This window comes from Rhopalosiphum maidis, chromosome 2 (assembly GCF_003676215.2).
Source record: "Rhopalosiphum maidis isolate BTI-1 chromosome 2, ASM367621v3, whole genome shotgun sequence".
Taxonomy (NCBI): Eukaryota; Metazoa; Arthropoda; class Insecta; order Hemiptera; family Aphididae; genus Rhopalosiphum; species Rhopalosiphum maidis.
The window spans coordinates 5,243,061-5,344,558 of record NC_040878.1 but is presented as its reverse complement, the minus strand read 5'-3'; the positions used below and the strand labels follow the sequence as shown (position 1 = coordinate 5,344,558).

The 101,498-nt window shown below is 26.0% G+C and overlaps 6 protein-coding genes and 2 pseudogenes across 14 annotated transcripts; 6 read left to right on the top strand and 2 right to left on the bottom strand.

Annotated features, from left to right (window-relative positions):
• Window positions 1–471: 471 nt before the first annotated feature.
• On the bottom strand, window positions 472–3,694 carry LOC113554041 (peptidyl-prolyl cis-trans isomerase NIMA-interacting 1-like). Its single transcript, XM_026957696.1, is given in 4 exon segments — window positions 472–742; window positions 744–817; window positions 890–1,102; window positions 3,354–3,694. Coding segments are annotated over 4 exon segments (492 nt in total). The 5' UTR covers window positions 3,412–3,694; the 3' UTR covers window positions 472–595.
• Window positions 3,695–4,160: 466 nt separating this feature from the next.
• Window positions 4,161–31,246, top strand: LOC113553693 (ecotropic viral integration site 5 ortholog). Of its 5 annotated transcripts, XM_026957169.1 has the most exons (16): window positions 4,161–4,377; window positions 20,292–20,572; window positions 21,875–21,972; window positions 26,204–26,436; window positions 26,499–26,795; window positions 26,902–27,020; window positions 27,105–27,219; window positions 27,308–27,466; window positions 27,822–28,058; window positions 28,126–28,299; window positions 28,355–28,684; window positions 28,873–29,040; window positions 29,109–29,204; window positions 29,283–29,384; window positions 30,502–30,556; window positions 30,952–31,090. In XM_026957169.1, the coding sequence occupies exons 2-15, from the start codon at window positions 20,406–20,408 to the stop codon at window positions 30,550–30,552; spliced, it is 2,346 nt and encodes a 781-aa protein (XP_026812970.1). In that variant the 5' UTR covers window positions 4,161–4,377; window positions 20,292–20,405; the 3' UTR covers window positions 30,553–30,556; window positions 30,952–31,090. The 5 variants fall into 5 exon arrangements, with proteins under 5 accessions (XP_026812970.1, XP_026812966.1, XP_026812967.1 ...); XM_026957165.1 differs by lacking the exon at window positions 30,502–30,556 and having other exon boundaries at window positions 30,952–31,092; XM_026957166.1 differs by lacking the exons at window positions 4,161–4,377; window positions 30,502–30,556 and adding an exon at window positions 9,378–9,580 and having other exon boundaries at window positions 30,952–31,092.
• A 5,884-nt stretch (window positions 31,247–37,130) lies between these two features.
• On the top strand, window positions 37,131–55,923 carry LOC113554416 (DTW domain-containing protein 2-like). Of its 5 annotated transcripts, none has more exons than XM_026958249.1 (10): window positions 37,131–37,465; window positions 37,565–37,700; window positions 39,976–40,054; window positions 40,159–40,313; window positions 41,908–42,063; window positions 50,707–50,837; window positions 51,635–51,768; window positions 51,974–52,110; window positions 52,586–52,672; window positions 52,798–52,939. In XM_026958249.1, exons 4-9 carry the CDS (start codon window positions 40,161–40,163, stop codon window positions 52,631–52,633), a joined length of 759 nt encoding a protein of 252 aa, XP_026814050.1. In that variant the 5' UTR covers window positions 37,131–37,465; window positions 37,565–37,700; window positions 39,976–40,054; window positions 40,159–40,160; the 3' UTR covers window positions 52,634–52,672; window positions 52,798–52,939. The 5 variants fall into 5 exon arrangements, with proteins under 5 accessions (XP_026814050.1, XP_026814049.1, XP_026814048.1 ...); XM_026958248.1 differs by having other exon boundaries at window positions 37,560–37,700; XM_026958247.1 differs by having other exon boundaries at window positions 37,131–37,700.
• A 4,772-nt stretch (window positions 55,924–60,695) lies between these two features.
• Window positions 60,696–63,523, top strand: LOC113555240 (annotated as a pseudogene).
• Window positions 63,524–73,039: 9,516 nt separating this feature from the next.
• LOC113550871 lies at window positions 73,040–75,104 on the top strand (annotated as a pseudogene).
• A 10,184-nt stretch (window positions 75,105–85,288) lies between these two features.
• Window positions 85,289–90,016, bottom strand: LOC113554194 (regulator of nonsense transcripts 2). Its single transcript, XM_026957925.1, is given in 4 exon segments — window positions 85,289–85,436; window positions 86,249–86,317; window positions 86,319–86,668; window positions 86,670–90,016. Coding segments are annotated over 4 exon segments (3,393 nt in total). The 5' UTR covers window positions 89,628–90,016; the 3' UTR covers window positions 85,289–85,420.
• An 84-nt stretch (window positions 90,017–90,100) lies between these two features.
• Window positions 90,101–94,203, top strand: LOC113553436 (protein KRI1 homolog). The gene is made up of 11 exons (XM_026956764.1): window positions 90,101–90,223; window positions 90,381–90,499; window positions 90,573–90,810; window positions 91,165–91,313; window positions 91,454–91,614; window positions 91,685–91,820; window positions 92,308–92,520; window positions 92,601–92,732; window positions 92,843–93,124; window positions 93,187–93,350; window positions 93,597–94,203. Exons 2-11 carry the CDS (start codon window positions 90,422–90,424, stop codon window positions 94,183–94,185), a joined length of 2,142 nt encoding a protein of 713 aa, XP_026812565.1. The 5' UTR covers window positions 90,101–90,223; window positions 90,381–90,421; the 3' UTR covers window positions 94,186–94,203.
• A 1,474-nt stretch (window positions 94,204–95,677) lies between these two features.
• On the top strand, window positions 95,678–99,426 carry LOC113553382 (ubiquitin carboxyl-terminal hydrolase isozyme L3). Its single transcript, XM_026956692.1, has 9 exons — window positions 95,678–95,788; window positions 95,953–96,036; window positions 96,756–96,767; window positions 97,329–97,457; window positions 97,537–97,682; window positions 97,744–97,885; window positions 98,958–99,033; window positions 99,108–99,166; window positions 99,234–99,426. The coding sequence occupies exons 2-9, from the start codon at window positions 96,004–96,006 to the stop codon at window positions 99,330–99,332; spliced, it is 696 nt and encodes a 231-aa protein (XP_026812493.1). The 5' UTR covers window positions 95,678–95,788; window positions 95,953–96,003; the 3' UTR covers window positions 99,333–99,426.
• Window positions 99,427–101,498: the final 2,072 nt, after the last annotated feature.

The following is a 101,498-nucleotide window of genomic DNA, read 5'->3' as shown; positions in this document are numbered from 1 at the left end:
TCCACAAGTATGCCAAAAAGAAAGTGAAATAATATTTTGATAAAATTAGCAACCATAACTATGGCAACAAATTATGACTGACGATAGTCAAAAGTATACAATGGCCAAATAAGGTATTTAAAATATATTATAGAAATTTAAAAAAACTGTAATATAAAAATGTATTACAGTTTAACAGTTGGTTTATAAGATAGCACAAAGAAAATTTGATTAAAATATGATTAAACATTTACCAAATGGAAATATAAATGATTATGAAACGGGACAGTTTGAATGAGAAAACATAATTTCAAATATCACAATATTGTTCTAGAAACAAAAAAAAAATACAAAAAAATATAAGCAGCATAATATTTAAAAACTGTCATAAATATATAGTAACTATAACTGTTCTAAATTTTTGTTTATATTGTTATTATTTTTACTGGAGAAACAATTATTGCAGTTGAAAAAATAAAATAAAAAACAAAATATTTATAAATGGCAATCAATATTAAATAAGGCAACCAATACATAATATTATTGTGTCTCAGAAATAAACAATAAATTAGAAAGGTAAAAGTTTGAATTATAAAAGAAAACAATTATTCATAATCTAAGCTGTACGTAAAATTATGTGTACACCAGAATCAGTATGTATAGGTTCGCTGAGCTCTCCAATTTTTAATGCAAATGATGCATCTTCGAATGGCTTTTGCATTGTGCCTCTAGTAAATGGTCCCAAATCACCACCGCGTTTGGCCTGAACTACAATCTGAATATTTCTGGGCAAGTTCAGCAAATGATGCTTTGCCAGAAACAATTTGTTCGCGATAAGCTATAATTAAATATAATTTAAATTTTATTAAAAATCATTAAAATATAATAAGTTAAATATAGAAATATTTACATTTTATGATGTCAATTGCTTCAGATTTTGATCTAGTAATACGTTCTTCCCGCCACGATGAAGGTCGGCGTGATTTTTCATGTTTAACCAATAAATGACTACATTGCACTTGTTCAGGACCAGAATTTGATGAAGCTGTATTTTCAGATGCTGGTTTTGTTGGTACAGACCATTGGCTTTCTTTAGTTAATAAATTTAAATAATAGGTTTGACCTGAAAAGTTATGATTAAGTTTATAACATGTATTTATAGTTACATACTGTTCTAAGATTAATTGATAGCTTACAATAAAAATATTCAAAATAGATGTAAAAATGAATGTTTAAGATGCAGAAGAGAGAATCTTATTTGATGGGAAAAAAATAAATCAATTACTTAAATTTAAGCATTTTTTTAAAATTATAATTTATAGTTTATTTAATTTGTCTTAACCTTTTGCATGACAATCAAAGTAAAATTTAAAATTTAAAGAAAAAGTTACTTGTCCTAAGAATATATTTGTTATACCTATTAACCATATTATTCATTAAGAATGCGTGATACCCGTATATTGATGGTTAAGAGTACATGACTATCAAGTACAAATTTATGCATTTCTCAGGAATCCCATCAAAAGATTTGAGAATGTATAAACAATAAAGAAATAATAATAGAAATTTCTTGTCAAATATGCATGTATCTTATTCTGTCTGTTTATATTATTATAGTGAATAACCTCATGAATAACTTAGTAAAATTCTACATACAAAATCAAAATTATGGTGTCACAGTCAAGTTTAGAGTTTAAACGTCTTTTATCCAAATTGAAAAATAGAATATATTCTAGATAATTCTCTACTCTTTCTTACACATACATTATTTAACAAAAATATTAAGTAAGTATAGTGTATGACTTTTTTATACTGTACTTAATTTGTCATAAGAACCAGAATGACCCATTACTGTGAATGGGTATGATTCAACTAAGTAGTAGGCATACACATGTTTTTTAACTTGGTATGAGTGATAGACAGATGAAGTCTGATCGTCACGGACAGAAATTAGTCGTCATAGCCAGAGTGTAGTGTCTTTAAATCTAACTTATTTTTAGACATTTTTTTTACAAAAAAAAAAAAAGAGATAATAGTACCTCGAAAATGCTTTCCTCTTCAAATTTATAAGGTAATTATATGTTCAAACTGTAATAATAGGTAATCCAGAAGATACAATTTTAATTTTGAAATATCTATTGCATCAATATTATTTATGTTGAATGTCCTAATACTTCCAAATCAACACAGAAAAGTATTTGTGTACCAATTTAAAACTATACATTTAATAGTAAATAAATTGTTAGTTTAACAATTTTATACCTGTATATTGAAATATTTGAAATAACTAATAACATATTAAATTGGGTTAGATTAATAGTTAAAATTTTAATTATTCAAGTAAAACTAAATTTAATGTTTTTATTTTTTAAATGTGCCTGTCTATTATTTGTTTAAATGTATAATAAATATTCTTTGTCTAAGTCTCAGTTGAATTTTTACAATATTACTAGGTAAAATATACCTATAATGTTTTTAAAAATTAAGCAGTAAAAGTTTATAGTTATAGTCATGAATTCGTAGAAAAATGCATTAATTTTTAACTAATGTATTATAAGTGCTTTTCTAACAGTTTGAATTATATACCAAACAATGAATTTATTTCTTCATTATATTTTTTTTTACATTTTATGAAATATTTTTTGTATGTTAGATAGGAATATCAAATATATTTTTTTTATTTTAAATAAAATTAGAAACTTATTTATTCATAATATTTTGATTTTTAAGATACCTAAGTAATTAAAAAAAAAAAAATAAATACATGAATTTGGTTATTAGAATTTTAAATATATATTTAAGGTTGTATAATGCATACCCCAAATTGTAATTTTTATTGTTTTTTATTCTCTTGTATAAGAAAAATAAATTATTACCTATATATTTTGTCAAATTATGACAGTATGGCTCAAAAAATACAGAAAGGTCATAAAAAAAGTTAAAATTATAAGTGTAATTATTCATTACATGGTACCTATATATTAGACATTTGTTATCAACCATAAATCATTTGTCATAAATCCCTATTAATTGTCCATAATTTTCAAAGTAATTTGAACATTTTACAAATAATTCAATATTAATAACTAAGTATAAAAATTAAAGTTAGAAATAATATGTTGAATAAACTAAGATAATACAAAAACTTGCTAAAAAAAAATTGCAATACTATTTAATAATGAAGAACTCATAGGTCTCACTCTTCTTAGTCAAACACCTACACGGTCATATAATACCACCGCTAAAATCCAAAACACTCAAATTATGCAACAAAAAACTAAGTAATGGCAACAGTTTGAAAATATTAAATTCCATCATAACAGTTACAGATAAACTGCATTTATTTCAAAATAATTCCACATTATATAACATACCAGTAGATCGGCTCACTCGCTTCTCCCATCCGGTCGGAAGTTGTTCTTCTTCGCTCATTTTCCTGTTCGAAAACTCCGGTTTTCCGTTACGTTTCTACGACGCCGAAGAATCACTGAATAGTCAAAACACCACAATTTTGTGGGTAAACGTAGAAATAAATAGACTAAATTACAAATGTTGTTCACCCTTTTTATAAGACACATGAATATATGTATAAATTGTGCTGTAGGGAGAATTACGATATGGTTAACACACACTCCACACGGGGTGAAAAGCAAACAAACGCATAAACAACGGAGACGGACCGAAAAATTTTTTAATCACAATACCGAAGGCGGCCGAAAACTAACCCCACGGCCCACAGTTATGGTATAATACAAATACCAATTACCAGTAACCAATTTATAACGGTAACGACAGAGCGACATAAACAAATATCTCAGCTGATCGTATTTTTATTATCTTTGGAAATTTTACCGAGAAAATTGAGAAAACGTATTTTTTATTAGTTGAATATTAGTCAAATTAATTTTCAACGTTTTCTAAATCTACCATCGAATTACAATACGCAAAATATTTTAATTCTTGAAAAATATAGTACATTTTAATAATCACACATTCGTTTTGTCGATTTTACTCATTGAATAGAACGAAACAATAACCACATTTTAATCAATACACTGTAAAACGTTTTATGCTGATTAAGAACGTTTCATATCGGTCCGAAAAAGATGTAAAATTAGAAAGCTCAATAATTATTATTTTGATAAAAACTATAATATCATTAAAATACGTCGATAAGCAATTCAATAAATGTAATTTTTTACTGCTTTTTTTACAACTCTTTTTTACTTGCACTATATAGTATATATCCGTATTTATTTATTAGTTATAAGTAAATTAATAAACTTATTCAAGTACCACATACTTGAATGTATATTGCAATATTCTATTCACAGATGTGTTCGATCGTGACGTGTCCTGGAAAATTCTAATCGGAGTTGGGTCAACAAATTACAATTGGTAAGTATATCTACCTAGGAAAATTATGTTATACGTTTAATTCCATTAGAAATTAATTAAAATTGTTGACTCAAATTTAATTCAATCAAATTAGTACTAATTATTTATTTAATTTTTTTATATTTTAATGAGTATAAAGTATGTATTTTTGATTATAACTAGGTACAGGGACGAATCCAGACCAAGATAACAGGGGGGGAGCGATTTTTAAAGGGCACACATTAATTTTGATAAAGTATTTATTTAGGTACATATGTTACTTTACACAGTTTCATACAGAACAAAAAAAATATTTTTTATAGAAGATAATAGTAATGAAAAAATTTATCACTATAGTTTTGTTACCCTTGAAGTATAATTACGTCAAAAACTAAAATTAGCAACTTAAACTATTTTTTTTGAGAGAATGAGGGGGGCTATCCGCCACTGACTAAGTAGCTTCATAATATAATTGTTGATCATATTTATATTTATTTTGTTTTATTATTTTAAATTTTAATCAAAATTTTCTGTATGTAAATAGTAATAGTTTGCATTTATGGTTAACTGTGGATTTAATTTGCTTTTGTATTTTCTTAAACCTACACATAAATTTATACTTGTTTTTTCAATAAATATTTTTAATTATTATCATTTAAGGTATATTTTATCTATTTAGTAATGATGTCGTTCATTTCAATTACCTAGTCTTATTTTCATTATCATAAATTAATCATCGTGTAATATTTTATACTATGTCATGTTAAAAAGAAATTGATTGTTATTCAAAGCATATCTTTTTGAACAGTATACTTAGGCCACAATAGAATATTAGTTTAACTCCTCCAAATGTATAGGTAGAGTATAAATTGATCATTCAAAAAGTGCATTAATGCATTATCATGAGAAAAAAATTAATAATAAGATATACATTATTGTATCCAAAATGTATAGAAAATAATATCCTCTCTACATTATGATTATATCATAGTATACTATGGATAACGCTAATAGATTTAATTGAAACAACAATTACAATTTTCAGAGTATGGTATGTAGAGTATTACATGATTGATAAAATAATATATTATTCTGTATTTTTTTAAACATCAACAAATAATGGTACCTACTTATTTGATATTCTCTCACCACTAGATGATTAAATATATTCTAAAATTTCAATATATATTATCGATATATCACTATGCCTTAATATAAAGTATATTTAAGTCAATTTAACATGTGATCTAGTAGTATAATTAGGGTGAGTACTTCATGTAATATAATATATATATATATTTATATTGTGATAGCTTGTCACCAAATTTGGTGTGTAGTTTCAAGTATATACAAACAAATAGGTACTTACAAAGAAAAAAAAAATCATAAATTAGCCTTTTACTAAAAAGTAAACTAAGCTAAAGATAAAAATGTAATTACTACTATAAATTGAATGCGCTAATAACAAATAACATGCTGTAATTATGACACATTTAAATTTAATATTGTGGTATTTTCTTATATTTGTGCAAATGAAGTTGTAGTTTAAAACCTCTGTAAGTATAAGTGTCTATTATTTAATATTAAAGTTCATAAATGCACTCTAGTAAAGACATGTATTATATAATGTGTTGTTAATAAAGTATAACTTTTTAAAAATCAGCATATTATAATAGTTATTTAACATAGCCAAAATATATTCTAATCATTTTTTATAAAACCTATAAAAGTAAATATATCTGTGTATGCTTGTGTTAAGACCAATATACATTTAATAACCTATATTTTAGTATTGAAAAGTATACAGTAGCATCTTGATTACTTAAATCTCATGTGGAATAAAAATAAATATTATCTCTGTGTTTTATTTTAAATTATATAGGTTCTTCAATTATAACTTTTGAACTCTTTAAATTTAATATAATTCTAATAAATCCTCACACAAAATCAAGTATATGGTTCTATTAAACCATGGTATTGTTTTATATGGTTAAGAGTTAGGTTAAACCAAGGCCGGATTAAGATTTTTGCCGCCTATAGGCTGAATTAAATTTACCATCTAAAAAAAAAGAAGCTATTTCGTTTCAACCGTTATTATTTGCAGCCCTAGACTTTAGCTTAAACAGTCTAAGCGGTAATATGGTTCTGGGTTAAACATAAAATTACCAAAAGAGTTTTCAATAAATCCTTTTTAATAATAATATCTTTAATGATCAAGAAGACATAATAAAAAATAGTTAAAAATACATAATAAAAAAAAATTAATAAATAAGAAAACATAATTTGAACAACTTTTAAAATATGTAGTATGTTTTATTAAAGTTCCATTTACGTTGTTTAGTGGTAGGGTATTTTGTTTTATTTGGATCCAAAATGAAATTTTGATAAGGATTGCTAACGTATGTGATGTCACACTAATTGTGGCTATATTTACTATTTTCAATTAGATACTAGTATACTAATATTGAACATTTGAACATATTATTTAAATATTATTAAAAATTGGTAGGTATTAATGTATAATATAAGATCTTGAGAAAGTGGAAAATCTCGCAGGGGAGGCAGCTGCCTCTCCTGTGCGCATGCTTATGATTCTAAATGCAAAATGCCAAAATGTGATACCTCTGATCAGGCATAGTTTAACTAGTTTAAGTATATACATAGATGCAATTTGATCTCCCAAACTGTTTCATTTTAATTTTAATTTTAATAGTAACAGGTATCCATAATCTTAAGATAACATCTTGAAAAAAAATAGAAGAGCTGAAACTCCCAGTTTTTTTCATTAAAGTTGCGCCCCTAAGTATATACAATATTTAATATTGACAAAATTTAAAAGGGGTAGATTGTTTAACACACGTAATATATTTTTTTAATTTTCTTTATATTTTGTCTCAAAAGAGAGTAATCATGTTTTGCACATAAAAATTTGATATTTATTATAATTTACAGATCAAGTATTTAGATAAAAGGGCATGAGGTGCTGTACCCCAGTCAGTTCGCACCTGCAACTGATACTATTATTTTACTCCCATATTTTGGAAAAATTATTCCCCAATTCATGTATTATATTTACTATATTCTTATTCATATTACCTAGCATGGGCGGAGAGGCCTACTGGGAACCGGGTATTTCCCGGTGGGCCCTCTTCGTATTTCGATAATGGGCCGCTTTTTAGACTTTATTTTTCATGTGGTAGCCCCTTTTAAAATTTCCCAGTAGGCCAAAAATGGCCTATCCCCCATGTTACCTAGCTATAAGATTAAAAATATAGATGTTATTATACATTTATTATTCAATATTACTTAGTAACAATATGAATTTAATTCAATAAATACAATTTTTAAATATATTATGTTATAGGTGTTTACTTAAAGTCTATTAAAATACAGATATTGTCTGTAGTACCTAAGCAAAGATATATTTAAGATTTAGTGTCTTTTAAAAACATACATCATTGTACAATATTAATATATTTGCTATAGAATTGTTTAAGTATAGTTTAAATTATTAGGAAAAAAGGACTAAATAAATATACTGAATATATACTACCTAGTAGGCTGTGCTTACCAATCATCATTGGCATGTTACGGAATCATATTATTTAGCACCACTATTCAGTATAAATTGAAATTTAATATGTCTTTTAGAAAAATTAAAATTAATTTTACATACATTTAAATTTTTACTAAAACCCAAAAAATACAATTATATGATATAGGTATAATGTATAATGTATATTGTATGTATTTATATATTATATAATATTTATCTTTTAATTGGACACTCATGAAATGTATGACATGCTATGGCAATTGTCCTTATTCATTTTTGTGTTAATACCACCTTTACTGTGGCTAAATTATGTGCAGATAAAATAAAACAAACAAAAAGAATTCTGGAAAACTCTCAGCTTTGTGCCTTTAAATATGACATTTCTAAAGAATACTAGGTATCAGTTATACCATACAATTTAGTGGACCTTTCCATACCTATGTTCTTAAAATGGAAAATTCTCTTCATATTTTTTTTTAAAACTAGTTACTTACATTTAATAAATTAATAAAGTTTCCATTTAAAATTTAATATTTAAACTATGATTATTTTTCACCTAACTATTACCTATTGTAATCTAATAATTATATCACTAATCTTTAATCAGTGGCTTTAATCAAATTACTTTTCATTCAGTTTTATTTTTTTTATATTAAGTATTAAGAACTTACTTATATTATAATTTTTTTTTAAATCATAGATTCTTTTTATGAATTGTATGATAGACTTAATATATGATGGCAATTATGAATTTTATTTCTGTATCATACATTTATGGTTTTTATTATTTCAGATGTCAAATTATTGTGTTTTGTAGGTTATTATAAACTTGATCTAAAATTACTAACAAAATATGTGTGAATTCGTTTGTGTAGATTCAACAGTATAGGTATATAGGTACTTTTCAAAGTATATATCATTAATTGAACAAAAAGGAAAGTGAAAGGGAGACAAGTAATCTTTAATATTAGCACACGATTTCCTTCCATTTCGCCAAAACAACTATAATAACAACAGTCAACAGCTGAGTGCTTGAATATATCAAAATATTTTAATTCACCCGTCATTCGTCACACAATGATCTCCAGTATAATATCAATAGATGCTCAATGACTTACATAACTAATTTTTTTTTTCTTTCATCAAATGTTTACAAATTTTAAAACATAGTATTTCCGGATTATACGCAGGTACTAATAATAAAATATTTTTAATTTACGAGTTTTTCATTAATAAATGAAATAATTAATAATTAAAATTAGATTCAATGTTTGTCCTCTAATAACATTTCAAAGGTTTTAGTCCATGTTCTAGATATTTTAAAAATATTAGTACGCACCTACGTAGGTGTAATAAATAGGACATTTACTGAGCATAACGTGTACAATGCACATATGCGCTTCTGGAGGTTCAACTGAACTGACACACCGCCACAACGGCAGTTAGTAGTCTCGCACTTCGCAGTCATCGCCGGTCATTGAACGGACCATGTCCTCGCGCGTTTAGTATAGAAAATTTTTTTGTTATTATCGTGTGTATTTTTTTGTAAACACAGTGTTATATTTTTATTACTTGTTTGAAACTACGATAAATATATTTCAATTACAAACGAAATTTTCACATATGACTATTATTCATAACGGATGACTTTACTTCTTAACTATTATGGTAAATTTTAACTATTTTCTGTTACAAAGAAATTATATATATTATTAAGTAAATTTTTATCAAAAATTCCTTTATCTAACGTTTTATAACCAAAACATTAACGATTTTGTAGATTTATCCACGTAAAAATACTGGCTAGTAAAAATTAAACAGATTTATTAAAATTTAAAAACACTGTATTCTGTAAATACGGCTATGTAATTTTATAGTAATCAAAAAAAAATATTTTTCTAATTTCATATTCAATTATATATACTTATTAAATTAATAATATTCAATAAGAACCTTAATTGTGTGCATGTAGCATACAAAGTTATTAGTTATTTCTTATAACTATCTTTGTTCATCCTAACGGTGCTTGGTTGGTTAATTGGCGAAAAACAAATTCATAACGGTTAAAGATAATGTAGGTATATGAACTGTATATTATATATTTTTCTTTGCACGTAGGACAAATTAAATTAATAATTATCATTATCATTATTTTGAGAGAAACAATGTTTCATTGTTTTATGTTCTACATGTTTTTTATAATAATTTTAAAAAATTCGATGTTAACGTATAGAATAAATAATGCAATTTATAATAAATTAATCCACAAAATATTATACTATAAGTTATAAATAAATAATTTTTTATATATTTAATAACTTAAGAATTGTGATCAAAACGACAACATTTTTTGATTTATTATATGCATACTTATCATCATAATAATATTCACCTATTTTAATTATTATTAATAACACGTGTATTATCTTTACTGTACCTATACTAGGTTAATGGTATTATATCGGTCCAACAAATTAATTGGTTTCAATACATTATATTAAATAAGTTATGCTTTAAAAAACAAATCGTGGTTTAGTTTCATTGTAGATACTATTTTAAATGTAGGATATATCCCCAAATAAATCTACGGAAACATACAAGGTAATAGATAATTTGACTAGGTACCATTATATAGTTCAAGGATTCTATAGAATTCCCCCCTTTTTACACAAAATTGAATTTCAAGGACTATTTAACCAGCAAGTTGCGATCAATTTTCAAATCATTTTACTAACGTTGGAAAATCTTTTTGGTATTGTAACTGGTCATGGGCATAATTTACGCATTTAACGTTTTAAAATAGCTAAAAATCATCGAAGCGAACATATTTCAAATTGATTGCATCATTAGTATTAAGACAGGCCTACTTTCTGTAATATGTTTTTTTGGTTCATGAAAATGCTAAATAAATTACAAATTGTTTACAAATGTTATCATACATTTAATTTTTCGTATTTTAAGCCAAAATTTTAACTATTTTAAATCAAAAAATCTACCTGACATTTCAAAGGTTCCATATTGCGTTTCGTCCCTGTTTCTGTGTATAATACGAATTCGTGTTACACATTATTTTTCTATTAGATCTCTGTAGATCTTCTGATTTTGCGTATTATAAAATCCATTTTAATATTCGTGACCTAATACATACCTAATAAATTTATTAAATGGTTCCTATTTTATGGAAATAAATCGTTATATATGACTAATAAATATATCCAAAATACACTAATATTCTTTAGGTACCTATAATATATAAATATAATATAATGTACCTATTATTAAGTACATTTCTTATTATAATATAATAATATTTATTTTCCAACTTTTATTTTATAAGTTTTAACTGAGGTGTTAATTTGTGTAAAATACTTTATTAATAAACTTGATAAAAAAAAAGATTGATTTAATAGTTTTTAAATTTGTGCATTTGAAAATCTTTTTACTTTTAATAATATATATAAATTATATAATTATACGATGTAAGAACATTTCACAGTTATATAATTCTTATCTATGTAGTTTATTTATAAACATAAAAGAAAATTGTATTGTATACTACCTAGTACCTACAATACCACTATTGCATGTATCCTTGATGTAATTTCATTACTCGTTGGTGTACCTGTTTTATGTTAATATCATTTGATTGTCATGTTTTGTTATATGATATTATATTATCATGACCATATGGTATATCAAAAATATCATGTGTTATTTCTCATATGTAACAGTTAAAGCTTTTTCTATGATCAAAATATAATGTTTTTCATTAAGTATAAAATATTAACTTATTATTTGGTATGAAAATTATACTCTTAGATTTTGAAAGGAATGATCTCGGAGTTGTCAGTCATCACATTTTAACGCAAAAAATAACATTAATTTTCCAATTATTTAATGATTATTTCTGGTAACAAATTGTATCTAGTTTGTATTTTAATAGGCTCAAAAGTAGAAGTTTAAATCATTGTATACAACAAATAGCGCGTTGGTATTATTTTAATAATTTATTTCCCTATCTGTAATACGGATAGTTGAATTCATTTTTTCAAAAATCATCACTTAATATAATATTATATAATTAATTATTTTAATATTATATCGTCATGTATATTAACAATGCTATTAACAATAGTCGTTAAGTCAATACTGACTTACCATAAAATGGTATTAATATACCATATTAGTGGTATAAATAACATAAAATTATTGGTAGGTAGTCTAAATATTTTGAAACCTAACTCTTCATAATAAATAATAATTTAGGTACACGTATTAAAAAAAATTTGATAAGCTATGATTAATATACTTAACAGGTACCTAACAACAAAATATAAAATTACTAAAATCATAATATATATGAATATCCAACTTTGTGAAATATTAAATTATAAATGTCTGTAAATGAATTTGCTTATTTATTTTCAATGTTTTAAAATTGCTCCTAGAACAACTTTTAGAGACTTATGTATTATATTTTAAGCTTTTTAAGTAGAAACAAAAATTGCAAGTTGAGAATTTAAAATATCATTATTTACTATAATACAAAAACCTAACCTAACTATTTTCCTTAAATACTATAATATTATTATTTTGTAAATATATGTCGTGCCTTCCTATTTTCGATTATTCTTTATGATTTACAAACAATTTTTATTTAAAACTTATGTTTTGTAAATTTGTCTTTTCGAAAATAAAAAATGTCTGAGATTTTTTTATTTTGACCCTCCTATAATCCAACTAGATGTACTTTGGTAGTTTATTCATTGCAGACTACTCCTAAGTTTCATCTATTTAAAAAACACATGAAAATATTATTTCAAAATCAATACATTAGTTTCTCTAAAAAAATAATTTCTAATAGCGTAGATGTAGTCGTATACGCCTAAAAATAACCATATTGTAAAATTTTAATTTTCTTAAAATATTCATTGTTGATTATCTTATAATACGTTGCTTTACTACTAAAACTGAGACAAAAAAAAAAATGAATCCACTTAGATAGTTGATTTTAAAATTTTAAAGGGAAATATAAAAATATGTAACGTTAACATATATTGAATTACTGTCATACTGATGAAAGTATCTTTTATTTCAGTTATCGTTCAGTATTTAATTTGTATCTATTAAATAAAGTAAATTCAATAAAATAAGTTTTAATACTTACTATGTTTTTTTAACAAATATGTATATAATATATATGTTATTATGTATATATGCTTACTAGTATTACTTTACTTACCAGTAAAATAAAAATTAATTACGAATTATTATTATTATTATTATTCTAATTATTATTTGGGATACTTAGTTTGGAATCATCTTAAACACAATACTTTATTAATACTATTCTTTATAGTATTGTACAATTTTATAATGTATAACTTTTATTATTCTTTAGATGTTTAAATTTATATTACATTTTATATTGATTCTATACTCCAACTTCAGTCATGTATTGTACCAATCCTGTAGGATTTGATTTGTTATTCTAATTAGTAATTCCTACAGATCCATCCCACGTGTTGCCTACGCTTACGAATGTACAGCGTTTTTTTACATCACGGTTAACATTTGACTTAACCCACAGATATTCTCTAAAATGGTAACAAAGACAATTTTTTTTCTATTTAATATCTAAATAATAATGCTTTTAAATATTAATAAAATATATTTTATTTTTACAAAAATATTTGACTTAATTAGTAAAAAGATAGATTAATATTGATAATTAAATATCTTTTTCTAATTCAATTGTATTTTATATACGATTCAATAACCAATAAATTATGTTTAACCTATAATTACTATAGAAATTAATTTAAATTTTATATAATATTAAAAATAAATATATTTCAACAATACTATACACATAACGTATTATACAATATACATTTTGTGTCTGTTAAATTTAATGAAACTCCCATGTTTATTATTTTCATTAAATCCTAAACAAAAGATAAACTAATCGTTTTAATTTTTGGCTTAATAATTAATACTTGTAAATTGTGTGTTCAACATCATGGCACTCAAATATTGCATTCATACATAATATGATCGTTAACAGAATGTACCTAATATCAATTTTATTAGTACGTAATCTTATATTATTGTATAAAGCTATTCTATTATATAACCAAGCCAGTCACACATACATTGTGTCACCTAGAGAGTATTTCCATGTTTAATAAGAACCCTAAAATTGTTTCTAATTTATATGGATTACCTATCCTTTTGTTATACTATCATTCATTAATCATAGCTGTTATCGAGTTTAATTTATGCATTCGATAAAAAATATATTCATTATTTTTCTATATATCGTGGTATTGCAACAATATGACATAATTTAAAGAGCTTAAATTCATAATACACTTTTATCAATTTCATGTCTCAATATTTAATTTTTTTTTTAAACAAAGTTTTATTGAAATTGTTTCGCAATTTGTCGTTACTTTTGGGACTTAATTTTTCTGTCACTTGTCAAGAACTAAATTAGTATTTAATTACTAACAAATTAAAATTAAAATATATGAACAAATATGTCAAATATTGTTTTAATGTTGGCGTATTAAATTTTATATAATTAAAAATTATACGATAACATATACTATAAATCTGATGAACATAAATCTTTTATGAATTAGATTCATGCTATGTATAATAATTTTTTTTTAGTGTCGCTTATACTTTTAATTATTAAACTATAATAACCTAAAGCTCGTTTTAATTTTCCTCGAGTAGGTTAAAAAAAACTTACAATAACTTTTATTTTATGTTTTTTAACAGCAATAATAAAATACAAAATGTTTTTAGACTTTAAATAATATATATTAATATGTTGAACACTACATTATATTGTAACTACTATTTTTTTTATGAGATTCCCTAGAGAGTAATGGTCAACAATGACCTCATTTGGTCCAACTGTATATCGATCCTATTACCATTTTTTCGCCATTCATGCCCAACCATACATAAAAAAAATTGACTTCTCTCTCACATTCGTTATACTTTATATTTCATATACAATAGGTATAAATGTATAATAGGTATATAATATTTGACAATTGTACGTTTTAGTCGTATGCGAAGAAAAATGTACTAATACGTTTTTAATATTATTAAAATAATTTTCTATTAAAAATACTTATATCGATTTGTGGTTTCCGTCTACTTCACATGTAGCATAATAGAAAAATTACGCTCCATATATTACAACCATTGGTTAAATTTCTTTAAATAATTTAAATATACCTAGGTAGTACTATTTTTATTTTTTATTAATTTATTTAATAATATAAATTTTAATTATTATCTATTAATTTTAATTACAGTTTTATTTTTAATGTTAGGTATCTAATAGTTAACATTTTTAAAATAACCCCCGTTTTAAGTAAAATATTATTTTCCTCTTGTATAATTATGAAAAATGTGATGAGAGTGTAACATCAAACTTTCTTGAATGTATGCAATAGATATGAATAAAATATTTTTTGGTTCAACTTTCTTTTGGTTTAAGAATTTAAAGCTATAAAAAATAGTATACGCGTATAAAATACTAGTTCCATGGTCATGGTGCTAGTTAGACTAAAAAAGCTATTGATACAAACACTGATCATAAAAAATGCCATGTATTAACAGACATCATTTGAATTTAACAGTATAAATAAAATTAATAATATTTTATTTTTCAAACCACTATTAACTAGAATTTTTTAAACATTTAAATTTATATTATGATTTATATTTTTATAATTATAAGTATTATAGTAGGTATTATTATATTAAAGTTACCTACCTATTTTTAAAACTGTTGAACTAGTTGGATTGATAATATGTGCTGTATAATGATGTTCCTACTAATTAATTAGTCATTGTACTCGTATGTAAAAGTATGTACCGAAATTTTAATGATAATTTAATAAAGCCGGACAATAATATACAGACACCAAATGTAAGACACTCATCGTCTTATTTTATACACTCGGTGTACATTGTATTTTAGTATAGTCCATTTCGTTGAAAACAAATTTCCTTCTATAATAATTACTAATTAACTTCTAATATTTCATTATAACTTAAAAATAAAAATAAAATACTAAAAGCTATATTATGAAAATATAATAGACAATAATAGTCACATGTACGTTTAGTAATATATATTTTTTTTCTTAGAGTACCTACGTAGGTATTAATTATGTACACAGTGATAACAAATATATTATTTTTTTAACTTATCGTCAAATAACGATTATAACTTTTAAACACTATTTAATTGATAATATTATGTTCGTATACCCATTCAATTAACAACTATTAACTAAATTTCACAAATTTATGTATGTACCTATATCTATATGCATATAAATTATAGTGTTACTACAGCTTCTGTTTTTGTGTGCACGAAAAATACCATACGTGTTTGTACCTACAGTACAAAAATGGATATGTATACTAATTCAATTTTAAAATATTATATTAAACAAGTTTTATGAGATTAGATAACTTATAGTATATTGGAGTACATCATTATATTTATGTCACTTTAATATTAATATAGATTTAGTAAAAATAATTCAAAATGTGTACTTTATAAAGGTATTTTTTTGAATTAACCAGTAATATCTTTTGGCTAACCTCAAAAAAAACTGATGAAATATTATCAGCGATCTCTTGATTCTAATAGGATTTTTATAATATTTGTCTAAACATTAAAATGTCAAGATATTCGCTTAAATTACGAACCTTCAACTGATATATAATACATTCATTTAATATATTTTGATTAAATTTTAGTTTTTCAACAAAATTAAACACTTATCATAGATAATCGTAATTAAATTGTTCGTAAAAAAAAACAGTGTTATATTTAATCAGTTGCAGTTATTTTGTCATATTAACGTTAAAAGGTCCATTTGTATGGTGGAAAATTGTATGTTTTCGGTTTGATCAGGTGTTGCAAACTGTTTTCGAGGTCGGTCAGGTTAGTGGCATAAATTACGTCATGTTTAACGCGTGGTGAATAATGAAAAGAATTTTTAAAAAAAAATGGTAATTCTTTACAACCGTGTAGACACAGTTATTTCAATTGGCTAAAACGTATATTATATATTCTACTTAAAATCAATCAATATGTTTAAACTAAAATAAAAACATTCTGTAGAATATATAGTACTACCTACAGCAATTAGTGTATAATAACAATAGTACTCGAGAAAGTATATACAATTCATTATATTTTTTCTCCAGATTTCAATATACGTGTAATGTAAAGATGAATATGATATTAACTGCAATACATTTTTTTTTTAAGTAGATAGGTACTCTTGTTAAGTATTTGCGTATTATAGTAGATTCTATAAATAATTTATTTATGTTTCAAACTTCAAATATTTCATGTAATAATGATAGGTACTATGTGTGTGAAGTTACTGTATAATATTAAAAATAAAAAACAAACCGAAATATTAAAAGTTCAATGTACACAGTAGCAATCTTACGTGCATTTATAATATACTTTACACTACCTATATGTCCTATGTATATATATATAAGTGTTAATATAAAGTTAAAACTTGACGTATAATAGTAATTTATAATTTTGTCGTATTACATTTAAAACTAAAATGTTTAAAACCATATTGGTAATTTTTACAAAATTTAAGTGTATATTTTTTATGGATTTTATAAATTGTGAAATTTTTTAACAAACAAAAAATTACATTATAGAATATAAGTTTTAAAATTACTAGTACACTGATTATATCTTTATACACTCATCTACTTATGTCCTTACTAAGTGACTATCTATGACACAGACATAGAATATACATTACTACACTACACCGGTGAATAAAATTAGTAATAATTATTATTTAGGCGCACAAATTTACATTAATTATCATTGTAGAACGATTCAATTATCTGCACCGTATAAGTATTTTACCTGTACATTATTTGAGTGTAAACAACAGCTGTTTGTAGTGAACAATTATACATAAATAAAAAAAAACAGTACATTAAATATGAGTATAAATACAATTTAAAGTACATCAATGTATTTTGTTTATGTTATAACTATTACATTAATAGATAATTAATAATACAAAAAAATACCAAAATAAAAACGCCGAACGGGATACAACACAAAACTTAAAAAATGATAAAATACTAAACACATAATTGTTAAATTAAATATCTAAGCATTTCTTGTTTCAATAAAAATCTATAGTATATTTAATTAGAAGTTCTATAATACTCATAGAATTAATATGTATAGTCACATATTAGATTTAATGTATTTAGTTGTACAACTGTTGAAAACGTTATTACATTAGGCTATGGAGTGGATAGAAAAAATAGTATATAATTGATTTCAATTCTTCCAAAAATGACAGTGATAAGGTGTGGCCAAGTGGATATTACGAAGTCAGATGGCTAGATGCAAGAGTAGTTGACCAGCACGACCTTGATAGAGAGTTCATGACTATGCAGTCGAGCTATAAAATGTATTATGACGATAAATATTTGCTATTGATAATGATTTGAAAATTTTCCTTCATATTATGTATGAGATACTTAACTTTTAAAATAAGAAATTACTCTGTATAGAATACACTAGATAGTGCAACGTACTTATAATTTATCGAATTCGTATATGTTTTAATATTATTATAATAGAATCGGTTATGTATTATTAATAAGTGCTTCTATTTTTACTAACAAAAAGTGTATTTATATGAATTGAAATTTGTTTATTATAAACGTCTAACATAATAACCATAATATGTTGCATGGAACTTAGAATTGTTTCACTACCCCAAAAAGTGTTAACCAAACTAAAAAAAAAAACCATAAAAACACATGATAAGCCTAGCAGCTTTCTCAATATTTATCCCGCTCCAAATTTAAAATAAATGTTAACTCAAAAACTTAAAAGTGTTATCCGCTTTTTTTCATGTTACATGACTATAATATAGATACATGCTTAATAGATTTTAGAATTAGCCACTACAGGTTCCTATATATATCCTGTACACATACATTACTCCAATCTATTTTATATTCTTTTTATGAACATACTTATAGACATATTTTTGTTATTTTATTTATAAAAAATCATTATAAAATATAATGCTTTTAAGACTCGATCATATGCATCAGATCAGAATTTATATTCGTAATGTACTTTATTTCATAATGCATCTTGAATCTACATTATCTCCCTACGTTCCATAAAACTAAAATTAATCAGTAAATTCTTAAAATCTAAAACGTATTACACATTATCATAATATATGTATTGTTTAATTTCCCGAATCAAATAACCATAAGAAATTTAAAATAAAATAAGCACCCTGTTACTATGTTGTAGAAAAATGTGTAACTTCTCTACATTGTAATTATTCATGTTATTTTATTGATTAAAAGTAATTTTAAATCACATGTTGATTAAAATGTAAAAATTTTACCATAACTTATAAGTTATAAGTAATTATTACTATTAATTAATTTAAGTAAATATTTACATAAACTGACCTTTGAAGATTTATATTTTTATTAAAAACTAGTTAATTTATATTAATATATATTTGTTATGTATTGTTTATCAAGTATTTACATCCCTTTTATAGTTTATACTTTAAATTATAAACGGTTTAGTTATAGTTTTTATTTATTTTTCTTCAATCAATAAATATTAGAAAACTATGAAATAAATACTTAAAATAACTTAATTATTAATTAACAAATACACCTATTTACTATGCATCCTTCAAGATCAAGTTTATGTGTCGACTTGAGCCAAGTATATTTTTAAAAACCAATATAGTTTGATTATTCATCATTGATTGACCATATTCCAATTAACTTGCATTAATTGTTTACTAAAAAAATTATTTTTTATACTACTGTACTAGGATTCTGTTTCTGAACCGTATCAGTATAAGTGTATTTGTTTTTATTTTAATATTATTTATACACTAACAACTATCAAAATTGACAAATGTATTGCTTACACAAGTTGTAGATACCTAATACACGTCAGCCCTGTATATATGTATTGTTCAAAAACTAAATTACAACAAAAATATACAAGTTGTTTTTATACATTTATGATAGGTACCTAATTACGCTTTTATAATATCATTTACTCAATTTTCACTCCTCGATCACTGGGGAACAAAATTATTTAACTTTACGAGAAACCCGACGGCCCGATCGTATAACGCACACTTGCTGACTATGACTTATCGTGACCTTAAACCCAAGTAACAAATTTTTTGTTGGTCCTATATCGTCCGCATTAATGTATCAATATTACGTATTAATTTTACTACTTATTATTTAGTAATCAAATGATTTTCTATCGTTTTAGATTTCAACTGATCGTAATTATAATGTCTTCCATCCATCCAACCACCGGAAATCCGGTTAATCACATCAACCGGCAGTACCCCGAAGTCTTGGCCTCACGGCCTGGACGACTAAGATGAGCCCCCCAGTTAATTCGGCTGATATGTTGGTATCGTCACAGGCGACCACAGAATTTATAAATAACAACAACAACAACGACGACGACGTCGACGGTCCTTGTGAAAAACCGGCATTAACCACCGAAGAACTGGCGCTGTTAGCAAAACTCGAGGAAGCCAATCGGTAAGTTCTTATTGACTATATGATTTCTGAAATACTTAAACACTAGATGTAAGTTAGGCTATTAGATGTATAATGTATTTTATATTATGAAGCCTTCAATAAAACCTCACTTCATATAAACATTTATCAATTTCTAAGTAAGAGTTTGAAAATTAATCAGATGTCTGTTATTGTTTATTGTTACATTGATACATGTCACTGGCTTACAACTCCATTTCATCAATAAATAAAACAAAATGTGTTTAATAATGAAATAATTATAATTTACAATGGATCATATACTATTATTAAACATAAAAATTTTTATCTTTGATACTTGTTTTTATTATTTTTATTTTTAGGTTCTCATTAACAGTAACTCAAGAAATAATATTTTTGACCAAAAATATTATTTTAATTTTTTAAATAATAGTTTTATTGGAAAAACATTGAAGGTTTTAAAATTATTTGAGAAGGAACTCTCTAAAGTATGCTTATACAAACATATGTGAATAATTTACTTTTGACGTATCACTAAGGCCACTATAGCATTACCTACTAAACCATTCCAAACTAATAAATCGTACTGAAATAAAGTTTGGTATACTTTACGCAACGTTTGGATCGGTATAGTATACATTAAACATTTATATATATATATATTAAATTTTATTTTTTATTCAATGAGTAATAGTAAAATAATGAAGACAGAATAATAATTATACGTAAACTATATTTTTGTTGAAAACGTTTATTTTTTTCTTATTTTTAATGGCAGCAAATATAATATTTAATAATATTCCAAAGCAGCAGTTTTCGGAAATATCGATGTATAAATATATAATAAATGTCAATTATTTAACATGCAATTAAGATATGTGAAACGATACGAGGGAATACCCCTAGGAATTAAGTGTTTCACTACTTTTCTCATCTAAACTATAAATGTTTGTAGAATAAAGTATGAATGTTTTGTGTTAAATAAATCACTATATTACCAAATATTTGGTACATCCAAAACTAAATATTAATATAAATATCAATATGATATGATCAAACTATATGATGCATTTACGTGTAATTATCATTTTAAATTTTTCGAGCTCTGGTGATAATATAATATCGCGATAAGCTTAGTATTGTCCTAATATATTTATATCGTTATTGTTGTGTGTTGATACAGAACCCTCAAAGCATTTTAGAATAACCTAATAATTTGTAATTTTATATAATAAACATTTTAAAATATAAATCTCAAATCAAAAAATTAGCTTTAAAATCATCAATATTGCTTTAAAAAATGACAATTTTTTACGTCCCTAGGCTCATCGAGTCGGATTCAAAATCGCTCAATTCCATATCTAACAATAGCACACATTCCAGAAAAAGTTCCGATGCATCACAAATCTCGCTCGTATCTGGTAAGTACAAATTGTATTATTATGTTAAAGCATTATATATATTTTACACAAATAGTGAGTTCGGAGTTAGATTGATACAACCACAATAATTACTCGCATACGTGTGGTACGCTAATTCATGTTGCGTACCATACGCGTGCGGATTTTAAAATAACATTTTAATTTTAATTTCTTATATAATAATTAAAACTGAGTATTTAATGTTTTTAATATAAATAACAATTTAATTTAGTATTTAATATCGTTTTGGTTGTATCGTGTGTTTAAAAGAAATAGTTCAAGTAATAATAAGTATTTAAATACATAATGTTAATGAAACTGAATTATTTTTTAAATAATTTATAAGTTTAGGTATCGAAGTAATATTATATGTTATAGGTACTCATAGTTTGGTTTATATTTATATTCGTATCTTTCACTTTATAAGTTGATTAACTATATTATTTTTTATTGTTAGTAAATAATGATATTATAATGAAAAATACACTCTTTGTAAATCCAAATCTATCAAATTGTTTAATTATTTGTATCTTACGTTACATAAACATATTTAGGTACTATGATTAATCATAATATATGGAATTACATCATAAAATATGATTAAACATTAATCTTAGTTCCAATAAGTATAATGTATAAATACTGCATACATTTTATTAATCATAACAATCGTGTATAATTAGTGGTACCTATTATACTGGCTACTTACTATAAAATAAAATATATTTACCGGAGAGTATTCACATACGTTGTTTATTTAATAATAATAAGTATGTTTAAGATTTATTTTAATCGTTTAAAAAAATTAACAAATTTAATGTCGTTATCATTTAATGTTAAAAAAGTTAACTACCCATTTAACTATTTTATAACTAATTATCAAACATAAAAAATGTAATATGTTACCATAATATAGGGAATAGCATCGACAAAATGACGAATAATGATAATGTTAAAAAAAATTATAATTTATTAAATATAATTTTCGACAAAAGCAATTGTATTTCAATTTACAACTGGTCTGTCTTAAACAGAAGAATAGATTACATAATGCTTTATTCACAGTTATTAGGTTATTAATTTTTTTTTTATTGATACTGTATTTCGATTATACAAAACTATTAGCATTTGTGTTATCACCTATGTAGGAAAAATAAATGTTTTAAAACTGTAATGCATAATATTACATTACTTTTAAATTTTCTATTTATTAAAAATAAAAATTATTATTTAATATATTAATAAATTAAATTATACTTTCTGTTATGAATGTATAATTCATCTATTAAATTTCAGAATATTAAAATATATGACAGAATTTTGAGTAATCTACTATGGGTAGTTGTTCTGTCCCTTGTAAGTACCTTAAATATAATATAATAAATTAATTTATTATAATCATATTATTATTATACCTAATAAATAATAATTATAATATATTATAATATACATTTTATATAATACTTGCAGAAGATGTAGGTGTATTTATCCTTCACCGGTAATCTTCCGCTGAAATGAAATAATGACAATGATTGTAAACAAATTATAGTATAGTAATTGAATATCCAATTAATTTACTCCGATTAATTCGTCACGATATAAATAATCAATCCGATTCAATTAATATAATTATATGTACACAAATATCTTATCTATGGTTGAATTTTTTAATTTTAATTTTTATTTCGTATATTATTATATATTTAAAATATACGAAATAATTAATAGGCCTATGCCTATACGTTTAAATTTAGGCGGTTTTGTGTTCGGTATTCAAAATCCACTTAACATTGTAGTATAGTGGTCACTCGATATCTCTAAAAAGATACCACGTGGAAAGAAGTATAAACATTTTATATACATTCAGTATTTATGGCATTTATAAATATTTTATAGTGTTGGTACTAATAATAATCAATTAAATATTATAATAATTAAAAAAATATTTGGAAATATTGATAGATTTTTGATATTGTCTATAATATTACACTTTATCGCAGTCCATTATAATTATCGTAGAAATTCTCATTTCATAGACACTTGCCCACGTGTAATACGAAATTTTTCGACTTACATAGAGTCAGTATAACGCACTTTCGGCTTTTAGTTTTATTTCTTGTTCATAATATATGATTTCTATCTTATAAACTTCTGTATAACTAACATAAAAAACTATAAACTTAACGTACATAAAATCCTACATATATATATATATATATATATTATAGGCTATTATATCCGTACGTATTATGATTTTTTATCCAAACTTAAAAGCTACTATTCAGTTAACAGATAATTTCTTACAGTGACAACAATATATTTGGACACAAATTTAAACTGAAAAGTAGCTTTTTAATTTACTTCTTCACCAGGGTTAGTGAAACTTTATTTGTAACTGCGTATAAAATAAAAAAAAATTTAATTGTCTCTTATTTATTTTTGGCTGGCTTGTAAAACGCATATTATATAATAGTATTTATTTAATTCAGTGGGTGATCAAATAATTAAAAAATATGTCACTTAATATAATTTATAAATCAATATCGACATAAATAATATGATACGGATTTAAGAGACCATTTGGAAAAATAATAGAAATCAGAAATGATAACTTAAGTTAGGCTAAATTAAAACAATTAAACTTTTAAGATGATTATTTTATTTGTTTGTTGAATATTATATTAGTGTGTCGGATGTCCTGACACCACCACCTTTTCGGGATTACCAAGTATATTTATTGGCAGGTTCTTTAATTAAAGGATTTGTAAAGTTGTAAAGATTTAAGTTGAATAATCTATAAAATGTTCTAGCTACTTCGTGAATAGAAACGAGTTCATTATATAGGGACTGATTTTAAACATAAAAGGGTATTTTGGTTATAACTCGGATGATTTTTGAATTGAAAATGCAGAATACGGTTGGTGTTTAAGATTTTTTTAAAATCTAAAAATTGGATTCCATATACATTCATATTTGTTTAGGAAAGAGTTTATAAGAATTTTAGTTGGTCATTTTATATAATTGGAGGTTTGAAAGAGCCAAGGAGACGAAATTAATTAGTTAAGAATAAGAGTTTGTTATGCATATGTAGATACCAAATAATATGTTAATGAATGATAATGCATAGATAGCAAATACATTGCGTGATTGGTTCGTTGAGATTAATGTTAAAAGTTCGTCGAAGGTGCAGTGTATGGATTTAAACACATATTTTCACTCCTCATTTTTTGCAGAGGGAGAAATTTTCTTGAATATAAAAGGTTAGATAATGACTGTTATAAACTTGTAAGAGCTTTGTTGTTGACTAAGTGGCCAATAAGATTAGTGAATATTATAGGTTTGTCATGTATAAAAATGTTAAACAATAGAATTGAAATGACTGCATCTTGGGGGAATCCTGTGTTAGTTGATTTTGGTGAAGAGGTAGATGAGCCGTAACGTAATTGGGTCTCAGAAGAAGCAATCTTCTAAGTAGGATTTAAGTACGAAGTAATACCTATTTGCCAAACGTAATCGAACACTTAAGGAACGTCTAAAAAGTCACCAATGCATTTTTAAAAGATATTTTTTGTTTACTATAAGGTAATTTTGGTTGATTTTATAATATTGGCTACGAAAATTAAATTGTGAGTCGGGAAAACTTTGGTTTCTTCAACAATATTTATAAAAGATTTTTAATAAGATTTTTTTCAAACACTTAATTAGAGAACTAAGTAAAGGCTAAACTAGAAAAAAAATTAATTTAAAATAAGTAGTCTTTATTTTTAACTTATAGATTGCATTTTATAATATAGTTAATTAATGCTGTCTAGATTATATTAATAATTTAATTATTGTTATTCTCCTAATTTATTTTATCTTTATTTTTCATTCAACACATGAAACCTATTATGGTCTGTATAATCAATTATTTTCAAAGCTGACATTAATTTTCATCTATCACATATTATTATTATTATTATTTTGTTATGTGATTTGATTGATAGAAATAAATCTTAAACATTAAGTTACTCAATACTATATTATCAGTCGTTAGTAGTTTGTCAACTGTTTGACTCAAAATACTGATGTAAAAAACAGAATATGGCACCTCGCGAACAATCAAAGATGTTAAGTCGAAAAAAGTATTTAAAAAATAGTATTTCTATTTACATTCGTGTTCACTCCCGAAGCATTCGAGGTCTGTTTTTAATCATAATTTAGGTAATTTAATAATATTTTTGCTATTTAGGTACAGGTTCAAGTCAAGATGGCGAGGAAGATGTATGGGGTCTTTGGGGACAAGTTGTTAATGACTGGGAGAATTACAACAAGAAAAAAAATGCTTACCTCAAGGAATTAGTTAGAAAAGGAGTGCCACACCATTTCCGAGGAATAGTATGGCAATTATTGTGTGGTGCTAATGATTCACCAATTAGAAAACAATATCCAGAATACATCAAAGCCACGTCGGCATGTGAAAAAGTAATAATACAGCTTAGTAATATAACATATTATAATAATTAACTAACCATAATATGTTATAGGTCATCAGGAGAGATATTGCACGTACCTATCCTGAACATGATTTTTTCAAAGAAAAAGACGGCCTTGGACAAGAAAGCCTATTCAATGTTATGAAAGCTTATTCATTACATGACCGTGAAGTAGGCTACTGCCAAGGTTCAGGATTTATAGTTGGGCTATTATTAATGCAAATGCCTGAGGAAGAAGCATTTGCTGTTTTTGTAAAGATAATGCAAGATTATAAAATGCGAGATATGTTCAAGCCAACCATGGCTGAACTTGGTCTGTGCATGTATCAATTAGAAAATTTGGTTCAGGTATACTATATTTTTAAATTGAATTATACGATTATAAAAAATATTCGCATATAATATGTTGCTAGAATTTATGTTTTTAAATTAATATACTTGTATTTTTTTATAGGATCACATTCCAGAACTTTATGTACATTTTCAATCCCAAAGCTTCCATACTAGTATGTACGCAAGTAGTTGGTTTCTGACATTGTTCACTACTGCACTTGCATTACCTACTGCTTGCAGGTATATAATTTATTGAATTGATTTATACACAATATTATGAATTTACAGTATTGTTCTTTTTACTTATAACAATTTCTTTTCTAGGATTATTGATGTTTTTTTGTCTGAAGGAATAGAAATAATATTTAAAGTTGCCTTAGCATTACTTCAATTAGGTAAAGATGATCTCTTGTGTTTAGATATGGAAGGAATGCTTAGAGTAAGTAACTTTTACTATATCGATTATAATAATAATAATAAATTGTATTCAATATATGTATATATATATTATTATTATTATTTTTTAGTTTTTCCAAAAAGAATTACCTTCCCGTGCTAATTCTGATGCTGATGGTCTGATGGCACAAGCTTTTATTATTAAATATAATGTCAAACGCATGAAAAAATTAGAAAAAGAATATACAGCCTTTAAGAGTAAAGAACAGGAAGAAATGGTTGAACTCAAGGTGCCCAGATTAATATGTAGAATTTTGTTACGGCTTCACATGCCTTGTAAAATTTGCACACGCTAGCTTATCAATATACTATTAAAATTGTAAAATTTATGAAGAATAAACAAAATTCGTTTATTTAAAATAACTCTGTGATTTCAAAAATGTATACTTTAAAAATGTAACTTCATTTTTATTTAAATATAAAATTTATCTTATTATTTTTAACTTTAGTCATTTTATACTATTCCTTGCTCTATCGCTTGCATTTATTATTTAACAAAAAAACTTGTCATTATATTAATGGTATTATTTAAATAACTATTTATTAATTTATACACATTATTTACTTAATATGTTCCTGTAATAGAAACTTCGTACTGAAAATCGCTTGCTAAGACAAAAAGTTGAACTCCTTGAAGCTGAGTCTAGTGAACTAGCCGGTCTGTTAGTGAGAGGTCAAGTGTCTCGGGCTGAAGAAGAAGAAACAACATTTATTGTACAACGAGAATTAACAGCTCTAAGACATACACATTTAGAAACATCTCATGCTCTAGAAAATGCTTTAGACGAAATTAAACAAATGTCTATTTTGATTACAGAAAATGTAAGTTAATTAAATATTATAGGGATTTTTTTAAAGTTAAGTTGAAAATTAAATCATTATTTTTCAGCACAACTCTTGTCAATCATCTCTGGATGAGCTTTCAATAAAACAAGAACAATTATCACTTAAAGAAGAAATGATCAGCGATCTTCAAGAAGAGTTAGTCAAAGTTAGATTACGAGATGCTGAAAATGAAGCTGCAATACGTGACCTAAAAGATAAAATTGGGGAGTTGGAACATGTGAGTACAATTTTAGTGTATGAAACTGAATAAATTCTAAATTAATATATTATAGGACAAGAAAACTCTTAGAGAATCAGTTGTAGACAATTCAGTTGCACATCTTCAAGAAGAATTGATTGCTGTGAAATTAAGAGAAGCAGAAGCCAACTTATCTTTAAAAGATCTCAGACAACGAGTAAATGAAATCAACTCGCAATGGCAAAGACATTTGCTAGATAAAAAAAGAATTGACCCACCACCTGCGCCTGATTCAACACCCAAAAAAATTGGAAATCTATTAAACTGGAACAATGCAGAAACTCAGCGGCTTGAAGAAGAACTCATGACTTCTAAACTTAGAGAAATGGAGACTTTGGCTGAATTGAAAGAACTAAGATTAAAAGTATATATTTGTTTCATTATGAAATATTATAAAAAATATTGTATTACAGCCAATTAATTTTATTCTAGGCATAATATTATTTTTAACAAAGTTATATAAGTTTAAAAATCATAAAATTTTTCTAAAATTAAAATATCATGACAATACATTATACAAGGTGGTTTATTATAATTATTTTAATTATTAAGGTCATGGAACTGGAGACACAAGTCCAAGTAAGTGGAAATCAATTAAGAAGGCAAGATGATGACAATAAAGCTGTGCGTGAACAGTTAGAATTAGCTGAAACTAAACAAAGAGACATAGTAGCAAAACTCAGGGAACAGCAGAATAAGTATACTGACTTAGAATCTAAAGTATGTTTACTTAAAAGTTATTTTTAATTATTCTTAAAGTTCACATAAATTTATTAAACTCCTTATAGATGAAACATGACCTGATTTCTTCAAGGATACGAGAAGCTGAGCATGCTCAAATGGTGGCAGAATTAAACCAAAAAATATCAAGATTAGAAGTTAAAGTTAGTGCAAATGTTTGATTGATATAGAATAACTTTAACACAATAAATACATAGTACATTTTTATTTTTATATTTTAGAATGAAGAAATGGTAACTGAAGGTGAACTTCGAAATAACTCATTAGATGACAGTGATAAAGTCAAAGAACTTCAAGATAAGGTTGCTGATCTTAAAGCAGAAGTAAGTTGTTATATCTGATAAAATCAATTTAAAATACTATTTATAACAAACTCATGAGCTTTTTTAACATGCTATAAATGTATAAAATAGTACATTAATCTACTGGTGTTTAATATTTACTAATAATACTAACAATTATGTTGTAAGATAATATCTTTCTTTCTCTGTTGGGTAAATGGGCACTATAGATAATTAACATAAATTGATATAGTTCTATAATTATGAATATCTAAGTTCAAATTCAATTTTATAATAGTCATGTGCATCAAAGTGTTCAATGGTTATGGTAGATATCTTAAATAATATTTTAAATATGTTGTGTTATGGACTCCCTTATATATGGTGTCTTCCGTACTCTTTTTTTCTGAACTGACTGTCTAAAATTTAAAAATGTCCTCATTGTTTTTGTAAATTCAAGTAGCAAAATCATGATTTACAAATCAGTAACACTTTAATTTACATTGGATAGGTCGTCTCAGAATTGCAATTTGTAAACGCAATTATAATTTTTCTATGATAAATAATTTATACTAATAATTAATATAATCGTAATTTGATTATGTTTTACAATAACATGTTGTTGTTCTTTGCAAAAACCTTGAAGTGTTTATATACTAGCTTTTATTATAAAATAAATATATTTTTTATAAATACTGGAAATCCGTAAATCCATAACAATAGAATATAGTAAATTATAAGAAATGTCCTATCTTTGTTAAATTTAATTTTAAAAACACCAACATGACAAAGAGAATATAAAAATATTTTATTATAATATGAACATTTTCTTTTCTTATAGTTTTGTTTTTCATGTTTCATCAATATTTATTAGAAAATTCATGTGTAAATAAACAAAATATAAATCATTTTTATTGATAAACATAATTAGCACTAAAATGTTTTTATTAAAAAAGTTTAGAAATATCTATGAAGTGCAATTATATTTAAAATTTCCTTAAAGCCATATGATATAGGAGTAAAACCAATTCATAATAAAATAATAAAAATATTGTATAAAATTTAATATAATTTTTATTGTCATTGCTTATTTAATTAATAACACCACTATACAGCACGCTTATATTAACCAAAAAAAAAAAAAAAAAATGGTTTCTAGCTGCTCTCACCGACCACACCAGATGTTGAACCATGGAAATGGTTAGGCTGACACAGTGAGTTTGCACGTTTTTATTTATACATTAATATCTCACTTTCATTCATTTGCTTTTATTCTTAAACTAAATGGGTATGTGTTTAATATATTTATTTCTTTAAAATATTAAGTGATTTAATTTTGAATGAACCATTCATAATACTAACTAATTTTTATTTTTCGTGAACTTAAATACTTAATTTTTGTGTTTCAAACCATTAAACCATTTTACAATTGGGTTTAAAATTAAAACTTAAATTAACTTTTTATTTTCTAACACTAACCTTTAAATTAAGAACTTAATACAACTATAAAAGAATTTTAAGTGGTTTATTTTAGACAGATCACTTCATATATAAATATAAATAAAGGCCTATTAAAGACATATATTTACTAAATATATCATATACTTAGGTAATGCGACTTGAAGCTTGGAAACAACGTTGGGTGAACAACGGCAACACCATCGGCAAGACTGAGAGGTCGGCATCAGTAGATACAACTGAGAGTGAAATGGATGACTCAGCAGATCTGCATTTGCGGTTGTCTAGTTGAACCTGTTTCCTATCATCTGTCCTTAATTACAAAGTTTTATTATTGACAAAAAAATACCCAAGTACATTCTTTTTTTTTAATAATTTAATATTTTATTTCCATTGAAATAGTATTATATAAATCATTTGTTTTGTTTTAATGGCCAAACATATTGCCGTCCTTATTATTATATTTTTTAATTTTTGATTCCAAATATTTATTATTTGTTTGCATTTTAAATATTTATTTTAAATTTATTATTTCTGAGTTTTATTTTTATTTTAGTTACCGATATTTTGTACTTATTTTAATTTTTGTTTTTAAATTCTTTGAATCGTTGATCTTATAATTATTTGAAAATCTAATATCGCACAATCTTAAACGCACAAATATTTTTAAAACTGAATTTGCAATAAATGTTTGTATTCATAAACTATTGAGCGTTACAAACCTCTATAAATTCAAATTCAAAAATGTTTACAATTAAATGACAACTTAAGCACAAAGTAATAAATTATATTATATTATCCAAGAAACTACGAACAACACTATCTTACATCATTCATTTTGTTTGTCTTTTCAAATATATTTTATAATGATTAACGATTCAACATAAATTTTTACTGATTGAAAATCCTATTAGAAAACTTTATTATAATATTGTGATCATAATACTAATGGATTGCATAAAGAAAAGTATTTTAAAAATTTAACTAGTCCTTGAATTCACGATTTTTTGACCATTGACCAAATATTGACCATCAACTGGTCCATTAAATTTAAACTACCTAATGTATTAAATCTATGTGCAATCCAGAATAAATAATAATATTTTTACTATACATTTTCAACAATTGAAAATTAGAAAATTTAATTTATAATTTAGTGTGTAATTATGTAAGCACTTGAATAACGTTGTATCTATATTCATCATGTTTAATTTATATAAAAAAAAATTAAATGTTGTTCTGGCTGACCTCAGACATTTCCTTTTATAAAGTGGGGACATAATTTAAGCAATAATAATTATAACTATCAATATTAATAATAATAATTGATTAACATTTTTTTTTAATATAATATTTATACTTGTGACTTATAAACAATTATGTTATTATTTTCCACCTATATAAACATATTTGATATATTTATCAATATAATAATATCATATAATATGATCTTGTATTAATGAATTTAAAATAATTTTTCATGTATACTCAATGTTTATGTTGTTTTGAGACTATATTATGTGTATTATATGTCCTACATAATAACCTAAACTAATTAAAATGAGTGATAAATGTAGAAATAGTATTAATTGATTCTTTTATCAATATTTATTTAGTTGGTACCTGTATTATGTAGCTGTGAATGAAAATGTTTTTATGTATTCGTAATTATAACTTTGTTTATTTTGTTATAAATTTAATATTTATAATCAGCAGTAATGAAACTGGCTCATTTAAAATACAATTTATAATTGAAATTATAAAAAAAATTGTTTAGTATTTTTTCCTAAATTATTTGATTCCGTATTATATACCTACTACATAGTGCATACTCATAAACAAACCAATATCATACAATCATCCTTCGATTTTTTTACAATAGACTATTAATAATTATACCGAAATCAATGATTCATCTTCTTGTTTTTTGATATATCTAATAAAAATAGTAACAATTTTATTCATGACCTACAATATTGACCTACTATTTTATGATAAAGTATAGGTTGTCTTAAGACTAAAATTTTAAGACGCATAAATACATTAAAAAGTAATTCTAAAATTTTAGAATTCTTAAGAATATTTTTTATTCATCATTTATTTATACTTTAATTAGGAAGATTATTTAAATAATTTACATTTAATATTATGTCCACTATTGCCATTATAAACATTTTTCATAAAAACATATATTCCAATTATGTGTAAAATAACAAATACCTACTAATATTAGTAATATTGTATAATCATTTATTTTATATATATATAGGGAAAGTACGTTTATTAATAAAAAATATGACAAATGCTTATAGTGCCATGTACCTATTAATAATCGCCTGCATTTTTATATTCCTACCATTATAAATATTTATTTCTTCTCTATCATTTTATTCTGCCAACCTTTTGTTTGACGCGTCAATATAATATCTTTAAAAATGGTATATAATTTTTATTAAATACATTTTAGTTTCTTATATTTCTTTTTCATTTGAAAAGTAGAGCTTTGCAAATATTTCAAACATAACGTATAGGCCTATTAACTAGTTAGTTATGAAAACACTGTTATTGTATTATTAACATTGTTATAAATAACAATAATCAGTATTATGAATGTTTGTGAACAATTATAGTTTATAATCATTTTTAACAAAACTGCATAAGCTTATATATTCAAAATCTCCTAATCCACTTCTGATAAGTACATCTAGCTGAGCTTACACGTGTTTTTTAAATCAAAATTCACAAAATTTGTAGTTTTTAAAACTTTTGTTTTAAAAACAAAAGCCAAATTTAATATTTCAGAAAATCAATTTAATAGAGTGTACAATATTTTTAGTTTTATTTATTAATAAATGTATGTTCCTACTTTCCAACCGTACCTATATACGTTATAGGACGTATATTTACCAAAATCGGTGACAGTGCCATTTCAACTTTTAATACTATTATATTATTTTTCACGACGCAAAATAAAAGGCGAATAACACAATAATTCTCATGAAACTCGTGGTATATAATATTATTAATTATGTATTATTTATTACCTATATCTATAGTATAATAATGAATAATACAATCTATAAAATTTTAATGATCTATTAAATTTGTTCGAGGTTTATTTATTTTTTCGTCATTTTCTAAAATATTGCAAATAGCGTTCAAAGGTAGGTACTATATGTAATTACACAATGATTCCTAATTTTCATCATTATTTCGATTATTCTCTCTATATATACATAAAACTTATACAAAATTTTTAAATAGTTCAATTGGGAATTTTTTTTTCTATAAACGAGCTCCATGCTTTTATATTAGAGTTGACTTTAAAGCTGTGATGATTTGTAGTTTTTTCGTCCATTTGATTGAATTTTTTAATAATCTTCTGCTTGGTGTTCTTCAAATACTTCGATAAAATTATAAATTGATGTGTGTGAAACTTGTAGTGTAACGAGTATAATATTGTATCAGGTAATACAATTTATTTTTACGCTTTTATGCCACTATTAAGGTACAAAAACGCAAAATAAATTTACGCTTTTGTTCGTTCAAAAAAAAAAAAAATAGACGATTTGCGATTTTCGGTTTCACCGAAGTAGGGCTATGTCAAAAATATGATATTTTTTTTTTTTTGGGACGCACTCGAGAAACTCCCACTAGAGGTTCTTTGTAATTGAATTTATTACATCTTACAAAAAGATACATATAGCCATAGGTACCTAGCTAGGTAATAGGTAAGTAGGTACCTATCTGTCAGACTATAAGATTATAAGTTGGAGATAAAACAGTTTTAATTGAAATGAGTTTTATATGGATTTTGAAGGAGGAAAAATTTTTAAATACAATATAATACACAGAATATAGATAGAACCACATGCCCACATGGCCACATCGATACCATGGCCCATGAGTAAAATGTGCGCAGTGGATTTTTTTTCACAAAAAAGTTTCAAAATGTGTAGTTATTATTTCATCATAAGTATAAGTAGTAAGACAAAGTGGTAATTAACGAATTTTATGTTGTACAACTACGATGTAGAGATATATCTACATAATGCAATATCTTCTCTACATCATGAGTATAACCAGAGCCGTGCCGTGGGGGAGCTAGAGGGCATTCGCTCCGGGCGCATGGTTTAAAGGGGCGCCAAAAAAATTGAAATGCATAATGATAAAAAATCATGATAAAATAGAGGGCGAATATTTTTAATTTTGCTCTGGGGGCCAAATCTTAACGGCACGGCTCTGAGTATAACGTATAACTATTAACTATACCTTCAACTTTATACGTACCTATACTCTATAACCTAATAATATATTATATCTACTATATAAGGTATATAAATATGTAGTCTAATAGTCTAAGACTATCACTTTTGTTATTTGTTAAGTTGAATCCATCATGACTGCTAATTTAAAAAAAATAGATAAAAGATTTGGGGTGCTTAACGCTTATTATACGGTTACCTAATAATGTTAAAACAATTGTCTTTTTCATTATTATTATCCTATTTTTTATAATTCGTCGCATAATTAGTACTTATATGTATATAATACGTTATTATTCTTATTTCTTATAGTTTAAATTTCATTTTTTTAAAACAAAATGTTTGTATGCACCAATTAATTTACCACTCAACTGTAACCGCCAATATTTCACCGCATTTACAATTCACCACGTGTATAACTCATCGCAATTGTTTCATAGTCTCATAGATAATGTTTTCACACAATATACTGATATCTTATAAAACTAATTTTTCAGTCGATATCTATATATTAAATTACGACACGGTATTTTTGATATGATGGGTAAAGTTGAACAGTATATAATTGAGCATGCCCCGGGCGTAAACAGAAAATACAAGGACTATGATGCTGAAAGATTAAAAAATGTGTGTGATGATGACTATATCAAAATAGAGCAACAGAAAATTACTTAAGAAGCATATTCCATAATTTTCAGTTAAATTTTTAATTATTTATATAGTAGGTAATTTATTGTAATATTATTATCTTTGGACAGTAGGTATGTAAATGTAAATAAAAAAACTAATTTATATTTTTTAATTTAATGAATTCGCCACCACGAATAATTGTAAATACGGTGATAATTTCCGCGATCCGTATTTATAATTTATGCAACGTATTATAACAACATTTAATACCCCGTAGACTTCCACACGAGAACTAAATTAAATTCAAGTTAGAGTTCCTAATGATAAGTTATGTATACCTAAAAATAAATATAAATAGTAAATACAATCTTTTAAAGTTTTAAACACAGTTTGAATCATCTACATTCTACATAAATGTGTCAAATATTGTACCTGTAGATAATATGTACTTATGTCCTATTGTACTAATTGTTAATAACATGCAATCGAATTAGAAATTCTGTGTTGTCAACAATTTAATATACTAGATATGCCTATATTGCCATATTGGCTATATTATTATTCAGTTAGTTAAATAGTTCATCATATATATATATATGATGAATCGACGTGACTTTTTAAATAAAACATGAATATATTTTGTATTTTCCGTAGTTTTTTTCTCGTTAAAAATAAGTTGTAATTGCATTCCTAGTCTAGTACTTACCACCTACGTAGAAATTAAAAACTAAAACTGGTGACTGAACATTTGATTTATATTACCCAGTGGTACTTTTTACAATTGTACCTATTATCTACAAAATAATATGTATTGAATACTAATTTTTAAATGGAGTTTACCTTTAAAAATTGTAAAATTCTATTTGCTTAAATATTATAATATACGAGATTTTAGTGTTTTATAAATAATAAAATATGTAGGTAGTTTGTATACAAACGTATAATATTATTAAACTCAATACACGTCGTATTACGAATTTTTACAAAATATATGTTTAATAGCTATATTAGGTATTACAGGTCCTTAAATACAATTTATAAGATGACAATTGAAAATAATTTTAAGGTTATTCATACATAAAGCAAATAGCAGGTGACAGGTGTGTAATATTATTCGCGTTTTATAATCTTATATATATATATATATAAGTACTGTTTAATAAACTGTTTTTCTCGTGCGGTCTCTAGCATATTATATTATATTTTATTATTAACTAATAATTAGTATAATTAACAAGTAATAATTATTATTATGTTCACTGCCTTTACACATGTGTAATTTTATTTGTTTATCAGTTCTTATTAGCTAAGCAGAAGGAAAGAGTTACGAACTGTAAGTTATAGTTTATTAAATAGACAATCATTTCAGCATAACAATTTTTCTACGAGCCATTTATTCTTGAATATTTTTTTCATGTTCATGTATAGAATGTCAAACTGATATAGGTTACCGGGCACCGGCTACCTATATGGGTAGTTACATGTACATTGTACATCATATCATTATATTATCGTCATCACACGCGTCCAAAGGCGTAAGCAGCTGCAATATGTTCGATTTTTTTCCCTATTATACACAGCACTCATTATTACAATAACCGTCGTCGTCATCGTCGTCCGCGTACGAATATCAAGGAGGCAGCTGCTGTTTCGTTTCCGTCTCTCGTCCACCAAACGGTTTTAGTCTAGTTCCTGTGTCGGAACCAAACCGTCAACCGCCACTATACGCGCGTGAACCATATACAGCAAATATCTGTATAGGCTATAGCCGTAATACATTTTTTTAAATATTTTACCGATATAGATACTCAATTTGAAATATTTATTTTTATAATATTTTAGTAAAATTAAAACGTTTACATAGTATAGGTACCGCGTACGATGTGTATGTTGCTGTAGACGATATAATATTATAGCTGCGGTTATATAGCACTGTTAACATCGAGTATCTTACTATGTTCATAAACTACAATAACAGATTATTCAGCCACAAAAAAATGTATTGGTAAGTACCTACTAATTTTATAAAATCCTAATAGAAATGTGCATAGATTATAGGTTCATTATATAATAATAATCATATGTGCTTATTAAAAAATAAAAATAAATGAAAAACTTTAAAATATTATAATTTAACATTTGTCATCTAATATTGTATCAATAATTTTGTATTTTTTATGGTCGATTTGTTGAATACCAATTCTCAGCATTTTAAATAACGATATAAAATAAAAGTGTTGAACAACTATCATATGAAAAAAACTTAAAATAATATTAGTACATAAATACTATTGTGATACCCATCTGCTATACACCATAAAAAGTACCTAGGTACCTTTAATAAAATAATATAAACAAGAATTTTGTGAAAATATGTATTATAATATTTGAATATTCGACAAATAAATACGATGAAATACCTAGTATCATCAGTAGTACCTACCGATGTTCTGCACGTTGATCAACAACATTACAATTACAATATAACTGAAATTCAAACTTGCATATTACAATAAAACACACGATTTACGTTCCTTATACACCAATATATATTGTATTTGATATAGGTACCATTAATTATATTGTACTAGGTATTTGTTGCATATTAGCCATTATAGTAAGGTATACCTAATATGTATTAAAGTATTATTTTTAAATAAATATAAATAATGGGAATACCAAGTAATGATTACAATTTTATAAAACGAACTACCTATATTTTATATTATGTTATATTATGGTTATAGTAGGCGTGTACTTATATTATAAAAACGACATAATAAAAAAATACTAAATAGAAAACAATATATTGAGAGACACTAGGAGTCTTAGTGTCTAAGAATATAATGAGCCATCCATAGAAAGTAAAAGAAAAAAAATTTGTAACTATTTTTAAAGTAGTTATATTATACACACACACACATATATATATATATATATATATGTGTGTGTATTACTAGACTATTATTATTTATTACTTATTGCTGTACTATGGAACGCAAATGTTAACAAATAAAATATGCATCAATTGCGAAGCATTGACCTGATTCCCTTGATCATAAAAAGTATAAAATAACGATAATTATAATAAAACAGCAATAATTTACATCAAATAATTATAGGAGGCAAAAAACTGTAATTTAAAAACACGATTCTCATAATAATGCATATAGATTATTATAGCGGTAGATAGGTATGCATTTTTAAACAAATATTATTGACTACTTAATATTATATAAGTTATTTGAATATTATTAATTTCAATGACGCTAAATGAAGTAGACCTTGAAAGAATACCCGGTGATGTCAATTAAAAACAATATACAATTATGATACATGTATAATGTATATGTGCATATTTTGAAAACATATTAATATTAACAATTAATGAATACCTAAAAAAATATAGGAATTTAAGTAGTTTCCAACAAATTCATTTTATCTTGTGATTGTCTGAAATAAAAGAAGATTAGGTACTATAATTAGTATTAAAACGATTTTGTATTACATTTTACGCTTCTCTCAATAAATGAACAATACATAAAGATATTAACATTATTAATTATTACATATCAAGTTCAAATGAATTATGGCAGGTAATAGTCATTAGTTAATGTAGATGTAGGTATAAATGGTGTTCGACATTTTGATGTTAACCTCTATATAGGCTAAATAGCCATCGTCCTAGGTTGAGGTACCTACTATATAAATTGTACCTACATACTAATATGGCATAACATTACTATCATACAAATTGTATTTATGTACATAAATCAGTAGGTACAATAATAAATAATATAATGTTATTTTATTATTGTACAATGTACATTGAGCTCAAACATAATAACGTGATACTTGATACTTTGATAGGTATCTTATCATATCAATGTTATTACTTAATATACTTATATACATATTGTATAATCCCCCTACCAAATAGATTTATATAAAATAACTAAAATTTTAAAAATATACATTGGTATAATATTCATTTTTGGTGTCAAAAATGGAAGGGATTATGTATAATTATTTTATGCAACTACCTTCGTGTTAGTCACAAATAGTTTGAAATACTCAATAATATAATATGCGTCTAACATAATTACGTAGTACGTTTATGGTATATATTAAAAAAATAAAGTATGACGTATAATACTACCTATATAATATAATATGTAACTTATGAGTAATATTATACAAAACAAACATTTTAAAGGAAATAATTTATTAATAAATAAACAAATCAATGCGTGTAATAAATATAATATAATGATTTCCAGATTCTAAGTCATCGCCTCAAAAACGACATAACAAACATTTCATCATTTTAACGTTTTAACGTTTTCTTGACATAAGTGGGTAAGTTCAAGGAATTTTATAATTTATATAATAGGTATATAATATAATTTTATAATACAGTTACTATTCTAAACTAATTTACTGATTATGTACACTGAATTTAGGAATGACTACGGAAGGATTTAAATCGAAGGAAATTATTTTGCAAGCCCAAAAAAAGTTCTTGGGCAAAGTAACCAATAAAAATGTTATAAAATTATTTATCCATGAACGCAATGCTAATATTCTGGATAACTTATATCGACTTGCCAAAATTTACGTAAGCTTATAAATTTATTTAATATTTCTTGAACACTAATATTGAAGTGATATAATAAATTCATTGGAACGTTATATCCAAATATTTATTTTTATTCCAAACAGAAACTTACACGTAGAGTATACAATATAATAAATATGTACATAATGCAAAATATTGCTAATATTATTAAAACGGTGTATTTTAATTCCCAACCTATTTTTTTTTCAATATTATTATCATTATATCCGCAGAATATAAATTACACAACTTAACTATCTACTAATAGAATGCATTCAAGAAATCCGTTAATATATTACTTTATTTTTGCCCCAGAGTTGCTCATATTTCAATCTACATTCATGGTATTTTTCACCATTGCCAATTCTATTTTAAATTGTTTACTTTTAAGTTTACCATATTATGAAAATAATAAATATACAAATTACAAAACCTATATATAATGTATGTAATGTATATTTTTAATTTTTTTTTATTCAATTATACCTGGCTATATATTATCATAATTTTCTTTTACAACGTTACAGTAATTTCTGTTTCTATTTTTTTATAACATAACAATAAATTTACAATTCATTAAAATTGTGTACAATTTTCATAGTACAAACATTTAATTTTATATATTTTTAATAAATAAAAAAAATTAGGCTAGAACTTCCAAATTGAATACACAATACTAAAAACTACCTTGGTTTACCTGCATGTTTCGGAAATATAAAATGGCCACATCGTTCAACTCGGTAAATTAATAAAAAAAAGACACAAATTTAATTATACAGCGACAAGGTATAAAAACTATAAAAATAAAACATAATAGTTTACTCCAATACATGAATATTTGATAAAATGTAAAATAGCTTTCAAATTTACCCGTCCCTAGAATAATTTAAAAGTATTGGCCACGTGTATATATACGAGTAATACATCGTATTAAATGAAATAAACAATAATCAATTCATATGTTATTTCAATCAGTTTAACTAAAAACAGACTTTCGTGGCTTCATGTTTAATTTTAATTTAACTTGATCCTATTTAACTTTTCGAGTTCTATCATCAATACTTATTAGTAATTAGTATACTTACTATAATAATAACCTGTAGATACTAGGTACAAAGTATCGGAAACAATACAATTTTGAAATACTAAAAATGTTAAATGGTAAAATATGCTTTCATACGAATATCTGTATAGATATTAGACAATATTAGGTACTATTTGATTGTAAATTGTAGGTTTTAATTATTATAAAATTCCTAAAATATATTATATTATAGATATTTAATTTACAAGATAAGAATTTTTTAATTTTAAATATCAATAATTTCCAAACTATTTGACTTTTATTTTTGTATTTTATTTTTTAACTAATACCTAACTAATTCATAAAAATGCTGTTTATACATTTTATTTATTTTCCTTTATTTATACTATTAAAAACAATGTAATTAGTGATAATTGATAAGTGATTAAAAATATAATTTAATAAATAATCACAATAATCGCATATGGTGATCCTTAAGTTTACCAATGCGACGTGTTAAACATTTTTGACATTAACTATAATTTACTTTTTATTGTTACTATTTTTCAGACGGGAAATAAGAAAGAATCCGAAAAATTGACAAAAAATATTATCAAAATAATCGTCAAATTAAGTATTTTATATAGAAATGATCAATTTGACAGTAATGAATTGGAATTAGCAAATAATTTTAAAGATAAATTTAGAGAATTAACTATGATTGCTGTAAGTTTTTATGAAATAGAATTTAGTTATGACAAAAATTATATTACTAATTATTTATTTAAATGTAGAGAAATATTAAAAGAATTAATTAAAAGACATCTCACGGATAAAACACTTTTACGGGTAGACAAAATTTTTGATTTTTTTTCAAATCCTGTATTTTTAGATTCAGTTTTTATTAAACCAAATTCTGAATTAACTGAAACCGTGAACGTTATAATTAATGACTTGAAAGAATTATTAGATAAAGACTTATAGTATAACATAATATATTATCCTACAAGAAACTTCATACTACATGCTTGTATAGCATATTCACTATAAATCTACAAATTTATTTATTTAATATTAAATATAAATTTATTATTAATATTGTTTCATCTTATAACTGATTAGAAAATCAATTTCAATATTTTTTAAAACTAAACATAATAATGACTATAATATACTCAATAATATCGTCCATTAATTTGAGCCAGACGCCCCAACGCAATTGTTTAAGAAAAATTGTATGACTATTTTTACTATCAACCACGGTTATCTGTAAGTAATTAAAAAGATATTCTTATTAGCAAAATATTTTTAAAATACACGAAATATTATTGGCTGTTAGTACATGAATTAAACTTATACTCTTAGTTACCCAACCAATTAAATTATTCTCATTTTTTTTTCTATTTTAAATTTCTCAAATAGTTCCTACTTAAGAGAAATATAATACCTAATATTATTGTAATATTATCATTACTATTGTATACCTACTTGTGAATTGAGTAATTGTATTATATATTTATATGTATATTGTATATATACCTACTACATTGTTATAATAAACGCATATAGCAGTGTTTTCTCATAAATATTGTATTTATTTTTATTAACAATTATTTATTGAATTTGACTAAAAGTCACAATTAAGTAATTAGAATATTTTTTATTTGAATATATTTATTAAATTATATGCATTTTTGAATGTCTTCTATACAATGGAAAAACTTCGAATAAAATTTAAAGTAATTCGTGTTAGTTGAACCACAATACACAGTTTATACTTAACATGATTATTGATTATGTTATATTAGAACACTATAATGAGTATAATGTATTGTCCTTTCATACACAGATTATTACAATATAAAATCATCAAAGGTTTATATAGTTAAATCTATAAATCGAAAAAAAAATTTAGGCATTAATTATACTTTTTCAGTAGTTAGTTTGTTACCAAATTATGTACACAGTTTATTAATGAGCACCATCTAGTTTAGACGCTTCAACGATTAAATAAGACATCGACATGCTGGTTGGAGTTTTCAGAGGTGTATATCATATATATATAGCATTCTCGAAACTTAAAGAATAATGAAAATTACGAAATACAATATTACTGTCGGCGAAAAAATATTATAACCCAACTATAGGTACACCGATTCATTTCAAACTGTTTATCCCGATATATTTGTGGTGAGCAGGGTTTAAAATTAACTGGAATATCTGTTGGATATTGTAACTTGTGGGTGTTTTTCGTTGGTGCCATTTTTAACAACTTTAAACAAGTGCAATTAATGAAAAAATATTTTAAAACTAATGTTTATTTTGTTAAATTCTGTGTACATGTGTGTATATGTGTGTAAAAAAATTATTCGTGTTTAAAATTAATTTTAGGATATTTTTTTGAAACTAGAGTTAAATTAAAATGTTTAGTTTTTTTTTAATTTTCGACATAAAATATTAAAAACAAAGCTTTAAAACATGTATTTGAGTTACACACAATCTTTCCCATAACTAATAATAATTATAATATTCATGCTAAGATATAAACCGTATTTTTCGCATGAATAAAAAATACGAAATACGTAGGTACCTGTAATTTAAATAGTTAAATATTTAAGTATTACTTTCTTATAGTTTATCACAAAAATATTAAAAATTCTTTCAAATACATAAAAGTATTAAAATACTTATATTGAAGTATCTACAATTAGATACTTTATATAAGACTGCGAGGTTATGGTAAATACCTACATACTTACTCGTATTATACATTTATGTACAACGTAATATCATAAATAATTTACCTATTACTTATTATACACAACACTCGTACATAGGTGTACTACATTTGTCTAGATAGTTAGCCATCATATATATACTATTAACATAATATTATACGATGATATAGGGGTTATTAATAATAATAATAAAAAAAAAAATTAAAGAAAAATTTATAATTATTATTTTCCGATTTCGAACTATCATCGGTCACAGATCTTTATTTTACTGCGCAGACCATAGACATATAATGTTATACATTATATTATATGTCTATGGCGCAGACAGGTATATCAAATCGTATAAGTCAATACCACATTACCACGGTTATCTACTCCTATATATAACCGTGGTCAATACGACAATAATACGAACAAAAACGGGAAAACATTCGTTAGCTGCTGCGTGTCACACAGACTTTGATAAAGCACGAGTACACGATGTGTGAATGATGTGATTCTTTTAACAGTAAACACTCGTATTCCAGCGAAAAGTATTAACTTTTTTAAATGTCGTCTTAATGAGAGCGCACTGCACCGCTTATCGAAACATTCGAACCTATACCTAATTTATAACTTATAAAGTTACAACTACATTATCAATAATTAAACTGGTTTGACATTAATTATTTTTGTATTGTACGCCGAAATCCGTGGAAAAACGACAAACGACAAAAAATGACAATTATGGTAGTAAAATTCAAAAACATATAATTTCATTTTTTTCTCGTTCTGCAGAACATTTTTTACAAAAATATTAAATACTTTTCCAGATGACGAGTGTTAACTATTCAAATAAGAAATAATCACCAATTACCCGGTATTGTATAAATTATTATTTAACGCTCGTGGTTGCGAATAGCGTGTTGTCGGGGTTCACGCTGCAATCGCATTCGAAGTCGTAGAACGCAGTATAGATAAATTTATATATGTAATATACGAGTCACGCTACTTATTTAATATTATACGTATACATAAAATAGCATAGAATACTTATTTATGATTATGACTAGCGCACGTAATTATCGGTAATTGTTGTTATACATTCAAATGATGTATGATGGTTACTACCAGGAAAATTATAATATGACAATTTTTAGATTTGAACGCAGTTGAATTTTATAATAATATATTATTCTGATCGTTTTGATTATGTAACGGGACCATTGACCGAGCAAATAATATTAAATTAGCTATATACATGTATTATTATTTATTATTAACTAAAAGTATGCGAATTCCCACGAATCATAACTATATGTCTATATCGTGTACTAGCTATACTACCATATATTTTTTTGTAATTATGCATCTTAATAATTGTATAGCTGTAAAGTTCATACATATTTGTCTTATTCTGTGTTTGTATTACTTGTATTGAGATCATTTCTCACATCTCACTATATGCACAGAATCTATAATCTATAATTTCGGAAATGATAAATCAAAATCATATATTTGATCACATTCATAACTTATATAATTAGGTAGGTATTTATCTGAAGGATAAGCGAACGCATAATTATAATTTCTTGCAAATTGTTATTTTGAGAAACACGTTATTGTTCAATATCGTTCGCGGAAACTTTAAAAATCAAAATAATGTGTTAATGTGAAATTTTATAATTTTTTTTTTTTTAAATGTAACATAATTCATAATATACTGTTTAACACACGTAGTGTACTGTGTAGGCACTACGCATTCAGTACGCAATATAGGTAAACCATAAAACATAGGTCATAGGTATATACAGTTAATAGCTATATACTGTTCTATAATGTTGTGTACTTGTATTACCCGTCATTTATGTATCACCATTGAGTATAGAATAGTCTATTTTATAATCAATGGTATCACTCTAGGTAACCAAGTACGATGACCTTAAATTTAAATATTCCAAACACGGTATTCTGTGATAAGAGGCACTGAGGTACAATCATTTTGGAAAAATTTCACATTTATAACTGTTTTAGTACGCGCTATTCACATATTTTTTTAAACAGCAACCATGCAACCATTATTTTTGTCACTAAATATGGAAATAGATTATTTTTTTTAAGTAATTTTAATCTTTGAACGGTCATATATTTAAAACGATTATGATTTATGATTAAAACAACAATTATATAAACGTACAGAAATCCGTTTAAATTATATTATATCAATACTGTGTCAGTGTCGTACAAATAGTTAGAGGACAGCGAAAAATAAAACATTTTTGGTCAGTTAAGCTCCTTTTGTATAACTAATTTAAAAATAATATATAGTATTATCATTGAGTCAATAGTTTATTCTATAAACAATGGTATTATCCTTGGTAACAATTCTGACACACCATCACTACCACTCATTATCGTTCTTCGGATATCACATTTATAACATTTATTCAATGACGATTTTCATTCATAATTAATTATACGGAGCGACTTCCAAAATTGTATTTTAAGCTCCTATGTCGATTAATCGAATTATACATATAGTATTCATGTGTAAATAATAAGCAGCCGTGGACTTTTGTACGAATAATAAAAAATTGGACGAGTTCTAATGAAAATACTTTATATATACATGGACAATAAAGTTACTCTCTTCTATTGAAGATGTTAATATAATTCTAGTCAGCTGAACTTAACACTGAATCTATATCTATTCAAAAGCTTCATGTGGATACCTATGGATTTTTTTAGACGGTAGTGTTGGGACTTTAATAATATTATTTTTTTGGAAATAATGTCCTTAAGTACATCCGGTCGTAAATTCAATAAAGTACCTTTTATTCGTAAACTATTAAAAAGTAATAAAAAGTTGTCTTGAAATAGTTGAAAAACTAGCATGTTCCTGTTTTTTAAATTTGTTCTACGACTACTTTGTATGTATCTTTCCGTTCGTATATTTAGGAGAATGTAACAGCTTTGCTTTTAACTTTTATTTTGATAACAAATTTAAACTTCAATGTAAGATTTAATTTTAATGTTCTATATAGTAAATTTTGTAATTCTGTTGTCAATTTTATATTTTTTTATATACTCTCGTTGCTCGAATGGAAAATAGTTAATCAAATGATTAAAAATCTATTGTTGCTATTCTCAACCATATAGTGTAGACATATAAAATATTCGTATAATATCTGTCTAATTTTTTTATTCAGTATTGTTTCAAAAAGCAGATCGAACAATCTACTCGCATCTCAAATATGACTACTTATTTAAAAACCACTGTATTCTGGATGGGAAAACTAGGAAAACGCTCAATCGACAAAAATGAAAGAAAGCTCCGAATTTAAAGGTCTTATGTAAACATAGGAACGCGAATTACAGCTGATGATTCAAAAGACGTGCCCGTATCAACACCAGCCGATAAATATTAAACGTGCTTCATTCATGGAAGCAAATAAAAAAAATTTTTAGGCGAATAATTTAAAATATAAATATACTAGCTACTTAAAACTATATAATATTATGTTTGACGCGAATAAATATTTTAGTAAATGCGAAACACGATGTGTCTGATAATGCTCATCACGGCGTGATGGTTTCTTACATTTTAATTGCTCAAAGTTTAGAAATGCAAAATATTTATATTTTTGTCTAGTTCGTTATATTTTAAAATAAGGCTCAGTTATATTGAATTCTCATCAAAATATTACCATTTTAACATAATAATCGAAATTAGTGCCGTGATCGAGATTGAACGTATTTAGAAGCGACTTTTATGAGTATTTACGTATAAAATACGTGTATTAAATACAAAGGTATTTAACCCAATAACTCAAGACGGTCAGGTGTTCAAAGGAACATCTCTTGTGTTAATACACTCATTGTGGGTCACAAATATTTTATACATCTACGATCTACCTATGCCAAAACTATTATCACTTTGCTCCAATTATTCCAATAATGAATAAATAGACTATACAGGGATTTCAAAAAAACGTTTTGATTTTTTTTAGTGACGAATCAACCAGGTTAAATATTTTAAATTACGATTAGATAATTAATTATTTAAATTCTATAATAATATTAATAACGAACGAGCAGTGGTCGAAGTGGGAAGGGATACAAGGGGACGGCATCCCTCCACTTATTTTGTCCAAAATATAACATCCCCCTTATTAGTAAATAAGTGCATATTTTTAAATTTTAAATTTTGTGTATTCATAATAATATTGTAATACACATCGTCATAAACCTATACATGTGCTGATAATGTTATGGTAACGCTCTCCAGCGTGTCACACAAATTTATAGAATGACCCCTCCCTCAGCCATAATACATTATACGTATAAATTGATAGGTACAAAAGTTAAACGGGAGTAAGTACCAGTTAACCACACCCAACATCCTTAAACCACGCTTTGGAATGATCGTGTGTCTTCTTTGGATCACCACCAGTCGGGCCCTCCGAGTCCGACACTCAACCGTGGCGTAGGGGGACGTGCGTCATTTTTCATATAACCATGGCCTAAAAAACTGACCAGTCATACATATACTAATCATTCAAACTAAAATTTTTACGTGTTAGAATGAACATCGTTGTTCCTATATTTAACGACAACAGGTGATAGCTGAACACTAGATGTCGCTATCCTATACTATTTCACAAAAGTCATAACATTTTTACATTTTACGTTATTAGCTTTTAATACCTAATTATTAATTAATATTGAAATAAATTTACCTATTATCAATCTTAAAGGTAAAAATGTTATCTAGGTCATCACGTAGACCATAGGCGTAATTAGGGGGGCTTGGGTGGGCTTCAGCCTCCCCCCAGAATTTTTGGGTAAATGTATGTGCTTATAAACATATTAGTAAAAACTTTATTTTTGTCTACAATTTAAAAAAAATATATTGTTTCATATAAACAAATAATCATTCAAATCAGTTGTAAACACCAATGGAAACAATAAATAATAATTTAGTTAAAAAAAAATTGCTATATAACATTTTTAGGAATCTAGTCCTCCCTAACTTAAAGAACTAGTTACGCCTGTAACGTAGGCTTTTATTGATATTTTTATTTTAAAATGAGTTATGAGCATTGTATTATATTATATTATATATAGCTTTAAAACTTTAAAAGTTTGAAATTAAAAACATCGATAAAAGCCTAAGTAATGCCCTAGATAATATTTTTACCAATAAGTTTGATAATAGGTAAATTGACTCCAAAATTCAAGCTAACCACATAAAATGGGAGATGTGTTAGTAAGACGGAGACAACATATGCGAGTATGACATCCTCGTACTAATCATTTTATTAATCGTCGTCATCATCAGACGTCGTCGTTAAAATCTATATCATTACAAAACTAATGAACGGGCGAATTACAGTTAATATATTTTTGTTTTACCTTGTATTTGCTAATATTAAATAGAAAAATTATAAGTCCATCAACCGCATTAAATTAACTAATAATTATTATTTATCATCTATTAAATATACACTATATAACATAAATTATACTTTCAAGTTACGATATAACTATACCGTCTATACTTATCAACTATGTATTAATCAGAGCTTTTAATTTTACACTACAGCCTGTAGTCTACAGGCATGTACACAGGGGGTATTTTAGGTGTTTAAACACCCCCCGAAATACTTGGGTTTTTGTATGGTTATTTACTTATTCAACTTTAATGTTAATTTTGTTATATCAATGTTTGTATTTAAAATTTTAAAAACAGTATTTTAAGTTAACTTAATTTTCACAAAATGTTTTTGAATATTTATTAAAAAAAGTTCTACTTTTCAATAACTGATTTTCAAAAACACCCCCTCCCCCCCAAAAAAAAACTTTTTTCTGCGTATGTCTCTGTTACACTATGAAGCTTAAAATGTGCAAAAATAAACAGTTTAAAATATTTAAAACCAATAATTAGTTGGTACAAATGTACAATATAATGATAGGTACAAACAAATAACCCTAGTAGGCATTTTACTAATATATTTATTTGTTATGAATTAATAGAGTGACTTCTCTCATTTGTTTATTTCCCTATTTACCAAAAAATTGAGTTATAAATTTATAATGTTAGAATACAATTTTATTATTGGGTAGGTCGTGGATAGGTTCTTTAAGGGGGCGCCATTATTTTTTTTGCACTGGATCGCAAAATATCTAAATACGGCACGAAACTTTTATAGTTATATAGTTATAGTTATTTAATCTATTCTAAAGTTATATCTTTTGAAAAATGAACAATATAGTCATATAGGCAACTTGCACTATAGAATAAAATATTATCATTTAGATATCACTTTAAATTTTGGGCAAAGTGATGAATGTATTGATTTTACATTAATTTTTTTTATAAATGACAAAAAAACAATAACAAATTTACGTTTGGTTAAAAATAATTGAAAATAAGACATCTTAGTCTTAATAACTAAGGTCTATGAATGAAATAAACTTGTATCGTATTCTGTGATTGGTAAGTTATTCTGTGTAGGTAATATCATAATATGTTAATATGCTATTTATTGATAAGAAGATAAGAACTACAATATGTACCTGATTATCTGAATGACATAACGATATTTTGAATTTCATATTTTCATATCTAAAATTCAATGATTTATTTTAGTGCCAGACAAAATATTTTACACGTTTAAAAATTATGTCAACGAAACTTGAAGTAGAAAACGAAGTAGCTGTCAACGATAATAACAAATCACATGTTCATAATTTTCAAATCAGACCTACGCACAATCAAAAGTAAGTCATATTATGAATTATGATACTAAAAAATAAAGTGTATTAAATTATAAATGTATGCTATTCTATACAATTTAAATATACTAATAATGTATTTAAAACAATAAAAATATATTCATTGCTTGTTATTTTCAATACATTTTTAAAACTCATGATTATGCATAATAATATTTAAACACTAAGCATATTATATATACATTATACGCTCACAAATAGTTTAATTTATTTAAAATTTTCATTAAAACGATCACAATATTATATCGAAATGTGTATATAGACAAATTCCAAAACAATTATGTAACATTACTTTTATTTGGTAATTTTACATTATGTATAGCATTGATAATTAATTTTATATTAATTATAACTTTATTTTAAATATAAAGGCTCATACAATGTTGAAAATGTTTTATGAAAATGTATCAATCTTTAAAATAATTTAATTCCGCAATAAGATTGTAGTGCATTATAAAAATGCTTCTCCAAATTTTAATTTAATGTTCTTACAATAAAAAACGTTGTTTTATTATTCTTGAAACGTTATTTTTATCTCAAGTCCATTACATTGATATCTAGATTACCTAATACTTTTTAATTATATAGTATGGTGATGAAATTTAACCCTTGGTATTCTCAAACTCTTAATAGTATTACAAGTACATATGGTAAAGGGTAATATATACAAAATTTAGTAGTTGGTAACAGTAATACTGAAAATACCTTGTTTAGATAATATTATACTGTATATAATTATATTCATAGATATAAAATTTTTAATTTGCTTATGATTTTTTTAGATTCAAAACACATTTGGCAAAAGAAGCTATTCAAGAAACTCTTTTGAAACATCTAAAAGATAAAGAGTATAGTCAAATTCAAGCTGAAGTACTTAGCAAAACTATTGCAAGTGAAATCAAGGATAGACTTAAAGGTATTGTTTATTTTCATTGACAAATTAATAAATTTAATATTATGTTTAGTAGTAATTTTAAAATACATTATGAATATTATTATAATATATATTATATATTTATAAATATTATGTTATTTTAAACAGTAAAATTATATATAAATTATTTTAGTAAATAAAATAAATATTTATTTGTTGTTGTGTGATGAACTATTTTAATTTATAGATCAGTGTTTGGATACCCGTTACAAGTTAATGGTACAAGTTGTTTTGGGTGAACGACACGGTGCTGGTACAAAAGTTGGTGCTCGTTGTATTTGGGATGCTGATACTGACACACAAGCTTCTGATCAATTTTTGAATGTAAACTCATTAAATATTTTTGTTCTATATTGAAAAATATTGAAGTATATATTTTCTCAACACCGCTATTATTCTTAATAGAATATATATAAGTATTAATGAAGCTTTGAAGGTTTCAATAATTTTAAATTAAATAACATTTTATGAATCAAAAAATACGTAACATAAACTTTTTTTTAATTAATCCACTAGGATATAGTCATATACATTTTAATTCATGAAATAATATAATTTTAACAGTTATTATTAATAATTTCACTCATGAACAAAATCTAAATAGTTCTTCCTATTTAGTAGTTAACTGTATAAATAATTTAGTATTATTGTTTAATATTGATAATTAATAATTGGAATAAATGTTTATATTATAAAATTTTTATCGATAATAGATATTAAATATATATATATATTAGATATTATTATCAGTCATATAATAATCAGACTTTCTGTAAATAGAATATATTTTTTGTTTCAGGAAACTATATTTTGTATGGCAGCTGTGTTTGCTGTGTATTTTTATTGATAAATCAAATGCATAGTTTATTTTAATTTGGTAATCTTGGTAAGTTACTACTATACCATTTATTATTTTGCACGATTAAAAGTATTATTTAATTTTTTTTTTTCTTATGGTTTAAATGGTTTTTATTAATAATATTACAATAAACCAATGTTATTTAAATATAGGAAATATAATATCAAGCATTAAATTAAACAAATTTAATATTTTGATCATCATGTCTAACGAAGAGGTTGATAATGTTTGGGATGATTTTATAAATTTACCTGCAGATCCTCCTGAAATGCGCCAAATATGTTTGTCATGCGAGTAAGTTAAATACAAAATACCAAGTATAAGAATACTATGTCCAAATGCTATTTGTTTACTTTAAAATCATGTTACTTTATTATTTCATTAAAATGTATAGTTTATTTTAAACATAATCTTTTATAATTTACCTATTTAATTTATAAAGTATAGTATAAACAGTATACATTTACCTATTACATACATTCATTTTTGCATTTTCAGGCGACCTCAAAATGTATGTTGGTGTAATTATTTGCCTGAGACAAGGCTAAAGCCAAAATGTAAAATTATACTACTGCAACACCCAGCAGAAGAAAAAAGAAGTCTTCGTACAGCTCCTATGTTGACATTGGGTTTGGCGGAAGACAGTTGTGTTGTTTATAAAGGAAAAAAGTTTCCTACAAAAAAGTAAATATTTCTTATTATTATTATTTATGTTAATAGTTAACTTTAATGGTTAGTTTTATATGAACATAAGTTTTAAATTAGTTATTTTTTTAAAGTTTATGAATTACAAAAAATGTAATGATATAACTTGATATGTCTATATTTGAATTATTTAAAGACTTTATTAAAATTGCTGTTTAGATGGTATGTGCGTAAGAATATGACGTTTTATGTGTTTAATTTATATTATTTGATTCTATCACCATCATATTATCATATTTTTTAATACCTAAACGTCCTAAACTAGTAATTATTATATTAATTATATTTTTATAAATATTATTTTAATTTTTAGAAATTATTAATTATTATATTTATTTATTTATTTATTTGTATTGACTTTTTTAAATTCTTGAGTAGTGACTAATTATGGGTACTGCAAATATTTTATAAAGAAAAATAACATCTGCTACATTACGTTTTTTTTCAGACATGTTGGCCTATGGGATATATTATCGTCCAAACATTCTGTTTTATTGTATCCTTCTAAGAAAGCAATAGATATAGTCGACTTACCAAAAGACACAGAACTCCATAATTTGGTTATACTTGATGGCACTTGGCCACAAGCAAAAGCAATATATAACAATACACAACTGCTTCAATCTATGATACATGTTAGTATTTAAACAATTTAATTTATTTATATATAAATCACCAAAATCAATTTAGATTATAAAGTAATATAGAGTTATTATAATCAGATACCTTTATCTTGCATCAACACTTAAGTGGGGATAAATTATGATTGCGTATCATACATTTATAAATTATACATAATATGGACCTTCATCAATTTTATGTTTTACCTACTCAAACCTAGTGCAATATTGCCATTGTTTACAATCGTGATAATTTGTGAAATAACTTATTTTAGGAAATTTTTGTTTATATTTGCTTAAATATTAAAGTAAATCTACCTATTATCAAACCTAAAGGTAAGATTATTATCTATACCCTGGCTGAAATAACAAGATGACATTTTGTAAGTTTTCGTGCAGCAGGTTTTGTAGTGCTTGAAAAATTTGTTTTGACCGTGTCCACTGTGCACAACTGGTCATTTTATTCCTGTTCAACTGGTCTAGGTATAGGGCATCTCATTAGTTTTTATTAATATTTTAATTTTAAAGTAAGATATGAAAATGTTAAAGTTGTAATATTTTATATAGCTACAATTCACTTTAAAATGATAATATTAATAATAGCCTTTAAATGGCCTAAATAATATTCTTACCTTTAAGTTTGATAATAGGTAAATTAACTGAAATATCAAACTATCAAAGCTATCAACATATAATGGATTCTACTGAACTCAAATTTGCTATGTTGTATATGTACGTTAGACTGAGACAACACTTCTACACATCCCTCTTAAGATTAATCCTAAGGTATTGCATATTTATACAATGAACCTATTCCCTTCGTTGTATGGTAAATTTTTACTGATTTAAAGTTAATAACAATAATTGACAATAAAATGCTGTTTTCAATAAAACCTAATTCAACCCTCTGTATTAGGTAGTAGCTACTATAAGTAAAATAAATAACTATTATAATGGCAACAGCCAACAGATATACACAATATAATATAATCAGTAATTGAGATGGATTGTCTCCAATGAGAATCGTTTTTTATATGCTATTTTGATTGTCATTGTCATCTCTAACAGACTCATTTTATTATGGATTTAAATAGTAATATTTTTCCCTTGGGGCACGATAATGGACAATATCAGTTCAAACTCAAACATAATTAGTGCATTATAAAACAATAGTTCATACATACGACCAATAATTACTCCTATATTAAAGATAATGATAACATTAATTTCATATGGGCAATATTCAATATACCTACACCATTTTGTAATATCTTATTTTAACCTTTAGAACAATTTACAATTATTTTGCTAACACATATAAAATAATAAATGTATAATATATTAATATATATGTATATAAATATATTTATTCATAATGTATAAGCTTGCATTTTTATCTTTAAAACCATATAACCGACACTGTTGTTGGTCTTACAAGTGTCTGTGTAATATTCAGATTTAACTCTATTTTATATATATTTCTTAGTCATTTATTTTTTACCTAATAAAATTTTATTTAAAATTTAAGTAATTTTTATAATCACATGTTTTATTCAATAATATAGGTCAAATTAATGCACAAATATGAAAGTCATTATATTATCAGGACCCAACCTACAGATGGATGTCTTTCTACATTAGAAACTGCGATTGAAGCATTAACAGTATTAGAAAACGATGAATCATACAAAAATATATTGCTGAAGCCCTTAAATGCTCTATGTAATTTTCAACTTCAGCATGGTGCTGTAACACATCAAAGCAAAGAATTTAAAAAACGAAATAGAACTTATCCCAAATTAATAGGAAGACGACTTCGGCAATATCTAGATGACGGTGATGACTGTTAATGTAATTAATTTTAGATAAATAATAATTATTATTATTATTTTGGTGATGTCCCAATTAATTTTCATTTATTATTATTTATTATTTATACAATGAAAACAATTATAAATAGACTTTTTATTAAAATTATATATTTTTTGTAAATTTTCTATCTAAATATATTGTACAATTTAAAAAACTTATATTTCCATCACTCACAAAAAAAAAAGTATATATCTGCAAATAAACTTTTCGTTAATTGTATATTAATTGTATTTTTAATTTTAACTCATAAATAATATTATTCATTAAACATTAATAAAAACCAGAGTATACTGTATGGAAGCACATTTTATTAGGTAAAATGATGTTTGTTGATAATATATTATATAGGTATGTTTTATTTTCAATTTTATTATTTTACCTGTGGTTAAATAAGACATCCATGGCAGCTGTCCTAGGTCTATATGTTATAATACTGAAGAAAATTTCAGTAACACATACAATTTTTCGGGAGAGTGATGGGGGTTGGAACTTGGAGTTTATTTAAAGGTAGACAAGTGGCCAGTGGGTATCACTTTGTTCACTGTTGTACTTTGTAGTTTGTACAGTAGGTGTCAAGGAATCACTGAATTGTGATGAATGCTTTAAGTTTGAATTTAAATAATTCAATCATTGAATATAATATATAATATATACATATAGATAGTATTATTATAGTTGGGTGGTATCTTGCGGATCGTAGGCCACATGTATATCTCCGAGATCCCGTCATCGTCATATGCGGTTTGTCTCTATAAAATCAAAATTTTCTTATTATTATGATTAAGAATTTTAATTTTTTAGGTTTACATTTATAAAAATAATTAAATGATATAAAATGTAGACATTTTGACTCATGGTATCATTTTATTTATCAATGTGGCCCGTGAACTTATTTATGTTGGCCACCCCCGAAAAGTATTAAATATTTTGTATCATTATTAATAATTCATTATAATATACGTTTTTTAAAAATAAAATGTTTCCTGGAAAGTTAGTAATTTTTTATGACTGTTTGAAGTTAAATTTTTACGACATTGAATATGCACGCGTATAATAATTATTTATTCTCAAACGATTTTTTAACGAAATTCAAAAAATGTACATAAGTTTCTTATTCTATAAACGACAACAATAACATATTGGTGGCTGGATCAAAATTCTTGAAAATTTTGTACAAGATCCCACATAAGTTGTTCAAATATTAGTATAATTGTTTAAAATATACATAGGTAGGCAGGCCGCATTAACCTAGGTGTAAAAGGAGCATTTGCTCCAAGCGGCAAATTTTGAAGGGCAGCAAAACATTTAAACTATACCTATCTGAAAAATAAAATGTTACATTGGTTTTTATAAATAATTTTTTTGTTTTATGCCTAAGAAAATTTTTAAAAATAATTTATAAATTTAAATCATTTCAATATTCACTTTGTATTTTTCATTAAAACTCTACTTATAGTATTGTAAATTGTCTAATTCATACGATAAGTATTGGACAATACGCGTAATTACACGAATCACATGATATTTGTAGTGTAGTGTTGCATGAGTGGCTTACGAGTACTCTAGTACTCTACTGTAGTATTTCAGTACGCACTACGCAGTGTTGAAACGTTGTAATCGTTGATTTTTGTGTATTGTATACTATTGTAATAAATTATTTACATTTGTAATAATTAGACCGCTGTAAAAATGAAAAGAATGAGACTTAGTGGTTTGCAATATGAAAAAAAAAAAATTAGAAAAAAAATTGAAAGAAGAAAAAGTTATAGCGCAAACATATTAGACAACTTTTTTAAAAAGCTAGATTTTTGAAATATTATATTAATTTAATTATACAAATATCTTTAATATACAGTAGGTAACCGTCTTCTATTATACATAATTATATAAAATAATAAAGTAGGATTTTCGTGGATACTTTGACGTCACGTATAAAACATCGAAAATGTCGAAGAAGAATTAATCACAGATATATAAAAATACATATTTATATATCTGTAGAATTAATACAATTTAAAAGCATTGTAAAAGATTTTCCATCAGAAAGAAAATTATCATTTGCTTCATTACATAAATTAATTATTACATCGATTTAAAAAAAATCGTTTCCAAATATTGAAATAATGTTAAGAATTATTTGTACTCTACCTTAGTTAGTAGGTTGAAGCGTCTAAAAATGTCTGTTTATATACACTAATGGATAAGACAAAAATGTTTAGCCCCCCACGGATGCGACCAAATCTCCGTCTATATCTCCGTTGACTTCAAAAACCGCACACTTTTAATAGGTTTAAACCGCACAATTTTAAAAATTGTCGTATCCAATAACCGCATAGTTATGATTTCGACCCCAAATACGCATATGTATATGTATAATTAATTATTTATTCTCATTATTCTCATATTTCATCAAAAATAATTTATATATTCAAAATTTAAAAAATGTAAAACTAAAAATTTTAAATATTAATTTAAAAAACATTAAAACTTTCAAAGTTTGATTGGCTAAAATCGACTGCCCATGTTATTTAAAAACTTTATACGATCTCTGTCACGTACAAATTCTTCCCAAAATTGAAACAAATGCTCCTAAACATAAATAGGCAACTTAAGCCCTGATTATTGTAAAGTACTTATCTTATAATCTTATCTTTTCACTATTTTCACAAAAAACTCTCTCTAATTGTACGGTAATTTGTTATAAAATGACCGATAAGCTGTGCGGTGTTTGTCTATCGACCTTTTTAAGGCTCAAAATTAAAATTGTACTGTTTTAGGATGCAATCTATGCCTCGCACTCGCACGGGTGCGTCCCGTTTTTATTTTTTACCTTTTTCATAATCCGAGTGTGTCCTCAATCATATCGACAAATTATATTGAATAGCCCGAGTGCGTCCTTGGTGGCTTGGTTAACAGTTATCCTATTTAAGATAAAATAATCGAATAAACCTTTCAAGATACAGGTTTGACGGTTAAAATGACAGTTTATCAATTGCGCTTAAAATTATACTAATTTATTGCGCTCAAAACATTTTACAATACCTAAGGAAAACTTATTAGCTGGTTATAATTATATAATAAATATATACACTAATCGATTTTTTGGCGAGTAATAGGCACATAATAAATAAAATATAATTTTTTTTCTTAAAATTCAACAAGTTACTTTACTTGCGTAATAATTTTAACGTTTCATAAAATTCCCTAGACTGTCATAAAATATATTATAACCACTCATTTTAACTAGTAATCAGGGCTGGCGAGAACTTTGGTGGGCCCCAGGGCTGATCAATTCCGGGCCCCTTTACTTATATATACTTATTTTATACCTAACCTAACCGGGCTCCCCTAGAGGTCCGGGCCCCGGGGCTCCGGCCCCTGCTGCCCCACCCTCTCGCCGGCCCCCCTGGCAGTAATCAAATGATCGATAAATAAATTTTTAATTTTCAAGCATTTTAAGTGTTTAGATCATTTATGTTGATATTGATGGAACCAGATCGAACAACAATATTTTTATATACTTGAAAGTAGGCAAATTTGAATACAAGCGCAATTTTGGGTGCAATTGGTCCATGACCGTTCAAATTACAACTATAATACTTTATAGGTGCTTAATTTTTAAATCTATGATTGCAAAGCACTGGAAATGGTGGGAAAATTTCATTTTATTTTAACTTCGATAATAATTGAGTACCTCTTAATGAATTGGGACGCACTCGGGAAACTCCCGCGTCACCAACACACCGTGCCGCATAATACCGTATTGGCGGGGTGAATAATTAATTATTAATTAATCCCAGGGCCGTTCAGAGGGGGGGGGCAATGGGACCATTTTGCCCCAGGCCCCATTGTTGTAATATTTTTAGGGGGCCCCCAAAAAGTCTTGATGTATAATAATTAAAAACAAAGAACTATCACCGACCACCGTTATTGAGACAAAAATAATGTATTAAAAGAGGAACTACGAATTTATTTCAAAATACACAAAGTATCAACAATTATTTTTAACGATAGCGAAATTGCATCGATTTCTATTCTTAATCAAATATATAAGAAAGGACTTCAAAATATACTACCTCAAATATGTATTTGTCTTCGAATACTTTCTACCATTCCCACGTCTGTGTCAACGGGAGAAAGATCTTTCAGTAAACTGAAATTAATAAAAAGTTATTTACGTTCAACTACAGCAGAAAACCGCTTAAATCATTTAATACTTCTCTCCATCGAACACAAGTTGGCAAAGACCCTAGATTATGATGATATTATTGACAGCTTTGCTGAAAAAAAAGCTAGGAAAAAGGTGTTCTGATATACATTTTAATATTTTATTTAAAATAATAAAATAATATACGTACATTTTTTTTAATTTTCTTAATCTACCTTATCTGTTGTTCTGATATACATTTTAATATTTTATTTAAAATAATAAAATAATATATGAACATTTTTTTTAATTTTCTTAATCTACCTTATCTATTTATTTAATCCTATAAACATCCAAGTTAATATTTTCTTTGAATATTTATATCTAGGAATAAATTTTAGTTTTTTGTATACATGGTAATACATTGCTAATAATGTATTGAATAATATTGAATAAAAATTAAATAGCAATTCTATTTTTAATGATAGTACCTTAAATGGCTTGACTAACGGCGTCACAAACCACAGTGAATATCGTATGGAGGGAAAAAACCTACCTGATTAATCCACTTAAACGCAACATTTTTAAAAATCCTTTCTTACTTCACGGCGAAAGTATTAGAGGAACCATTATTCCAAATTTCAAGTATGTACGTTGAGCAGTTTTTAAGATACAGCCAGGGGCGCCGCGAATATACGCGAGGAAAATGGTGCGTGAGTGGCGCCACAATATTTAAAAAAACCTTGGTGTACATTGTTAGAGAACCCAATGAAAATTTTTTTCGACGATTGGCTCTAATCCCAATGAGATAAACACTTCGTTATACATTTTTTGTTATCAGTTATATAATTCTGTTCCGAAATTTTAATGTTTTAAAGATAATTTAACGAAAATTATACTTCCAAAACTATATATAAATGGAATTGGGAATACTGTTAACATTTGGTTTGCGAAGTCGTTATCTCATTGGGATTAGAGCTAATCGTTGAACAGCATTTTCATTGTGTTCTCTAACAATATACTTACATCAGTATGCGTATATGCGGCCCAGTATCGTCCCCCTCCCCCCACCATAAAAAATATTTGGCACCGCCGCTAAATATAGCGATCAGTGAATCAGTGGTACGCATAATAATTTTTTATGCATAGATAGATTTATATATAATGCAGATAACTAATGTTTATATTATAATCTACGCAATTAAAATTTGAAATATAGGCCGGCGAATGATAAATAATTTATAAATAAATCATTATCCGTCATATATTTAGCGTAACTACTGCAGTGTTGAGTATTGATTAAGTCAACACTTGAATGTGCACCGTCACCGTGACACCGTGTACGTTGTATATAGCATTCTTAATTACAATTATTAACTCCAGACCATGTTGTCATCGTGCATTCGTGCATCTCCAATTGGTGGATACCAACGGTATACATCGTAACGTAGTGTTTAGTCGTTGTAGTGACGATCGCCTATTATTTTTCTACTTCGACGTTTAAAAAATGGGAAAAACTAAATGTCCCTTACAGTAAACCGCTTCCGTTATTTGGTAATATTTCGAATCAGGCTTTGAGCAAACACCGTGTATCAGTTTTGTATGACGATATCTATAACAAGTTCTCCGGTCATAAATTCGCAGGACTGTATCAGATGAGAACACCGTATTTGATGATCTGTGAACCAGAGCTAATCAACAACGTGCTAATAAAAGACTTTTCGTCTTTCACCGATCGTGGTGTCTACTCGGATTTCGCAGTGAATCCTTTGTCGAATAATTTATTCTTCATGGAAAATCCTCAATCGAAAATAATAAGAGGCAAATTGACATCTCCTTTTACATCAGGGAAACTCAAGATAATGTTTGATCAGATCAAAGAGTGCGGTGTTGAATTAATGAAAAACATTGATATTGATTTGATAAAAAACGAAAATGAAATAGAAGTAAAGCAAATATAATAGGAAAATATTTGTCCGACGTAATCGGCACTTGCGCTTTTGGGCTCAAGTTAAACGCTATAAGCGATGATAAATCCAAATTTTGTAAATACGGAAAAACGATTTTCGAACCTTCACTAAAAGCGCTTTTTGGACAATTGTGTTTGATGATCAGCCCAGCAATTCTTAAAGCTTTAAAATTGAAGGATTTTTCAAAGGAAGTGACATAGAGAAGAAAATAAAATTATCAGAAATTATTGGGTTCAAGTTTTAATCCAAGCAAGAAACGATCTAGTTTTGAACATAAATTTACCGGAACACGGTGAGATATTATTTATTTATTTACATAGTAATTTCTTTATCAAACAATACTGTTCAAAATTTATAAACGTTTTTGAAAATATTTTTGTTACATCATTTTATGTTCATAGAAACAAAATTTTTCTAAAAATATATATTTTTTTATCAATATCATTGTTTTAAGTTTTTATTTATTTATTAATGCAACATGCATTTTTAATAGCATATTTCTGGGCAGAAAATGTTTCAGGATAGGTATTTCGATGCATAAAAATTAAAATTTGGACGAGTAATTTTTGAGGTCCAGACATTTAAAATATAGATAAGTGGAGTAGTATACCAATACTTTTTGCAGCACCTCCATATCACACCACACTACTTATCAATACTTCAAAATTTAATACCTGTAACTCAAAAACTACTTGTTCACAATTTCAATTTTTATGCATCAAAGTACTCTGAAAAATATTATGCTTAAGAATACTTTATTGAAACTGCATGTTGTAATTAATAAAATTAAAAATGATAATGATAAAAAAATAGTATAAAATATATATATATTTTAAATAAACCTTGTTTTTTATTGACTTAAAATTATGGAAGAAAAATATTTTCTAAAAAAGTCTGTATAGTTTAATAAATAATGAGTGTTTTTGAAAAAAAGAGTCCTCCTTTATTTTTTTCAATTTACCAAAAATAAATAATTATTACTATCTAATATTAAAATATAATAAGAATTACTACAATGAATAATTCTGATTAAATACTTATGTTATCTTGAGCGACTATGATAATCATCAAAGACAGAGTACACGAAGAAATTCGTTTAAAACTATCAAAAAATAACGGACAAATCGACCACGTGTTTTTGATGGATCTAAGTTACTTGGATATGGTTATAGCTAGTAATTCTTTTATTCTAATACTATTCCATAAAAATAATTATTTTTTATTATTTTTTTTGACCAATAATTTAATTTTATTTATGATATTGTTTAAAGTTCTTTAAAAAGGTAATGTAAACTTTCTTATTTTTTAATATTATTTGAAAATAAATTAAGCAACATTCTCAATTCGTTTCTAAATTATAAAATAATAATGATAATACGTACATAATAATATAACCATTACATTTTTAGAAACATTACGTATCTACCCATCAGTTATCGCTTTGTTCAGAAAAGCAATAATGACATATCGAGTACCTAACGATTCATTAATAATTGAAAATGGACAAAAAATAGTTTCATATCCCTCTCCTCAAGAAAATCCTATACACGCCTCTAAAGCATGAATGCATGATATTGAAAAATTCATATTCAGTGCAGACAGTGCAGTACGAAACAATAATTCTAACATACGGCCAATAAGCAAATTAGTTACTCCTATATATTGCAGATAATGATAACACTAATTCCGTATGATCAATATTCTATATATAGATACAGTAATAAGTTTTAACCTTTAAAACAATATACAATTATTTTGCTAATAAATATAAGATAATAAATAAATATAATATATAATATATTGATATGTATATGTCGCATCCACATAGTGAAATCCTTCATTTCATGAACTGGATATCCAGATAGTTAAAGAAATAATATAGGACAAGACCGACTGACTGGATTAGCCGTCATAGATATTTATCGAAGTTATGATATTGATATTATCCAAGTTATTAATAGATTTGTGAGACTACCACAAAAAATAGATTTTGTATTATAAAAATATTAATTTTATTAATTTATAAATATGATTTTTGTTTTTTTCAGTTTTTAATTTTTACAAATTTTAGTAAAATATTAAATGTAAAACCTTCATTCAATTGAAAGTTTTAAAATACATATTGCAGTTTTTAATAAGAAATAAATAATTCTACCATAAAATTGTATTAATTTCTTGTTATAAATTTATAAATGTGTACAACCTGAAATCTCCCTAAAATATTATTTTGTGTATGCGCCTGCTTAATATATTAAAAATTAAAATGACACTCGGCATCAGTTCGACACTAACCATCAACGTGAGCGAACTCGCAATACAATTATTAACAGCTATCTACCAAACTATAAAGTATATTTTAAATATAAATCATTATTATAGATATATAAACCAAACGTGTCTTATTATAGATAAACACCTCATACAAAGTGCTCTAACCACTAGAAAAAATTTTTTACGGAAAACTTATCCATTAGGAATAGAAAACTTTCCTTGCATAACTAATATCGTAACAAGGTTTCCCCGACCACGTTACATATTTTGTGGAGGCGCTGAAGCTTTGGACACATATACGCACAAAGTTATCGATAATATACGACCCGGTTTGGTTAATATCTCTCTGTTTTATTTATTTTTAGATAGTAGTTAAAGTAAAAATATTTTTCCTTATATATATAAGAAAAATACGATTTTGTTGGCTATTGAGAGCCGTGATTTTTTCTTTAAAAATAAAAAATTGTCTTTCTATATTAGTAAATATACATAAATATATATAAAAGTATGGATCGAATTGGTAGATTAAAATACAAGTATAAGATAAGGTTCATTTTTTGGTACAAATTTTTTAGAAATTTAGAGAAATATTGTTGTAAAATACAGTGGATTGAGACTTGGAATTAAAATATAAGTTTTTATCGAGGATATCACGTGTCCCATAAATAAAATTAAAGATTTTAATGTATTTTGATTATACATATAATTATAATAGTATCGTAGATTCGTAGCTACTATATTATTAAAGCAATTATTATTTATTTTATATGTATATTTATTTTTATTAAAATAGCTAACTCACTCGTGAATATTGTAGAATAAAAAAAGCATAAGTAATTACTAATTATAAATTAAAATTGAAATAAAATTGTATTTACGGAGGAAAAATTGTGCATAAAGAGAATGACAACAATCAAATAGCAAAAGACACTAAGGAAAGTATTTTATTTTTGGTTCCAGAATTTAAAGATAAATTTTATGAACCAAATTTAAGCTCTGTTTTAAGGTGAATTGAGGAAAAAGATTTAGATATTTCTTTCAACATTCCAGATTCTCGAAGTTGCCAATTTCGGCGGTTTTAGTTAAAATATTTACTCTTGATGGTACTGAAACGTGCAATTTTTTGCAAAATAAAACTTTCTTTAAATGAATAATTAATACAAATCTTTTAATTAAGATTTGTAGCTTCAGGCACGTATACGAAAAAAAATCGTCGGGGAGAGGGTTACAACATTTAGCAACACAAATTGTGCCTCAACATGAAAAAACAATTTTTACCTCGTTACTTGAAATTATTTCTGGGGGTGGGGGTTGAACCCCAAAACTCCCACTGTATACGTGCCTATATGTAGCTTGTTTCTATAGAATGTAGGAAATGTTATAAAAAGATGCAATTCTGGCGCGGATCTAGAACATATTTAAGGGGGGGGTGGGGGGCTTCTTAAATAAAATTTCAGCCTAAGTCTGATAAAAACATTGTACATACTATATAAGCTAATAGGTAAATATTATTAATTAAATTCCAGTTTATCAGTACAATAAAATAAATAAAATAATTAGATAAGTAATATAAATGGTTTAATTAATAATGATACGTAATATATAATTAATAATAATTAATAATACAATATAACAAATATTAAAAAATGATCACAGAACAAAATCGTTTCGTCTTTTAGATTTGGCAAATTCGTCAATTACTTCTTCACATCAGTCAATACTAATATTTCTATAACAATTAAGCAATGCAAGTCCATTTAAGCGCTCTTCGGATATTCTTGATCGAATCCAAGTTTTTAATCGGCGAAGAGAAGAAAAATTTCGTTCCGCGGTTGTTGAAGTGGCTAGTAATGTTAGAAGTATAAGAAAAGAATTATAAATAATTGGAAAGGTTTCGGAATCACGTCTTTCAAAAGCTTCTAATAATGTTTTTGGAATTTCTTTTTCATTTGTCCAATATGTATGCCGTAATTGAAGCTCTCCTTCGAAATATTTTTTTACGAGGTCTTCCGATAGGTTCAAATTTATAGATATTATTTCACACGCGGCCGAAACTCTATCGGCAAAACAATGCATTTTATCGGCTGCTGAAAATAGATATAATAGAAAATTCACCAAAGTCCACGGGGCGAGGCATGGCGCCTTGGCCCCCCATTGGATCCGCGTCTGATGCAATTGCTTGGAAATCCGAATCTTGAATTTTACACCGTTAAATACCGCACACATTTATTTTATTGTTAAAAAGGGAAATTTAAAAGTCGATAGTTGGATAGTTCAAAACCGCACACATTTGATTGACAGTCAAGAGTCAAAACTTAAACAACAAAATCATAAAATTGTTTTTCATCTGGACAATTAGTAGCCATAATCTCGATCTTTTTGATAGTGTGCGGTTATGAACGAAGCTCAAATGAAATTGGTAATTGTTGGAATGGTTAATTGAATTTGAAGTATTACCATGTGAAAAAACAGAAATTCCTCTAAAATATGCTGAAAATATATTTACATTGGTGCCAAAACATGGAATTTTGTTAAAATGTAAAATAATTAGTTAATCAACCAATGATAATAATAACGTGTGCACTGCAATAAATACAAACTGTATCTTTTTATTTAATTTCTAACGGTAGAAATGTGTATGGTTTTTATTTTATTTTTATATTTATAGATAGTTTTAAGATTACTTTGTACATTTTGACGGAATTACTTATTTAAACGGTAAATAACGATGTTAATTATAATTAATAATAATAATAATAATAATAATAGGTATTTCGTTACAATTTAAAAACATTAGAGAACTTATAATTTTAAAATACATTATATTATTATGAATTTTACTATTCGTGTATTATGCAACGACACATATTTGATTTATTTTATAGTGTTAATTTATAGTATCACTATGAACCTATTTTTACCGTTTTATGGTATTTATTACAGAAATATATTATTATCATTACATTTTGAGTTGTATAAGTTGATATTATATGGTTTAAAGGCATATTATCACTATAGTGTATAATCATTAAATATACTATAATAACACAAACAACTAATATAATGCAAATCGGAAAAAATTATACATACTAACTTAACATATAATTCTAAAAGTAAAATAAATCATTATAATAGCCATCTAAAAGAAACATATTAAAACATAAACTTAGTAATAAAAGTAAACTGATTGTCTATTTATCATTAAATACAAATTTAATACACCCATAATCATATATATTACTTGCATATTTTTTTACTATTATTATCAAAAATGATTTATATTAATCGTTATGTCTATATAATATTTATACATTTTATAATTGCTTAAGACTTAATAAGAGTCTACAAGTTTTATTTTTTTGAGAATTTAATATAATATATAAACCATAATATGTATAATAATTCTCTTTATAAATTGTATATAAATGTTGTATGACATTGCTTTGGGTGCTCTGTTGTGGATTTGTAGAAAGTTGTCCAGCTTTACGCGTTATGCGGATAAGCCAGTGCTGGATTAAGACCGATCATAGCCCTAGGCAAACATTTTTTTATAGCCTATATCATATGAAGATTTAACGATTTAATTGGGCGACCACGGACACCCGGTTAAAATGCCATACCTAGTATCACTATAAAAAAAAAATTGCCACCTCTGACGACCACTTTAATCTAGCCCTAGGCACGTGCCTATCCTTAATCGCCAGATCATCCCTTGCTCCATCATTTAATGCGAGTCGCGGAAGACAATTTATCGATCTTGTAAGATTTGTCGACTGCACTACAAGATTGTATCTGAAACTAAATTGTCAGATTAAAATTAGGTATGCATATGTATTCTTACATAGTTTTATTTCATTAATAATCATTATAAATTAGAACATTTTTGCTCTAACAATCCATTTTTTAATGCTATGACATCAACTAAATTGATTTTTTTTTCAATTTGGCAGTTTCACTGAAAAGTTTTGATAATAGTTCACCTTATTATTAGTCTCGATAAATATTGAATCTACGTTTATCAGGTAATCATACTTTTCTAATGCGAGTTGTTTCAGTTGTTTGTATTGAGTATTGACCGCATGTTTCCAAATTTTAATTTAATATTTTATTTTCATATAATATATTTAGAATTATGATTTATGAAGTGATGTGGTGATGTTTTATTGACTCTCCGTGTATTAAATTTCAACTGAGGAAATATTAGTAATTTATAAATACGATGTAATTATATCCTAAACGATTATTATTATACATATAGTTGTATAGTGGCGTAATTAGGAATTTTCCTTTGGGAGAAGAGATTAAAATTTTTTTAGTAAAAAACTATAAACTTTATTACCATTTGCAATAAGAAATACTTATATATAGGTACAGTAGAAATCGTTTATAATGACGTCAAAAGGAACAAGGAAAATAGGTCATAATAACCGGTTGTCATGATTTAATCAAAATGATGAAAAAAAAACTGTAACTTATATTCAATATATTTAGAAAAAATTGAAATATCAAAACATTTATTTATTTTAATTAATTAATTAAATTATTATTTTAGAATTAAATTTACAAAGTATTTTATAAATCATCACTTATTTATTGTTGAGAATTCAATATAGTTATACGCAGTAAAGGTACCTACTTAAATTTAATTTTCGATAACACTCTACATCACTCATCAATTGTCATAATCAAAACTTATCTTAAAACTACAAGCTATTACGATTTCATCAAATATTTTAACAGAACATTTAATAATTTGTAGTTAGAAATTTTTCTTCTAATAGATTCAAAGATGTATTAGCACCAAATAAACGAAGTAGATTTACAACGAAATATTTAAAACAAACAATAATTATTTAATGAAACTCTTTTTAAAATTAATTTCTTTTATATTTTATAAAATAGATAAGAAAATTCAAAAATATAATAGACAATAGTTAATAGGTATAATAAGCACATACAAATAGTACCGATCCAATTTGTTCATATTCTATTAATAATTATATATTGCATTTTTTGTCCGTATTTCTTTATTTTGAAAAAAATTTTAATGCATTTTTAATTGTCTTTTAGTGGATAAGTACAATACATATTCATACATTTTTTTAGTGCATCCTAACCCTAGTTATTATATTGTTGATCAAAGAATGACTGTTGTTACCGTTGCTGTTGTTTTGTCTATAATCATAATCATTATAGTTATTGTTATTATATTTCATAGAATTATTATTAACATTTGAATTATAAGTATTTTTTTCTAATTAAATTTTTTCTTCTTATTGGTAGGCTCGATTTTGTACACTATAACTGTTTTAAATTATTTTCTATTTCTATCAAGCTGTTGTTTTTTAACATACCTATAACATTATATAGTATCCAGGTGATAATGCGTCAAAAATCAAGTCAATTTTTTCCAATTCAGACATCGTCGTGTTTATTTCATTTATTAAAAAAAAATCATATCTATCCATAACTCCACAATCGATTCACCAGCTTTTAATTTTCTGTTTCTTAAATTGTTTTTTAACATTTTGGATTTCGACTAGTATGACGAATTGACGCGAAATTGTCTTTAAATTTAAGCATTATTTATTAAAAAGACAATTTAGTTTCCGAATCGATAATTTTAATAGTTTATACGCCATAGTTTTAGTGCATATAAAATGTGCATACATATTCAAACATTTTTTAGTGAACACACACCTTAACTCTAGTAATAATCACGCTTTGTGGATGAAATTTATAGGCGTGCGCACATGCAGGGCGTGTCGAGTGTGCCCGCAGGCACGCCCTGTGATTTTTTATGGGCCGAAGTTATTTATTAACATTAATTGCATGTTACTTGTAACCTGCATGGAGTATTACTTGTAACGTGCATAGAGTATTACTTGTAACGTTCATGAAATGTTACCGATAACGTATACAGAATGTTAATATAAAGCATCGTATTCATATTACAATTGAAGTTACTTTCTCAGGACATAAGCAGTTTCATACACATTACAATTACGTAAATGCCACTTAAAAGGTGAGATTACAAGTTACAAATTAATATTGTAAAAACATTGCCGAAATATTTCATTACACAGTGGGCAATCTTCCTAAATAATTAAATTCATTCAATTTTAGATAATTTTTTTAAAGCGAATTTGAAAAAAAAAATTGATTAATTCAAATATGATTAATTTAAGATTTAAGCAGGATAAATTTGACTTGGTTGATGCTATGGTATGCATATTAAATATGAATATAACTCAAAATCTTGTCAACACTTTCCACAAGATTTCAAAGGAAAATTTAATTACCGAACTGAAACTTTTCAGAATCTATCAAATAGTAATGATAACAATGTAAACTTGTTTCACAGATATTAATTATATAAATTATTATCTATATATAATATGTTACTCCTAATTATTTTTGTAAACATTTTAGCAGCACATTATTTACTGTAGCATCTTCACCGAGTAATGCCATTTTTAGATGTATACGCAAGTATACATTTAAAATTGTTGTATGTTAGCATAATAATATGTCCATGGTTACTTTATATCACTATTTGATTTTTTTTAAATTTTTCGTTTACCTTCGTTGTCGCAGACTGTGGTTTAAACTAACAGGTTTTGTAACTAATCATAATATCTACAATCTATGATTCATGTTTGATTTTTTTCCATAAAAATAAAATAAATAAATAACGCGGGATATAACTGATAAAAGAGGTTCTCAAAAAATATCTTAAATTATTAATTAATTTTTTTTTTCTAATCTAACCTAACCATCGGAATATAACCTTTAGCGGAAAACAATCATGGTGATAACGAGCGAGGTCATTTTGGCGATAAACGGTTACGTTCGTAAAAAAATATATGCATGTTAATATTAGATAATATTAAATAGGTATATATACAGTTTAGATGTGTTGTATTTATAAAATGGTTGATCAGAAGGCCGATGATAAATATGGGCACTATCTGCTTTTAGAGTCCGTGAATGCTTATAGGCCTCAATGAATAAATTAATAATAATAATAAATACATATAACGCGTTTTGTTTTATCTGTTATATAAATATAAAGGATAGTAATATTAACAGTGTATGACGTATGTATAAAAATCGTATTTAATATTATGTTAATATAAACAACATAGGTACGTCATAAACGTTATGTTACGTAAATGTAATCATGTCTTGTAAAGTATTTGGATACTAGTACCTATTTAAAATTTAAATACATTTTGAAGTATTTTTATTTTATTACAAATACAATTTTTCTTTGGGTTTTTTTTAAGTATTCTGAATACATTTTAGAAGTATTTTTAACAAAATTTAAACTTGTATTTCAATATTATAAAAAAATCAGTTTTATCAATTTCTTATAAAAATAAATAGTAAAATTTTAAATATTAAAAAAAAGATCAGATAAGAATTTCAAAAAAAGTGTTTTTACAAAAGAACATATTTTTCCATACAACATGTTATTATCTCTAAAAATCTTCAGAGAATTTATTGTAAAATTTTTTTTATTTAGTATTATTAGGACGGTTTAGGTATGTAGATTTGTAAAGTATGACCAGTTTGAGTATTCGTGAAATACATTACAGTATAGTCCCGCTAATCCTGACTAGATAGGACCGGACTCTCTCCGGATTAAACGAGATGACTTTTTTTTTTAACTTACTAAATAATAAACACAATAAATATACTGTCAAAAAAAAACCTCATGTATTTATACGAATTCAAAATGTATTGATATATAATTTTACATTAGGTACACATTATTATTTTTATTATTAGGACTTGAAAAACTCCGTGATATTTTTTTGTTTTAATGAAGATTGACGTCATTTCGCTTTACGATGTCTTATAGACGCATATTATTAGATGTCATATTTTAATTATAGATATTCCCAAATATATATATTATACATGAGTACTTACTAAATACGAAACATAAATTGTCCGGATTAGCGGGACTCTACTGTATTTTAAAAGTATTTTTAATAATTTTTCATGGGAATACTAGTATTAGTATTTTAATACTTCTTTAAAAGTATTTTTTACAAGATTATGTAACAATTTAATTAATGTTTAAATATATATAATATATATTTACTATAATTCGCTTTGTCGACAATTTTTCCTATTTTCGGTTGATGGGTGAATGAAATATGTTTAGGAGACAGCTGCACATCAATATACTATAGTTTGTATAAGAAAACATCGTTGATCCATCGATCGTCTCGAGAGTGATTGGCTGTAAAAATAATGTATATTACTATATTGTGTTATAATTTGTAATATTATAACATCGTTGATATAGCCATACGCATGCAGTCTTCACCGTTTTCATGCATTTTCTTAAACCAACACTGAGCTAGTTGTCTGTATGCGAACAATTTTATCTGGTTTGTAAAATTGCTTTCTTTTTATAGGACAATGTTCAATGTCGCTAAATCGTTATGGATACTATGCACGTAGAATATATATGTATGTATATTGTATGTATACCTACCTCTATATATTATAGGTTAAATAATATATAGGTATTTATAGGTAGTTCGCCCTGATAACGCGTATAATCATGGGGTGGGTGATGGGGGGGTACTCGGGAAGCGCAGTATTGGCGGGGGAGTAGGGGGAGGGGGTGCACTTGATGACTGGACGGGAGGGAGCTGAAGCGAGGGGTTCCTAAAACCAGCTATATTTCGTACCTACTTCCGTCATATATCTAGCTAACACTGCAGTGTTTAATTGAGTGTGAACTGTAAACGTTGTATAGCATTCTGTATTATTAAGTACTAGCTATGTATCCATCGGGCATCATCGATTGGTGGATACCAACGTTATACATCGCAATGTCGTGTTTGGTCATTGTAGTGACGATCGCCTATAATTTTTCTACTTCGACATTTAAAAAATGGGAAAAATTAAATGTTCCTTATAGTAAACCGCTTCCGTTATTCGGTAACATTTTGAACTTGGCTTTGTGCAAACACCATGTATCAGTTTTTTATGATGATATCTATAACAAGTTCTCCGGCCATAAATACGCAGGACTGTATCAGATGAGAACACCGTATTTGATGATCCGTGATCCAGAGCTAATCAACAACGTGCTAATAAAAAACTTTTCGTCTTTCACCGATCGCGGTGTCTACAGGGATTTCGCAGTGAATCCTTTGTTGAATAACTTGTTCTTTATGGAAAATCCTCAATGGAAAACATTAAGAAGCAAATTTACATCCGGTTTTACATCAGGAAAACTCAATATACTGTTTGATCAGATCAAAGAGTGCGGTGTTGAATTAATGAAAGTCATTGATATTGATTTGATAAAAAATAACAACGAAATAGATATAAAGGAAATAATAGAACAATTTTCAATCAACGTAATCGGCACTTGTGCTTTCGGGCTCAATTTAAACGCCATAAAAGATGATAAATCCGAATTCCATAAGTACAGCAAAACGATATCCAAACCTTCACTAAAAATGGTTTTCGGACAATTGTGTTTGATGATAAACCCAGCACTTCTAAAAGCATTAAAATTGAAGGATTTTCCAAAGGAGATGACTGACTATTTTATAAACGATTAAAGAAACTATAACATATAGAGAAGAAAATAAAATAATCAGAAATGATTGGATTCAAATTATTTTGCGAACAAAAAACGATTTAGTTTTGAATGAAAAGTTACCTGAACAAGGTGAGATATTATTTTTTTATTTAATTATAATAATCAAAATACGTGTTTATGTATATTTTTTCAATTTCCCAAAAATAAGTAATTATTACCATCTAATATTATATAATAAATACAATGAGTAATTTTATAGTTTTATAATTATATAAAATAATGCCACATATTAAATACTAAAATTAAAAATATCAATTGATGTGTATAAATTTAAAATTTTTTTTTAGAAAAAATTACCGAATTACAAATCATAGCGAATGTTTTTGGTATATTTATCGCTGGGTTCGAAACAGTGTCATATACTATAAGTTATTGTTTGTATGAATTAGCATTAAATAAAAATATTCAAGACGAAGTACGCCAAGAGATTTATTTAAAACTGTCCAAGAATGACGGACAAATTAACCACACGTTATGTACGAATCTTAACTACTTGGATATGGTCATAGCTGGTAATTTTTTTTATTATTATATACTATTTCATAATAATAATCGATTATTGTAATTATTTTTAATCAATAATTGAATTGTATTAATTATTTTGTTTAAATAATATAAAACTTTTGATTTTCTATTAAAATTTGAAAATAAATTAAATCGTATTCTCATTTGTGATTCTTAAATTATAAAATAATCAAATTAATATACATATACATACATAAAACATAATATTATAACTATCACATATTTTTTTAGAAACATTACGTATGTATCCTCCAAATATAGCTTTGTTCAGAAAAGCAGTACAGACATATCAAGTACCTAACGATTCGTTAATAATTGAAAATGGTCAAAAAATGATAATTCCTGTTTATTCATTGCATTATGATAGTAAGTACTATACGGACCCCAAAAAGTTTATTCCTGAAAGATTTTCGGCAGAAGAGAAAGCTAAACGGCCAAAAGGTGTATACTTGCCATTTGGCGATGGTCCTTGCATGTGTATAGGTAGGTAATATAGTTTACAAAGTTTAAAGGTAATATAAATGTATATTTATTTCAATTTTTAGGTAAACGTTTCGCAGAGTTGGAAATTAAATCGGCAATTGTTGAGATGTTAATTAAATTTGAAGTATTACCATGTGAAAAAACAGAAATTCCTCTAACATTTGCTAATAATGTATTTACATTGATGCCAAAAAATGGAATTTGGTTGAAATTTAAAAGAATTAATTAATTAGATTGCGTAGTACCTAGTAGACTACTTACTATAATAGTTTTTATATTTTTTTAAATTTTTATTAATATATTCTTTACCACTTCGTAAATTTGTCTTTTTGTCTTAATTTTATTTTTTAATATTGTTTATTTATTTATGATATAGTATACTATGAATTTATTATTATACCAAATAATTGACTTATATTCTGACTTTTTTGTGTTTCCATAATCCCATATAAATTATAGATATTATAATGTGTAAATGTGTTGTCATCGGTTGGCCAATCATTATGCATTATTTTCTATTCGTATTACCATTGATTATAAATACTAATATTTATTTAAGTATTATAAATACTAGTAGTATTTATAATCAATGCTATTACGCAGAAACATATTAATAATAATAATAATTCATTAATTACAAGTAAATGACTAATGACTGAATATACAAACTGCAAGTATAAATGTGTAACTTTTTTCTTTTTATTGTTTTTTATAAATTATTAAACATGGTTAATGGCCCTAATTAGAAAAATTCTATAAGAACATGAGGTACACCAAATTGAGATATAATTGAAAGTTATACATGCAGTATTAACTAACTATAAATATTATAGTAAATAATTATAAAAGAGTGTTTAATTTTTTTATAATTAATTATGGTTTTTTTTTATTATTGAGTATAATATCTATCGGTTAGGTCATGTGTGGCATGTATTTAATATTATAGTCCAGGGCTTAGAACTTTTTATGATTTTTACGGTTTCGATTCCAATTCGATTCTTCTTCTTCAAAAAAAAATCAGTACCGGTTTCGGTTCCGGTTCTTAAAATTATAGAATTAAGGTTCCGGTTTTGTAGTGATAAATACCGATATTTAGAGGTATATTTTATTTTCATAAAAAAAAGTGATTATCAATATCATAAATAATATATATAATTATAATTGTCTTAATACCTAATGGGTTAGATATGTAGTTTACTAGTCTGTACTGTATATTTTATCTCATCAAAAACACTCCTTGTAAAAACATCGCCAAGTAAAAAAAAAAATCACTTAAATTACAAAAGTTGTGATATCAAAAATTGGCTAAGTAATTTCATAAATTCATCAATATAGAAGTATTCTATTGTTTGTTACACAAGGTACATTAAATACAAACAGTAAAATACTTCTATATTGATGAATTTATGAAATTACTTAGCCAATTTTTGATATCACAACTTTTGTAATTTAAGTGATTTTTTTTTTTTACTTGGCGATGTTTTTACACGGAGTGTTTTTGATGAGATATCACTCATTTTTTTAATTACAGTTTTAGATATAGTTAATGATACAAAGGACAACATTACGTTTAACATTTACACTCGTACATAAAAGACGACATCAACGTGAGCCCGTTGCGTTGCATGGAATGGGAAATTCGGGCGGCCGTCGACGCGTGGAAGGGGAAAAATGAGCGGCCAGCACAAACATATATATTGTGGAATTGTTGAAAAAAATAGCGGTTTGCTTAATTAATATTATGCTAAATTATACCAATACTTTAGCATATAACTAAGGCTGAAATACTCCGATAAACTTGACATTTTCACAGAATCGTCTACACACCAATCTGAGCTATTCGTGAAAGTTTCAAGTCAATTGGTTCATTAGTTTAGGCTACAGGTAGCCAACGTGATTTTCGTAAAATAACATTGGTTTAAATACAAGTTGGTTCTCTCGTGTAATAATACACCGTCGTCGCGCGCTCGTTTCTTTTTTTTTTACTTAGCTCGGGCGCCGCGACCGCGTCGTTGGATGATAGAGGACGTCATACCCGCATGTGCTGTCTCCGTAAAATCACAAATTTGCGTTTAGCGGAATTAATTTTATGTTTCTATTATTATTATAATATGCTATTTGTCAATTTACTTACTAGCAAACGGTACAAAAGGTACTAATATTATCGAGGTTATATCATAGGATTTTACAAACAAACTGGTGAGGCGACCAATAACAATAATAATTATTAGTTATTACTTTATACTTTTACATTTTTGTTTTGGTAGCTAATCATATTTTATATTTTTCTGGAACTGTTAGATTATTTAAAATTATAAATACACGTATACATTTACAACATCGCCAGAATTTAATGAATTGACAATTATTGTTTCCTGAATATATAAAATAGTTTAAAAAAAAATATATATATATATATATAATGTATATATTTGGAACCGAAAAAAACCGAAAAAATCGCAGCCGACAAATATCGGTAACGGTTCCTAAGAAAATCCAAAAAGGGTTACGATACGGTTCCGGTTAAAATACCAGTATTTTTAATTTCGGTTCCAAGCCCTGCTTTAAACAGCATTAAGACATAATTAAATCATATTAAATTTCGAAGTGATAATACTAGGAAACTTTTTTTTTTATTTATTTATTAAAATTAAAATGTTTCAGCATATTATCATGCTATTACAAGTTTACTAACGTGTTCAATTACAAATAACAAATTACAATTACTAATATTTTTAGTTGGTGATATAGTGATAATGAATATACATGCTAATGTTTGTTAATACTTATTTTTTAGTGGTAATTTAAAATTGATCTTAGTCTTCGCTTGATTGTGATAGAAGAAGATCTTGGGGTAGACGTGGTTTTAAATGCCGATTTTTTGTTTTTTTTTTCCCAGGTTGTAAAACCGTGCGCCATCAGATGTATTGAGATTTGCGTGAAAGTTTTTGAATTGTATTTTTATCCAGTCTTTGAGAAGAAGGATTCCTGTGTCGTTATGAATTTGTTTATTTCTCATAAACCATGAGGCTTTAAGACATATTCTCAAAAATTTGTTTTGAAGGATTTGGATTTTTTTGATTTTTGTAGAGCAAGCTGATCGGGCAGGCATAAGTGATTAATGGCCGGATTATTGAGGTGTACAGTAAGATGCACGATTTCATTTGGAGGGTTGATTTAAAGTTAACTAGGGGATAAAGGGTGTTCATTCTTGCATAGCCTTGGTGAGTTTTTGTTTATATGAATTTTCCATGTCAGTTTTTCGTCTAAGAACACTCCTAGGTACTTGACAGAGTCATCTTTATTGTTCCATTGTATTGGTTGGTTATCAATGTAGATGAGTTGGGGATTTTCGTATCGTTTTAAGGAAAATATTTTTGCTGTGATTTTTGTTGGATTGAGGTTTAGTTTCCATGTTTTGAAAAAGGTGGTCACTGTGTTTAGAGCAGTTTGAAGATTTTGAATTGAAGATTTTAGGGAGCTGCTTTGGGTTATAATTGTTGTGTCATCCGCAAACATCGCCAGTTGTGAGTTTAAAGGAATTGGTATGTCGTGGCAGTAAATGCTGAATACGGTTGGACCTAAAACTGAGCCTTGGGGAACTTCAGTTTGTATTTTGTGAGGTTGAGAAAAGTGTATCCCAATTTTGACTTGGAATGTTCGATCCGATATGAAGGATATTATGGTTTTTAGTAAATATTTGGGAAAAGCTAGAGAATTCAATTTTTGTTCAAGTCCATGGTGCCACACCTTGTTGAAGGCTTGCGTTATATCGAGGAAGACAGCCGTTGTGTATAGTTTTTTTTCAAAGCCACTTACAATTATCTCTGAGATACGTTGAATTTGATGGCATGTAGAGTGATACGTTTTAAATCCAAATTGATGTTTCGGGATGATTTGTGTGAATGATTTTAGTCTATTGAGCAGTATCCTTTCGTAGAGTTTTGATAATGAAGGAAGAAGGCTAATTAGTCTGTAACGTGATAGAGAGTGGGTCAGTTTCCCTGGTTTATGTATTGGGATTATGATGGCGTGTTTCCAGGATGACGGAAATGTTCCGAGACGCATGGCTGAATTGTAAAGGCTAGCTAGATAGGATAGTACTTTGGGTGTTACGTTTTTTAAGATTTTATTGGTGATTAGGTCGTGGCCTGGGCTTTTTTTATTTGCTAGTTTGACAATTATTTGTTGTATTTCAATAGGAGATGTAGGGAAAATACTGTCATTTGGATCGACATTGGTATCGTTTGGTAGCAGGTGGTAAATATCAGGCTGCATAACGTTTTAATCATTGTAAACGGCATCTTCATCTATGGAGTTGAAGCAGGATGCGAAATGGTTTGCGAGGACTTCGGTCTTTTCGGTGTTTATTTCGAATTTGGCTGGTCCGTTTTTCAGAGAGGGAATTACGTTACGTTGTTGAAGTAAACGTTTGGTGGCTAGCCAGAGACTCGAGTCATTAGGGCTTATTTTTTTAAGGTATGCACTATATGAGTTGTATCTAAGGTTGTTCAATTCTCATTTAACTCTTCTGGTAAGTTGGTTGAGTCTACGTTTGACGGCAGGGTTTCTAGTATTCTGCCAAATTCTTCAAGCTTTGTGTTTTTGTTTTATAAGATTTTGAATTGAGGTTCAGTGGCGGTTTTGGGGGAGAGGCAAGTGAGGCGGCGCCTCATCTAAAATTTTGTGGTAAATATAAAATAATACTCAAAATGTGAACTTCTTGGTTCACTAATAGAACATATTTCGTTAATAATTTTTAACGTATTTATGACTTTGTTTGAGAAAAAATGCTTCTTCGTTTCACTTTAATTTGAATTATTATTTATTATTTTATTGTACCTATCATTCCGTGTATATTATCAAAAATATCGATAAGCCGATAAGAAATGCACGAAACAATTAGTACGTAAACGTCGTAAACGAACGAGAGTATTTCAGCGTATTTCAAATGACGTCAGAGAGGCACCGTTTTACGCCGCCTCTGATTTTGTACTTGTGTACACAAATTACACACACAACGCGTATGTACGCGACTGGTTAATTAAGTAGAACTACGCATGCGCAATAATCATAGTGAGGCACGTTTTGTCATCGCCTCTGCGTACTGAAAATAGATGTACTATTATAGTCAGTGTCAACCCGCAGCCACGGCTAATGGTACTGCGGCAGTGCGGCACGTTCAACAAAAAATTAAACAATCAATTGTTATTGTTGTAATACATATGTGTATGTCACTATATATAATTAAAATTATATTATATTATAGCAATTTTTATATTTTTGAATTCCATTCTTACTGTTTAATTTTTGTTATGATAGTGGGGGAGGGGGGGTTATACATAATTCGCCTCACTAAAAAAATACAACCAAAACCGCCACTGCTGAGGTTGGAAGAGAGTCTGGTGAGTGGTTGACGGTTTTGTTGTTTTTGGTTATTGCTTGGTTGATTGAATTTTTTATTGTGTTCGTTAAGTATTCAATACTAATGTTTATGTCTTCTGGATTTTTATATTGTCTGGTGCAGCTTAGGTTTATGTTTAATTTATCTCTGAACGTTTGTCAATTTATTGGAGTAGTTATTAGTTTTGGGGGGCATTGGTTCATTATTAAAGGTTCGTTAAGAGTGCAGATGACTGAAACATGATCGGAGTCGAGCTTGTCTATGACTTGATGGTGAAGAGTGGTGAGCAGATTTGATATTAGTGCAACATCAAGTACATCTGGCATTCTTCCAGATCGTTGGAAGGTTGGTTTAGAAGGTGGGGATAGTATCTTGAGTTCGGATGTGATTTGTAGAAGTTTGGTTCCGTTTGGGTTTGTTTTTAAGCATCCTCACATTTGGTTTTTGGAGTTTAGGTCTCTAGAGTATCGTTGGGTGGTTATCAAATAACTTTGATGTCTTCTTTTTTAATTTTTTTGTTAGGCGGATTGTAGGCCGAGATGATTTTTATTTGATTTTTGTTTGTTGAAATTGTTACTGAGGTGGCTTCTAGATTGATCATATTGGGAGTAATTGATTAGTAGTGCTTTATGTTTTTTTTTTATTAAAATGGCCATTCCTCCGGATGAATGAATGGCGTCTCTGTCTTTTCTATAGATGTTATAACCATTAATCTTAAAGGTTTCGTGATTTTTTAGGTAGGTTTCTGTTATACAGGCAATGTATATTTTGTGTCTTGCTATGAATTTCATGAGTGATGATTCTTTTGATTTGATACCGCTGGCATTCCAGTTAACTAAATTAATGTCATTTAAATTAATTACAGACATTTAAATTTTGAAGAGATAGATAATAAGTTATTGAGTTGAAGATAGAGCTTATGATATTTTGGATATTTTGGAGAATGTTTTCAATAAATTCTGTGATAGTTTTTTGCAGGTTATCGTTTAGTGGACCATTTGGTATTTGTTCTGAATTGAATATATATGTGCTGTTTATTTTCTCTTTAGTTATATCAGCATATGATGTTGGATTTGGGGTTCTTGTGGTGTAGTTATTTGCATTATCCTTTCTTGCTAGGTTTGTTATGGGTTGGCTTTCAGGTTGTGGGTGTTTTTGGGAGTTGATTGACTTTTTGCTTTTGATTGTTTTGAAGTAGGCACAGCCTTTTTAGTTTGCCGGGTGCCTTCCGTTGCAATTGACACAGGTAGGAGGTATATTTGATAGTTTTTCACAGTTCGAGTAGTGGTGTGGTTCGTTACATTTTATGCAACGAGGCTGGAGTTTGCATTATTTGTAAATATGGGCGTATCCTGACAATTTGTGCACTGTGGAGGATCTTTTGATTTTTGGCGTGGTTCAATGATAATGATGCAATTTAACAAATTATTTAGTTTAAAAATGTCTTATGATAAAGGATTGTTTTCTAGCTGTATTGCCATTAGTGGGGTTGGTGTCTTATCTTTGTTGTTTAGTCTTAAAACGGATTTGACAGGAAAGTTAAGTCTACTTAGTTCTTCCATAGCTTCAAACTCAGTTATTGATGTGGGTAGGTTTTTAATTATTGCGGAAAATGTCTTTTTCGTTTTTTAATCTGTATGTATAGTATTTTTTATCGTCTAGGAATTTGGTTAAGGTGCGGAAGTCGTCTACGGTTTCAACATTAACTTTTATTTTATCGTTGTTGGGTGTGGTAGTAAAATCATTAATAATGACTTCTGATATTTCAAGTCGAAATTGTGAGAATTTTGTTATATTGGCTATGAATAGCAGTGGTATTTTAGGAGTGCTATCATTTGTTTGTGGTTGAATATTATGATTGTTTTGATTATTAGTTTGTAACGTGTGTGCATTATCGTTGTTGCAGTTGGGCATTTCTTGATCGTTAATTACGGTGTTATCGGCTAGTATTGCGTAGCGATTTGGTGTGAGCTTGACGTGACTTTTGACTGGGAGATCGAAGGCTCTTGTCGTATGTCTCGGTGATCTAAAATCATTGTCGGAGTTGGGAGTTGGTGGTTCGGAATTTTCAATATCTGTGTGAACTATTTTATTATTCCTAATAGTTATTTTAGCTATTTAGAGTTGTTTGATTAATTTTGTTAGTGTGTGTGTGTGGTTCATTAGATATGTGTAGCGGGCTTTTCGCCCGTAGGCGTGGTTTGGTTTTCGATGCAGTAATTATCTAGTGGACTTTGTACACATGATATTGATATACGTTACCGGTGTGATGCGGTGCGGCGTAATTGTTGCTGTAATATTGATATCGGTAGCTATTAAATCGGTGCGCGGATAACGTGTGGCCTCTACGGTGTCCAGATACGAATCTCTAGGAAACTTACTAGCAAACAAGAAAAAAATAATGAAATCTTAGACAATAATTGCATGACTGAGTAAATTAATGAGAAGCTTACGCAAATTGAATACTTAAAGAAAATTTGCTTCAAATTTGCTAATCAACTGATTTTAAATAATTGTATTATTATATTTTGTACACCTAACTTAAGTGATGACTAGTTGACTTCCAAATCAACGATTTAAAATTTTTTATATTATATATTTTTTTTTATAACACACGCATTAACGCACACATTTTTAACCAAGCCTATTTTTAAGTTAACAGTTCTGAGCCTGTAAAATTGAGAAGGAAAATGTGCGTAGTTAATCGGGAACCAATTCGGCACGTGGTGTTGTAGTTGGGGAACCAAATCGGTACCAGCCGTTTTAATCACTATACAAAATAACAGTTTTTTTTCGTGCACATTCTAACAATAATGAAATTTTAATAAGTACCATGGTCCTTCAAAATATTTCTTTTTAGCGTATTAGCTTATTGTATACGAACAATGAACAAGGTACCGATGAGCTATTCCAGATAGTTATCGACTATCGTTGTATGCTTTTTATTATTAAATCAAATTCTTTCGTCAAAAATATTTGTTAAAAATATTATTAAATTTAAGTTTACAAAAATTAAATATAATATTATAATCTAAGAAATCGTTTAGTAAATAAGAAAAGTAGGTATCTACACATTATTTGTTTAATAGTTGGTAATGGTAATATTGTGATTGGGAAGTTACTCACATAGCCATATAGGTTCTTAAAACTTGGGATACATACTTGTTGTGTATTAAATTTCATATTAAGAAATATTATTAATTTTATAACTACGTCCTTTTATTTCAAACGACTATAATTATATAGTTATATGCATTATGTAGTAGATATATTAATAATTACTATAACTACATAATGGCTTAGGTAAATTATAAAATAATCAAATTAATACATACATACATAAAACATAATATTATTACCATTATAGGTTTGTGATTATTAGGGCTCGAATGTTATAGGAATATTGCATATTGCTGAATATGCTCTCGATTTATAGCGAAGTAGCGGACTACGCTAGAAATCATAGTTATATAGCTACAGATGGTAAGTTTAATAATTAAAAATTTTAAATGCATATCTTGCAATGGTATTTTGTCAATTTTAGGGAAATAGAACATTATTTATTGATTTTCATACGTATATTGTCTAAAAACGTCTTCATTAATTTTTTTTATATTATCTTTTGAATATTTTAGTCTATATTATTTAATGTAAGTATCTATTTATTATCGTCATTGTTATGTATTCAAGTAAATACTAATTTAGAGATAATGATGGAATAGTGAGATGTGCGTTTAATGTCTATCGTGTTAATAATATGCAGAAAATAGAAATATTTATAAATTAATTATTTTGTTTAATCGTAAGCAAAGTTATTGTTTATGCATTTGAAATTTGAAAGTATTTTTTTTTGGTCGAAGATGTAAAATGTCAACCAGTTTTTCATCATATTTTAAATATTACCAATTATCTATTTTTTGATACTTTCCATTTGTTTTTATATTTATTTATCAGGAAAAGATTTTTTTTAAAAATTTTGAATAATTTTTTGCATTTTATTCAACATTTTTTTTGCTACAACTTTCGAATATTAGTGATTATATTTATTTATTATTAATACTGATTTGTTTGATTTGAATAAGGAAGGTATTCGTTTTACAGTTATGTGCTTGCTTCTTTTGATAAATTATAAAAACAAACATACTCAAATTTATTATGTTTAAAATTAATTTCTTGTTAAATAAATAATTATTCTAGTAAAATATTTAGCAAAATTAAATTTGGTTTATTACACATAATCTTACTGATACAGAGATAATTAGTAAAATACAATATTTTGAGGAAAACATTGTTAACTGTTAATTGATAACAGGCAAATTATTTAAATAAACACATACTAAATATAATATTTTCAATATATATATATATGGTCTTAATTTAAAATAAAATATCAACAAAACAATTGTGTATATTTACAAATTTACAGTCTACTTAGAATTTTACTAACAATATTGTAGATAGGTATTATGTTACTTCAAATATTATTTTCATCAAAAACTAAATAATCTAGTATTCAATTCAAATATTAAAAAAATATATAGTAATTTAGTAATTATAGTACTAAATATATAGTATGTAATAGATGGTACAATTAAAAATATTTATTATTTACATCTCATGTTTTTGTATAAAATAAAACAGTTAAGTAAGATATATTTTATTGCAACAAAATTAGTATTAATTAAAAATGAAAAAAAATTATCAGTCAATTATTGTCTTGGACAATAGTTAAGTAAATAACTATAATTTTAGCAACAGTAATAAATACAATTTAAAATATACAAGAAATATTATTATATTTTATGAAAAAATAAAATATAGCTTCACTAAATGTATAGTTTATTAGAACCATGGTTCAATAAATTACATTCAGAATGTAATAAAAGTTTATCATATTAAATTAATACAATTAATAACAAAAATAAATATTATTTTTACTGGAACAAATAATAAATATACATATCATAATTAATTTTGTTTACTTGTACTTCTTTATGGAAATGCTGAAAAAAAAACTTTTTAAAAATAAATAAATTTTATTATTTGGATTTAAAATTTACCTTAAATTAATATCACAAATATTTTGGGTAATTCTCATTGTGTTCAGTTTCAGACCAAGCATGGAGCTATTCTTTGATTCATCAAACCCATTTGTCACTTTAAAATAAAAAATAAAAAATTAGTACATAAGATTTATTAATGAACATAAATATTGGCTCTGTTTATGAATGCATATGAACATTATAATATACAAAGAATTATTCTAAAAAATATACTATTGTATTTTGTAATGAGGTTTGTGTTCATATTATATCATGAATAGGAATTGGATTTATATGCTCTAAAAACCTTAAAAATATGCAGTATATACAAATTACAAATGTATCACCCCATTACCATGCGACCATCCCATGTACTCAATTTTTTTTTTATATACCTACAGTAAAAATTATTTTCTAATAAAAGTTAATAATAATAATGTATTAAATAATAATTATTTTTTATATAAAAAAAAAAAAAAAAAATAAGACTATATCCTAAATAATTTTTAATCATCATTTTTTTTTTTATCATTGTCACTAATTTTAATAGTTTTTTTTATTAATATTTAATGTTAGTATCTATTATATGGCAATATAAATATATAACTTATTAAAGTTTATTTTTAGCCAATAACATACTAACATAGTTAATAGAATTTAATTTCAAATTGTATAAGTAGTATTAACTGTTTTTACTTTTCCCACACTAATCTTTGGTATAATCTTAATATTTTTATATAGAGAAATATTAAATTTTTGGATTAGAGATTGTTGCTCTGTGGTTGATGATAAATTTTACATAGCTTGATGATTGTCTGTTAACAAACTTAGTTAAATCAAAGTAATAAAAATATCTACAATAAAGGTATATTAGTATTTTATATTGACAACATATTGATTGACTAGATGAAATATTTAAAAGATTACCTTTTTTTCTTCCCAAATATTGTTTCTGCGTCTGGTGTTCCTTTATTTGGTAGGGGCTTCTTATCTTTAAAAGCAGTGGTAATTGGCTTCTGCATTACTTGAGCTAAAGTCTTTATAATCTTCCTCTTCTTGTCTATTATTGATGTCCAGGGTCAGTTGCTTTACTCTTCTTAACTCTGCCTGTTCAGCCATTTCTTGGCTCTTCAGATTGGATGCCAATTCAGAATCTACTGGCACTTGCAAGTTCTTGAATGTTTGTTTGTTTCCTTTTTTTAACATCAATATAAAGTTTACAGAGTTATCTTCATTAGTATTCTGTAACTGCTCGTACGTCTTTTTACTGTATTTCTTTAAATGAAATGGTATTGATATTTCTGTTTGTGGACGTGTCGCTTCTTTTGTTCTTTCTTGTATGTTATCAGCTGACCATTTTATCAAAAGATTCTAAAAATTCAAAATCTTCAGGGTCTTCAATTTTACGGCGGACTGGTTCAACTGGAATTTTATCACTGCAAACAGTGCCATCACTATCTTCGTCTTCTGTATAATCCATATCAGAGTCATCCTCTTCTAAATGTTGTTTATCATCGGCTTCTTCATCAATAGTTGATAATTGAGATTCTTCTTTTTGTTTAAGATTATACTGTTGAATAAGTCTTTCTTGGAGTAGAATAACTACTTTTTGAGCTTCAAGAAAACAGTTTTTCATCTTAAAATTAGGTCGAAGTTTTTTTAATATGTCTGTAACTAAGTAATCTACTGTAACAGGAAAAGGATTTTGAGTATCCCAAGTAGTATTTGATTTTTTTAACCAAAAATAATATTGAAAGTATAGAATAAAGCAATCTAATTTAAGTTTACCAGGGCCTCGGTTGAAAAACTCACCACAAGTGTCAAGTAAAACACATATAAGTCTCAGTCTAAATAAATTTTCAGGAGGATCAAATGTGGAATAAAAATCTGGATCATATACTACACCAAATGACACAAGACTATACAACACTTTGAAAACATCGTTGCTTTCTATTAATCTATAATTATATAGCTCACCAAAATACTTGATCATAGCTATTCTCCTTTGATTAAACTTTACCAAGTTTGTTTCAAGACCCACACGAATATCTTCCATAACTCCATCCACGACACGTGTTCCAATTGAATCATCATAATCAACAAAAGCAGCAACTAAACATGCCAAATCTGATATCATGGGATAAGTAACATTCCAAGCTTCAGTCAAACATTTTATCAAATAAGTTTTCTCCGCACAATTTTCCCAGTCCATTTGTTTAAGAAGATCTAAAATTATGTTCTCTTTTTCAGGTGCGTCTTTTAGCTCATTATAAAGTAAATGTCTGATAAATTCATGTAATATAGGTCTCTGCTTTTTCATAATTGCTGGCGAATCAGTAGGATTTACAAAGTAATAAGCATTTTCAATCATTGTGACATATACAGGTCTTAGAGCTGAAATGGATTTGACCCTCATCATTTGTTCTAAGTAAATTTTGGTACGATGATGGCTATCTGGAGAACGATACAAAAATCGTCCAGCTGTTTCTAATAAAGCACAACCCATTTCTATGTGATGATGACTAAAATCGTTTAATAACATTTTAAAACAATGCAATGCTTCAGATTTAATCATAAGGTTAAACTTAACCATTTCTCCAATATAGCGAACAACTTTAAGTTTAGTTTCAATATTAATCTGATCTTTTTTCTTTACATTATATCTAAAATCACTTTTTAATAAAGAACAAAGTTCAAGAGCCACTTCTGGCATTAAAGGATTTAAAATAGCTACTAAACGTGTATAGAATGGCAATAGATCTACTCTGGTTCTAGGGACACTGAATAAAACTTTAACTAATTTTTTACGATTATTTTTAGTATTGAGATATATTAAAAATTCAATAGCTAAATTGTCAATCATTTCTCGATTAACACATTTTGGTAATTGTTCAATAAATGATTCAAATATAACTTTGGTACCAATGTTGGATACTTCAACGTCCACAGCATCTTTAATATCTGATAAACTTTTCTTTGTATTACATTCAACTTCAGGTTCTTCAGGTTCTTCAATCTTCTTATTTTTATCAGGAATATAATTACTAAGATTTGGAAATTCTTCATAAAACTTTTGAGTTTCTTCATCTTCCCAAAGACTGGTTAATTCTGATAATGTCGGTGTTCCAACAATATCTAGTTCTGAATCAGTCAAATCCTCAGTTGAACTATTCTTTTTTTCTTCTTTTAATATAATAACTGGTTCATTGAGTATATCAGCAAAAGTTAAAGCCGAACTATAAAGTTTTTGATATGTAACATTCATTTGTTCATTTTTAGCTTTACGTTCTGGCCTTAGTTCACCTTTGGTTTGTAATATTTTTTCATTTTGTTTTTCAGCATACTCTAAATCATTATGCATTCTCTTTATATGATTATTTAAAGAAACATAATACTCTTTCAATAATGCTCTTACGTTTTTCTGTTTATCACTAGAAATCATATTACTTTTAGGAATTTCAATATCAAACTTATCAGCTAGATCTTGCATTTCTTTAGGAACTAATCCTGCATAATCATCACCACAATATTTACAAAAACTAAGTATGATATTTAAATTATTATGTTCCTGTAGATCAGAGTTAATCAAAATAGTTAGTATATTGCCAAGCAAGACAAGACCTTCCTTTTGAGGAATAATACCAGCAGATGTAAGTTCAGCAAATAGCCTAAGATCAACCCTAAATTTGCTCATATTAGCTATTTTGTCATCTTTTTTAATATTTAATATTTTTTGCCATTGCTCAAAGAAAATCTTTGAAAAATCTGAGTAAGTTGTGTTTAATTGAGTGCATAATAATATCATGGCATCAATTTCTGTCATTTTTAGTTTGATTTCGGTAAGAGCTGATACAACTTCAGATAGATATTTAGTCAAATTCAAAGAATTCATGTCTTTGAGTAACTGGTCAAGTTGAGGAGGAGGAAAATTTTTAAGTTTTCTAATGAATGCTGTATTTTTTTTCAAGCTAGAATCTCGTTTAGATATATCTGATTCATCAGGAAACACACATTCTTGATTATTTTGTCTTAATATTTTCTTTTCTTCTTGCCTGGTAACACATTCTGAAATAAAACTTAACAATGTTTCTCTTTCCTTTTTTTCTATGTCTTCTTCGGTTTCTACTTGAGTAGCCACAGGTGGCAATTCTGTAGATTCAGATTTCGCACTGGTAGATGGTATAACAGGAATATTACCAATTGATTGCCGCACATTATCAACAACTTTGGAAAGTTTTTGTAATGACTCGGATACTTCTATAGGAGTTTTAGACGCTTTAGTTCGTTTGGTACAGTCGTTCTTCATGATTTCATAATAGATAAAATACTATTATTTTTTACTAAATATTTGGTTGCTTTTGTTCAACTTTTACACGAAATAATGCACACTAAGCTTTTAACATTAACCATTAAAAAATTTAGAGCGATATTAAAATTTATATTTTTTCATTAACTGTAATACTGTGGTTATACTCACAATTATTATTGACTTTGACAGTAGAATTATAAATAAATATCACAATTCACAATTATAAAATGTGCAATGTGATCTGAGAGCTGAGACACTGAGACTGGGTATTCAGTGAGTAAGTACTAAGTAATAGGAATTGAGATTTGAAAATTGACATTAAACAAAAAAAACATAAAATGACTATCACAAGAACGACAGATATTAATTTATGAACGAATAAAATATTATGTTTATATTATTTAAACGTGGGTATCATTGTTTCGTGGTATCATTTTTTAAATATTTTATAGGTTAACAACATGTGATAAGAAATTGATATGATAAAGAATCTCGTGTGGATAAGTACAATGTGTAGTGTGTACATATTATTGTACTGTACGGGCTGTTGGTTATAGACCGCTAACTAGCTAACTTTACTAAGAAAATAAAATGTAAGATTTAGTACTTTTAATTTTTAAGCACTTTTTAATTTTATATCAATTGCCAATAGTTGACGAATTAGTAATAACAGACTACAGATAACTAATTTTAGTGGTTTCCATTACTTGAAAAGGATGAAATTATTGATTGCTATTTCCGTTTTTTCAGAATTAATGTTTAAATTTGTCGTTGGTATTTAATAATTCAAAATGGACACATTTGAGTCGAATTCGAAGGACAATAACAACACGAGTTCAGATGAGGAAGATGAAGACGAAGAAGCCAAGGTTTGTATTTTCATTACAATATTTAAATTTAATTGATTGAAAATAATATTATGTTAATTGTTGATTTTTATAGGAATTGACTGATGATGTTGAGAAAAGTTTTTTTAAAGCATTGTCTTGTCTTAAAAAAGACGATCCCAAGATTTATGATGAATCCGTTAAATTTTTTGACTCGTCAGCCATACAACAAAGTATCAAAAAATCAACTGAAGGCAAAAACAAAAGTTTAAATCCTATTTATTTAGAAGAATATAAAAGGAAAATTTTATTAGAGCGTGGACCTGAATTTGATGACTCCAAAGAAACTAATGGTAAATGGTTTTGAAATTAAGTCATTTAAGGGTATATTGGCATAAATCTAGTTTAGCTTCAGTGCTCACGCAAATTTTTCAATTTTCTTTTGAAAACTTATGTATTTTAATGAGTTTAGAACGATAGTGCAAAAATAAATTGGCATAAATCATTAGATTATGGGTTGAAGCCTTGCAAAAATCAAGATTTTTAATGATAAAGAATTGAAAAATTTAGGTAGGTGCTATACTAGATTTATTCCATATTAAAATATTATGATACATTTTTTATTTTTATTGAAAGTTAAGATCATTTTTTTTAAATTCCAATTAATTTAACAAAAATGTAGTTAAAACATATATTCTATAATTTAGAAGTCCTTAAGAAAGAAAAAGTTCGAATGTCATCACCCTCTTATGTAGAAGAACAGCAGGCTATTAAAGAAAGTTTTAACTTTGCACTTGATGATAATTCAGACGATGAAGACATACTAAAGCCACGACTTAAGACCAAAGAAGAACAGGTAAATTCAAAACGATTTTAAAATTATAAAACTGATTTATTTTATTAAATCTAAGATTAAAATTAATTTATATAAAATATGTATTGTGTAAAATGATAATCATCAAAATTATTGTAAATAATATATTTTCTTTAATGTAGGAAAAAGAAGAAAAAGATTATTTAGAATGGTTAAAAGGAAATCGAGATGAACTTGAAGATGAGGAAACAAAAAAAGATCTTCAACACTTACATGATTACTGGAATAATCCTAATTTAGATGAAGGAGAACAGTTTTTATGTGATTATATCCTTAATAAAAGGTAATTTTTAATTTATTTCCAACATATTAATATGCAGACGTACTATTAATTATGTATTTGTATTTATTAGATTTTTAGAAAAACCAAAAGAAGAAAATTTAATAGAAGATGAAATGAGATTTTCTGAAGAAGATGAAATGCTTGAGAAACATGAAGAATTTGAACATAAATATAATTTTAGATTTGAAGAACCAGATAAAGAATTTGTAAGAAAATAATAAAATATATATAATATTTCATTATACTAATATACTTTATATATCCATCATTGTTGATGATAATATAATCATCAAGAAGTTAGTATTCTTAGATTTGTTCTTGTATACTTTGACTGATGTTGTTTGGATGATATTTGATACTGCATTAATATATAAAAACTACTATTAAGATTGGTTAGTGTTAGTTTTTCTACATATTTGTGTTATCAATGATATATTAGAATTTTTTTTCCTAATCAATTTGAATATAAATCTTATTGTTTAATTTTCAAAATTGGTTTCTTAGTTATGTATTACTGTAATACATTACTTCAAAAGTTGAGGAGATACTGATATATTATTTTAATTTATTAGTGTATAAAAAATTAAATAATAAATATGTTTGTAAAATGGGTTGGAAATAAAACTAGTGAAATACTTACTGATATCAATAAATTAAGTAACTTTATTAAACTATAAAATGATTTGTTTTCAGATCAAAACTTATCCTCGAACTATGGAAAATTCTTTAAGACGTAAAGAAGATAAACGCAAGAAAAAGCGGGAAGAATTAACTGAAAGAAAAAAAAAAGAATTAGAAAAGCGGTCCTTAGAAATCAAACATCTTAAAAAGCTTAAAAAAAAAGAAATTATTGATAGAATTAGAAAACTTCAAGAAATAACTGGAAATAAACGTGTGGGATTTGAGGTGTGTTTATTAAATCATGAATATTTTTTTAAATTATTCAGTTATCTAATTAAATATACCAACTTATATTAATATTTTAGGATACTGAATTAGAAGAGGATTTTAACCCAACTGAATATGATCGTAAAATGCACGAGTTATTCGATGAAGAGTTTTATGATAAAATGGATGATGAGAAACCAGTGTTTGACAAAGAAGAAGATGAATTTATTGTAAGTTGTTTAATTTTTAACTATTTACTAAAATAATTGGAAATAAATTATCTTTTTAATTAAACAATTATTTCTGTTTGTTGTACTTTAATTATATTTTTGTTTATTAGATGGATTGTGACTATGATCCAAGTATGGATAAGAGAGCCAAAAAACAAACTAGGGCTGCAAAACGCAAAGAAAAAAAGAAATTAATGGCTGACGAAGATGAAGATAACACAGAAATCGACCATACTAAAAAGATACCAAAATACAATCCAGCGAATGGATCATTTGAAAAGTACATCGATGAATATTATAGTTTAGACTGTGAGGATGTTGTTAGTGGTGTTCCAACCCGATTTACTTACAATAAGGTTCTTCCCAATGATTATGGCCTGACAATTGATGAGGTACTATAAAAATAGCAATGTGTTATATGTTATAATATATTTATAATTGTATATGATTTTAGATTTTGAGAGCTGATGATAATGAGCTTAATAAGTGGTATCCTCTGGGCAAATTGACTAAAATTCAACCTGAAGCTGTTCAAAAATTTGAGGCTAAGATTTACAAACGAAAAGCTAAAGATATTGAATTAAAAAAGAAAATGTTACCTAGCCTTTTTAAAGAAGAGTATGTTTTACAATTATTAATTAATAAGTTATTCATATATTTAACAATATAATATTTTATTATTAACTTAAAAATGTATGTAATGTATTAATATGATTTTTTTCTTACCATATTTTTATTTTCATAAATATTTCATAATGAGTAATTTAAAAAAAATAAACTTTTATAATTGCATAGTAGATCATGAAAGATTTTTAGTATATTACTTATAATGCACTTTAAATGTATGTTTTGTTTATTTTTTAGACTTGATGAGGTTAATGAAACGCAAGAAGAAAATAAAGAAATAACAACAAAAAAGAAGAAAAAGAAAAAGAAATCTACAAAAAATGTTTTTAAAGTTGAAGAAGTTTTGCTTAAAAATAATGATGATCTTCAGAATAAAAAAGGAAATAATAATAATCAGTTAACAAAAAAGACCAAATTTATGAAAAACACTCAGAATAATTCAATTATAAAAAATGTCAAGAAAACTGAAAATAATAAAATTGATAATACTCAGAATAATTCAAGTATAAAAAATGTCAAGAAAGTTGAAAATAATAAAATTGATAATACTCGAAATGAAAATAAAATTATTAAAAATATTAAGAAAACAGAAGACAGTAAAATAGATCAAATTCAAAATAAAAATAAAACTCTTAAAAAGGGTGAAAAACGAAAATTAAACCATACTCAGAATGGATCGCATAAAAAGCAAAAGTTCTCAGTTAAAAAGTATAAATCTAATAAAGAACCTAGTGCTTTAGAATCAATGACGGATGACCGATTGAAAGCATATGGAATAAATCCAAAAAAGTTTAGAAATAAATTAAGATTTGGTAACAATCAATAAAGCAATTTATTAATTAAATTTAAATTGTTTTTATTTTATTTAGGTTACAAATTAATCTAATATAGTAATTAATAATAAGTGACTATAACTAAAATTAATCATATCTACCTTATTCTAAATAGGTTCCAAAAATTGTTTCCTTATTTAAGTATAAAATATTTTTTTTCACACGACTACATTATTAAAAAAAAATTTTAATATATAATTTCTATATAATGTAATCGTGTGTAAAATGTCTTCTATTTGTAGCAAAACAAAACAAAAATATTTAATATCAATGAGTAGTGCTAACAGCACTATGGCAGACTGTTGGCCAATTTCACTGATAAGCAATAATCTTTTTAGATGTACCAATTACGTTGATTAATGTTATGACGACCATTGCTTGAATTGAATGGGAATGAAGAGTCTTTAAAAAAAATATATATTTACGTGCATATTCCATCTAGTTAACATGAGCAATGACAGGGGTGTATTTAGAAATGTCTTAATGGAGAGGGGGAGCACAAACAAAAAGTTCAAATTTGCGTACATGGTGCGTAAAGTTGTAAAATATCTCATATAATAAAAATAAGTATAAAATACGGTGAATGGGAGAGGGCACGGGCCCCATAGGCCTTTCCCTTAAACATGCTCCTGAACAAAGAGATGTTTTAATATTGAGGCACGCATATTTCACTTTTATGTACCTTTTCAAGTACTGTTTATTGGTTATGGACTTGTGGTAGTACTCTGCATTTCTATTATATCAATGGTTTCTAATAAAAGAGAATGTTTCATTGATCATTTGAATCATGATATTGTACAATTATTAGGTTATTAATGTTATTATTATTATATATTAGTATTATATTACTGTATCCTGTGAGGATTTAACCTTTGCTATATTTCCTGAAATACTGGAGATGACATATGATAATTTTGTTTTTTTTCTTATGAGACACAGAAACAAGGATTACAGACATTTCATACTTCATATTATTTAATTAAATTTAATGTTTGGTAAAAATGTTAGCAATAATAATTCTTTATATAATTATTTTAAAATATTTAAAAAAAAATCGAAGAAAGCAATTCTTTTAAAAATGTTGACGTTTTAACATTTTATTTTCATTATTATTGTGATTTTTTTTTAGTTTTAAGAATATATTTGTATTATTATACGGGTACGAGCCCTCAAGCCACGTTTGATAATACTGGTACTATATAGTGGTACTTATATTTATATAATTCAATGTTCAATAGTTGTATAGTTTTATGGTATTAAATAATTTAGACAAAATTTAAAATTAATTTTGCACGGGATTATACACTCGACACGTTCGTGACGAAAACACATCGACATGGAAAATATGGTATCCACTATCCAGTACGATTTAAGATCTTAAATCGTGCTATCCGCTATCCAGTAAAAATATTAAAAATTAAGATTGAAAAGAACGAAAGAACTTTTATTGCATTTGGTCACACTGTTTGAATTGCAGAGTGGAAATAATACGTCATGATAAGACAAATTTGCCGACTAACAGGTAAAACCAATAAAACAATTTATTAAAAATTTGTAACTGAACTTACTGAACTCACTGAAGCACTAACTGTTGAGGTAACGGTAGTTTTTTTAGTTTTTTCACGTATGAAACCGACTAGGCAGCAACAATAGTTTCTAGTCATTCAACTTTAAACTTTCTACTCTAGTCAATTTGTTCATATTTTATAGACTTATATTTTTTGTTATTTTCATCTATTAATTTTTTTTTTTTTTAATAGGTACATATTATATTTTATTTCGTGTAAGTCTCAAATTCCCAAAGAGTAAGAATGTCTTGGATACCTTTAGAATCTAATCCGGCGGTGAGTAAATGTAATGTACATAATTTTAATGGAAATCTTTTAGGAAAATATTAGGTATTTGCTTTTTTTTTGTGATTGGTATTTTTTAAATACAAGTGAAACAACAATTGATGTTTACAATTTAATTCTTGAATGGTTTTTATTTGATTTATTTTTATATAGCAGTATAATATAAAGCTCTTAATGCTATTAGACAAATTGCAAAACTTTTAGATTTTAAGTCGTACATATTATAATTTATAGAATAATAATACACTCTTATTTCCATTTTTTTAGTAGATTCAATAAGTCATACATATTATCAATTTCACTTAATATTACACAGCTGTAGAAGAAAAATGTACATATATTTGTTTAAACATCCAAACTTCAGCACACACGTTTGTAAATAAAAAAGGATCCGAGTATTTTTTTTAAAAACAATATATAATTTTAAAATTGTTCTATCTAATGATTCCTTTTTCTACGTACACACCTTGCAATCAAAATTATTGTTTAAATAATCCTAAAATGATATCTATAAACCATGAAGATTAAAGATAACTTTAATTTTCTATTGTATAAACCAATTGATTTATTTTGTCAATAAGTTAGTAAAATTGTTTTTGCTGTAAAAGTTTCTAATCCTTATTATCATTATATGCTTTTATAATTAATTTAATTTACAATTGATATACATTCACATGTTTAATATATTAATTTATGCATCTTTGTTTTAGGTGATGAACAAGGTAAGAAATAACTTTAAATACTTTTGGTAATGAATGATTAATACAGGTAAAAAATAAAATATATGAAATTTCAACTATAAAAAGGTTTGTAGTTGCGATATCTTGCAATTAGTATAGAATTAAATGATTTTTAATTATTTAATTTAATTTTTTATTACACGTTACGCAATATTTTCTGTTAAAAGTTTGACATTTATCATCTTATGTTGTCGTTCAAAGTATTATAATATTAATATTTTTATTCGATGTCCATTACACTTTTCAATCGTTTAAATTATCTTTTTATCTGGCATAATCTTTTTCTACTGTAATGGGAAATTTAGCTGTTAGAATGATTTTCTGTTGTTAGAGTTCATATGCTCATTATAAATTTACCTTTTTTTTTGTCAGGTGATTAAATCACCCAATAAATATTGGTAGATACAAATATTTTTTTTTAGTACCTAATATAATTTAATTAATTTAGTCATCTATTAGTTAATTTTGTTCTGTAAGTTTTAATTTAATTTTTCTATCAATTAATGTAAACATGAACATTTTTAATGAATAAATTTGTCTTAGTTTTTGCAAAATTTGGGAGTACCAAAGGAATGGGAAGTATGTGATATTTTTGGATTTGGGCCCGATGAACTTGCAATTGTTCCTAGACCAGTTGCTTCTGTAATTTTATTATTTCCATACAATGACGCTGTAAGAATTATTTGATAATTTATTTTTTCTAATGATTAAATGAAATTTATCTATAATATTTTATTAATTTTATTTACAGTATCAAAAACGTAAGGATGAAGAAGAGTTAAAATTGAAAGATAAAGGTCAACAAGTATCGGATGATATATATTTTATCAAACAATATGTACACAATGCTTGTGGAACTATGGCTTTAATTCATAGTGTTGCTAATAATAGAGATAAGTAAGATTGATTGTCATTATGTTTACCATGATACTTATGAATAAAAATTATATCATTTTAGAATCCAATTAAATGATGGTATATTAAAACGTTTTTTGGACGATGGAAAAGATATGTCTCCAAGTGACCGCGGTGAGATGTTAAAAACAGCTGAAGATATAATTAATACTCATAAAGAAATTGCTATTGAAGGACAAACTGCGGTAAATATTTTTTTGATTATTTTTAAAAAGTGTTAATATTTTCTTTTGTGTTCATAAATTAACATTATTGTTTCTTAATAATTTCAAATTATAAATTAAGCAAGGATTTAATTCTTGTTCTTTTGGTTAATCTAATTAATTTTCAAAGATTTTTTTATTTTGAAATGCATTCATCTATATACCTAGCTTATTACTATTATTTGTGATTTATAGGTTTTATCTATTACTTATTAATTTATTAATAAATTATTATTTAACACATTTTTGACAATATGTATTTTTAAAGAATTGTCAATACCCGTGGTTTTAAACTTATAATTTATAATTAATTTAAAAAATAGAAAATAGATTACTAAATAACTTTTAGTCAAGTGTCACTTATAGATGACATCTTATATAAAATATAAGTAATGTAGGTGTACATTTTTTTCTATGATAAAAAATAGTTGTTTAACCTAACTGTCTTGAAAGATTCATTGTACATAATAAATTTTCATCTGTATTCACATTAAAATAAGCTATTCTCTTTAGGTTTTATTATATATACATTTTGTTTAATTAATTAATTGTTAAATTTAAGATCGATATAAGCCATTATTATTATATACTATTTTACATTGTTAACAAAATCATACATCTTATTTTTTTTTCTCAATATATTTATGTATTGATTAAGTATACTGTGTCTACTGGAAACTCACATTGTGAGCAGCTCGGTTTATAATAAAAGTTGTTTCTCTCTCAAGTGTCACTTATAGATGATATCTTATATAAAATATAAGTAATGCAGGTATACATTTTTTTCTACGATAAAAAATAGTTATTGTGCAAAAAAGTACAGATTGTGTACCTCAATGTAAAAAAAATATATTTTAATTTGAGTGTTTATTATAAGTTTTAAACAAAAATCTTAACCAACACGTCCAATGAACTCCAGTAGTAGCATTATATTTTAAATTTTAATACAATTTGATATAGAAATTAAACAACATTTATTTTGTTGTTTATATCGGTAGGTTAGGTATTCTTACTTAAAATCTCAGTACCATTTTAAAATTATGTATCATTTTAGGCACCCAATCCAGAAGATGTACCACCTTATCACTTTATTGCATTTGTTTGCAAGGATGGAAGCTTATATGAACTAGGTATGGATGAAATCTATTAATTAGTATATGTTATAAAAATTGATTTAATTGAATAATTGTTTTTTTTTTTTTAGATGGTGGAAAGTTTGATCCTATTAATCACGGATCTACAAGTCCAGATTCATTGCTTGAAGTAAGTTTGTAATTTACAATTTTTACAAAACAATACATTATTTAACTATGTATTTATTTTATTATAGGATACAGTTAATTTAATCCAAGAAAAATTTGTTGTTCAAGATCCTGACAGTTTATACTTTACCTTACTAGCATTATCAAATGTATGTGATGCTTACTAAGGATTGAACATTTTATCATTTTTACATTTGATGAGAAATTTTTTTCTCTTTAAGCTGATTTCAAATATTAATATTATCTATCTACTTTTTATAAAAAAATATTAATATTTTTATAATATAATACAAATTTAATTTTTATTTTTGAATTATGATAATTTCTGTAAAGAAATAAGTTGTATATTAAATGGCCAGTTAATTTAATTGATTTTGATTATTTCATTTTATAGCAATTATAGTAAAAAGCTGAAAGTAATAGTAATTCAAGCAGGGCCATATAATTCTATATTACTTGTGGAAAGAATGATATTTAGTGTTTAATCGATGTCTAGGTGACTAGGTATTGTTAGAATATAATAAAATTGTATTAGGTAGTAAGAGAAGGTAGGAAGGTTTTCTGTGGTCATTTTATAATGGGGATATTTGATTAAATTTGATATATTATTTTATTTATTTCCTTTTTAATTTTATGGCTAACATCAAGAAGTCACCAAATATATTTGTATACATTTTCTTGGAATATTTCGTGTGGGACGTACCTACATAGAATTTGAAACAAGGATTTTGTATCATAATTTATGAGTTATAAATTGTAATAAAAATAAAAAATATGTTATTATTATTCAATGTTACCATTCTATACAATTAAATTAAACATACAAAAATAAATTAGTTAACAAATTAAAGAAACTATTTTCAGTCGTTATTTAATTTAGTTAAAATAATAAAAAGGGATAACGGTCTTAAAACTTACAGGGTATAAACTAAGTTCATATTATGATACTAGTGTTGATTCTTAGTTATTTTCAAGCCAGTGTATAAGGGTTAATTTTTTAGGTCTAAGACCAAACGCATATTTATACTTCATAAAATATGTTTACTTCCAATGGTTCTGAATTCTGATCACCATATCACTAAGTATTACGGATGCAATACCTAATACCTAATCAGTAATTACCAATGACTGGAAAGGTTAGACAATGTTCGATATTTTGTAGTTTTATCAACATTTCCGTATTATTTTGGGAAATGTTATAAATCTGTATCAAAACATTCAACACTAGGTATAAACACCTTTATTGATGATCGATCTAAAAAAAAGAACATAGGAACGTACTTTTAGTATATAATGATTATTATGGTCAACCCAGCTTTATGTTATTGGTTATATAATAATTTATAACCAAGGTATAAAACCGGACCCTCTCAGAAATTTTTAAAAGTAGAAACATTTTGGTGGTTTATATTGTTAATTGACTATAAATTATCAGTAATTATATTTTAAAAAATGTTGGACCCCTGATATTTTTTGTCAGTTACGGCCTTGATTATAAACCTTATAAGTTATAACTTATATCTACTGATACTTAATAAGTATCGTTATGGAAACATCACGTAAGTAACACAATACTGTTACTTGTTAGTTCACTGAATTAGTAAAGTGTTAATAATTGTAGTGGCGGATTATTACTTTTTTTTTTTTTTAGGGGGGGGGCCTGGAAAATAATATGCAAATATTATATAGTTAAGCGTCTAGGGGGGAGGGATCCAGACCCGAATATTCGTATAAATACGATACCTATTCTTGTAATCAACGGTAAAGATCATTTTAAAACCATAACCATTGATTAAAATAAATATAGTATATTTAATCAATGCGATAGAGGTCAGAGGGTGTGCGTTAGTCTAAACCATAAAACATTTAAATCAAAACTGTTATACAAGAAATTGTATATTCTTTCTGCCACCCACGCATTATGCTTTATGCAAGTAGGTATTTTAAATATATATATAAAATGCATGCTACACAGACTCGCCTATGTACACAAAAATGTATAGAAACCCTGTTGGTCATTGTATACCCTCGTCTTTTGTTGACTGCGCTGGTCAAATATTTTACAGGAGAAAATCATTAGACATGTAAGTTTACTAGGTTTATAAAGGTTATTATCAATAAATCGCCCATGTATTATTAAAGAAATAATTTTCGCTTGCACTTATTGTATTGTCAATAATAATTGTCATTGGGAAAAATAAATGACTACCTAAAGTGTACATCAATTGTTAACATTTAGTTTCCTGTATAAATTAACTGTCAATAGGACACATTACTGGTTTATATTAACCAATAGGTATATTTATTTCAGTGAGGATCTTCTATCGGACGAC

Bases quoted from the DNA above. Each gene is read 5' to 3' on its own strand.
- LOC113554416 (XM_026958249.1), top strand. From the start codon at position 40,161: ATGACTACGGAAGGATTTAAATCGAAGGAAATTATTTTGCAAGCCCAA. The intron at 42,064-50,706 runs GTAAGTTTTTAT...GATTTATTTTAG, and splicing joins GAGAATTAACTATGATTGCT to TGCCAGACAAAATATTTTAC. The intron at 51,769-51,973 runs GTATTGTTTATT...TTTAATTTATAG, and splicing joins AATCAAGGATAGACTTAAAG to ATCAGTGTTTGGATACCCGT.
- LOC113553693 (XM_026957167.1), top strand. From the start codon at position 20,406: ATGAGCCCCCCAGTTAATTCGGCTGATATGTTGGTATCGTCACAGGCG. The intron at 26,437-26,498 runs GTAATAATACAG...AATATGTTATAG, and splicing joins CCACGTCGGCATGTGAAAAA to GTCATCAGGAGAGATATTGC. The intron at 28,300-28,354 runs GTGAGTACAATT...AATATATTATAG, and splicing joins AAATTGGGGAGTTGGAACAT to GACAAGAAAACTCTTAGAGA.
- LOC113553382 (XM_026956692.1), top strand. From the start codon at position 96,004: ATGTCTTGGATACCTTTAGAATCTAATCCGGCG. The intron at 97,886-98,957 runs GTAAATATTTTT...GTATCATTTTAG, and splicing joins CTATTGAAGGACAAACTGCG to GCACCCAATCCAGAAGATGT. The intron at 99,034-99,107 runs GTATGGATGAAA...TTTTTTTTTTAG, and splicing joins TGGAAGCTTATATGAACTAG to ATGGTGGAAAGTTTGATCCT.
- LOC113553436 (XM_026956764.1), top strand. From the start codon at position 90,422: ATGGACACATTTGAGTCGAATTCGAAGGACAATAACAACACGAGTTCA. The intron at 90,811-91,164 runs GTAAATGGTTTT...TCTATAATTTAG, and splicing joins TGACTCCAAAGAAACTAATG to AAGTCCTTAAGAAAGAAAAA. The intron at 92,521-92,600 runs GTGTGTTTATTA...TTAATATTTTAG, and splicing joins ATAAACGTGTGGGATTTGAG to GATACTGAATTAGAAGAGGA.